The sequence below is a fragment of the Schistocerca serialis genome, chromosome 2 (genome assembly GCF_023864345.2).
Source record: "Schistocerca serialis cubense isolate TAMUIC-IGC-003099 chromosome 2, iqSchSeri2.2, whole genome shotgun sequence".
Classification (NCBI taxonomy): domain Eukaryota; kingdom Metazoa; phylum Arthropoda; class Insecta; order Orthoptera; family Acrididae; genus Schistocerca; species Schistocerca serialis.
Window position 1 is genome coordinate 760,790,778 of NC_064639.1, and position 128,224 is coordinate 760,919,001.

At 40.9% G+C, this 128,224-nt stretch overlaps 1 protein-coding gene across 1 annotated transcript; it reads right to left on the reverse strand.

Moving 5' to 3' along the window:
• Positions 1-34,416: 34,416 nt before the first annotated feature.
• On the reverse strand, positions 34,417-99,805 carry LOC126457971 (26S proteasome non-ATPase regulatory subunit 10-like). The gene is made up of 5 exons (XM_050094730.1): positions 99,700-99,805; positions 99,517-99,615; positions 66,812-66,958; positions 34,882-35,054; positions 34,417-34,797 (listed from the first exon to the last, which is right to left on the reverse strand). The coding sequence occupies exons 1-5, from the start codon at positions 99,799-99,801 to the stop codon at positions 34,644-34,646; spliced, it is 675 nt and encodes a 224-aa protein (XP_049950687.1). The 5' UTR covers positions 99,802-99,805; the 3' UTR covers positions 34,417-34,643.
• Between the last annotated feature and the right edge of the window lie 28,419 nt (positions 99,806-128,224).

Sequence of the window (128,224 nt, forward strand, 5' to 3'; positions counted from 1 at the left end):
TGGAAGGAGTATACAGAGGGTCTAAAGAAGGGCGATGTCTCACTAGGGGTAAGATAGATACTGCCTATAGGAAAATTAAAGAGACCTTTGGAGAGAAGAGAACCACTTGTATGAATATCAAGAGCTCAGATGGCAACCCAGTTCTAAGCAAAGAAGGGAAGGCAGAAAGGTGGAAGGAGTATATAGAGGGTTTATACAAGGGCGATGTACTTGAGAAAAATATTATGGAAATGGAAGAGGATGTAGATAAAGATGAAATTGAAGACTTTGACAGAGCACTGAAAGACCTAAGTCGAAACAAGGCCCTGGGAGTAGACAACATTCCATTAGAACTACTGACAGCCTTGGGAGAGCCAGCCCTGACAAAACTCTACCATCTGGTGAGAAAGATGTATGAGACAAGCAAAATACCCTAAGACTTCAAGAACAATATAATTCCAATCCCAAAGAAAGCAGGTGTTTTGAACTACCAGTTTAATAAGTCACTGCTGCAAAATATTAACTTGAATTCTTTACAGACAAACAGAAAAACTGGTAGAAGCCAACCCTGGGGTAGATCAGTTTGGATTACATAGAAATGTTGAAACACATGAGTCAATACTGACCCTACGACTTATCTCAGAAGATAGATTAAGGAAAGCCAAACCTATGTTTCTAGCATTTGTAGACTTAGAGAAAGCTTTTGACAATGTTGACTGGAATACTCTTTCAAATTCTGAAGGTGGCAGGGGTAAAATACAGGGAGCGAAAGGCTATTTACAATTTGTACAGAAACCAGGTGGCAGTTATAAGAGTTGAGGGACATGAAAGGGAAGCAGTGGTTGGGAAGGGAGTAAGACAGGGTTGTAGCCTCTCCCCGATGTTATTCAATCTCTATATTGAGCAAGCAGTAAAGGAAACAAAAGAAAAATTCAGAGTAGGTATTAAAATTCATGGAGAAGAAGTAAAAACTTTGAGGTTCGCCGATGACATTGTAATTCTGTCAGAGACAGCAAAGGACTTGGAAGAGCAGTTGAACAGAATGGATGGTGTCTTGAAGGGAGGATATAAGATGAACATCAACAAAAGCAAAACGAGGATAATGGAATGTAGTCGAGTTAAGTCGGGTGATGCTGAGGGTATTAGATTAGGAAATGAGACACTTAAAGTAGTAAAGGAGTTGTTGCTATTTGGGGAGCAAAATAACTAATGATGGTCGAAGTAGAGAGGATATAAAATGTAGACTGGCAATGGCAAGGAAAGTGTTTCTGAAGAAGAGAAATTTGTTAACATCGAGTATAGATTCGAGTGTCAGGAAGTCGTTTCTGAAAGAGGGTCTGATAAAGTGCTCTTTTACTTAGTATTGAAATATCTAGAGATTTCCAATTTTTTGCATGGTGTCTCTGGATAATTAGTTTTATTTCTTCTTCAGAATACATAATTTCATTCCAAGCCCTAGAAAGGGTGATAGAGGTGTCAGTAACTACTGGCCTGTTTCACTCTTAACATCATTCTTCAAATTTTTTGAGAAGTTGGTATATTCTATAACAGTATCTCGCTTTAGCAAATCAGTCTGGTTTTCAGAAGGACTGCTCTACTGAGAATGCCAGTTACATGTTCAATCACCAGATTTTACAAGCATTAAATAATAAAATAGTGCTAGTTGGTATTTTCTGTGACCTCTCCAAGGCATTTGACTGTGTGAATGACAGTATTCTCCTAGTTAAATTGACGTTTTATGGGAATTACAGTGTAGCCAACCAGTGGATAATGTCATATCTAACCAAAAGAATGCACAAAGTTGTACTTAACAATTCAAGGAAATTCAGGGAAATAATTCTGACTGTGGGGTAACCCAAGGTTCAATCTTAGGTCCACAACTGTTCCTCATATATATAAACGATCATCCATCTAGTATACAACAGGCAGAATTAGTTCTTCTTGCAGATGACACTAGTATTATAATCAATCCAACCATACACACAGAAGCAGACGATATAGTAAACACAGTTCTTAAAAGCATCATTGACTGGTTTTCTGCGAATGGTCACCCTTAATTTTAAAAAGTCATAACATATTCACTTCTACACATCTAGATGTACTACACCAATGATAAGTGTAACACATGGTGAGGAAATAATAAACAGGCCTGAAACTTCAAAATTCTTAGGGGTCCATGTTGAGGGAAATTTAAATTGGAAAATACATTTTGGAACTCCTAAAACAATTTAGTTCAGCCACATTTGTGCTTAGAATCAGGGCAAAGCGTGGAGAGAGAGACAAGACAATAGGTTGACATATTTTGCATATTTTTATTCAGGAATGTCTTACGTAATAATGTTTCAGGGGGAAGGGGTGTAACTCGTGTCTAAGAAAGAAAGTTAGTCAGTCTTCATTGAGGAAAACCGTGTTGTAAGAATATGTGGTGCTGACCCAAGGTCATCTTGTAGACATCTGTTTAAGGAGTTGGGCATTTCAACTACTTCTTCACAGTTATTTATTCCCTTGTGTTTGTTGTAAATAATCCACTACAGTTCAAAAGGAACAATGAGGTATATAATTACAACACCAGGAAGAAAAATTACATTAATTGCTCCACATTAAGGTTGTCTTTAGCACAAGAAGTGGTGCACAATGTTGCAACAAAATTTTTCGATCACTTATTCAGTGATACAAAATATCTGACAGACAGCAAAGTGTAGTGGTTAATAAAAAAAATGGGAGAAGAGAGACCGTGAAAAAGGGAAAGAATGAAAAGCAAATCGGACTTCGTTATTCGGAAAAGCTATTGTTGGGGGTGGTCCTTGTGGCGTTTTTGAGCAAAAGTTAAACCAATTTTCACTACAAAAGTTATTGAAAAGAAACAGAGAATAACAGAATGTAACGGACAGGGGGAAGTGGCGTAGACGAGAGATCATCCTTTACCAGATTAACTTATCTTCTTTAGGGCGGCGTCCACGTCTTCAAAAATCTCATTCATTTCAGCGTGAAAAAATCTGCTCCGAAATCTTGCAATAGTCCAGGGACCACTAATTTATACCAATTAAGATCATCTTGATACTGTATGCAATTTAATTCACTTTGCTACTTCCATCCAACGAATTTCTTAATAACTTCCACAATATCTACACATTACAATCAGATCAAGATTAGCCATTAAGTTTTTACGTCAGCATCCGATCACGCCTGCCTTAAGCTACCGCTATCAAAAGACAATTGAAACGGAATAAAAAAACAAAAAAAGTTAACAATTTTGGTAGTTTCTCTGCCGTCGAGCGCTCATACCGCTGCGACGAGATATTTTTTATCTGAGGGAACGAGTGTAGCGCGGCGAAATTCAAAGCCCCGCTACATCGCCCCCTCGACTGTCACGCTAAAACATTTAGCGTGGCAGGCTAGCAAACCTAAAAGTCAATACATGTAATTTTCATTGGAAAGGCCACGTGCATCCATAGGGGATAATCTTAACCAACACTTACTTTCTAAACCTATATACTAAATACAATTATTACAGTTTGGATCCTTTTTTACACAATTAATATATATATATACATACAGTTTGTTTGAACAAGCTGTTCACCAGAGCAGTTAATGTTGTGTGCTCCCAGCGTTGGTTTCCCAATGCACATCTGGCAGCACGTAGTCTTTGCGCATGCGCAGTAGCATCACTGAATTTCGCGTGCGGCAGTTTCAAAATCGCTGTGTTATGACAGTCTTCAACAGTATTCACTCTCACATAGTGTTCATTACAAGTTGTTATTCCAGCATAAATGGCGTGTTAAGTTCGGTGACACCATAAGATTGAGCGTGTGCGTGATCTGAAGCAACGTCCATGTCTTCTGTTACGACACAACACTCCAGGTCCTTGTGCGTTTTCATGACTATTGTTCCCGGGGCATATATGGTCGATGTAGTTTTTAGCCTCCACATCGCCTACGACAGGTGCTGAGTTTATTGTCTCCAAGCATCTGAAGGCCGGCCAGGAACAACGGCGTCGATGTTCGCAAAGGTAGGTGTTTCACCACATTGTTTACACTTGCCAACAAACGTTCATTTGCAGTGTGAAAATCCTCATTATCGTCGAAGTAAATTGCAGATTATATCGATTTACAAACAGTTATTTGGTTTATGCACCATAAGTTTCACAAACAACACAAAATTCGTCGTTTATAACGTTTACTGTTTAACACAGTTTGCATCACTTTTTGCCACATTTACATTTTAACAGTTCACTTTGTCCAAGCATGTTTACATCGTTAATTATGAAAGCTTACATTTCGTGGTCACGTTTCAAAATGTTGACAATATGCAAAGTTTTAACACATATACAAATACATATAAATTTACAAGAATATACACGTGAAATATTTACACCAAAAAAAAATTATACTAAGTCCCATTGGCTTTCTTTTATTGGGGTTTATGGTCATTTTGATTTTCTTTATTAAGGTTTTGACGTGCCAAGGGATATAAGACTTAATGTTTAAAACACGGGCTTTCCTTCATTTATTATTTATTTCTTTTCTTTGATTCCATATCTTGGCTGGCTAGTGGTTGACCAGGCTTGTAATGCCATCAATATTCAGTTTTCTTCATGTCTTTTTATTCATACCTGAAAGTTTACTGTCACACAATATATTCTTACATTCCATAAACAAACAATACCCAGCTGCAGTATGTGGTAGGATAATGGAGAAAGAAAGAAAGATAGACTGGAAGAAACTATTCACTACCTATAAACTACCAAATCCTACAGCTAATACATAAAAAAAGAGAATATAATACATTGTAACGTTTGCATCACCTTCAAGGGGTGTGTGAAAGGAGGTGCTTACAATTTACCAAGTCATGGGTAAATGTAAGTGTCCTTACATCAAGTCTGCGTAGTGTTACATCATGACAGATTCTCTGTTTGTGTTGTGACTGTTCATATGACTAAGTGTATGATTCCTTAACAAATCCTTGCATGAGTAAATCACGTATCTGCTCAGTACATCCTCAATATCTCCACTTCTTGTGGATACCGTCTATACAAATGGAAAATGTATCTCAGAGATTGTCTCTCTCATAATGTGTATTATATGGTAACATATCAAATTTCCTCTCAAGAGTTCAACCATGAACTTTCTTCGACTTTAGTGAAGGTTAAATATCATGTATGTAGTATATATATATATATATATATATCATTTCTATCTATAAATTATAAACAAAGAACATATTATTATAATTGACAGCAAAATGTCTCTTTCTCACTGTCCGTTGCTCGACGTCGGCTGCACGGATGGTCACTGCTCCTTTGCACTTACCTTGCATAGCCTAAAAAGTCAAATGTCTTCAACGTAGATGTAATTTTGTCATCTGTTCGCTTAAGTGGAGGTGTTGTACGAGTCGCAAAACGGCCTTAATAACTCTCCTATCTTTTGCTTCCTCAGGGTTTTCTGTCATATGTAATTATAATAAAGGCTAACATGGCACTAAATTTCACTTTCGTAAAAAAAAAATTTTTATACAAATGTATTCACATGAGGGCTGTGTAAAAACTATATTTCAACTTAAGTTCCTTAAAATATCATTCTCCTGTCTGAACACGAACTATAAATGTTTTCTTCCACACAATGGCGTAACAAAACTTAACGAAAGGTTACTAAGTTACACTTCTGAAATAAATTAAAGCTAATTTTTATTACACTTCTTTCCACAGCTGTAATCATCGTTATGTTCACTCTGCTTTTCTTGCATTCATTCCTTTTCAAGGGCACTGAAAATAGATTCACATTTAACGTCTTGTACTCACGTGTTCTAACTCATCACAAATGTTTTCTTTCAAACTGAAATTCTTATGTAATCTTAAAGATATAAACTGTTTACTCACTTCTCCATGTAGCACAATATTACCAAAACATTCTCACTCATTCCTTACTCACATATTCATCATAATATATATATATATATATATATATATATATATATATATATATATATATATATATATATATATATATATATATATATATACATTAAACATATTCCTCATCAAACATTAATATATCACATACGTGGGGCCATTTGGCACTTCCATTCTCATAAAACTCCAATAATATTTTCCTCAAATAATCTCTTGTCTCCAACCACTTCACAGTAACTTACCTTCTTATATTAACTCATTCATACTGATCATTCATTCTTACATCCTCATTCATTCTGCTACATACCTATGTCATTCATTACTGATGTCAATAGCTATTATTTCCTCTCATTATAGTGCCTTGAAATAACTAACTAGTTGTTGATTCACCTTATAATTTACAATTAACAACCAATGTAACCTGCATAGACCTCATTCCTATATGAATATCTTTTCTCATTCAGCAAGTGTGCTCACCTGGGTTTACCTTCTCTTCATAATTATGTGTGCAAGTGTAACTGCAGTATATAATTTCCATAAATGAATGTTTGTGTTCTTAGGCTGTATAACTTAATGTTCGTGTATTCAATACAAATATTTATGATCTCGTTTTCACAGCAACTTGCTCATGTTCAACTTAGTTATCATTATATTATGTTGTTTTAGTGCACAAAGGGTTTCAAATGTCTGTGGGGATGCAGCCCCCTCGGCTTGTGAGATAACGGGTATTCTAGGGAGTAACAACCTGGGTGAGGTATGCTTGCTATTCTGAAAGGACCTGAGTATAATAGCTGCCATTTTCTGTTCAATTGTTTTAATTTTGTAGACTTGGGATGTGAACGCAACAGAATAAGGTCATCAACCTGATAGATTTGTGTATTTGTAACACGTTTGTCATACTTCTCTTTCCTGTTCTTGGCTTTATTGCACAACGTAGTGTATGCCTGTCTTACTTTCTCTTCCAAAGGTATGTGTGTTGTGGATGGGGTTAGCTTTGGAATGGGCATAGCCCACTTGTTCTGTTCAGGTTTGTTTAATAATAATTCCTGTGGTGGGTATCCTGTTGAGGCATGAGGCAAGTTGTTTACTATCTGCTCAAAGGGTGCTAAAAATTCGATCCACTTGGTGTGTTTGCGAGGTGAATGTATTCTCATGAATTGACCAAATTCTCTAAAAATCCTTTCTACGGGGTTCCCTTCTGGGTGAAATGCTGATGTAAGAATATGTTTGATGTTATGTGTAGCAACAAAAGATTTCCATTTTCTTCCCGTAAAATAGGGTGCGTTATCCGTAATAATGCTGTGGGGCTTGCCAAACCTTATAAAGTAACTGTTAGTCAAACGTCTAGCAATAGCAGATGCGTTGACAGTGCGGATAGCATACAATTTTAAGTATTTTGAGAAGACATCAAGTACAGCAACGATGTATTTCACACCTCCACGAGCCCTGGGATAAGGTCCTGCGATATCCAACGATACTAACTCCAAAGGTCGGGTTGGTATAATAGGATGTAATTCATTCAAAGATGATCGGTTGGAAAATTTTGCTTTTTGGCAGATGATACATTTACGAACAATTTGCAACACTCTCCGACGCAGATTGGGAAAATAACAGTACTGTACTATTTTATCAGTGCATTTGGTGACTCCGTAGTGTCCCCAAGTTTTGTGTGTGAACAGAATAAAATCATCAACATGCGCGTCGGGTAGACAGACACACCAATGGTGCGAGTCTGGGGTACGCCTATGAAAAAGTACATTTTTGTGTATTGTGTAATATTTTTGTAAATGTGAAGAAGGATCTGTACGTAATTTCTTTTTGATATTTGACCACTTGGGGTCGCTGTCCTGAAGTGAAGCAAAGTTCTTGCACATATTGTGGTAGTATGGAGCGTATGTACCATCATACATAAGTAAGATGTTAAAGTCTGATATTTGCTCGGAAAGTTCCGAAAAATCCTGTATGCCTTGGGGCAAACGGGACAGGGCATCGGCTACTGCGTTTGATTCACCTTCAATGTAAACAATTTCGAAGCTGTATTCTTGCAGTGAAAGGCACCACCGGGTGAGCCGTGAATGAAGCAATTTGCATGATAGCAAGAAAGAAAGGGCTTGGTGGTCTGTGTATATGCGAGTATGTTTACCCCAAAGAAAGTAGCGAAACTTACGGAATGCCCAAATAATGGCAAGAGCCTCCCGTTCCGTCACCGAGTACGACCTCTCGCACTCAGTGAGCGTGCGGCTCGCAAAACTTATCGGTTTGATGACAGATTGTCTTGATTCGGATTGAATTTGAAATAGAAAAGCTCCAAGGCCGTATGATGACGAATCCGTGGATAGGCAAAAATCTGACGTCATGTCAGGGTGGCAGAGGAGGGGTGCGTTCACCAATGCATCTTTAATAGCCTGAAAATCAGCTTGGCAAAACTCTGTCCATCTCCAAATTGCGTTCTTTTTCAGTAAAGTTAGCAGATGAGAGCTGTTCAGAAGCTGTTTTGAAACAAACTTCCTAAAGAAAGAAGATAAACCTAAGAATGCTTTCAACTGTTTACGGTTTTGTGGAGGAGGGAAATTACGAATAGCATCAATCTTCTTAGAATCGGGACGAACGCCTTCCGGCGAGACAATATGGCCCAAAAACTTGATTTCACGCCTTCCTACTTTGGACTTCGAAAGATTTACTGTGACTCCAGCTTGTGAAAATTTAAATAAAATTTGCTGTAACAGATCAATATGTTCCTCCCACGTATTTGTTGCCACGACGATGTCATCGACGTACGCCGTGACGCGTGACAACAAACACGGGCCGAGAACGGCGTCAAGCGCCTCGATGAACACGCCCGCGCTTACGCGCAAGCCAAAAGGCAACACACAAAACTGATAACTGCGTCCTTCACAAAGGAAAGCAGTGTATTTACGACTGTCATTGTGAAGGGACACCTGCCAGTACGATGAGCGGAGGTCAATATTAGTTAGGTATTGTACATTATAAAATTTTAGCAACTGTTCATCCAAGTTGACGGGTCTTGTGTTAACGGGTATAATAATTTTGTTGATTTCACGTGCGTCTAGCACCAATCTGACATTTCCATCTTGCTTGCCTACCGCCAGGATAGGACTGCAATAAGGGGAATGTGATTTTTCTATAACACCCCAGATCAACATACGCTCGATTTCACGTAAAACTGCAGGTTTCTTCGCCCATGGAATATTATAATGTGTCCTACAATAAGTCTTATGTGGCTTAACATCCATTTTGTAGCTATAACCTCTGATTACACCAGGCCTCTCACTGAAAACTTGTGCATAATCACATAATAATTTGTACAATTCTTCTTGCTGTGGTTTCGTTAAGTAGTCAGATTCGACACATTTCTGATACAATAAATCCTGCTCAATTTCCTGATAGTCTGAATCTTCAGGTGTTAAATTACATACACTAACTATGGTAGGATATACCAATTGAAATTGACTTACTTCGTAATGTTTTTGTCGTGGTTCAATCGTCTTGTTAAGTTCAACATTAATTAGTTGTTCTCCTACGGATAATTGACATATGCCATTACTTAAATCTATGATTGCTTTGTGTTCATTCAAAAAATCCATCCCTAGGATGCAGTGTACGATAAGCTTGTCTACAATCAGAAAATTACACTTGAACTGTGTATTGGAAAATGTGAAGTTAACAAGGGCTTGCATGCGTATGTTCTTAGATTTAGTATCTGTGGCACTAACCACATGACAATTCTGTACAGGTAATGTAGGTATGTTTATAATTTCTTTCAATTCATTATAGAATGCGGTTGACATCACACTTGCAGCAGCACCAGTATCGAATAAAATTTGTACATCATAATCGTTAAACTTAACCCATGCCGTAGCTTGTATGAATTCTTCTACACAACTGCCTGATTTAATGTTTATTTCGTTGGTTAATTCCTGTTCTGCTGTCATTTTGTCATCGTACCTGAGGAAACAAACCGTCTCAGCCGTTGCGCTCTTACAACACCCCACGACCGTAGCACGAGCGCTTAGCTCGGTCGTCGACTTGTTTTCCGTCGTCTGCTGTGTTTGGCCGGGTTCATTGACCAGCTCCACTATGTTTACATTCCGGCCGGTTGGCGCCCACGCGTCAGCTGATGGCGCGCCGCAATTGTTATTGATACTTCGTGGCGGGGAGTGCATAACTGTACCGGGAACGGCGGCGGTTTCCGTGGAGGGTTATGATTTGTCATGCGTGAATTTTGTGTGTTCCACATATTCTGTCGGTGATTGTTGGGATTGGTATTGTTTTGGTGGTAATTATGTCTCTTATATGTCATGTTCCTGTCAAAGTAGCCCGGGTTGTACCGGTTATTCTCACGTCTCCTATTGTTGTTGTTGTACTGTCTGTAATTTTCATTTTGCTTGTAGTTACCATTTTGATATGGGTGATAATTATTGTTATTATTCCACGAATTTCTGCGGTTGTTCCTACTGTCATACACGTTTCCATTTGAATATGTTTCGCGCGCAGGCGGATGGTTCCACCAACCACCGTCACTACGGTTCCTTTGGGGTGGGTGCTGGTTTTGGTTACTAATATGAATAAAATTTGAATGGCGTGAATCGCCTCTGTAAACCACGTCCATTTGATCTAAGAAGTTTAAGAAAGTCTTAACGTCATTCTCCGGTACTCCTATTAATCTGTCTCGGTATGGAAAGGGTAAGTGGCTCTTTAAAGTGTCGATTATCGCTGACAAGTCGGCTGGTTTGGACCAGTACAGTGTCTTGTCTAAGTACCTCTCAAAGTATTGTCTTAATGTCTCTTTTTTAGGGTCATAGGTCTCGGGGTTGCACACTTCTCTCCTTAGACTCTGTTGCTCATTCTCGGACCAGAATTCGTCCAAGAAGGCTTGTTCGAACTGTTCAAACGTAAGGCACCGCCGTTTCATAGCGGCACCCCACTTAGCTGCTCGTCCTCTCATGAGATTGGTGACGTATCTGATTTTATCGACTTCTGACCAACTACGTGGAAAAACACCGTCAAATGATCTAATAAACACAATAGGGTGGACTTTGTGCTTGTCCTCACTGGAAAATGTCTGGAAATGCCCATGTCTTACAAACGTGTCATCGGCCATGCCGGTTGGCATAACTGTATTGATGTGATTTAGGTCACTTGCTACTCTAGGTGTGGTAACGTAATATTGCTCGTTCGGTGGAAAAGAAAGCGGCACATTGTAATTTTGATTTGAAATAGGTGATTCCACAATAGGTGGTGATCTGTCTGTGTCATTAGCCATGGTTTTAGCTGTTTTGTCGTTTCCTGACGATGCGTTTGCACCTATCGCCAAACACGGCACAACATTGTCTCGTAATTTTGTCACTTCGTCTTGTATGTGTTTTGTCTCGTCTTTAACACGTGTCTTTGTTTTTGAAAGTATGTCCTGTGTAATTGTTTCAAGTTTTTTGTCCAGATAGTCGTCACACAATGTACATTCATGTACAATTCTTTCGGCCATGTTGGTGTCGTTGTTTAGTGACGCGAGGTCCGCTCGATCTTCTAACTTTTCTATCTTTTCTTTGAGGTGGGTCTGTTCAAGAACTACCATTGTAAGTTGTTGGGTAATATTTCCCACTTCTTCAGTCAGCTTTTCTTGGGTGGAGCTAGCTGAAGTGTGGGCCTGAGCTAACTCTTCCACACGGGTGTTCACTTCCTGCTGCACACTAACTATTTGAGTTAACTGATTCTCACATCGGGTGATATTGTTTTTTGTTTCGTGTGTGAATGTAACCAAAGTTTCTTCCTGTTTAGTGACTCGATCGGACAATGTCTCAAATCGCTGGCTGAGCTGTTGAGTGGTGTTATTTAATTCTGTCATCTGTTTTGTCGTCCGTTCAAAATTTTCGGTCATAGTATGGTTTAATATGTCAATTTTCTGACTAACGTCTCGTTTCATGTCTGCAAATAACTCTAATAGTCGGTCCAGTTTGTCAGTTTCCTGTGTCCGATTTGTGTCACATTGCTGAATTTGTCTCATATTCGGTTCTGACATTGATGTTAACAATGGTGCTGACGTCTAGCCTCGCGTCCATTCCACATTTCGTCATTTAAAGTCGCCATCTGTGTATTATCACAAATGTTGCGAGTTTGAGGCAAAATCATTGCATTGATCTGTGAACTCGTCCATTGAGGGAAACGCGGACTTTCTTGTTGGTTGAAAGATGAATCTACTTCACTTAACTCATCTGCCGAAACTATCTCTACCTTACCACGTTCCATTGTAATAGGATGTATAATAGTAAGTCAAAAAGGGAATAATATAAGTCTGATTAATAAAGATTTGACTCAAATTTAGGTTGAAATATTTTCTCGTCAATGTAAATGATTGCTCTATTGCAAACAATGGTTGAGAAAGATGCAGCAGGGCGGACAAAATTTTTCGTAACAAATGACTGTTTGGCGGTCAAATTCACGATCTTCATATGCTACAACAATACTATAATTAAGACAAACTACAATAGAGATAGATAATTTTGTAAAAATCTAGAAGAAAACTACAGGATGTGTGGAAAAGGAAAAATGGATTCTGCAGTTGGCTATTGAATGTTTGAATGAAACATAATTGTGTGACTCACCATTAAATTTTCTGTCCTGCAACGGCTGGTCAATCACTTCTGCGTAAATCGTATTCGTCAAAATATGGATTTTCTTAATACATCTCCATCGGATAATCACCAAAAGGTCTCAAAATAACAGTTTTGCATCAATATATGCCATGAAAAGAAAAACAGATTGAATTAGTTACAAAAATTCTTTACAATATTGTGCTATCATTTGCTTAGGTACAATAAAGTTGGTGTTTTCGTTACCCTTTAAACTTCAGGATTTTATTCTCTGTTGGGAAAAATACAAATTAAAGTTTCAAATTTGCTCAAAAACGACACATCCGAAAATTGCGTCCAGTCGCGGGAGCCAGTTGTAGTGGTTAATAAAAAAAAATGGGAGAAGAGAGACCGTGAAAAAGGGAAAGAATGAAAAGCAAATCGGACTTTGTATTACAGAAAAGCTATCGGACTTCGTTATTCGGAAAAGCTATTGTTGGGGGTGGTCCTTGTGGCGTTTTTGAGCAAAAGTTAAACCAATTTTCACTACAAAAGTTATTGAAAAGAAACAGAGAATAACAGCATGTAACGGACAGGGGGAAGTGGCGTAGACGAGAGATCATCCTTTACCAGATTAACTTATCTTCTTTAGGGCGGCGTCCACGTCTTCAAAAATCTCATTCATTTCAGCGTGAAAAAATCTGCTCCGAAATCTTGCAATAGTCCAGGGACCACTAATTTATACCAATTAAAATCATCTTGATACTGTATGCAATTTAATTCACTTTGCTACTTCCATCCAACGAATTTCTTAATAACTTCCACAATATCTACACATTACAATCAGATCAAGATTAGCCATTAAGTTTTTACGTCAGCATCCGATCACGCCTGCCTTAAGCTACCGCTATCAAAAGACAATTGAAACGGAATAAAAAAACAAAAAAAGTTATCAATTTTGGTAGTTTCTCTGCCGTCGAGCGCTCATACCGCTGCGACGAGATATTTTTTATCTGAGGGAACGAGTGTAGCGCGGCGAAATTCAAAGCCCCGCTACAAAAGTAAAATTTGAAAACTGAGAAAGTTTCTCCTTGACAACTTCTCCTATTCTGTAGAAGAATTTCCATCAGTGTAATGTGATGGGTAGGAATACTAACTCATGTCTGTGTGTCTTTTTTCTTTTTGTAAAAGAAAAGAAGAAAAAGCTCAGAAATGTTCAGAATGTACAAATTAATTTGTGGTGTGAATGTAAAATGACCCATGGAACATGTAACTAGTTATGCACTGTCTATATGAAAATCTCGTGAAGTTTTTGTGAACTTGTATTTCAAAGTTGAGTAAAGTTGTGAACTGTCTAAAGATGTAAACACTCCAAATGATCCAATTTGTAGTTACTCTTTTGGAAAAAAACGACATTTTGTCTATGGAGTGCATAATTTTGCAATTTTTTTATTTTATTTATAGACGCAATCACATGTTTGACACAGTCAAAACTGGTTTTGTCCATACAATGACCATCTTCAGATTCTACAAGCGGCATACACTGAACAGAGGTTCATGCACTGTCAGACTAGCTATAAAATGTCACTCTGTTTCGCTGACCTTTCTACCAGTGTCCCTAATAATGAAACTATACAGATTGCAAAGTGTTAGCTGATGTACCAAGGATTTAACCCAGCTGAAACCATTGGGCTCGTTGAATTGCTTGAAATTGATGTTGACCTATAAATACTCTTAACAATAAAATATATTGCCAAAAGGTAAGCCCTGCAATGGGAAACAGCTTACCTGTTACACTGGCTGATATTTTTATTAATGACTTCAGAAACATTTTTTAAAGAAATCCCAATACTGTAAAGATCAGATCATTTACTGTACTCATACTGTTTAGAAAATCTTGGTGATGCTAAAAGGTACTGCACATGATATCGAGGCCTTTGTGCGATGGCTCTGTTTTATGAATCCCAAAATTAACTTTACCACCAAAAGAGGGTAATTCTATTAACAATTTGGACCTGACACTCACTAAAACTGACAATAAACATGTTGTTGTTGCTGTTGTTGTTGTTGTGGTTGTGGTCTTCAGTCCTGAGAATGGTTTGATGCAGCTCTCCATGCTACCCTATCCTGTGCAACTTTCTTCATCTCTCAGTACCTACTGCAACCTACATCCTTCTGAATCTGCTTAGTGTATTCATCTCTTGGTCTCTCTCTACGATTTTTACCCTCCACACTGCCCTCCAATGCTAAATTTGTGATCCCTTGATGCATCAGAACATGTCCTACCAACCGGTCCCTTCTTCTTGTCAAGTTGTGCCACAAACTCCTCTTCTCCCCAATCCTATTCAATACCTCCTCATTAGTTATGTGATCTATCCATCTAATCTTCAGCATTCTTCTGTAGCACCACATTTCAAAAGCTTCTATTCTCTTCCTGTCCAAACTATTTATCGTCCATGTTTCACTTCCATACATGGCTACACTCCATACAAATACTTTCAGAAACGACTTCCTGACACTTAAATCTATACTCGATGTTAACAAATTTCTCTTCTTCAGAAACACTTTCCTTGCGATTGCCAGTCTACATTTTATATCCTCTCTACTTCGACCATCATTAGTTATTTTGCTCCCCAAATAGCAAAACTCCTTTACTACTTTAAATGTCTCATTTCCTAATCTAATTCCCTCAGCATCACCTGACTTAATTCGACTACATTCCATTATCCTCGTTTTGCTTTTGTTGATGTTCATCTTATACCATCCTTTCAAGACACTGTCCATTCCGTTCAACTGCTCTTCCAGGTCCTTTGCTGTCTCTGACAGAATTACAATGTCATCGGCGAACATCAAAGTTTTTATTTCTTCTCCATTGATTTTAATACCTACTCTGAATTTTTCTTTTGTTTCCTTTACTGCTTGCTCAATATACAGATTGAATAACATTGGGGAGATGCTACAATCCTGTCTCACTCCCTTCCCAACCACTGCTTCCCTTTCATGTCCCTCGACTCTTATACCTGCCATCTGGTTTCTGTACAAACTGTAAATAGCCTTTCGCTCCCTGTATTTTACCCCTGCCACCTTTAGAATTTGGAAGAGAGTATTCCAGTCAACATTGTCAAAAGCTTTCTAAGTCTACAAATGCTAGAAACGTAGGTTTGCCTTTTCTTAATCTTTCTTCTAAGATAAGTCTTAAGGTTAGTATTGCCTCACGTGTTCCAACATTTCTACGGAATCCAAACTGATCTTCCCCGATGTCGGCTTCTACCAGTTTTTCCATTCGTCTGTAAAGAATTCATGTTAGTATTTTGCAGCTGTGACTTATTAAACTGATAGTTCGGTAATTTTCACATCTGTCAACACCTGCTTTCTTTGGGATTGTAATTATTATATTCTTGAAGTCTGAGGGTATTTCGCCTGTCTCATACATCCTCCTCACCAGATGGTAGAGTTTTGTCAGGACGGTCCCCCCCCTAGGCCGTCAGTAGTTCTAATGGAGTGTTGTCTACTCCAGGGGCCTTGTTTCGACTCAGGTCTTTCAGTGCTCTGTCAAACTCTTCACGCAGTATCATATCTCCCATTTCATCTTCATCTACATCCTCTTCAATTTCCATAATATTGTCCTCAAATTCATCGCCCTTGTACAGACCCTCTATATACTCCTTCCATCTCTCTGCTTTCCCTTCTTTGCTTAGAACTGGGTTTCCATCTGAGCCCTTGATATTCATTCAAGTGGCTCTCTTTTCTCCAAAGGTCTCTTTAATTTTCCTGTAGGCAGTATCTATCTTACCCCTAGTGAGATAAGCCTCTACATTGTTACATTTGTCCTCTAGCCACCCCTGCTTAGCCATTATGCACTTCCTGCCGATCTCATTTTTGAGACGTTTGTATTCCTTTTTGCCTGCTTCATTTACTGCGTTTTTGTATTTTCTCCTTTCATCAATTAAATTCAATATTTCTTCTGTTACCCAAAGATTTCTACTAGCCCTCGTCTTTTTACCCACTTGATCTTCTGCTGCCTTCAATACTTCATCCCTCAGAGCTACCCATTCTTCTTCTACTGTACTTCTTTCCCGCACTGCTGTCAATTGTTCCCTTATGCTCTCCCTGAAACACTGTACAACCTCTGGCTTAGTCAGTTTATCCAGGTCCCATCCCCTTAAATTCCCACCTTTTTGCAGTTTCTTCAGTTTTAATCTACAGTTCATAACCAATAGATTGTGGTCAGAGTCCACATCTGCCCTGGAAATGTCTTACAATTTAAAATCTGGTTCCTAAATCTCTGTATTACCATTATATAATCTATCTGAAACCTTTTAGAATCTCCAGAGTTCTTCCATGTATACAACCTTCTTTCATGATTCTTGAACCAAGTGTTAGCTATGATTAAGTTATGCTCTGTGCAAAATTCTACGAGACGGCTTCCTCTTTCATTTCTTAGCCCCAATCCATATTCACTTACTATGTTCCCTTCTCTCCCTTTTCCTACACTCTAATTCCAGTCACCCATGACTATTAAATTTTCATCTCCCTTCACTATCTGAATAATTTCTTTTATCTCATCATCAATTTCTTCATCATCTGCAGACCCAGTTGGCATATAAACTTGTACTACTGTAGTAGGCGTGGGCTTTGTTTCTATCTTGGCCACAATAATGCGTTCACTATGCTGTTTGTAGAAGCTTACCCGCATTCCTATTTTCCTATTCATTATTAAACCTACTCCTGCATTACCCCTATTTGATTTTGTGTTTATAACCCTGTAGTCACCTGACCAGAAGCCTTGTTCCTCCTGCCACCGAACTTCACTAATTCTCACTATATCTAACTTTAACCAATCCATTTCCCTTTTTAAATTTTCTAACCTACCTGCTCGATTAAGGGATCTGAAATTCCACGCTCCGATCCGTAGAACACCAGATTTCTTTCTCCTGATAACGACGTCCTCTTGAGTAGTCCCCGCCCGGAGATCCGAATGGGGGACTATTTTACCTCTGGAATATTTTACCCAAGAGGACGCCATCATCATTTAACCATACAGTAAAGCTGCATGCCCTCGGGAAAAATTACGGCTGTAGTTTCCCCTTGCTTTCAGCCGTTCGCAGTACCAGAACAGCAAGGCCGTTTTGGTTATTGTTACAAGGCCAGATCAGTCAATCATCCAGACTGTTGCCCCCGCAACTACTGAAAAGGCTGCTGCCCCTCTTCAGGAACCACACGTTTGTCTGGCCTCTCAACAGATACCCCTCCGTTGTGGTTGCACCTACGGTACGGCCCCTGCATCGCTGAGGCACGCAAGCCTCCCCACCAACGGCAAGGTCCGAGGTTCACAGGGGGGGGGGGGGGGGGGGGGCGGACAACTTATAGAAAACTTGCATGCACTGTTAATATTACTCATGCCAAACTCTGTCAACCAATGTGGTATAAAAGAGCCTCTTTACTGCCATGACTTAAAAACTTGCTCGCTTGCCATTAAAGCCAAGAAATGTCTAAAGAAAAAAAACACATTAAAACAAATAGTCGTGGCAAATGGCGAGGCTTTGTCAAGTGGCCATGCAATAAGATATTGAAAAAAAAGAGCAAACACTGAGGAGTACATGAGACTAGAAAAGGTAACAAATTATTTTTGGGCGACATATTATAGAAAAGTTTCTCAATATCTAGAGAAACAACTTAAGAACAAAACCATTTGATGTGGCTTTCAAATAAATAATACTCAAACTGCTGCTTAGACACAAGACATGTAACAAATATACCATAATTAATATTCGAATTCAGGTCTCCGCAAAATACATTACAATGATAGTGATAAATTTTCCATTTGACAGATGTGCAGTAATTTTAATATTATATTTGGGAAACATACACATCTGCAAAAGAAACTTTATTTGGATAACACCTTACTAAACAGAAGCATACTGTAAACGTCGCAGATTACAACATCCAAGTCATACATAATTCACCAATGGGCCACATATTAACCAACCTGAGAAAATAGAGATCTATGGGTATAAGATATGCAACACTACTAAAATTCTGAATGAACAAAACAAATTTACATCAAACGTCTGTTTTCACTGCATGACAGGCTGTTGTATGTCTTGATATTCTGACTCTGTCCGTTTCCCACAATGCCCACATCTTGGCTTTGTTTTCATGTAATCGTTATGCCTGTGGCTTTCTTTCACTTCATAGAGTGCTGAATTCAATTTTATTTGTACAATATGTTATAGTTTGTGTTTTAAGAGCTAGCATTTATAATTTTACTGTGGATCCATTTTTATGCTCTAGCTCTTTTTTAATTATTTTTTTAACTAATCCTATTCTAGCTTACATAAAATTTTAAACATCCTGTGTCTCACTTTCTGATGCGCCGTTTTAAGCTTAATGTGAGCAACACCTAGCAGCTGAGCCCTCTCAGCTGTTAGTACTGCAGCTATAAGCACAGTGTGCCAACAGCCCTACATTGCGAGCCACGATTGTTTATCACAGTTGTATCATGTTTCATATATGACAATGCCAACCCTGGCTACAAATTGTATTTGCTTCTCTTACTAAGTTTAAGGAGACAGGTAGGTTATTTGTCAGATGCCTCTCATGTAATGTGAATCAAAGCTATTATCTTTCGTAATTTATCATAATGTTGTTGCTGATAAATATGCACATTCTTCTCTAGATCAGTCTGTTGATCAAAATTGGTTACGGAAATGAGTAAAACAAATTTGTGATCAAAGACTGTTTTGGTTTCTACATAGTCTCTTGATTTTCATAATTCATCCTAAATTCACTCTTACTATTAATCACAAATACCACTAAAGAGTAAATGTGTTAGTATGTCAGTATAAATCGCAGGATTAGTGAAGAAGCTTTTGCAAAATATTGATTATCAGCTTTACATACTATTCTTGCTGGACATTTCTGCAGAAATTTACTTTTTTATCTCAGCTCTATTGCCCCAGATTAAGAGATAAGAATATTATTGATTGAAAATATATTTGCTGTCTCATCTGTAGCTCAACACCTTCAGAGAAATTTCAAAGTGTGAAAATGTAAGAACATAGCTTTTTGACTAACTTATTGCCTGCTGCTGTCATCTCAATTTGCTATCAAGAGATCTAGATTCTTCACAAGCAGAGCCTAGTTGTGTACCCACTGATTTCTGATACCGATACCAGTAAATCATTTTTATTTACTTGGGATTACATAATATTAATTTACCCCCACAAGCCATGGACGTTGCTGACATGTGATGACTTGGGTGCCTCAACAATATAGATAGCTCTGCCATAGATGCAGCCACTTCAGAGATGTATCACTGTAGACACAAGACTAATGGTTCTTGAAGAATGGCAACAGTCTTTTAAGTAGTTGCAGGGCCAGCAGACTGAATGATTGACTGATCTGGTGTTTTAACATTGTTGTTGTCTTCAGTCCTGAGACTGGCATGATGCAGCCCTCCATGCTACTCTATCCTGTGCAAGCTTCATCATCTCCCAGTACTTACTGCAACCTACATCCTTCTGAATTTGCTTAGTGTATTCATCTCTTGGTCTCCCTCTACGATTTTTACCCTCCACGCTGCCCTCCAATGCTAACCTTGTGATCCCTTGATGCCTCAGAACATGTCCTACCAACCGATCCCTTCTTCTAGTCAGGTTATGCCACAAACTCCTCTTCTCCCCAATTCTATTCAATACCTCCTCATTAGTTAAGTGATCTATCCATCTAATCTTCAGCATTCTTCTGCAGCACCACATTTCGAAAGCTTCTATTCTCTTCCTGTCCAAACTATTTATCGTCCATGTTTCACTTCCATACATGGCTACACTCCATACAAATACTTTCAGAAACGACTTCCTGACACTTAAATCTATACTCGGTGTTAACAAATTTCTCTTCTTCAGAAACGCTTTCCTTGCGATTGCCAGTCTACATTTTATATCCTCTCTACTTCGACCATTATCAGTTATTTTGCTCCCCAAATAGCAAAACTCATTTACTACCTTAAGCATCTCATTTCCTAATCTAATTCCCTCAGCATCACCCGACTTAATTCGACTACATTCCGTTATCCTCATTTTGCTTTTGTTGATGTTCATCTTATATCCTCCTTTCAAGACACTGTCCATTCCGTTCAACTGCTCTTCCAAGTCCTTTGCTGTCTCTGACAGAATTACAATGTCATCGGCGAACCTCAAAGTTTTTATTTCTTCTCCATGGATTTTAATACCTACTCTGAATTTTTCTTTTGTTTCCTTTACTGCTTGCTCAATATACAGATTGAATAACATCGGGGATAGGCTGCAACCCTGTCTCACTCCCTTCCCAACCGCTGCTTCCCTTTCATGCCCCTCGACTCTTATACCTGCCATCTGGTTTCTGTACAAACTGTAAATAGCCTTTCGCTCCCTGTATTTTACCCCTGCCATCTTTAGAATTTGAAAGAGAGTATTCCAGTTAACATTGTCAAAAGCTTTCTCTAAGTCTACAAATGCTAGAAACTTAGGTTTGCCTTTCCTTAATCTATTTTCTAAGATAAGTCGTAGGGTCAGTATTGCCTCATGTGTTCCAACATTTCTGCGGAATCCAAACTGATCTTCCCCGAGATCGGCTTCTACCAGTCTTTCCATTCGTCTGTAAAGAATTTGCGTTAGTATTTTGCAGCAGTGACTTATTAAGCTGTTAGTTTGGTAATTTTCACATCTGTCAACACCTGCTTTCTTTGAGATTGGAATTATTATATTCTTCTTGAAGTCAGAGGGTATTTCGCCTGTCTCATACATCCTCCTCACCAGATGGTAAGAGTTTTGTCAGGACTGGCTCTCCCAAGGCCATCAGTAGTTCCAATGGAATGTTGCCTACTCCGGGGACCTTGTTTCGACTCAGGTCTTTCAGTGCTCTGTCAAACTCTTCACGCAGGAGCGTGTCTCCCATTTCATCTTCATCTACATCCTCTTCCATTTCCATAATATTGTCCTCAAGTACATCGCTCTTGTATAGACCCTCTATACACTCCTTCCACCTTTCTGCTTTCCCTTCTTTGCTTAGAACTGGGTTTCCATCTGAGCTCTTGATATTCTTACAAGTGGCTCTCTTTTCTCCAAAGGTCTCTTTAATTTTCCTGTAGGCAGTATCTATCTTACCCCTAGTGAGATAAGCCTCTACATCTTTACATTTGTCCTCTAGCCATCCCTGCTTAGCCATTTTGCACTTCCTGTCAATCTCATTTGTGAGACGTTTGTATTCCTTTTTGCCTGCTTCATTTACTGCGTTTTTATATTTTCTCCTTTCATCAATTAAATTCAATATTTCTTCTGTTACCCAAGAATTTCTACTAGTCCTTGTCTTTTTACCTACTTGATCCTCTGCAGCCTTCACTATTTCATCTCTCAGAGCTACCCATTCTTCTTCTGCTGTATTTATTTCCCCCATTCCTGTCAATTATTCCCTTATGCTATCCCTGAAACTCTCTACAACCGCTGGTTTAGTCAGTTTATCCAGGTCCCATCCCCTTAAATTCCCACCTTTTTGCAGTTTCTTCAGATTTAATCTACAATTCATAACCAATAAATTGTGGTCAGAGTCCACATCTGCCCTGGAAATGTCTTACAATTTAAAACCTGATTCCGAAATCTCTGTCTTACCATTATATAATCTATCTGATACCTTCTAGTATCTCCAGGATTCTTCCATGTATACAACCTTCTTTTTTGATTCTTGAACCAAGTGTTAGCTATGATTAAGTTATGCTCTGTGCAAAATTCTACCAGACGGTTTCCACTTTCATTCCCCCCCCCCAATCCATATTCACCCACTAAGTTTCTTTCTCTCCCTTTTCCTACTCTCGAATTCCAGTCACCCATAACTCTTAAATTTTCATCTCCCTTCATTACCTGAATAATTTCTTTTATCTCATCATGCATTTCATCAATTTCTTCATCATCTGCAGACCCAGTTGGCATATAAACTTGTACTACTGTAGTAGGCATGGGCTTCATGTCTATCTTGGCCACAATAATGCGTTCACTATGCTGTTTGTAGTAGCTTACCCCACTCCTATTTTTTTATTCATTATTAAACCTACTCCTGCATTACCCCTATTTGATTTTGTATTTATAACCCTGTATTCACCTGACCAAAAGTCTTGTTCCTCCTGCCACCGAACTTCACAAATTCCCACTATATCTAACGTTAACCTATCCATTTCCCTTTTTAAATTTTCTAACCTACCTGCACGATTAAGGGATCTGACATTCCACGCTCCGATCCGTAGCACGCCAGTTTCTTTCTCCTGATAACAACGTCCTCTTGAGTAGTCCCCGCCCGGAGATCCGAATGGGGGACTATTTTACCTCTGGAATATTTTACCCAAGAGGACACCATCATCATTTAACCATACAGTAAAGCTGCATGCCCTCGGGAAAAATTATGGCTGTATTTTCCCCTTGCTTTCAGCCGTTCGCAGTACCAGCACAGCAAGGCCTTTTGGTTAGTGTTACAAGGCCAGATCAATCAATCATCCAGACTGTTGCCCCTGCAACTACTGAAAAGGCTGTTGCCCCTCTTCAGGAACCACACGTTGTCTGGCCTCTCAACAGATACCCCTCCGTTGTGGTTGCACCTACGGTACGGCCATCTGTATCGCTGAGGCACGCAAGCCTCCCCACCAACGGCAAGGTCCATGGTTCATGGGGGTAGGGATTGGAGCATGAAGTGTTAGATTCCTTAGTCGGGTAAATAGGTTAGTGAACTGAAACTGAAAAATTGATAAGTTTAAGTTAGAGTAGTGGGAATTAGTAAAGTGTAGTGACAGGAAGAATAAAAGTACATCTGGGCAGGTGGGTATGGGATTATCAAAACAGAATCACATAAGTTGCATGAGCAGGCTTACTAATTAATAAGAAAATGTGAGTGCAAGTGAGCTACTATGAACAGCATACTGAATGCGTTACCATAGCCACAACAGACACAAAGCAGTCACCCACCACAGTAGCTTAAGTTTATATGTCAACTAGCTTTGCAGATGAAGAGACTGAAGGAAAGTATGATAAAGAAATTATTTGGGTGGTTAAGAAAAATGAAAACTCAATTGATGTGGGACTGGCATTCAATTGTAGGAATGACTAGAGGAGAAGTGCAAAGCCATAGAAGCATAGATGACACATAGGATAATCGAAGAAGCATTTGGAGAAAAGAGAAGCAACTATGTAAGCCTCAGAGTGCTGATATCATGACAGTACTAAGCAAAGATGGGAAGGTCGAAAAGTGGAAGGAATGTAATGTAGAGAGGTAAGAGGAATTGGATGCGGATGAGACGGAAGATTTGATACTGGGAGAAAAAAATCATGGAGCACTGAAATGCCTAAAACAAGCCACCTGGACTAGGTGACAGTCCCTCACCATTATTATCCTTAGGAGAACCAACCATGACATATCTGTTCTAACTAGTAAGCAGGATATATGAGATGGGAAATACCCTTAGACTTACAACTATGGGGGAGGGGGGGGGGGCAGGGCAGTCAGTTTGGGTTCCAGAGAAAATAGGAACACATGAGGTAATGCTGACCCTACAATTTATCTTGGAAGACAATTTCAAGAAAGGCAAACCCACATTTGATAATATTGACTGGAATAAACTGTTTGGAATTCTGAAGTAACCACGTATATTATAAGGAGAGAAAAAGATCATCTACGTCTATAACTTGTGTAGTAACTAGATTGTAGTCATAAGCCAAAGGTTAAGAAAGGGAGGCTGCAGTTGAGAAGGGAGAGTGACAGGGTAGCAGCCAATTACCCCATGTTATTTCATCTGTACACTGGGAGAGCAGTATAGGAAACCAAGTAGAAATTTGGAAAGGAAATTATGCTTCAGGGAGAAGAAATAAAAATAAGGTTTGCTAATGTCATTGTAACTCTGTAAGTCAGCAAAGGTAATGGAAGATCAGATCAGTTGAACAGAATGGATAGCACTTTGAAAAAGAGTTTATAAGATGAAAATGAAAAGTGTCAGGAGGAGGAATTGAATCAGGTGATGCTGATGGAATTAGCGTAAGAAATGAGACACAAAGAGTTTTAGATTAGTTATGCAATTTGAGTATCAAAATAAATCACAGTTCAGATTGCACTACGTATTAGAAAATGAAATGTCAGACACCAAATATGTCGCTGACCACGGTCTGATGTCCATACCACTAAGATAACCAAGATTGTAAATACTAGCCATGTAAGCCTAGTGTGTATGGTGAGAAGTAAAGCTGATATAAAGTGCAGTGGCCAGATTGCAACAGTCCAGAGTGGGGTGGGGAAGAGGAATTGGTACTGCCTGGCAGGGCATGCCGAGAGGTCGTGGAGGAGGGAGAGGGGGGGGGGGGGGGATGGGGAGCAGAAAGGAGATGAGAGAAGTAGAGAAGGGCAAAAGACTGGTAGGTGCACTAGTTTAGAGCAGTGCACAATGAGGGGAGGCAACTTTTGAGGTGGTTACAGGACAGAGGGGGAGGGTGCGGAGACAGTAGGTAATCATAGGTTGAGACCTGGATGATTTCGGGAGTGGAGAACGCGTGGCAAGTGGCAAGGATAACTCCCAGCTCCGCAGTTCAGAAAAGATGGTTGGGGAGGGAGAGAAACCAGATCTCTCACTTTGTGAAGAAGCCATTAAAATCAAACATATTGTGTACAGCTGTATGTTGTGCCACAGGATGTTTGTGCCAGTCTGCAATTCAACATATAATCTTTATGTGAGTTGCAATTTATCCTTTTAATAATATTGTTGATGGAGCAAGAAAAGCTCTTTTAAAATAGGGAAATATAAATTTAAGTGTTAGGAGTCTTTTTAGAATGTTGGAGTGTACCTTTATATAGAAGCGAAATGTGGTCTATAAGCTGTATAGTGAAGAGAATATAAGCTTTGAAATGCAGAACAACAGATTAGATGTGTAAATCAGATACCAATGAGACGATACTGAATCAAATTGGGGAGAAATGAAACAGACTGGTCGATAGGACACATCCTGAGACATCAATTTGGTTATGAAGGTTAAAAATTTTAGAGGGAGACTATGGCTTGCATGCAGTAAGCAGGTTCAAATGGATGTGGGTTGAATTGGTTATGTAGATATGGAGAGGCTTTCAAAAAAACTGACTAGTATGGAGAGCTGGATCAAACCACTCTTGAGTCAAAAGACCACAACAACAAGTTTTGTAAGGTCACTAGTTAAGCTATTTGTTATGAATCAGTTGTCCCACTATTCTCCTGACACTGTCTGGTCTCACCAGCAAACATCACAATTTTTGAAGAGTTCTACAATGTCTTTGGTAGATAATCCCTGTAGCTCAAGAGCAGGAGATGGCCAAGTACTAAATCTTATCGGATTCCATATTTTATCTTTCTCTTACCTGAATTTAGTTTTAATCCTGTGGTATCATTTGTTAATGTAATTCTTTGTTTTCTGCTGTTAACATAAGACTCTGTCCATGCATGGGAGGATAGCCTTTAATGCCTTAAAATTTTTATTTCCATAGTAGAATTTTCTGATCTACACAACTGAAGGCCTTACCAAGATCACAGTAAATGTGAACTGGGTAGTTTTTCTTGTTTATCTCTATGAAAGCTGAATTTGTAAAAACACTTATTTCCTGTACAGTGGAACCTCACATAGTGAGCACAATTTGTTCCAGAATCTTACTCAAAGTGCGAAACACTTATTAAGCGAAACAATTTATCCTGTGTAAATTTATGTAAAATTCAATAATGTGTTCCATGCAGAAAAAGTACTAAAAGTTTATTATATTTTTTTAATTTATTTATACGTCAAGTTCCATAGGACCAAATTGAGGAGCAAATCTCCAAGGTCGTGGAACGTGTCAGTACATGAAATTACAACAAAAAAGTAATAACAGATATAAATAAAATGTTTATGGACTCAAAAAAAGTCAAGCTGTAAGTTTAAGTAAACACAGTGAACAATACAGCAAGAATCAGCTTAATTTTTCAAGGAACTCCCTGACAGAATAGGAGGAATGACCCATGAGGAAACTTCAGTTTCTGCTAATATTTTTTAATTCTTGTGGTAGCTTATTGAAAATAGATGCAGCAGTATATTGCACACCTTTCTGCACAAAGTTAAGGAAGTCCGATCCAAATGCAGGTTTGATTTCTGACTTGTTCTTGGGAATAAACTGATAACAGTTGACAAGAAATGACAGTAAAGAAAATTTGTCAAAATACCCAGACTTGTGAACAAGGGTCGACAAGAGGTTCATGAACTTACACCACTTACTGCCCGAACCGCCTGTTTGAGCCAAAAATACTGTTTTAGAGTGGGAAGAGTTAACCCAAAATATAATACCATATGACATAAGCAAATGAAAATAAGCAAAACGGACTAATTTTTGTGTCGAATGATCACTCACTCCAGGTAATTGTTCGAATAATAAAAATGGCAATATTAAGTCTTTGAACAAGATCCTGAATGTGGGCTTTCCACAACAGTTTACTATCTATCTATCTATCTGAACACCTAGAAATTTGAACTATTCAGTTTCACTAATCATATGCCCCATCTTTTGTTGAATTTTGTGTTAGACACTGTGTCTTACTGTGCTTTATTGTTAGTTTATTTTCTACAAGCCATGAACTTAGGTTATGAACTGCACTATTTGAAACCGAGCCAATGTAGCACACATCGTTTACTACCAAGCTAGTGCCATCAGCAAACAGAAATATTTTAGAGTTACCTGTAATACTAGAGGGCATATCATTTATATAAATAAGGAACAGGAGTGGCCCCAACACTGATCCGGGCACCCCCCCCCCCCCCCCCCCATTTGACTGTACCCCACTTAGATCCCACATTTGGAGGAACAACTAATAGTATTCTTAAAGGATCTATTTGGCTCTATTCAAAAACATGTCAGCAAAGCCTGCCCTTAGTTAATTCCAAAGTAATCAACAGTTTTGTCAAAAGTATTGTTTTCATAACAATATTTGTTAGTCTCAGGATTTAAACAAATAATTCGGCCTAACTCTTGTAGTAGAAGAAAATGTTAAAAAGAACCAATTTATTGATGTATTCAGTTAATTTAATGAGTTAAGTTTTAATTGTAATTCTGTAAATTTAACTTCAAACAATGTGTAGTTTCAGTACCTATTATTGTGAGGATATATAAGAACCCGATTTTTGGTCCCGAGACAGTCAGTCCACTGCTGAATTTCAGACAAGAAACCTGTATTGGTTAGATCAACAACAATGCCATCTATGGAACAAATGTAAAACAATTAGGCCGTGTGTTAAAACAATGACAGTGTCTGTTCCATATGTACCTTTTCATTCTTCAAGAACTGTGGACTATGTGGTTAGGTTTTCACTGCTTGTAGATGTTCAATAGTAAACGATGGTAGCAGTATGTCTGTGTTCACCTGCAAACTATCAATGAGGCTTGTCAAAAGTTAAACAATAGTGCACTGTCCATATTAAATGTGTAAATGAGGGTTTTGAAGGTTTTTCAACACTAGAACGTCTTCTCTTGCATGGTGGCTATGAAGATAGCACTACCTCGATTATTTGGAAATAGATTATCCACTGTTGCCGGTAAAATCTCATCCGAAAACAGAATCAAAATGTAATTTACATGGCAGATTTCTCAACCAGAACAAGGAAATGGTACAATTGAAATAATTTTTCATACCCACTGTATTCAATTTTTAAAACATTCCCTCTGGATTCAGAATCTGAAAGTGGTTCATTCAAAAGCTTCTCAATCTCAGTATTGGGCAAAAACAACATAGTTATTGGAAAACCAACTGCTAGCATAACAAGAAACCCACAAAAACTACAGTGCCATGAGTCAGTGCAATGGCTTTGAACAAATGAGGGTTGTTCTTGAGAATTCTGAAAATGTTTCAGAAACATCTACATGATGGCAGCACCATGGAGATGTCAGTTCACACATGCCCGACCCAACTAGAAGCTGTGAATACTATGAAAACAATGCAAATAGAGGAATACAATTGGAACTTAGGCGTGGAACTAACTGCTAACATGTCTTGTTTCTGAAGTTGGGTAACATTCTATGCTGAATCACTTTTTCTAATAAGGTAAAAATGCATTGATAGCATTGGTCCAAATGTACCTTTGTGAGGAATTTATTGTTAATGTATTTTCTCTCTCAACAATTCATCATGAGGCTTTCACTATTTCTTCACTTATATTGTATTTTCCAGGTTTAATAAATGGTTCAAATGGCTCTGAGCACTATGGGACTTAACAGCTGTGGTCATCAGTCCCCTAGAACTTAGAACTACTTAAACCTAACTAACCTAAGGACATCACACACATCCATGCCCGAGGCAGGATTCGAACCTGCGACCGTAGCAGTCGCGCGGTTCCGGACAGCGCGCCTAGAACCGCGAGACCACCGCGGCCGGCAGGTTTAATAAAAACCATTCAATGTCTACTCTTAATCTTTAGTTTATTTTGAAAATTATCAAATACAATGACTAGGTTGTTTTGTGTTTAAGATAATGAACAAATACAAATGAGACCTGATGTGACTGAACTTGTACTACCAGCTTTTAGTGGTTGATAATGGCATTCAATTTTTCCACTTTCTGAATTCTTTACACACAACACACATAATGGGGAACAATTAAATGAGGTTTGCCTTTGACAGGAGAGTTGCAATCAGCAAGTTACTGATTCACAACTGATCTTGTGACAGTCCTCTCAACCATTGGCGTAATTAGGTAACTGTTTCTGCTAATTAGTCCTTAAAAATGTATGACACACCAAAACTACAAACTTATTTGTTTTCTATGCAATGACAGTTACTCATTGTGTAGTAAAATAGTTCTATGCATGCTCACAGAACAAGAGCCAGTTTGGAATGACATTTTTTAAGAAAAAGCTAAACACCAGTTTCTATCAGGGATTAAAGATTTTTTGTAGAACTCACAGTACGAGTTAGTAAAGTGATCACTAGTGAATGCACTGGCTCACCATTTCACTCATGAGGGGAAGACAGAATGCAATAGAGGCATGGCTGCATGGGTGTCGTCCTAAAGTACCTTGAATGAGTGTGGGGTTGTGTGCAGTGAAAAGTATGAAAAAACTGAAGGAACCATGCATAATTACTTTTTATGTTATTTAGCTAACATGTTCCAAGTGTGTCAAATATAAAGCCACGTCCACACTGCCACTAGAAACATGTTTCGGTTGGAAACATTGTTTCTTGTGTTTCACATCTGTTTCTGACTTCCTTTCCTGTCCACACTGGCAGCAAACGTTTCTCATGGTGTATTCACATTGTCTGCAATGCTGTAGTTTTCTTATAGTCTGCTGCTATGTTGGGTGACGAGGAAATTTTAGCGATATGTTGTGTTGCACTATTAATACTGGAAGCTAAACGCAAACAAAATGAAAGAGGGCACCAGGGGGTGGAAACATATTATAGAAGAAGTGGTGGGAATAGCTATGGGAGCTGAATATGGAAAACAGCTCTGGTTTCTGTAACTTCACTTGGATTTCATGCACTGATTTTGAATTTCTGGTAAATATGATAGCACCACTTGACACTAATTTCAGGTAAGTAATTACAGTGAACCAAAGACTTGCAGTTACTCTTCTTTTTTAGCAATGGGAGATTATTTCAGAGCCTTGCATATTTATTTCACATTTCGAAGGAAGCTATATTTCAAATAGTACATGAAGTTTGTGTAGTACTGGTGCAATTGCTGAAGGATTATGTAAAGGTGAGTAAATGAAAAATATTGTTAAGTGTGCATATTATCTAATTTTAATTTCTTCTGTTTGACATTACAAAAACAATAAAAAATTATTTATCTCACCACCTTTGTCATCAGTGTTACTTATGAATGTGACAGGGGAATCAACACAACTTGCTGATGACCATGACGTATACACATCCACTAATGACTCCACATTTTCATAATAGTCTATTTGCCCACTTTATTTAGTTTGGCCATTGTTTTGGTTTTTCTTACCCGAGGCAGTTTTCACAACGTTGATGCCACATACTGTCCGTAGGTATTACATTCATCATTTAATTGCTCTTCCTGTCACTCAGTAACGTGGAAACCACGTTATATGCCCTGTTTGGCTTCGCACGACCCACTCGCGCCTTAATAATGTCCTCTTCCTCACCAGTTGAATCTTCCACTTTCTGAAATCAAATTTCTTTCTTTCAGATGCCAATGACTTAAAATAACTGTTGGGCACTGTTCACACAAATATTTCACTCGCCACTGTGTGGGAGCAATTGATGGCAAGTACATAGTCCTACAGTGTTCTGTTGCTATTGGTAGTGAATTTTGTAACTACAAAGGGTCATTTAACATTGTGCTGCTTGCTCTCGTTGACACTAGCTGGAACGTTTTGTTTTGTACACAAATATTGGCTGCCAAGGAAGTATTTTAGATGCAAGTGTCTTCAAAAATCTGGGCTTAAGTGAACTTATTAACAAGAATAAACTGAGCTTAGCACAAGCTGGATATGCCTGCTTGGGGGTGAGGTGGATGGGCAGGGGGAGACAAAGGCCCTACCTTAAGTTTCCGTGGCAGACAACGCCTTTCCATTGCAGGAAAACATCATGAAACCTTATCCAGGAAGGCATATCCAAGTTCCAAAGAAAGAATTTTTAATTACGGATTGTCTCGGGCAAGAATGTTGTCGAGAACACATTGAGGATTATGGCTTCGGTTTTTCGTGTCTTTAGAAGACCAATGTTGCTGCAACCTGAAAAGGCACAAACTGTCACACTTACAGCTGTATATCTCCTAAAAAAAAAATTTAAGGTGAGGGGCTGAAGCACGGAATCAATATAGCCATCAAGGAAGCTATGATTCATATGACACACAGACAGGTGTGATAATCCTGGTAATATGGAGATGAGATGACACTGCATTGATTTTTATTGTGCCCCAGAATGTAACATAAAACCTTTTAACACAAACAAATTCAAGAATTTCCAAATTTCTTTGTAAGTACACATGGAAGTGTACCATGGGAAGATAACTACGGATGAATGTTACTGTACAATATGAAATACAAATAAAGACAGGCAGGAATAATTTTTTACCTCTTTATCCATAGTGCCTGTTGTTTCTTATTAATCATAAACTCATCCAAAAACTTCGATAGTTCGTAAACAAACCAGGTTGGTGTATACATCGTGTCTGCACGACTTTTCTTGGCAATAGGTGACCACAAGTGAACATTTTCATAAACAGTTCTCCACCTGGCAAAATCCCAGAAATTCCACTGTTTGCTGCCTGGTCCACTCCATTTTTTAAAAAATCGATCAAAATACTAAAGACAACATGACACACAAACAAATGTTGGTGCCATGGTAGCTGTGACATATGGTAATGGAGCTGAAACATTGTTTCCTTTGATCCATACTGACACTGCTACAGATATATGTTTCCACATTTCCAAACTGTGTCCACATCAAATAGGCAGAAACATGTTCCGAAAACGTGTCTCAGGCTCAGTGTTTACGAGGCTTAACCCTTTGTGACGACGTGGTTTCATTTGAAGCCACCCATGATATTTTGATTCTGTGGCAAGAGCACAGTGGCTAAATTCGTAACCACGCTTCTGGACGTAGATGGTGCTGCCATCTAGCAATGAAAATTTGAATTACGTCAATATTTCTCACATGGTTGCAGTTGGCGATTCAAGTATAAGTGCCATTATTGTTCATGGTGTGCTGGTTCTCTTTTTCTTGGTTTGTGATTGAATTTGTCTTTGAAACTTAAAGTTTCACACATGGAACAAATTCAAAATACTTTCTTATATAAGTACATGCTACATTGCAGCAATAATGAAAATCATGTACTTTTTCCGTATTTACTCTGGTGGTTTCGTTTGAAACCACTGCGGCTGCAGGGGTAGTATTAGAATCTTATCTTTTTTTTTTTAATTTCAGTTTTGTCAAATGTTTTCTCACAAATTAAAGGATGAGGAAGTTCTGGCGTGTCTTCTACAAGAAATTCCTTCTTATGTGGACTCTTGAGATTGACAGTACCAGTGATAATGAAAGTGATATTTTGGCTGAAGACAGTGATCTTGATTCACAAATGCCAAGACCAGTGATATCTAATGTCTCTGAAAGTGAAAATGATAATCGCTCTTAAAAAAACAGTGATCACAATTTCAGTTCTGAAAATAACGTGCCACTAATAATGTCTGTGAATTTTACATGGGCAAGGGATGACAGTACAATGCATTCATCAATTTTTTAGAGGAAGTTGGTGTCAAAGGAAAACTGAAGGTGAAGGTATGCTGCCAGTTTATTTCTTTTTATATCTATTTGGGGACAATATGATGGGACACACAGTATTCCAGACTAATCTTTATGCGACTCAGAAAGGTAAGGATTACAGACCTCTTGAAAAAGATGAACTCAAGGTGTTTTTGGCTATAACCTTGCGCATATCTTGATTGCTGGTCATCACAAACTGAACTCAGAGATCGGTACATTTCTTCACTTATGTCATTGAAAAGATTCATCTGGATTTTATCTCATATACATGTAAATGACAATGCCCTTATGCCACAAAAAGGGAATAAATGTTACGACAACTTGTATAAAATTCGACCACTAATAAATCAATTACTGACAAGGTTCAAAGAATGTTTGCTCCTTAGTTGGAGCACATCTATTGACGAATGCACGGTGAAATTCAGAGGGCGAATATCTTTCAAACAGTATATGCCTCAAAAGCCCATCAAGAGTGGGTTCAAAATGTGTGTCAGAGCTGACAAAATGGGATATATCTGTGATTTTGAGGTATATACTGGGAAATCAGATGGTGCAGTGGAGAAATATTTGGGAGAGAGGATTGTGAGAGATTTGTGTAAAGGTTTAGAAGGCAAAGGACATAACTAGTGTTCCACTTTTGCAGACACTAAAACTTGATGGTATCCTAGCCTGTGGTACCATTAGAGCCCACAGAAAGGACTTCCTCCTCTGAAACCGGACGAAGAGGAGAAAGTGACTGGTCAGTTCGTTCTGATGGGATTGCATGTATGAAATGGAAAGATAAACGTGTTGTCTTGTTACTATCAACAACTGACTCACCTGTAACCTTGAAAGAAGTCGGTAGGAAAGAAAAGGATGGCACAATTACAAAAATACCTTGCCCACAGACAGTGAAATCTTATAATTCGATCATGGGATGTGTAGATAAAGCGGACATGATGAATAGTTTCTATGCAATTGACAGAAAATATAGACACTGGTGGCTCAGACTGTTTTGGTATATGATTGATATTTCTATTGGAAATGCATTTATATTGTTTCGACTAACCAAGCTAAAGGAATTTCGGCAGTGTGTTGTAGCTGGCCTTGTAGGACCCATTGTTTTCAAAGACAGTCCTGGTTGCCCAAGTGCATCATCTGAACCATGTGCCAAAAAGTGTAAAACTGTTGTTCCAGTGGAAAAACGCACATCTGAATCAAAACATCAGCCAGTACATGGCACATCGAGGCAATGTGTACACTGCAGCACAAAAATTAATCCACATAGAAGCAGATGGACATGTTTTTCCTGCCAAGTTGCTATGTGTTTATCAGCAGAAAGGAACTGTTTTGTGCCCTATCACGGAAAGTGATGAAGTTTATGGTGGTGGTCTCATTTGAAGCCACCGCACTTAGTGTGCAGTGGTTTCATTTGAAACCACCCTGTACCTGCTGAAATACAGCACAAAAATTTTTTTTCACATTTTTCCATAATATTGTATCAGTTATATGCTAATAAAACAAAAAAGTTTAAAAAATGATTTTATTTATTTTGCACCTGAAAGGGTTAAGAGAACTGTGCTTTAATTTGCATGCTTGAAATAATATGTGTGACAGTCATTACTGAAAATTAGCATATTAATTGCTAAACATTTTCCAATCAGGCATTATACAAGAACACATTTATTATGGGTTTATTAAAAAATACACTAAGACGGCACATAAATTGTGAATCCCAATCTACAAACAAGAAATCACTATCCACATTATAGATAAAGCAGTGAAGGTCATATCATCTGCGGTTTCTATTGTTCTTTCCATCAGTTTAACAACTGTCTTTTCTTCACAAATGGCCATGCAATCATGTCTCCTTAACATTCATTTCCCTTATATGGTGGCAAAATGTATCACTGTTCAGATGCTTTACGTAACTGGCGAGCTAGTGACGGCTGTGCAAGATCCAATGGCGTTTTCTTCTCCTTGTTCTGTATGTCCAGTCTTGCACCATGTGCAACCAGCAATCTGGCTTCAGTCTCACGATTCTCTTCACATGCTAAGTGCCTGAGGGTATGAAACGAGAAAAATTAATGCTGGAGTACAAATTCTACTCACAGCTAGGAAATAAGCAGTTACACACAATCTTACAATGGTGTGTTTCCACATGAATCAATTGGATTGATATTCAGTTCAGATCCCTGATCAATCAAGAGTTGTACTACTGCAGTATTTCCTCTTGAAGCAGCTCTGTGGAGAGGTGTAGCACCACGTTTGTCAGCAATGTTTATATCTGCATGGTTGGCTATCAGAATCTGAGCAATCTAGAACAAGAAAGTTAAAACAATTAAAACAACTAAAATGTGGAGATTCTATAAAAATTGCTGATTAATAAAACTAAAGGAATCACTGGTTGCAAGTGGAACAGCTCTTTTGGCTACTCCCACAAATCATGGACTTTGTATCATTGAGGCTGTCATGGCAGACAGCTGTACCATAGGTGCAACGACATCAAAGGGGTATCAGCAGAGAGACCAGATTAATACGTGATTCCTGACAAGGGCCAACAAAGCTGGTGACTGACCTGACCTTGTAGTGTTAAGCCGTTGGCAGACGGACCATGCTGTCAGATGTGAACGTTGAGTGTACCGAGTTCAACATGCTGCTGAATGTGAGAAACTATACGACTTGTGCACACGGTAAGTGAGCCCCAATGTAGTATATGCAATTGCAACGTGCTCCAGCAGCAGTTGGCAACTGTATCTGGCTCACAAATCACACTATTTACGAAAGGGGCATGTGTAAGATTCCTGTATTAGTTCTACTAAAACAAACTTTCCTGCCTTGTCCGTATGCTAGTCAACTTGCTCTGACTGTACTAGACAGAAATAAAAACTTCGATATCCATGAAAATGTTATAAGGCAAAAAGCATTACAAAACTATTTTACTGCAAGTAGTGCAAGGTATCCTGCTCATTAGCCAATCGAACAAACTCACCTCTCAAAGACAGTGCCCTTATATGTACATAATATCGAAGATCATAGTATATACTTATATTGAACTAATAAGGAAGTATCAGAACCTATAAAAAATGAAGTTTTGAAGAAAAAAATTTTTGGGTGCAGTGGGACCTGAAACACCAACATTCCTCCTTGTCGCTACAAAACTATGATGCTACTCATTACGCTACCACGACAACGAGAACTGCAAGACCATATGTAATATCTTACCATGTCCTGCAAGCTTTAATTGTAGCTATATTACTAATTGAAATTTAATTATAAAAAATTGTACCAAGAGCAATGCGTTTTTAATGGATCCTCAACATGCTGTTTATTTCAAAAGGCTGACTCTCATAGTACACAAGTTACAATAAAATTTCTCTTACCACAAACATGACGCTTCTTGTCATTTTATTACAACAAATCATGCAATTAATGGAGTGTTTTCGAGACCTCCCCAGTTTTCTGGAGCTCAGAAACGGGATTTATACATATGGGCTTCAACTGGAAGCCAATATGGTGCCTTACAACTATTCACCAAAGGGAGATGGTGTGTTTGTGACATAGGTGGCATTGTGACAGCTCATTGGTCAACACTCAGACGCACGTTCAGAATATCTGACATGCTAGATACTGCTCTGCATGTTTGGAAAGACTCCTGAACGTGCTATTCCACGCTATGACATCAGAACCTTGGCACGCTCAATGTTTGGATGGACGGTCCATGTGCTGAAATCGGTACAGTGAATAGCTATTTCCCAAGAAAATCTGGCTGTTAAAATGCCAAAGAAAACTTATCCTTACACATAAGTAGTTTAAGTGGCATGCACAAAACTTCAGTTATTGTATATTTGGCCTTCACACTGGCATATTTTAGTCTTGCAACTAACAAAGCATTAAAACACACAGAAACATAATAATAGACAAAAAAAGGATAACGAAAATGAAGTATTAACGAAACGGCTTTACACAATAAGACTAATGTCGGGAGACCACTCTAAAAAATTCACTATCTCTTCCACTAATTATATCTGAGAGAAGTAATGTCACGTCAAAATTACTTGAAATTAAGCAGATTTCTGTACATATGGTGGCTTGTTGCCCATGAGCTGCCAGGTTGTATGATGACAAATTAATCCAGTTTACTATCAGTCTTAGTGGGCAGGACTTTCTGGGTATTCCAGAACCTTATATATTCTAGATGCAGTACAACTTGAGAAATTGTTCTAGTTGCTGTGTCTATACCTGACAATTTCCTTAAGCGAATCTGATAGTAGTAGTAATGTAATCTCCCATATGTTTCTTACGTACCCAGTCCCTGTGTATGTCTTGTATTTTCTTGCCATAGTCCATGGGTCCATAATCACTCAGACAATGCCCCTGTCTGTTGGGACAAAGATGTTATCATGTAGTTTCTCGGTTATGTAATGGCCTGTCATTTCTTCCTTGGAGACACGTGATTTTCATGGTTTAATGTGTGACAGAACTCCCAGGTTTTTGCTAGCTTTTTTAGCATCAGCTGGGGGCTTTATAAAGACTTTTAGATGCAACCACAAACTTAAGCCCCTTATCCAGAATATCTATAACACCACCACTAAGATTGTGGCAATATCTATAACACCACCACTAAGATTGTTGCTCCAAAGCTGTCAGCTAAGGTCTGTTCCTTCAGTACTCTCAAGAAGAACAATGAATATCTTATGATCACAATCCAGTCCAAAGAATTTATGTTCACCAAAGACTACACCCTATACAACAATTTCCCAGAAGTTTTTGCCAATGCCGCCTCTTTTGTATGAGCACATGACTGCAATGCCATACTGTGGAACAGTTCTGTGGTGTTTGTTAGAGTCTCACCATGTGACATCTATCTGACCTTCACATGTGAAAGTTTCCAGGAACAATGTCCTTAACAAAACAAAACCTTCCTAACAAACATTGTTCATTAGAGGGTAAGGAACGCGAAAATATAAATCAGTGTGATTGGAACTGTCAGTTTGAGCACTATGAAATGCTCTGTGATCTCATATCTTACCCAGCCTTTTTCCTACAGCCAGCACATGACCTAAAGATGTCACAGTCATTTGACATAGTGAAGTACAGCAGAGTCCCATTATTCTGAAGCCCACTATTCCGAAAATCCACCAATTCCAAAAGAATTCAGATTAATATACTGATTTTTTAAAATTAAAAACAAGATAAATTAAAAAATGTACATTTATTATTAAATAATGAAGTTAAATACAGACATACACAGAGACCAGGCTTTATTATTATTATTATTATTATTATTATTACTGTTGCAAATCTCATGAGTGGCGACGAAGGTTGTTCCCACATGCAAACCAGTTTGTAATGTATTAAAGTCTCCTGCCCTTCCCCACCAATTTTCGGATGGGGCTTGACAGTTCACAAAATTTCACCACCCTTGTAACACTGGAGTTGACATCTGCGAGGATGGTGGGCAGATCTCCAGCGAGACTGAGGGCTGCCCTAATATCAGTGTATAGGACACACGTAGCCACAATATGGTTAACTGCAGTGCCGCATCACGTATTTCACAGAGTAGTGGATCCTCCTGCCGGAAGAGGAAGCCATGTGTTAAAGGGTTATGCCTGATGCGCTGCCTGGTAAGCAGAACCTCCTTCAAGCGGTGAGGCTGACATGAAGTCTGCCAAGTCTTTGCGATCGATTTGAGCGACTGCAGTTTGTTGTCTGTCACCTGCAACCATTCAGTCTCCCACTGGGACATTGATGGACAGCACTATCCCAACATGCTTCCTTGGAGGCTTTGTTGGCCATGTCTGGCCAGATACCCAGCAAAAGGTCACCTCCTTGCGACAGTGTTGGAGCCGCTGTAAGGAGTCACAGATGAGCTGAATCAGTGAGTCTACTGGATACATTTGATGAAGTGCTTGCAGTGCACTAACAGAGTCGGAACAGACAAGAAACCTTGTACAATGGTGTGTGTGAACCCTCCCCAGTGCCATCAGAATGCTGTGTAATTCCGCACATAAATTTTAATGCTGTATAATTCTGCATCATAAATTGTAAATTGCTCTGGAAGACACATTTTAAAAACTGTATAAGGGAAAATAGCAGAACAACTGAGAGCATTCTCTTGTTGGAATCCATCAGCATAAACAACGATAAAACTGCGGTACGTACTTAAAATTGATGAAAACAAAGTCGTAAAAACAAAATCTGGAGTACAAGTTTTCTTGTACTGTGTCAAGCCTCTGAAGATGCCAAGGCAGCAATGTGTTCCATCACTGGCTGTACATTTTGATGCCCGAGAGATCCAGATCCTTGAGACAGTCTGTAGCACGCATACCAAGTGGTTTGGACGCATGGGGCCAATTCCTAAACAGCTGTTCAAAGGTGTGTTGGACCACTGAACTAAATGTCAACGACTGAGGTGACGCTGAGATTTTCAGCGCCTGTCGAGCCAAAAGGATACACTGCTGACTCCAGAGTGGTGGTTCACCAGCTTCTGCACACGGACTCGCAAACGGGCTGGTCAAAAAAGGCTCCAGTCTCTAAATGTGATGAAAATGCCTGAAACCATCTTGAAGTGAAAGCTAGTCACTTACAGTACAGAACATACAGTATGTGACGCTCCACTTGTACAGTTCTGTAGAATCATTTGTAATCACAAAAAATTACCAATTTACACACACTTAAGAAGTAAAGTCAGTCTTTTTTTTCTGATGAAGAGCACTAAATCGACTTGAGGATGCAGGGTCATTCAAAGTCAAAACACGCAATAATTCAAGGATTTGTTATCCTCTATCTCAGATATTCACAAAATTTTGCACATTTGCTTATAGTTATAACATAGGAACTTCTGTAAAATATTTTTGGTCTCAGACTACAACTTTGTTTTACATCGAATTTTAAGTGCAGTGATATTCTGATAATTGGGCTCTGCAAGAATGTCAGTGCAATATGTACTTATCCACACAAATGCCCATAACTCAGGTGTTTATGAGGCTTTTGATTTGGATTTTTTTTTCAGAAGTTAGGGCATATAATTAACAGATGTCCAGTTATCAAAGTAGTAAAATCACAAAGAAATTATTTTAAAAATATTAATGTACGTCAGTTTTCGATTTAAGAAAAATTGCAAGGACGTGTAAAAATGCTTGTATCACATTTCTCCAACCTGCTGAGGACCTGATTTTGGTCTTAAATAATCACCTAGATAGAAAGCTTTCTAATAAAATAAAAATTTTAATGGGTCTTCTGCAAATTAACACGCACATCTGAAGTCAAAATAATTTTTGCTGTGATGGAAAAAGGTTATTTTACGTAAGTTCATCGACTCGCTGTCTCCTGCCTCAGATGCCAGGGTATCAAATTAGCATATTTAATTATAACTCATTCTAGACAGGCACGTTAACTTTCACTGTGAAAATTTATTTCCTTTCATTTGACTAATTCAGTATTTTTTAAAGACTGTAATACATATGACTTACGTGTTCAGCCAGTCACCTGATCACACTGATAAAGTGTTTTCAGACAGCAGTAGCATGTTTAAAACCTCTATAGGCATGAAAACAATGCAACAAATGCTTAAATTCATTGTTGAGAATAACTGGCATGCAACAATTAGTTTATTTGGCTTCAGTTGCTCTTTGTCCTCCTGTGAGACAGGTCAATGTTTGTGGTGCAGCCGTATCATTCACTTGTATGTTTTAAGTGAAGTAATGCTCAGTTAATTGCATTTGAAAATGTGAATACATGCCCTGTTGGAAAATTACTAAAAACATCATGTCATTTGACAAACAGTACCTTAGTAAAAACTCTACAAAAAATAGAAGAGTTGAGCGAAGACCACAAGATTAAATATTGCTATAATCCAATATAAGCTTTCCACTAGATAAAGGAAGTGCTAGTATATGTGGTCATCACAGACACTATTACCTAAAACTTTTTGAAAGTCATCAAAGAACTTACTGTGATCCTTTCAAAAAACACAAAGAGGTAAAAAATCTTTGAGATCAGGTTGTTAGTCTTTGTCTAAAACATTAAGTGCTAAAAGAATCTATATAAAACCAGGCCAAAAACCATGAACATGTCGTGAGATTTCTGAAAAGAAAACTAACATCAGTGACAGAAATGAAAGTGATGCAGAGGTCACAAAGGTAACATTTTACGAATCAGTACTAAAAAGTCAAAGTACTGAGGATGCAAATAATACTTTCCATGATTTGGGATGCTCTCCCTTAAAATTTCACTCCATTCCAAATCACAGCAAGACTTCATATGGCAAGAAGAAGCTAGAAAAAGTGAAGCATGTTTAGGAAAGAAAAGTGTGCCGGGCATTAGATTGCAGTATTGCAGATTCTGACCATAGAGAAGAAAAATTTTATGATGAAATTGTAAAGAAAGCCAAAGATTTTGATGCCGTGATATTGTTAGAGAAAGAAAAAGTGGCTAGTCTAAGAGTACATGAAAAAATTCAAATTTAACTTTAGCTCCACCTTCTTGGTCAAAAGAAAACAATATCAGAATTCAATGTTAGTATGTCGTTCGACAAGCAAGGAAACTGAAAACAGAAATGAGTATTTTACCAATTCCTAAACTAAAAAGGGGGAAGTTATCACTGATGAAGTGGTAAAGATTGTCACTGATTTATACCAAAATGATGAATATACTCGAATGTTACCACGAGCAATAGACAAAGTTAACATTCAGAAGAATGTGTAAATGCAAAGGGGAGGGAAAAAAAACCACCCTCATACTTTCCAACTTAAGAGAACTATACTCTTGTTTTAAATGGGAGAATCCAAACATTAACATTGGTGTTTCTAAATTTTGTTCATTAACACGGAGAGGACACCTACTCGTCATTGCCAAATTTGTTCACAATTATGGTGAGACAATGTGCCCCAAGTGGGAACTCCAGATGGCTAAGTGTTTAGCAAATAAAAGGAATTTTGATACAGATCTATCACCATCTGCACCTTATCAATTGTCCCTGTGACAGTGTTTAGGAAGCGGAGTTTGGCTCAGCAGTAAGACATCATCAGACTCGCATTGAAAGGGTCGCAGGATCGACTCCGTTCGGAGGCAAATATTTTTGAGCTCCTTGGCAATGCGTACACTACTGACATCACAATTAACCGAAACATCATATAGGTTATTTTATTAATTTATATAAGCACAAAAGGCATAGGCATAGGATAAAATGAGGGATTGCAAACATTTAAAAAGGGATTGTAGTCAACGCATACACAGGAATCTCGTATATTGTAAATCAATACTTCCATTCTTTTGCAATTGATCAATTACATGTACCAGGGTGATATTCATATAAGAAACAGGGGAAGCAATAATTCTGACCGCACCTTGCCAACATTATAAACGCTGCCTTTTTGCAGTGACATGGGTTTTTTAACATCTCCATCTTGGAGCAGTTCATCATATATTTTTGGATTTGTTTGTCCTCCCAATGAGTCAATCAACAGAAGACATTTATTCTCTTGCATGCAGGGGGCTTCATCACATCACTTAAATATTTCTTGTATAAGTCTGTTATCAGTTTACCATGTTTTGAAGAATCAATGATAACATTTATATATTTTGCTGTGTACGCATCTACTGATTTTTTAACCCTCAGTCCAAAAGTGCCAGTACTCTCCTGTGGGCGTTTGTAAACATGTGGCAATAGCTTTCCTGAAAGGCTCATAGCATATTGTGCTGTATAGGAGTGTTACTTTGTTCATATCCTTTCGTTTCACGCACACCACTTTTGACCCTTGGTGTTCTAGAGTTCAGTCGTATGTCAACCGACACTGGCAGCCTGGAAAGAGAAGATACAAATGTAAACCTATTATAAGTGACACTGCAAAGAGTATGTCGACTGACGGAGACAAATAAAATGTCTGGCTTATCTGTCTGATCGGAGTTGATAACAAAGTCCTTGTGGTATTCGAGGACAAGAGTTTGAGTTTGGCGACGGAAATTCTGCCACGGCAAGGGTTTCCTCAATAGTAACAGTCTCTCTTTTCAATACAAATTTTGTAACCTTTCTCTGTTGGATTTTATTCATTTGTTTAAACCCCTTGACCCATGTTGCTGAAGCTTTGAATTCCAAATCTGAAAATTGTATCGCAGCAGCAAGTGCCATTGTTCCAAGTTTCTAGTAATGTCTTGCTGATTAAGCTCCGTGCTTCTATGAAGCGATCATACATCCAGGAATCAATTGTTTGATATCTGTAGTTCCAAGTTCCACCCTGTTTAATAAGTTCTTCCCAAATTTTCAAATCCCGCATATGCTTCACAAGTGAGATGCACCTTTTGTTAGCAGACCTTTCAACTTCCACTTTGGATGTGTTTCTGCAAGGTTAACCGCCATTATTTTATAATCCACTGGAACAGATTCTGGATCTTCTGTCTTTTTTTTTCATCAGATTCATAGTAATCACCTGACGAAATGCATATTCACATACTTCTGCGACGTTGTCAACCTGAATCAACTTCTCGTCGCACACAAATGTTTATTCGGATAAAATGTCTAGTATTTTCTGGTGTATTTGGACGAATTTGGTGATGACAAGTAGGCATCCTCTCCTTGTAAGACTGAAGTGGTATTTTAGCTGGTGCCGCCAGCACTCATTCAGTGTGTGTGTGTGTGTGGGGGGGGGGGGTATCCACCAAGCTGTAAAACTGCTTTTGGATGCAGAACACACTGAAGAAACATACAAAGAACTTAAGAACTTATTGAGTTCAGCCAGATCATTGGGCAGAATTGGTAAAGCACTTTGCAACTGTTGGTGAACACAATAATTGAAAAAATTTAAAGAAAATCTAACCCCAGAAGAAGCAATTCTGTTAATGGACTTTGCTGAAAACTACAGTTTTGTAATTTGAAATGAAATTCAGAGTTACTGCTGTACAAGAAACAGCTGTACAATCTATCCAGTGTGTGTGTATGTGGTAAATGAAGTAAGGAAATTGGTAATAGTGAACCACTGCTTTAAAAGTAATGATATGGAACATGATGTAGGATTTCTAAATGCTGTTCAGAAAGAAGTGGTTAAGTGGCTGGCAGAGCATTCATTACCCACGAGTGAAGAAAGTGCATATTTCACTGATGGATGTGCTGCTCAAAATAAGAATAGAAAAAGCTTTAAAAATTTGTGTGAGCACAACAACAATTTTTCTACTGATGCTGAGCATTCCTTTTTTGCTATTAGCCATGGTAAATCTGTGTGCAACGGTTTGGGGAGGAACTACAGAATGTATATTGAGAAGAGCTAGTCTTCAACTAGTAGATGATGCACAAATAAAAACTGCACCTGGCCTCTTAGAGAAAGTCAATGTAGATTTCATATGCAAGAACCTCGAGAAGAGATTTTCAGCAACCCTAACAATACCTGGTACCAGAAATTCTCACCGTTACAAACCACTTTCTTGTGATTGCCTTCGTCACAAAGGTCTGTGGCGAAGGAGGAGATGCGGAAACACTTTTTCTATACCCATCTGGACCAGCAGTGTCATTTTTTGGACTGAGAAGGAAGACCCTTGTTTTGTGCCTCTGGATAACATTTTATGTACTATTGGTGTACCTACATCAACATCATTAAGTAGAATATATTTATTTTACTAAAAAATACACGAAGTTAACAGAATATAATTTATCACTGTGGATCAAAACAAAGAGATGCTCTTAAGAAGTTTCATTGATAGTTTCAGGGATCTTCACTGCTGAACATGTACATTTTAAATTAACATTAATTAGTGTGGCTATAATAAGTGTTGTTTAGATATGCTAATTTGACACCCTAAATTAAGTTAACCTGTGTAATGAAAATGTTTCAATTAAATTTATAACTTTTGGCTCTGTACTTACATGAGGCAGCCTTACTATAGTTTGTTAGTTTACATAATCTGATTTGAATGATCTTCTGAACAATGTGATATATGTTAAATGAACATACAATATCTATTACAACTCAGGATGCTTTTTTTTATACAATATCAGTATCACCTGCCAGAAAGCGTTTTACATATTTAAAAATCATTGTTTGGACCACAACAGCTTAAGTTGATTTTCTACAAATATTTCCCTAAGTCAAGAATAGTTAATTTTTTTCCAATAAAGATACATACTTTCTGTGACATCTGGGGAAATAAGACAGTGATGTGTTGAAAATAAGATACCTTCTGTTATTATTGTTGTTGTTATTTTTGTCCAAAATAATGCAATCCAAATGACAAACTTTAGTCGTGGTGTTTACATTTGTAAGAAATTTCCATTTTTCCTCTCAAACTACATGAAGTATGTGGAGAAATTTTGCATTGACTATTGCCATACAGAACGTAACAAGTAGAAAAAGTTTCATGAAAATCTGAAGCAGTGGGTGTCCTACTTAGAATGTTCCTACATAGAATTATTTTTTTTTTCATCACAACACAGAGTTCTGTGATTTCTGATTTAGTTGTATCTTCATTCATAGAAAACCCTTTAATAACTTTATTTTATTACAATGTGTACTGTCTTGGGAATTATTTAAGACCGATTGTAATTCCCACTAGGTTGGAGAAATGTGATATAAGCATTTTTCAATGTGAGTGTACTTTTTCCAGAAATTGGAAAGTGACACTTTTTTTTCATTGTCCTCTGTAAATTTACTGCTTAAATAATTACAGACATGCTTCTCTTAACATATGAAAAAAAAAATTCCAAATCAAAAGGTTCATAACATCTGAGTTACGGGCATTTACATAGATAAGTACCATTTTGTGCTGACATTCTTGCAGAGCCCAGTCATCAGGATATCATTACATTTGAAATTCGATATAAAAAAAAGAGCAAAAAGATTTTGCACAAGTTCTTATGTTATAAGTATAAGCAAATGTGCAAAGTTTAATGAAAATCTAAGATGATGGGTGACATGACTTGTGTGATCTGAGATGGAACGATCCTGCAATGTTCCACCAAGCCACATAAACATAACATCATTTGGTGTGATTAACTGTGCTGTTTGATGTAGTGTAAGACAAGGTCAAAAGCTTTTGCCACATCTGTAAATTGCATCTTTTATTGTAATTTTCTTAAGTTTTAGTAGGATTGTGGTTTCATTTTCACCCTCTTCAAGTAAGGTAAGTGGCCTGCAACACACCCTGGTCCATAGGCTCACGAACTGAAGTTCATTCAGTGGCAGAAAAAGTGCTTTGATGTCTCCAGAAACAAGTTTTGTTTCTTTTGGATGGGACGGAGCATTGTCTATAAACAGTACAGCAAGGTTAGGCAATCCATTTTCTCCACTCAACACAGTCACTTTAGGGACAAATTTGTGCTTTGAACCGTTCCTCGAGCAAGTTGCACTCCATTCAAGCATTTTTTTGATTAAGTGAGCTGATGATAATGTTTTTGAATGCTCGTGGTTTTGCCAATTTGCCTATTAGTTAGTTAGTTAGTTAGTTGCCAAGGCATTTCTGCAGGTGAGACAGACATTGTTTGTCCATTTTAAACCCTGGGACATATCTCTTCTTGCAAAGGAAGACTTTAGGTAAGCAAAGCCTTAAAACTGAGTTCAGTTTCATCTGCTTTGTACACTTGCTGCAGTGAGCAGTTTTGAGAAGAAACAGGGTCTTTAAATTCTTTTAGGTGATTGGCAGCTGCTCCACTGTCAGCTGACAGCATCTCCCCAGCAATTGTGAGGTGTAATTACATGTCTTTTCTTCCAACGATCCAAACTGCCAAAGGACCAGAAACGGGAATTTCTTTCTGTCTTGAGTGAACCACAAGAATAAGGTCTCATCAAGTTTTTCATATGAAGACATTTGTTATCTGCCACTTTTCAAGAGTTATTTCACTTGAAGCAGAACAAAGCTGCTCCATTTTAACATGACTTTTTCCAGTCACTAATCATTTTCCAACACTATATGTGAGTGACAATTTAGTAGCACTTTCTCCCTTGTCCAGTCTTTTTTAACACTTCAAATTTTTGTTTTAAAGTACATTAAGAAAAAATTCATTTACTTGCCATGTTTAATGTTTAACAGTTGACATCAAGGATTATGAACGTAAATAAAAAAGGCGCAATGACTTGATAAAGTAGCTCAACACTCACGGAACAAAGCTTACCAATAAATTCCCAATAATGGGTTTGAAATGCACAAGAGAGAGGGACAAGTAGGGCATCTGCGCTATGAGTCGTCGAAGGTCACTAGCAGATGTCCCCACACTTAATTTACACCGTAACAAGTCAATACGTTGATATTATTCATGAAATCCAACTATTCCAAATTCCCACTAGACTGAACAGTATTTGGTTCCAATTAATTTGGAATAGCAAGACTCTCTTGTATTCCATTTGTCGAGAGAGAAGTCACAATGACTCTGCAGCATGGCATCTACGTCAATTCTTGTCAGTATACTCAACAACTAACAAGTTCTTCATGAGATTTTCCCCTTTGATAAAAACTAAAGATACAGTACTTTCATATGATCTTCCTTCTCTCCTTATATATTTTATTGACAATATTGTAAATTACAGCTTTGGCTTGTTTTTATGTGGCCCTGGATTGATTCTCCACCTGCAGGTGTCACAAATACATGTTCACCTTATAACAGTATATTTGGAACAAAATAAAGCATCACCAGTCTTGCACAGTAAGGCAGTGTTTACACTGATGTTGAAGGTCACACAAATGAGCAAGAATGAGTTTTTCTGCATTGGGCAACAACAGGTTTTCAGACATAAAACTTTTATATTACAATCTTCTGGGGATGAAGCTTGTTGATGAAGACAAAATACACTGAAAGATGGACAGGATAATATCAAAAGTGTTGTGTTCTGCTTTCACACCAATGACAACCTCAGTTCACTCAGAAGTTGTGTTGTTTCTAATAGCATCTGCTCTCCCCCATCCCGTCTTTCACTTTAAAGTGAGGGAGGGCAGTCATATTAAATTAAGTTATGCTGAGTGAATTAAATTAAGAAATGAAGCATGAAAGTAGTAGATGGGTTTTGTTAATTGAGCAGCAAAGTAAGTGACTCCTGGCTGAAGTAGGAAGGATATAAAATGCAGACTTGCTATAGCAAGAAAAACGCTTGAATATAAATTTAAACATTAGGAAGTCATTTCTGAGGGTATCTGTCTGCAGTGTATTAAAGGAAACAAATGTGCATAACATGATTGAAATTGTTGTCACGTGTGAGGAGAAAACCTATAAAATAACATTCATTCACTCACTCCCACTTCACTCACGTTGGCCCCCATAATCACTCTATCTCACAATCTCACATGCCTTAAGATGACAGAGAAGGGTGAAAGTTGCTATATCTGGGATTAAACAGAAGTAAAACCACAGATGACCTAAAAGAAAGGTACAGGAAAATGTGACTGGCTGACCACTTACAAAAAGCGTGGGTGAACCAGTCACCCTGTAGACACATTAAGAACATGTCCCTCAAATTTTAGGAAACAAACTGGACAAATCACAAAACTTCAAAACTCTCGCCACAGTTGTTTGAATGTTGCTTAAAATAGAGGGCAGATCTGCTGCTACCCTCTGGTCAGAAAATGAAACACAGTCTAATAAAATTTGGCGCACTGCGATCTGCACACCACAAGCACCACACATTGGAAGACCCTCTCACTGGAGCAAGAAGTCATGCGTCACAGGACTGTGGCGTACGGGAAGATGAATAAGGAGAACCTCGTCTCATTTGTGTGGCTGGAAGGAAGTACACCTCTACTGCATTGTAGGCTGTGCTATACAGAGCTTAATGTCAGTCACTTCCGGCCACTCGTCTGCCCATTGACGCATCACTCTGTACCTCAACAGCGAGACAAGAGCATGCAGGGGGATGGCACACTGAACTAACTGAGGATCACAACACACCACCTTGGCTGCTACATCTGGTCTGTAGTTCCCAGTAATACCTATGTGCCCTGGATCCCAGCGGGACACCACCATCCACAGCCATTGTAGCCGGAGAAGGATGTCCGGGATATCCTGTACTACTTTATCAGGGGGATACAAGTGTTGCAGAGACTGAAGGGCACAAAGGGAGTTGGAACAGATGGAGAATTTAGCATGCATGGCATGTATCATCTGCTATAGCACCATCAAGATCGCAGACAGTTCAGTATCAAATATAGTGAACTCTGGAGGCAACCAAGTCTTGGGGCCACTGTCTAGAAAAACAACAGAGCAACCAGTGGAGTACCACAGTTTAGACCTGTCCACGAAAAAAGCTTCATAGTTGTGGCGTTCATTTAAAATGTCAGAAAATTTCGTATTACAAACAGAAGCAGAAGTGCAATTCTCCTGTAATGCACTAAATCAAAAATTACTCTGGGCCTCTTCGGTAAATAGTGTGGTAGTCAGATAAAACCCCAGATTTGAGCTTGTATGTGCCTTACACCAAGGGAGTCCAGCACGCACTTTACAGGGATCCCACATGGCCTCGTTGCTCATGGGCAATTCATAAAGAGGCGTTATATAGCTGGATAAGCAATGTCGTGGTATGCTTAAGAAGTGGGAGTAGCAAGGAGGTGACACACCTGATGCACCGTGAGAAATTACCACTGAATGGTAAGTGGTTGGTTGGTTTAAGGGGGGGGAGTGGGGGGTGGGGGGGGGGGGGGGGACACCAAACTGCGAGGTTATTGGTCCCTTGCTCGCGGTAAAATAATTACACAAGGGAAAGAAGAAAAGAAGAGACATACAGCACAATAACAGGAGAATGGAAGAACCAGAAGACTGGCAGAAGGACAACCAACACTACTATGGGCAAAACAGGAAAAGAAAACCACAAAGAGAAGCAAGAAACAGGTAGAAGGGATAAAAACAAGAGAGCAGATGACCATGGCTGGCCGACCACGAGAATACAAAGGGAAAGCCAGACACTCTGCGACACATTAAAACATCTAGCCTAAAAGCTTTAGAGTGGAGAACACAAAGGGACAAAGGACATGCACGAAAACTTATATAAAATGATAAAACCCACCGTCACGTATAAAATGTAAAACTAAATTAGCCAATGAAGTGTTGTCAGCTAAAATTAACAGCAACAAGTCCGGTAACTGAAGAGTCCGTTGCAGGGCAGCCAAAGAAGGATAGCTCACCAAGATATGGGCCACTGTCAGCCGGGTGCTGCACCGACACTGAGGTGGGTCATCACGGCACAGGAGGTAGCCATGTGCCACCCAAGTGTGGCCAATGCAGAGCCGACAGAGAACCACAGAGTCCCTGCGAGAGGCCTGTGTGGAGGTATTCCAAACATTCGTGGTCTCCTTAATGGCACGCAGTTAGTTGTGCATACTGAGACTATGCCATTCGATCTCCCAAAGCTGCAAAACCTTGCGGTGTAGTACTGAACACAGGTCAGTTGCAGAGAAGCCGATCTCCATAAGCGGTTTCGACATAGCCTGTTTGGCTAGCCAGTCGGCGAGTTCGTTGCCTGGGATTCCAACGTGACCTGGGGTCCACACAAACACCACAGAAAGACTGGACTGTTCCAGGGCATATATGGACTCCTGGATTGTTGCTACCAAAGGATGACGAGGGTAGCACTTGTTGATACGTTGTAGGCTGCTCAAGGAGTCAGTACACAGAAGAAACGACTTCCCAGGGCATGAACTGATGTGCTCAACTGCACGAGATATAGCCACCAGCTGCAGCCATCGGGCAAGGAATGCTGTTCAGTATGTCCTCTATGGACATATGTGGAGCCACTTCATGGCATTGGTAGATGTCAAGAATCGAGAGGAAGTGGCAGTGGAGAGCCGCAGGAATAACTGAGTCCTTAGGGCCATGTGAAAGGTCCAGGCGAAGCAATGGCCTAGGTGTACTCCATGGAGGTGTACCTGCAATGGAGGGACTCCGGCCTCCACAAGGACACTGACCACTGGACTCATCCTAAAACCTCCTGTCGCCTGGCGAATGCCACAGTGGTGCACTGGGTCAAGTAAACACAAGGCTGAGGATGCCGCCGAATGATAAACCAGACTCCCATAGTCAAGGCAGGATTGAACAAGGGCTCTGCAGAGATGCACCACAGTTGGCGTCGCTCAGGCAGAGGAGGGCATCGAGGTGCTGCCAGCATTTCCGCTTAAGTTGATGAAGGTCAGGAAGCCAAGTCAATCGAGCATCAAAAACCAGTCTTAAGAACTGATATGTCTCCACTAAGGTGAGTGGATTGTCATTATGATAAAGTTCTGGTTCCAGATGATCAGTACGACGCCGACTAAAATGCATAACACACAACTTTGCCGCCGAAAACTGGAAACTGTAGGCTAGAGTCCATGACTGTGCCTTGTGGATGGCTCCCTGTAGGCGCCACTCAGCAACACCAGTACTGGTGAAGCTGTACGAAATGCAGAAGTCGTCTGCATACAGAGAAGGTGAAACGGACGGCCCTACAGCTGCTGCTAGACCATTAATGGCCACTAAAAATAGAGACACTCAATACAGAGCCTTGCGGGACCCCATTCTCCTGGATATGGGGGAAGTATGGGAGGCACCAACTTGGACACGGAAAGCACGAAGCGACAGGAAATTTTGCATAAAAATCGGGAGGGGGCCTCGGAGACCCCACTCATATAATGAGGCAAGGATATCATGTTGACAGGTCGTGTCATACACTTTTCATAAATCAAAAAGACGACAAACAGGTGTTGACGTCTGGAAAAGGCTGCTCGGATGGCAGACTCGAAGGACACAAGATTATCAGTGGCAGAGCAACAATGGCGGAAGCCGCTCTGACATGGAGCCAGTAGGCCACGTTACTCGAGGACCAAATCCAACCGCTGACACACCATACGTTCCAGCAGCTTACAAAGAACGTTGGTGAGGCTGATGGGCTGACAGCTATCCACATCAAGTGGGGTTTTACTGTGTTTGAGCACCGGAATGATGATGTTCTCCCGCCATTGTGATGGAAAGATGCCATCGCACCAGATCTGGTTGAAGATGATGAGATGTTGCTTGCAGTCAAATGAGAGATGTTTAATCATTTTGACTGTGGAGCCAATTTGGCTCAGGAGCAGTGTCTGTGCAATGTGCAAGGGCAATGAGGAGCTCCCACTCTGTAAATGGGGTATTTTAGGACTCGCTGTGGCATGTAGTGAACGAGAGGACTTTCCCTTCCAGCCGCCGTTTGAGAGTGCAAAAGGTTTGGGTGGGGGGGGGGGGGGTTGGGGGGGGGGGTAATTCTCCGCTGCAGAGGCTCAAGCATGGTGCTTAATACCAGGAACACCTGTTGGAGTCTGGTGCCCGAAAACACATTTGATCCTCACCTAGAGTTGGGAAGGTGACCTATGGTACCCAATGGTCGATATGTATCTCTCCCAACACCCCTGCTTCTGTCGTCTGATAAGTTGGCGACCGTGGGCACGGAGCCATTTAAAGGCTATGAGGTGCTTCAGGGAAGAGTGATTTTGGTTTGGGGGATTAAAGGGACCAGACTGCTATGGTCATCGGTCCCTTTTTCCAAAGACAAAGAACACCCACACAGAATAAAAACGAGGAACAGAAGAGATCACAGACGATACAGAAGAAGAGAAATTGAGACAAAGACAAGACAAAACGAATTAAAGCACACAGATTGTGACGGTGGTTGGCCGACCACAGAAAGAAAAAAGGAAAAGCCAACCACTTAGAAACACATTAAAAAAATTAGTGTAAAACCATAGGCCAAAGGCCAGAGTCAACACAAAACGATAAAATAAAACAGAAACACTCAGAGTAAATGATAAAATCCCCCTGCCCGAATAAAACGTAAAACTAAGTCAGCCATAGTGGAGTCGTCTGTTAAAAGGGCAGGGAGCGTAGCAGGCAGCGCAAAGGTCTGCCTGACCACAGCTAAAAGGGGGCAGGCCAGCAAAATGTGGGCCACTGTCAAAGCTGCCCCACAGCGACATAGAGAAGGGTCCTCCCGGCGCAGTAAATAACTGTGTGTCAGCCGGGAGTGGCCAATGCGGAGCCGGCAAAGAACTACTGAGTCCCTGCGAGTGGCTCGCAGGGATGACTGCCACACAGCCGTCGTCTCCTTGACAGCACGGAGTTTATTGGACATTGTCAGTTCGCGCCATTCATCGTCCCATAGCGCCAAGATCTTGCGGTGGAAGACTGCCCGCAAATCAGTCTCTGGGAGGCCAAGGTCCAGAGATGGCTTGCTGGTGGCCTCTTTCGCCAGGCGGTCAACATGTTCGTTACCCGGGATACCGACATGACCGGGGGTCCACACAAAGACCACAGAGCGGCCGCAACAGGCAAGAGTATGCAGAGACTCGTGGATAGCCATCACCAGACGAGAACGAGGGAAACACTGGTCGAGAGCTCGTAAACCGCTCAGGGAATCGCTACAGATAACGAAGGACTCACCTGAGCAGGAGCGGATATACTCTAGGGCACGAAAGATGGCGACCAATTCAGCAGTGTAAACGCTGCAGCCATCCTGCAAAGAACGTTGTTCGGAACGCTCCCCTAGAGTGAGCGCATACCCGACACGACCAGCAACCATCGAACCGTCAGTGTAGACAATACCAGAGCCCTGATACGTGGCCAGGATAGAATAAAAGCGGCGGCGGAAGGCCTCTGGAGGGACTGAGTCCTTCGGGCCCTGTGCCAGGTCCATCCGAAGGCAAGGGCGACGAACACACCATGGGGGTGTATGCAAAGTAGCCCGGAAAGTAGGTGGAACAGTGAAAACCTGTATCCCAGAGAGAAGCTCTTTGACGCGGACTGCTATTGTACAACCAGACCGGGGCCGACGATCTGGCAGATGGACGACCGATCGCGGGAACAGGAGACGATAATTTGGATGCCTGGGCGAGCTTAGAACATGGGCAGCATAAGCGGCCAGCAAACGTTGGCGTCGGAACCGCAGGGGAGGTACACCTGCCTCCACGGGTACGCTGTCCACGGGGCTGGTGCGGAAAGCACCAGTGGCAAGGCGTATCCCGCTGTGGAGAATTGGGTCCAGCACCTGTAACGCAGATGGGGATGCTGAGCCATAAGCCAGGCTCCCATAATCCAGAAGGGACTGGATTAACGCCTGGTAGAGCCGCAACAGGGTAAAGCAGTCGGCGCCCCAGCGGGTGTGGCTCAAGCATCTCAGAGCGTTTAGATGCCGCCAACAAGTCTGTTTAAGCTGCCGGATATGAGGCAGCCAAGTCAACCGGGCATCGAAAACCACCCCCAAAAACCTGTGGGTCTCCACCACAGCAAGGAGTTCGTCGGCAAGATAAAGCCGCGGCTCAGGATGGACTGTTCGGCGCCGGCAGAAATGCAGAACGCGGGTCTTGGCTGCCGAAAACTGAAACCCATGGGCTACAGCCCAAGACTGCGCCTTACGGATAGCGCCCTGTAGCTGACGTTCAACAGCTGCAATGCCAGTAGAGCTGTAATAAAGGCAGAAGTCGTCAGCATACAGGGAAACAGAGACAGAATTACCCACGGCCGCAGCAAGCCCATTAATGGCTATTAAAAACAGACAGACACTTAAAACAGAGCCCTGTGGCACACCGTTCTCCTGGACGTGGGAGGAACTATACGAGGCCGCGACTTGCACGCGGAAGGTACGACACGACAGAAAATTGCGGATAAAAATAGGCAGAGGACCCCGAAGACCCCATCCATGAAGCATAGAAAGAATGTGATGACGCCATGTCGTATCGTACGCCTTCCGCATGTCGAAAAAGACAGCGACCAGGTGCTGACGGCGGGCAAAAGCAGTATGGATGGCCGACCCCAGGCTCACCAGATTGTCGGTGGCGGAGCGGCCTTTACGGAACCCACCCTGAGACGGAGCCAGAAGGCCCCGAGACTCCAGTACCCAATGCAAGCGCCGGCTCACCATCCGTTCAAGCAACTTACAAAGAACGTTGGTGAGGCTAATGGGACGGTAGCTATCCACCTCCAGAGGGGCCTTCCCAGGTTTCAAAACGGGGATGACAATGCCTTCCCGCCATTGCGACGGAAACTCCCCCTCGACCCAAAGACGGTTGTAAAGATCGAGAAGGCGCCGCTGGCAGTCCACTGAAAGGTGTTTCAGCATCTGACAGTGGATGCCATCTGGCCCAGGAGCGGTATCAGGGCAAGCAGCTAGGGCACTGCGAAATTCCCACTCACTGAATGGAGCATTGTAAGATTCCGGGTGGGTGGTGCGAAACGAAAGGCTCCGACGTTCCAGCCGCTCTTTAATGGAGCGGAAGGCCTGGGGGTAATTCGCAGAAGCGGAACTCATAGCAAAATGCTCTGCTAAGCGATTTGCAATGACGTCGGAGTCGGTACAAACTGCTCCATTCAGTGAGAGCGCAGGGACGCTGGCAGGGGTCCGATAGCCGTAGACCCGTCGAATCTTGGCCCAGACCTGCGAGGGAGTGACATGGAGGCCAATGGTGGACACATACCGCTCCCAGCACTCCTTCTTGCCTTGGCGGATAAGGAGGCGGGCCCGCGCACGCAGCCGTTTGAAGGCGATAAGGTGGGCTAAGGAGGGATGTCGCTTGTGACGCTGGAGCGCCCGCCGGCGATCTGTAATCGCTTCAGCGATCTCAGGCGACCACCAAGGCACAGCCCTCCGCCGAGCGGACCCAGAAGAACGGGGAATGGCAGATTCAGCGGCAGTAACGATGCCGGTGGTGACAGATTGAACCACCGCATCAATGTCATTAGTAGAGAGAGGCTCAAAAGCGGCAGTGGAGGAGAACAAATCCCAGTCAGCCTTATTCATAGCCCATCTGCTAGGGCGTCCAGAAGAGTGACGCTGTGGTAGTGACAAAAAGAGCGGAAAGTGGTCACTACCACACAGGTCGTCATGCACACTCCATTGGACAGGCGGTAAGAGGCTATGGCTACAGATGGAAAGGTCAATGGCGGAGTAGGTGCCATGCGCCACACTGAAGTGTGGGAAGGCACCATCATTTAACAGCGAGAGATCGAGCTGCGACAACAAATGTTCAACGATGGCGCCTCGACCTGTGGCCACTGACCCACCCCACAGAGGGTTATGGGCGTTGAAGTCGCCCAATAGCAAGAAAGGCGGCGGCAATTGGGCGACCAGTGCAGCCAGGACATGCTGCGAGACATCACCATCCGGTGGAATGTAAAGACTGCAGACGGTAACAGCCTGTGGCGTCCACACGCGTACAGCGACAGCCTCTAAAGGCGTCTGGAGAGGGACAGACTCGCTGTGCAGAGTGTGAAGGACATATATGCAGACGCCACCAGACACCCTTTCATAAGCTGCTCGGTTCTTGTAATAACCCCGATAGCCACGGAGGGCGGGGGTTCGCATCGCTGGAAACCAAGTTTCCTGGAGAGCAATGCAGAAGAAAGGGCGAAGGCTGAGAAGTTGGCGGAGCTCAGCTAAATGGTGGAAAAAACCACCGCAGTTCCACTGGAGGATGGTATTGTCCATGGCTGAGAAAGGCGTGAAAGGACTGGGAAGGCAATTTACGCCGCTTGTTCACTCACTGCCACCGATTCAGTACCCGTACGAGAGGCATCCATGGCGTCTGAGGGACCAGTGAGATCAAGGTCCTCAGCGGACGCTAGAATCTCGACTTCATCCTCAGACGCAGAGCGCGAAAGGTGAGGTGGGGTTGGTGCCACCGCAAGTTCTTTGGCCGTAAAGGTCTTTCTCTTGGACTTCTCTCGCTGAACCTTGGGTTTCACCGGCTGGGAAGGCTTCACCGATTCAGTCTCCGGGACAGAGGAGGATCGTGAAGCCCTACGCCCGGCCGCTGGTGAGGACTTATGCCACTGGTGGCCGTCATCCTTCCCGCTGGTGGAACCCTGGGAAGGGAGGGTCCCAAGGGAACTCTTACGGGCGAGAGTAGCCGAAGAAGTTAGACGCTTCTCCGGCTGAGAAGCGGGGACGGACGTCCCCGACGGGTGGGAGGAGGTTGCTCCTGAGGTAGGTGGTGCAGGAGCAACCGGTTGGGTAGAGCCCCCCACGGGCAAGGGGGCAGGAGGAGTCTTACTGCGTATCGAGCTGGCTGGAAGTCTCGAAACTGATGGAGCTAGCACAGTTGTTGTAGCAGCTGCATAAGAAGATGTCATTCTCACAGGATGGAGTCTGTCATATTTCCGTTTGGCCTCAGTATAGGTCAGCCGGTCCAGGGTCTTATATTCCATGATTTTGCGCTCTTTCTGATAGACTGTGCAGTCAGGCGAGCAAGGTGAATGGTGCTCCCCGCAGTTGACGCAGATGGGAGGCGGGGCACATGGAGTATCGGGATGAGATGGGCATCCGCAATCGCGACATGTGAGGCTGGAAGTGCAGCGGGAAGACATATGGCCGAACTTCCAGCACTTGAAGCACCGCATCGGGGGAGGGATATAGGGCTTGACGTCACATCGGTAGACCATCACCTTGACCTTTTCCGGTAACGTATCACCCTCGAAGGCCAAGATGAAGGCACCGGTAGCAACCTGATTGTCCCTCGGACCCCGATGAACGCGCCGGACGAAATGAACACCTCTACGTTCTAAGTTGGCGCGCAGCTCGTCATCAGACTGCAAAAGGAGATCCCTATGGAAAATAACACCCTGGACCATATTTAAACTCTTATGTGGTGTAATAGAAACGTTAACATCCCCCAACTTGTCACAAGCAAGTAACCTGCGGGACTGGGCGGAGGATGCCGATTGTATCAGTACTGACCCAGAGCGCATTTTAGACAAGCCCTTCACCTCCCCAAACTTGTCCTCTAAATGCTCGACGAAGAACTGAGGCTTTGTGGAGAGAAAAGACTCCCCATCAGCTCTCGTGCAAACTAAGAATCGGGGCGAATAACTGTTACCTCCATCCTGAGACTTACGCTCTTCCCACGGCGTGGCCAGGGAGGGGAACGTTTTCGGATCGTACTTCTGAGCATTAAATTGAGCCCGAGAACGCTTAGAGACTGCTGGCGGCTGGCCGCCAGCGAGAGATGATGTACCACGCTTCATTGCGGGTCATCCGCCCTGATGCCACCTACTCCGACCAAGGGCCCTCCCCACAGGCGCCACCCAGCCACAGCAATAGCCACCTGGCAGGATGGCCATTGCCGGGAGTCCTGATGCCCCAGGGAGATGGGCATCTACTCCTTGGCATACGTGGGGAGTGAACGGCGCAGGCATCAGTAGAGCGATCCCTGTGTTGTCAGGGGGCTACAACCAAGAGGGTACATGGCGGCCCCACCACAACGGACTGGCTACCGTGCTGGATATTAGGTGACATGTGGTCCATGGGCGTCGTCAGTGCAGAAAATGGCCCTGCACAGTGCTTGGCAGAAAGTGCACGCAGGGACGCATCGATGCCCAAGAGATGGAGAGCGGGCAAGACTGCAATGCAACGACGAATAAGATGGCGAAAGTTCTCAACACAACACGGACACAATGCACCAAGTAAGGCGCCCTTCCCCAATCGGCTCGCTCTTCGGAAAAATTTTGAGATATGGAGGTCAAACCCGACAGGGGACCATCACATAAGGCCGAAACGTTTGAGACTCCTTTTAGTCGCCTCTTACGACAGGCAGGAATACCGCGGGCCTATTCTTACCCCCGAACCCGCAGGGGGGGGGGGGGGGGGGAAGAGTGATGCCTTGTTTAAAGCCCATCTGGGCAGGCGTCCATGGGTCTGACGCAGGGGCTGTGACAGGAAGATGAGGAACTGGTCACTACCATACAGGTCATCATGTGCCCTCCAGTGGATAGATAACAGAAGTCCTGGGCTGTAAATTGATAAATCAATAGATGAGTAACTATCATGAGCCACACTGAAATGTGTGGCTGACACAGTATTTAAGAGACAGAGGTCGAACTGAGACAGTAAAGTTTCGACATCTCTGCCTCGGCCAGTAAGCACAGTGCCACCTCACAAAGGGTTATCGGCATTAAAATCTCCCAAAAGTAGGAAAGGTTTAGGTAGGTGATCAATCAGTGTAATTAATACATTCAGGGATACTGCACCACCTGGAGGAAGATACACATTGCAGACAGTTATTTCCTGCATCGTCCTTATTCTGACAGCCACAGCTTCAAGAGGGGTTTGAAGAGGCACAGTTTCACTACAGACTGAGTTTAGGACATAAACGCGAACTCCACCTGACACTCGATTATAGTCGCTACAGTTCCTGTAATATCCCTTATAGCCATGGAGGGCAGGGGTCCGCATTGCTGGGAACCAGGTTTCCTGGAGTGCAATGCAAAAAGCAGATGTAAAGCTTAACAGTTGTCATAGCTCTGCCAGGAGGCAGAAACAACCGTCGCAATTCCACTGGAGGATGATGACATCATGAAAAAGGGAAGGCATGCAGCATTCACTGAGGCAGTTTATGCCTCAGTGTCAACTTCTGCCACCGACTTATTGCCCGAGAAGTGTATGTCCATTGTGTCTGAGGGTCCTCAGCGGACGCCAGAATCTCCACCTCATCCACAGACGCAGAGCTTGTAGGTAGCCGTGGTTTGAGTGCCACCACAATTCCCTTGGCTGGACTGTGGGGATCTTCTCTTTGGATTTCTCTCACTGCTCCTTGGGTTTCCCTGGCTGGGAGGATGTCACTGGTTCAGTCTCTGGGACTGAGACTGAGCTGCTTTTAGGCTCTTCAGCCACTGGCGGGTGTCATCTTTCCCACTAGCAGAATCCTGGGAAGGGAGTGACCCAAGGGACCCCTTCCTAGCGAGAGGAGCCGAAGAAGACTTATGCTTCTCTGGCACGGAAGTGGGGACTGATAACCCCGATGGTTGGCAGGGTATTGCTCCCAAAGTAGGTGGTGCAAGAGCAACAGGGAGAGAAGTGCCCGCCACCATCAAGGGGGCTGGTGTAGTCTTCTGGCTATAAGAGGTGACTGGAGTTGGCGGAGTTGATGGGGTTAGAACTGTTATAGCGGCAGCATAAGACGATCTCTTACGTAAACGCTGTAAGCATCCAAATTTCCTCTTAGCCTCGGTGTAGGTCAGTCGGTCTAGGGTCTTGTACTCCATGATTTTCCTTTCTTTCTGGAGAATCCTGCAGGCAGGCGAGCAAGGTGAATGGTGCTCTCCGCAGTTGACACAGATGGGAGGTGGGACACACGGAGTATAAGGATGTGATGGGCATCCGCAAGCTCGACATGTGATGCTGGAAGTACAGCGGGAAGACATATGAACGAACTTCCAGCATTTAAAGCACCACATTGGGGGAGAGATTATAGGGCTTTACAACACAGCGGTGGACCATCACCTTGACCTTCTTGGTTAATGTATCACCCTTGAAGGCCAAGATTAAGGCATTAGTGGCAACCTGATTATCCCTCGGACCCCGGTGGACATGCCGAACGAAATGTACACTTCGCCACTCTAAACTGGCGCGCAGCTCATCATCAGACTGCAAAAGGAGGTCACTGTGAAGTATGACACCCTGGACCATATTTAACCTCTCATGGGGCGTGATGGTTACAGAAACATACCCCAGCTTGTCAGAAGTGAGTAACACCTGTGACTGGGCAGAGGATGCTGTTTTGATCAAGACTGACCCAGATCTCATTTTGGACAAGCCCTCCAACTCCCCAAACTTGTCCTCTACATGCTCAACAAAAAGCTGAGGCTTCATCGTCATGAAAGAGTCCCCATCAGCTCTAGAACATACAAGGTAACTAGGCGAATAAGAGCCGCTGCCATCCTTAGCCTGACATTCCTCCCATGATGCGGCCAGGGAGGGGAACGATTTGGGGTCATACTTCTGTGCACTGAATTGAGCCCGTGAATGCTTAGAGACTGCTGGTGTTTGACCACCAGCAAGAGATGATGTACTACGCCTCATCTTTTGTCATCCGCCCTGATGCCACCCACTCCGACTAGGGGACCTCCCCACAGGTGCCACCCAGCCACAGCAAAGGTCACTGGCAGGATGGCCATTGCCGGGATCCTGATGCCCAGGCTGACGGGCATCTACTCCTCGGCATATGTGGGGAGTTAACAGTGCACGCATCAGCAGAGCGATCCCTGTGTGGTCAGGAAGCTACAACCAACAGGGTACATGGCAGCCCCATCACAATGGACTGGCTACCGTGCTGGATATCAGGTGCAATCAAGCAAACAAGTCCATTACCATCATCAATGTAGAAAACGATACTGCACAGTTGATGGAAAAATATGCACCCAGGAGGGTGATCTCACCCAACAGCTGGAAAATGAGTAGAAGTGCAGATCCACGTCGACGAGGGATGCAAGAGGTCTCAGTGCATGATGGACACTGTGCTCCATGTAGGGCACCCTTCCCCATTTGGCTCGCTCTTTTCGGGAAAATTTTGAAAAATGGAGGTCAAACCCTACAGGGGACCACCACAAACGCCAAAATGTGAGAGACTCCTTTTAGTCACCTCTTACGACAGGCAGGAATACCTTGGGCCTATTCGAACCCCTGGGCCCGCAGGGGGGGATGGTAAGTGGCAGTTAACCAGTCTAAGCACGAACACTGAGTATGGGACCGGTCCTGTTAAATGCCTGTGGCCAGCCTGATTCCCTCATGATGTAGAGTGTCAATGATTTTCAGCTACTAAGGCCTCACTGACCTCTACACTGTTCACCCATAGTCCAGCCGTGGTTGAATGAAAGCCCTATAAAACTGGAGCAGATGCGATCTGTCCACTTCCCGCGATCTGTCCACTTCCAAAGATCTGTGGGTAAGATACTTCAAAATATTCAGTGCCTTCTGGGCCCTTGCCTTCAGGTCCTTCAAGTGTCGTAACCACAAGAGTTTGGAATCAAACATGAGGCTCAAAAACTACAGAGTCTTTAAAATGGAGAATGGTGTTCCATATACATGATTCAGATGTATTAAAAACACAATGAGAAAATAATTAAAATGAACACGAACACACACACACACACACACACACACACACACACACACACACACACACACACACACACACTTCTGCAGAAAACATAACACCAGTCTCTGCAGCCCATTCCTCCAGACTCTTCGCGTAAGTTGCAATTGACGAGTTGCTGATGCAGCACAGAAACAGAAAAGAGCAAAATTATCCACAAATAAGGAGCATTGTATGGGACTTATTAATACAGATGTGACACTGTTTACGGCTACGGCAAAAAGGGCAACACTCAAAACACTGCCCTGAGGAACATCATTCTCCTGCTCAAAACTATTCGACAGCACGTCACCAACTCGGTACTGGAAAAAAAAAAAGCTTTGATAAGAAGGACCAGGTAAAGATTGGTAGATGGCTATGGAAGCCCCATTGATGGAGCTGCCCTACTTGTCTCTTACACCTTACTTATATCACAAAATATACCTACATATGCTGTTCACGTAGGAAAGCCTGCTGAATAGCTGCCTCTAGCAAGGTCAGGTTGTCCACAGTGCATCAAAATCTCTTGAATCCACACAGAGAGTGACTTAGGAGCTGCCTGGTCTCCTACATCCAGACTAGATGACAGTTAACCATTCACTCCCAGATCTTTCCTACACAGCTCGTTAAGGCAAGCTCGGTCACTACTGGGGCATGTTCGGTCCTTTCCCGGTTTGAGAAAAGATATCAAACTTGCCTCCCTTCACAAACTGGGAAAGTTTCCTGTCTGCCATATTGAATTACAACATTGTAAATGGACTTCCTTTGATGCTACTTTCAAGTTACACAGCAAACTGTATCAGATTTGGTCGTAACCGGGCACAGTATCATGGCTGCAGACAGTGCTGAGTCCAGCTCCCACAAGGAGAATGGACAGTTGTAGAACTCCAAATTGTTAGACCTGAAGCCCCATTCACCGCTTTCCATGGTGGCACTGCAACAACAGAATGCTGGATTCTGGCTGGCAGTGACAATAGCCAGCACAAAATGCTCTGCCATTCCCTGCACGGTATCTCCATGTGTTGTTTGAAGACACCCATGATTCAATAATGCTGCTATAAGCAACTAACTACCTTTACTGGAAATCATCCTTGATGGCTTCCCATACTGTAGTGGAACATGTGGAATGGTTGACAGAGTCCAGGAACACTTGCTATGCCTTTTCTTGCTCTCCTTTATGATAAGTCGAGCCTTTTTCCTTGCTAATCGAAAAGCTGCAAGGTTTTCTGCCATTGGGCACTTCTCAAATAGAGCTGCATGCCTGACCCAAATGACTGAATGACGTTCATCACTCCACCAAGGGACAGGTGGCCTCCTAAGGTAAGGACTTTGGGATGGAGAAGTCAGTGGTATGGTGGATTACAAGTGTGACATGGATCGCAAACTCCTGGATGCTGTCATGGCATTCAAACACAGCAAGCTGGCTGAACAGCATCGTGGATACATCCTTTCAGAAAGAGCTCCATCAAGTAGGTGAGTGCAGAGCGGGAAGTGGTCACTGGAATGAAGATCGTCAGTGACTTCCCATTGAACAGAGTTTGCAAGGGCTGTAGAGCAGAAAGAGAGGTCGATGGCTAAGAATGACCCAGTAGCAGCACAGAAATGAATGGGAATGCCTTTGCTCAGGATGTACAGCTCATCATGAGGCTCACCAAACCCTAATCCCGAGGTTGAACAGAGGCCAAGCCCCACGATACATGATGGCCATTTAAATCTCCCAGTAGGAGATATGGTCAGGGAAATTGTTCTATAAGATCTGTTAGAGCCTCAGAACCAATCGCATCATTGGGCGGGGGGGATGCTGCGAGCAAACATTGATCCTCTGACACACGAACTTCAACTACAACTGCTTGCAGGTCAGTAGTTGGGGGAGAGCAGAGGAGTACTGCACACTATTGGCAAATGCCCCCAGTCAGGGCATACTTGGCAGAGCATATAGCTCCATAGTACAGAAGCATCAGACACTAATATACTTTTCATGCAAACAGAAGCACGGGAGGCATTCCTGTGCTACAAGTTTCAGTTCTTGAACCCATTAACGTTCCACTGTAGGATGGGAGCCATCTATAGCGGGGATAGCATTTTTCTCCTGACAAAGTCCGACATTAAGGCCTGTCAATACTGAAAAAGATCAAGAGAGATGTCAGAGGGGATGGTTCGACATCGTCGGACTGTGTACTTCCTATCTCCATCAGTGGGCAATTTTTCGCTTTCAACTTTGATTTTTCAGTCTAAGGAGGCTTCAGAGCCACAACCGCTGAAGTGGTAGTTGCAGCACTGGGCAGTGAACCACACTGAATCTTCTGAAGAACAGTGAGTTCGCAACATTGGCAACCAGGAGCTTTTCTGGAGTTCTGAGAGAAGGGACAGGCTTCCAAACAACTGTAACAGCAGAAGTGCACTGATAAAATGCACGTTCTAGTGCCGACACTACCAACCTCCGTTTGCGTAGCAGCACTGGTTTCCTGGACTGGATGCTTCAGAACAGAAGGGAAGTAGGCAGTGAAAATGAGTGGCTGTATGGCCTCGAATATCTTTGTGGCTTCACCATACAGAATGTGCTTTGTTGTTTTAATTTCCTGTATCTTCCTTTATTCACGGAAGACACTGCAATCCCTATTCCAGATAGGGTGATCCTCAGAGCAATTTACACACTTCAAAGGAGATGAACAACTGACTCAGTCATGGGTGGCTTTACCGCATTTGCTAGTAGTGACTTCGGCCTTACAACCAAGTGTAATGTGTCCAAAGTGCTGGCATTTAAAATAGCACATTGGGTTGGGGAAATAAGGCCACCTGCCTCGACATGCTCTGGAAGTTTGGTGCTGTTAAATGTAAGTATAAAGCCCCTATTACACGATGCACATAGACTGTACATGTATGCAGCAGTGCCCCAAGCACGCATATCTGTAACCAACTATCCAAGTGGGATGATACGCCTGGCACACATGCATGATAGACAGTGATAACGCGCGAAACACAAACAGAATTGACTGATATCTTGTAAAGTTGTTCGTTCTACCGCGCGAAACACAAGGGGGACCGTGTAACATATTGGAACATCATTCATTCAAATTATTTACATGACTCAAGGTTCCTATTTAATAAGAAATTGTTTTTATCGTTATTTAGTCAGTAATTGTTATTCTCTTACATATGTTGCTACTGTTACAAATTACAGACTCAACAGTTAGTTTTGTATTGCAACACACGGTTACACAGGTACATGTATTTATACAGCATTTTGCACATGGAGGGCCCACTTCTTTTTGGATTATTTCCCTGGCAGTGACAGTAAATCTTCAGATTAGGGCAGAATGATGACAAAAACAAAAAGCCAGACAATGTTGAGTTCGATCCTGGCTCAAAAGAAGGGACAAAGGCAGGGGATTATATTCACTGCTTATGAAAGAACTGAGGCTCAAAGATCCACATGAATTTTGGAGCTTCGTAAGGGTGGACATGGCCTTTTTCGAGAAGCTGCTGTCTATGAGAGAAGATGGAATTAGCAAGTGTGACACAGACATGAGGGAGGCTGTCTCACATTCTCGAAAGTAAGAATTAAATCATATGTTTATACATTTTGTGTTATACATACACCTTTCCTCGTTGTATGCCTGAATTAAGACGCTTAACGCCTCTTTGTTCCATTTCAGTTCTAGCAAACAAAGCAATAAATAGGAAAAAAAGATGCTTTCACTAACAGCTAGTATAGAAGAGCCTACTGCAAAATGAATTTTTTCTGCATTTATGAAACCTACTTACTGAAAAAAATGCGGAAAATCCCCAACACGAAAATCTGAAATTAGCCACTAGCCGCCTAACAATATGCAAACAACAAGCAGAAAGCACTGTGGTACTCCTTCTACACGTGCACTAGTTATCGGTACCTACTGTGCATGCGCGGATCGACGGCAGTTTAGAACTGATCTCTATTTTGGCGCGCAGATAATGCATCCGCTGATTTTCGTAGTTCCACCCGTTCTACCGCTAGATGGCTGTCGCACTAGATCAGTACCATTCAAGGTAGACTGTCGTGTAATACCCGCTTAAGAGTCTGATTTGATAAGATTACCATACACTCTTTTCATGATGTTTTGCACGTCAACAATGCCTTCTTTGGTTCAGTAAGTTTTCAGTTCCTATTTGGGAATACCGACCAGATCTCTAAAAGCCCCAATAACTTTGCTGTAGTTCAAGGTGTTATGCAGTTTAGTTTCAATTGCAAACTCCCCAACGCACCGAGCTTACTGGAGGTTCTTTACTTGTTCGGAAGTAGATGTTTCTACCAACATGGTTTCCAGCAATATCCTCCAAACTTTTTTGGGTGTAGAATGGCGAAACTGCATCAAAGTTGCCCTTTTTCCATTTAACTATTAGAAACACATTCTGACAACCAGCATGCATTCTATTACTCTTAACTGAGTCAAGAGGAATGGCTACCCAAGCTCTTGTTAGACTGAGTGTTGGTACCTACCAGTGGCCCATCCATTCTGCAAGGAGAAGGGGGAGAGAGTTTCATGGGTTGAATCTGTCTCAAGAATAGCAGGGGAACAAGGTTTCACACAGATAGAGCCCCACGAGCCTAGGTAAGCCTTATAAAAGATTTTTACAATCCTCAAGATCCAAGCAGTCAAGCCAAGATCCACATTCCCTACGACACACAATGTTCCAGTGTAACACCACATGGAGCTCGCTGAAGCTTGCACAGAGCTTACAGTGATAGAGGGTTGGTGGCACTCATCAGTCCCCAGCTCAGGAAGCCTAGGGTTGCCAAGCCAGTACTCAGCAAACAAATGCTGAGCAGCTGAGGGTGAACTGAAATGTTAATGACAAGCAGATCACAAAAGAAGAGAATAGAAGCTTTTAAAATGTGGTGTTAAAAACAAAATTTATGGCAGAACTCCAATAAAAGAATGTATCATTTGATATGACCTCCCGAGGCATCATCAAAGAACTGTTATTTTGGCAATGGAGGAAGTTTGTGGGGCAAAAACAGTAGAGGGAGACCAACACTTCATTATAGTAAATTGGTTCAAATGGATGCAAGTTTTAGAGATGAGGAGTCCTGTGTAGGGCAGATTAGCAAGGAAAACTGCCTCAAGCTACTCTTTAGACTGAAGACCGCAACAAAATATATCAGCTTTGTTGCCTAGCTTATCTGTCTCCAGCACCAGACTTCACACAATTATTTCACCATAGTATTAACAATTATGAATAATTAAATGTAAAAGTACAGAAGAAAATGTGAGAATTCTTTCCTTACGTCTTTCCAATTCTTAGAGCAGGCATATTGCAGGGACGAGTGCCCACCATCACTTGTGGCATTTACATCAGCACCATTTGCTATTAATGTTCTAACAATTGTTTCTTTTCCAGCAGATGCTGCTAGTATCAAAGGCGTCATTCCAGTCTAAAACAAAACAAAAAGATATTCTAATGCCTTAAACTGACAAAAAACATTTAGCATAAACTAAAAACAAGGAATAAAATATAATTATTGGTGATTGTATTTGTCACAAATTTAAAGTGTTTGTAGCCATAATTAGTCAAAACTGCCCATGCACATACCAAAATTTCAACTACATCTTTTTTTTAAAATAGTAGTATTAGTAGTAGTAGTAGTAGTAATAATAATAATAATAATAATAATTATTATTATTATTATAATTATAATAATTATTATTATTCATTCTGCCTCAGTGACCAAGAGGCAGCTCAGGATACTATGCAATTATGGTGTTGGCAGCTCTTGTGTTTTACCCTGAAGTTTGTGGTGTGTCAGATTTTATTGAGCAGCGCTATCCTTACTTTCTGTTTGAGCAACATAAATGTATGATTTAATCATGTAATTTTTTTACATGATGTGTGCGCTAAAATGCTGTTATTTTTCTGTCTGTTTCATGTCCCACTGATGAGATCCTGGCCAGTCATTCATCAATGTTCCAAAGATGCAGCAAATCAGTAGTGTAGACCACTGATCACAAGAATGGTGACAGTCCACAATGGCGAGAACATTGGGTCGTCACTTAACACCTCTCTGGGTATTATTGTAAAACTGGTGTTTAAAATGAATTTATGAAAATGAATCAGTTCGAGCTTGTATGACAATTGTAAGTGATGCCAATAAATAAAATGAATGTCATTTAAATGTATATAACTGTCTATTGAGTAGCGTAGTAAATGTACCAACGAACTATACAGAAGTTACTGAAATTGGAGACTTCAAGTTAACATTTAAGACTTAATGACTGATGCGCTCTTGGAAAGATAGGTCTTCTATTTTAACCTTTTGCTAGGCAATGAACACTGCTCTCAAATTATCTGTGAGCCAGAAAATTTCCAAATATCCGCAGCATAATCCGTAGTGGAAGTGTTATCGATTTCAGAAGAAGCATCAGAATGTAGGTTTTGGAAAATTACAAAAAGGAAAAACTTAACTTCTTTTAAAGTGATTAACTTTGAGCAATACAGCGAAAGAGTTTAAATTTACTGCTTTAGTGTAAATTTGAACCTGGTTGTCATTCACAATCACAGAACAACATGGCAACAAAAACTCTACTTCAGGTATATGATCTGAGAAGCTTACTTATTAACAGTTTTGGATTAGAGGTGTCTGACAGGAAAGGGCACATAGGAACTTCATGAGTAACAAATCTCACATTTTCACCACAGATATGAACAGACACTTAAGAAGAAAACAGTTTAAAGTGTAACATTTCAATGCTGCACAGCAGAGTTGTTTAAGAGCAACTGTGGCCAATTAAATTTTATCAGTGCAATGTGTCACTGTTTGAGTGGAATGGAAAAGCAATTCTTTCGTTGAAATCCATTTTCCATTAAGAAATTAACTATGAAGAAATTTCCTTATGCGGTATGGTCTCACCAATTAACACGATCACTGATATTAACTAAACAGGCCTTTGAACAATTTTAATACAGCTGAAGAAAGAGTACAATGTCTTGTCTTATCCAGAATACACTGGCTAGACTCTGCGAGTTATTGAAGACAGAGAGGCATTCAGTTATCCTTGTTATATCAAGCAAGAGGGTATACAACTGATGGAGGATGGCTTTGCAGCTAGTATCAGGACAGGACATCTCACGCTGGCAATTCATTGATGTTAGTTGTAGCCAATCTGGTGATGGTATACAGCTGCAAACGAAAACTGTTTAATCTCATATGAATTCATTACATTTGTTTTTGATGAAATGTGACTGTATGGTCATGAACGTAAATAGAATAAAACTAAATATGCTGACAGACTGACCTGCTGTGTAGTCCGAGGCCTAGGATAGGTTGGAATGCTTGTGAACTGGTGATGCCAGTAAATCTCAAAATGAAAATATGATTGCAGTAACAGATTGATTTGTAGTGTAGTGGTCACCATTGCGTAACCTACTTGTACGTAGTATTATTTTCGATTTTTCTGAATGTTGCAGTGATGTGATTAAATATTAACATAATAGAACAAAATATCAGCTAACTTTATTTGCAAACAATAGTAAATTATGAACAAGCATTCTGATTTGCTACCAACAACCAACACACTATTCCTCGCATTCAGTTCTCTTCATTCATCACGTGAGTTGTTACCAACATCAACACAAAACACAATGGCTGCCAACACTGTTAACTTCAACTGTACTGGCAGCTCACTATTTTTGGTGCTGGAAACACAATGCGGAAATTTGCTGTAACCCTTACCATGAATACCTGTATGTCTTAGTTAATAGCAGAATGACCTTTCACATTGTTGGCCATAAATGCGAAATGCAAGAAATACAAGGAATAACACTGGAAATGTATCATAGCTGAAAATTAAATAGTACACTATCAGTTACGGTGTCAGAAAAAAAAGGGCAAGTAAACTTACAAGAAGCTTGATAAATTCCATACCATCATCCAGAACAGGAGATGTACCATAGACTGCCATCTCATCAGCAAACCTTCTAAATATGACATATTGGTGTGTGTACACCACAAGCATCTAATGCTAGTTGCTTTGCCTTCTAATGAAAAAAATACACCTTGAGGGACAGAGTACTATTCTGAAGAAGCTTAACAATCTTCATCTTGCCTGAGTTTCCAGCCACACATCCTTATGCTGAAAACTGACTCGATGACATTGTTACTGTATGTAAGGGGATGACACCATATGAATCATATACGCTTTCTTGACAACTGGTAATAGCTCCACACACTGTGCTCACACAAACCTTCAACTGAAGACAGTTGACTGTGTAACCAGTGCAGATTTGCCCTGTGTCCCCAATTAACATGTGAGTGAATCTTACTGAGCAAGTTAACTCGCAGTTCCTTAGTATTATGATTAATTGCTTCCATGTGGATTTTCAGCTGTATTGTCTCACTGTGGTCTAGAAGTAGCATCTGACTCGTCGTTAAAATGTCCTGGTTCCCAGCTTCTAACCCAGCCATTGGTTAAATTTTGAACAAAAATCATTAGCAATGGTAGGCAAAGACATCTAGTATAAGGATTGTCAAGGAGAAAGGAGAAGTGGATGGAGGTTTGAGGCATCCTCTTGCCCCTGAGATAGGAAACTGCCTGGGAAAATTGAAAAAACCACCAATCATCAACCAGCATAAGGACTCAGAATGCAAAGAAAACTACTGCATTAAAGAAAATCAAGAGAGGCACGACACAAACAGCACAGTCAAATCAAGGGGAAGGCATAACATGCAAACAAAGAGGGAAAAGTGTCACCAGGGCAGCAGGAAGAGGAAACAACAGGAGGGTGGTGGGTGCAGAAAGGGAGAGCAGGGATGCACCAGAAACACTAAGTGCGGTGGGGTACGAGCCCCACCACCAACACATCCCGACACCCACACCATACCATCATCATGATACAACAGAGACACCACCGGGGGAAGAAGACAAGAAACGGGGGAAACAAAACAGCATGACACACTAGACAAAATTTAGAGAAAAGGGGGTAGAACCTGGCCAGCAATGAGGAAAGGTCAAGGCCTCCATAACCAACACCTATGCAAACTGCAGGCTCAAATCCCAGAGGAAAAATCGAGGACTTCTAGCTGAGAGGACAAACCACTTTTGCGAAGAAAACCAAGAACAGATATAACCATGCAAGGGTCACCTGCTAACACCTGAGACAAGGAAGCGCATATTTCGCACAAAGAGCCTACAGGTGGGGACAGTCCCGTAAAATATGGATCACCGCGAGGGGAGCCCCACAACTACTGTGAAGATGGCAGAGGAGGGTAGATTCCCGCCAAGAGAGGCAGAGGAAAGAATGCCTTATTGATGGGAGTCTCCTCAATGGTGCAAAGTTTATTAGACATACAGGTAGCATCCCAAGAGTCAGCCCATGACTGAGCACAAAGGGATTTGATTTAAAGCCATAAATCTGCCCCTGGAGGAGTCATGGAGAATGGGAGGTAGATGGCCACCCTCTCACCCAGATGATTAGCAAGTTCATTACCCGGGATACCTATGTGGCTAGGAACCCAAAGGAAATCAACCGAACAAGCAGCACCACCAAAATCAGTGAGAAGGTCGTGGATGGCAAAGACCAAGGGGAGGCAGGAAATATTCCGAGCGAAAGCCTGAAGGCCGCTCCTTGAGTCCATACATAAAAATCTTGGGTGACAGGACCTTTTAATGAAGCAGAGGGCCCGATAGATGGCCATCAATTCCACAGTAAACACCCCATACATACAAGGCAAAAGATGGTGTACCGTGCCAACAGCAAACACAAAGGCATATCCCACAAGATCAGAGGATTTAGAGCCATTGGTGTAAACAGCAATTGCATCCTGAAACACCAGTAAGAGCATTCAGAACAAATAATGGAACACTATTGGAGCGATGGGGACTTTCAGATTCCGGATGAGATCAATCCGATTCAGGGGCCAAGAAACTAACCAAGGGGTGTGGGGAGTGGTCAGGAGAGAATGTGAGGAAGAGGACAAGCAGGGGGAGATGGAATTCACAGTGGAGAGAAGCGATGTGGAACCCAATCGGTAAACCCACCCGAGGGCGGGCAGAGGGCAGGCAACGGCCTGAAACCGCACAAAGAGCAGAATAGCAGGGTTGAGCAGAGGAAGAGCAGAGAGAGATGGCACAGGAAACCAGGAGTTGGGACCGCAGAATCAAAAGGAGGGGGATCCCAGTGTCAACCACAAGACTATCAACAGGGCCAGTGGAAAAGGCATTGGTGGCTAAATGGATACCACAATGATGAACCATGCCCAAGAGAGAAAGAATGGAAGGGACAACTGATCCATAAACTTTACATCCATAACCCAGACAAGACAGAACTAATGCCAAGTAACAGCAGAGAAGGGTTGAATGATCCGTGCTCCAAGAGCCATGGGCAAGGAAGTGAAGAACATTGAATTTATAAAAACCACCAACCTGCAGATGACAGGTACGGGGCAACCAAGTAAGCTTGTTGTCAAAAAGAAGACACAAGAAACTGAACTGGAGGACAATGATCAGTTGTTGGGCGTTGAGGTACAGCTCCGGTTCAGGATGACAAAAAGTGCAGCAACAGAAATGCACCATACTCAACATAATTGAAAACTGTGCAACAGTGTCCACATGGAAGTGCGCCGGATGGCACCCTGGAGTAGTAGTACTGTGGAGGCCACCGAATGAGAGCTAGCCCAAATACAGAAATCATCCACATACAGAGCAGGGGTGACCAATTGTCTGGCTGAGGCCACAAGTTCATTAACAGCGATGAGAAAAAGGACACTAATATGGAGCCCTGTGGAACACCATTCTCCTGTGTCGACAGATAGCTGCCAACAGTGCCAACCCAAACTGAACGACCAGGACAAGAAACGGTTACTAAAAATCAGCAGGGGGCCCTAAAGATCCAACTAATGGAGTGTAAGGAGGATGTGAACTGTGTCATAGGCCTTACGAAGATCTAAGAAAACTGAAAAGAAGGCAGTGCTGAGAATGGCCTGCCAAACTGCTGTTTCCAATCAAAGATGATGATCGATCACACTGTCCCTCCCAAAAGGGGATAGAGGTCCCAAGCTTCAAGGACACAACTGAGCCGATGAGCCACCATCTGTTCTAATAACTTGCTAGGGACATTGGTCATACTGATTGGCTGGTAACTATAAACAGAGAACGGATCCTTGCCAGGCTTAAGGACAAGAACCACAATACTGTTTCTACATTGAAAGGATAAAATGCCTTGGAGACAAATATGGTAAAACACCTGGAGGAGATATTGTCATTGTGGAGGACTGAAGTGTTGAAGCAATTGATTATGGATGCAATCAGGGCCTGGAACTGAATCTTGGAAAGAAGTTAGGGCCAGAAAGAGCTCCCACTCAGTAAAAGGCTCACTGTAGGATTCCACCTAACAAGGGATAAAACATAAGCAGGGAGCTTCAGCCCGTTGTTTCTGGAGGAGGAAGGCAACTGGATAGCAGACTGATGCCAATACCATTGCAAAATGGGTCTTGATGTGCTCTGTGAGAACTGATGGATCTTTATGAAGGCCAACTAGAAGGGGAAGGTCCAGAATGGAAGAATGTTGCTGACAACCTTGGAGGATGCAGAGTGTAACCCACACCTGTGATGAAGCGACAGAATAACCCAGAGACTGGCAGAGTACGCGTATCGCTTAAGATGTTGCAAGACACGATGACGATTGTATACAGAGGTGGCAATGGCTGTGCTCCACAGTGGAACTGGCCTGAATGGGGCCTGGAAAGCAGGCAACAGAAATGCTGGCAAAACAGATTACCTTATCAGACATATCACAGATGATTTCATCAATACAACATGACAAAGTGAAAACACGACCTGGGAGGTATACAGAGGCCAATCAGCATGATGGAAAGCCCAGCTGGGTAACATGGTCACCAGGATGCAGGAAGGGAACGACAGAATTACGACACTTTTGAGTAGGGGAAGTGTCATTAAGGAGGCACAGGTCATGGTCCGCACCAAATTGGTCAATTAGGAATTCCTGACTAGATGAAAAAGCCCTGCCCCACAAAAAGTGATGGGCATTAAAATCCCCAGGGAGGGGGAAGTTGCTGAATGAGGGCAGTTAGGACAGTAGATGTAGGTGGCCTTCCAGGAGGGAGATAGAGACTGCAAACCGTGACTGCAGAGTCCAACTTGACTCTGACAATAATTGCTTCCAATGGCGTACAAAATGGGATCCATGTACTAACAATATCCATTCGTACCAACGTGCAGACACCGCTGGATGTCCTTAAAGAGCCAACCTGGTTCTGACAGAAAGCACAGAACCCACAATGGCTCGGTGACTGAGCATAAAAAAAATGTGATTCCTGGAGAACGACACTCTGGCCAAAATAATCACAAGCACGAAGAGCAGCAGATTGGGCAGCAGAGGAAGTTTTGATCAACAGTGAACATGACTGCATCTTACTGAGAGACTCCACTCTGCCAAGCTCACCTTCGTTTTTTCCACAAAATGTAATGGCTTGGTGGTGATGGTGAATGTCTCCCTGTCCATCCTAGTACTGACCACTTAGCAAGGAAAGTGTTTCACCCCAAGCTGATGAGCCTGGCCCCTCTCTCAACGTGTAGCTAGGGAAAGAAAGGCTGCAGGGTTATAAGGAACAGCAGTCAATGATCCGTTACCACCAGAAGAGTCAGCCGTAGAAGAATGGCCAGGTTTTTGGAGCTTGATACACTTCATATGCAACGTACCTGCCCTGATTCCACCTGCTCCGATAAGGGGCTCTCCCCTTGGCCACCAGCCAGCCACAAAAATGGCCGTCTGGCACAGCAGCCATTGCCAGGCGTTCCGATGCTCTGGAATGAGAAGCAACTACTCCTAGGCATACATGGGGAGCTAACATCTCAAGTATCAGAAGTATGATCCCTGTGTTGTCAGAGGACACACAGCCAGATGGTTAAATAACAATCACAAGCACGAAAAGCAGCAGATTGGGCAGCAGAGGCGATTCCAACTGGATTGCATCCTCGTAAGACAGAGATTCCAAAGTCAGATATTAAACTGTTAGGTGAACCCAAGAACAGATATACCTCAGATCACAGTTTAGTAATGACAAAGAATAGACTGCAGTTTAAGAGAAATGTCCAGAAAAATCAATGTGGAAAGAAGTGGACTACTGTAATACTGAAGGATGATTGGTTGGTAGGTACGTTGACTGGAGGTTAAGGAACTAAATAGTATGGACATCAGTCACTTAACCCAGGGGTAGTTTATCCACTACTGGTTACATCTGCAAAGTATGTACTCTGATGACAAAAGTACACAGGATCAGTCAGACCAATGCATTGGAGGCAATACTGATGCCAGAGCTGAGAAAGAATTGATGGAGAAGTGTATGGATCAGGCCAATACGGAGGTCAGAGCAGATGAGGGTTCTCTCAAGGTTATCTGATCGTGAGAAAAACACCAGCTCACATCTGACTCCCACCAGTCCAATCAAGGGCAAAGAAACAAGTCGGCAGGTTCAAAACAGTAAACACGAGAAGGCTAAAAATGTAATCGATACCAGTTGGATTATCAATAATGAATACAACAGAATGGAAATAGATAAAGCAGTAGGTGGCTGACCTTGGAGTTCTGCATTCAACAGAAGTGGCCCTACATCTGCATCAATTTAGTCAAGGTGTTAAAGAGCACTCACAAATCTTCATAGTGACACTTCTAAAATAGAAAATAGGGTACAGCAGAAAAGGAGACAAACTGAACCTAAAGGTTATTAAAACATAGTGAGAGAGGGATGCAAGAGTGAGCCAGTTGAGGAGATAAGGTCAGGAGTTCACTAGAACCAGCATACAGCAGATGCTCCAACCACAACCACCCTGTCCCAGTCCTGAAGGTAGCTTAAAACCTTGAATCTGAAAATAACACACACTTTCACAGAGAATCAGTTCAACCACCCGTAAATCATCTGCCAGTATTTAATGCAAAGTATTTGGAAGGTCATGCTTAGCATGGAGGGTCAGAAGAAGAGAGCGGCCCACCAGGATATGAGCTACTGTCTGTACAGCTCCACAACTACAATGTGTGGTGGCTTGTTATGTAAAATAAAATGATGGGTTAACCCGGTACAATCAATGTGGAGGGGACATAAGAGTGTATTCCTTCCAGGAGGGACAGAGGAAAGAACTCCATGCAGCAGCAGTCTCCTTGATTGTGTGTAATTTATTAAAGAGAGCGGTAGCTACCCAAATATCATTCCATCTCCAGTGAGCAGAGGTCTCATCTGCACCTACAAGTCAACACCTGGGATCAGCAAAGTGAATGGGGTGAGCAATCACTCATCTAGCCATATAGCTGACCCATTCATTCCATGGGATATGCACAACTTGGAACCCAGAGAATGACAACTCAGCAGTCAGTATAACGTAAGTTCAGTGAGAAGATAATCAAATACAGAGACAACGGCATGCCAAGAGTAACAATGGTCAATGGCTTGAAGACAGCTCACTGAGTCACTACATATTAAAAAGTGGTCAGGGGAGGGCTGCCTGATAAAGTGGAGGGCTCTGTTAGTAGCTATTAGCTCCACTGTAAAAACACTGTGTTCCTGGCAATGAATGGTGTTCCTTATTGGCAAGGTATAAAAAAGCATACACTGTCATAACCACGGTTTAAGTTTTGTCTGTCTAAAGAATGGTAGCACCCTGAAACTCCTGAAGACCTGAATCACATGCTGAAAGGTCATGAGGGTAATGGGCTTAGAGTGATTGAATGTGTGGCTTTGGCACCAATCAAGGGAAAGTGTATGAGAAAACATAAGGAGCACATTCCAGGGAGAAGAGGCAAAGATCCTAACAGGACGGTGAGGCACATTCCAACTGGTACTCACACCCAAGGGTAGGAGGATGACACCCCTTGTACGCAAAAAGAACTGGGTATGCTGGATGATCAGAGAATTGTCAAATGGCAATTGTATAGTAGATCAAGAGTTAGTACATTCAGTACTGAACAGGCAGGATACCCACTTCAGGCAGGACACACTCAATGAGACTGGACCGGAAAGTGCCAGTGAACAGATGAACTCCATTATGGTGGTCTGGATCTAACAATTCAAAGACAAAGGTGCAGCTGAGTCGTAACTCCAGCAGCCATAGTCCAGTCAGGATGAGACCAGTGCCCAGTAAACACGGAGACGAGTAGCATGATCCACATACCACAATGTGTGGGCAAGGAAACAGTGCATTAAGTGTCTGCTAGCAACTAGTCTTTAGTTGATGAATATGGACAGCCAAGTCAGCTTTTTTACCAAAATGGAGGTCCAAAAATGGGACTGTGCAAAAACTTCTTAGTGCTAGGTTCCTAAGTATAGTTCTGGATCACGACAGACTGTGGTAAGACCACAGAAATGCACGACCCACATTTTGGCAAGAGGGAAATCGAAACTATGGGAAAGAGTCCACCCTGAGGTCCCTCAGATGGTGCCTTGGAGCTGGTGTTCTGCTGAGGCTACTGAGTGAGAGATGTACCAAATGCAGAAGGTGTAAACATACAGTGCAGCCCATCAGAGGTCACTAGCCCACTGGTAGCAAAGAGGGGAGAGTGACACTTAGGAAGAGCCCTGTGGCATACCATTCTCTTGGACCCAAGGAATGCCAACTGAACTACCAACATGAACCCGGAACAACAATTAGGATAAAAGCTGACAAATAAAAATTGCTACTAGGGAGCAAGGAAAACCCCAATCATGAAGAGTAAGGAAAATGTGATAGTGCCAAGTGGTGTTGCAAGCCTTATGTAGGTCAAAAAAGACTGCAATGAGCTGTTGGCATTTAGAAAAATGCCTGTCAGAGTTGTTTCCAACTACTAGATGGTCAGTCACAGTGCGGGGTTGGGTCCGGGAGGTGGCATAGAGATGTACAAATGGGATTTATCCGTACAACACATTCTCTGGTCCCAAAATCATCCCAGCCTCAACCTACAGTAACCTACTATCCTCACACCCTCCACACAACTGTTTCTGTCCCTTCTGCCCTGTCACCACCTCATTATTCACCTCCCCTCACCCTCAATCTCCACTGCTTTCTGCATTATGCACCCTCCGGTCTTTTCTCCTTCTCTGCTCCTCTTTTTCACTCCCCATTTTTCCCCCTCCACTCCCTCCCACACAGCCTCCCGATGCTGTGCCTGTCAGCCCTGCCCTGCCACCTCTAGCTACTGCAGGCTCCACCTAGCAGTGCCAATTACTCTTTCCCCACCTGTACCCTGCTATCCCTCCCCCTTCCCCGCCCTCCTCTGGACTGTTGCTGCTATTCAACATGTTTCTGCTGCAGTCTGGCTGGAGGTATGGTTGTATGTTTGTGAGCTATGCTTGCTTTCTGAAAAAGGCATTGGGTGGAAGCTTATTTGCAAGAGTCTTCTCACTGTGCCTGGTGAGTAGCAATCTATCCTTTTCATAACACTGTTGACATTCTAATGTTTGATTTTGCCTAACAGCTTTTCTTCCATCCCAAAAACATTAAACTACGCAGTGACTGCTCTTTCTTTCTGTCCTATGGTTTTTCATCACATCCCAAACCGCACACACTCCAAGCCACACTGTATCAACGGTCTCGTCCGCGCACAACATACATCTGCATAGCTGCCCAGATTGTTGGTGCAGCTCTTGATGCCCCAAATTCTTCCCAGCAATAATGAAAGAGTTAAATTATCCCCATTGATCACATTTCCTGCCTCATTCACTTGTGTTTTCATATGTTATTTCCACACCTACTGGTGCCACACAAATTTGCCAACGCAACCAATCCCCCCCACTCCTCTTCCCTTATGCCAACATACGCATTCTCCTATACCTCATCCATCCTGTCGCGCCCCCCCCCCCCCCCCCACACACACTTCTGTACATATTTTAGGTATTTGTCTACATGTTTTTGCATAATTTATGCATTTGTGCATATTTTTGTGCATTTGTACATGTTTTTGCATATCTATACATGATTTTATGCATCTTTTCCAGCTCCCCTCACAACCACGTAACACCTTCACCTTCACCTTCACTTGCTCATTTCCTACATCATTTCCCACATTTCGCATTTCCCAAACAAAACCAGCCCTGCCACAATGGTCCCCTGCTCCATCTTTCTGCACTATTTCAGTAAAGTATCCATTTCCATGGCTAAAATCCAGGCCCACATCCTGTTCCTTAAATGCTGCCCTAATCGTGGAATCTTCCCCCCCCCCCCCCCCCCCCAATATTTTTTTAAATTTTTTGTTGATAGATACACACTTTTTTTAGATATATCGAGGGCCGAAATGACTTTTTTAAAATACTGATATACTGGATTCCCGATATTTTTAAAAATATCAACAGTCCTACTTCACACCACTGTGATCCTCCCTCCCTTATACATAACCACCCCCTGGTCAACTTCCAAGAATTACTTTCCTCCAACTTGGCCTCACCGTCATTCCCCAGATTCCTTCCCAACACCACCACCCTTCCAGCAGAAGAAAGAATACCAACACACAACCTCAAAATAGATCCTGACCATATCATCGTAACGGCAGAAAAGGTTCCACCACTGTCGCTGCAAATCCCAGTGATTACCTGGCGGAAGGCCGCTGACAATTGACTGACTACTGTTATATCCATGAGAAAAGCCAAGTCTGAAATACATTATTAACAACAAAATGGGCAACTGTTAATAAGAGATGATGCAACAGTAAGGCTTTAAGGCATGGTGAGAGGACCCAAGACCTCGGAGCATGCTGGCCAACGCCCAGCTGATAGGCAGCTATGCTTGGTAACAAGGTGAAAGCTATAAATTATAAATACACAAAGAAAGCAGTAAGTACTTACGACAATGGAGTCCTTGGTAAGCAGCGGAATTAAAACTAACAGGCATACAGCATGTCTGGTTAGAGAGAGATGGTGGGATGAGAAGGAGGAAGAGAGAGGGCCTTCTAGTGGGTACAGCACTACGTCATGATAAGTCTACGCAGGGCGTATGACACAGTGTATGACAATATTAAGACAGATGTCTCTAACCTTTCACCCAGTCTCTGAAGAACCACTGAACAATAGTGCACATATACAGCCAATATGAAGTGAGTAGCCCTAAACATTACCTCATGGCAATAGCTGGCAGGGTCGAAGGGGAAACGTACAAAACTCGGGAGCAGGACGCTCCAAGCGTAGAGCATTATGAAGAAGTTTTAGAACAGTTTAAAGCATGGTGCAGCAAGCAGGCATTTGTGAAAGCCGGAGTTCGTTGCAGAGTTAGCAAAAAGAGATGATGCACTTTTAAGTTTGTTTGTTTATTTCATTTTAGGGCGCAAAAACAACAAGGGTCATACACGTCCATGTTAGGACTGTAGAAAATGACGAAAGAGAAGACAGCTAAAACCAGGTACATGGAGAAAGGTCTATAAAATACACCATAGAGAAACGGAGGCCCTGAACTAAAAATTAAATGTCCTTTGCATATTGCTACGAAGATAAAATGTAAAATGTGGTTGACAACCGCACGTCATTCACTGAAACAGATGATAAATGAGATGGCAAACACAAATGAGAACAGAAGTGGTTAAAAAAAGTACGTTCCATCAGGAAATGACAGACCATCAAAGGTTGAGTGCAATGAGCACAAAGTGATGGGGCAGCACCACTTAGCAAATGGTGATGGCTAAAAGACAGTGCCCAGTATGCAACCTAGGTAAAATGATCTCCTCGCGGCAAGAGAGCTGAGAGGTGGTCATCCAAGCTGCTGGGAGAGGCTTAATAACCCAGAGCTTGTACCCATGAAGGAAGGAACAGTGGTGATTCCAAGTGACACCATCTGGTGACAGACAGCAACACAGAGATCATCGGAGGGAATGTAAGAACTAGCGGGCTGAGGTATGAGGATTGCAGACTTAGCAACAGCATTAGCAGCCTCGTTTCCTGTCAGACCGACGTGGCCAGGAATCCAGATAAACGTCACAGTGACGCCATCAAGAGTGAGCAAGCGACAGCTTTCCTGGACCCATTGCACTAAGGGTTGGACAGTGTACAACATGCAGAGGATTTGAAGGCACTTGGAGAATAGGAGCAAATGAAGCAATTGAAAAGCCTGTGACATCGAATGTACTACATGGCCTGAAACAGAGCGAAGAGCTCTGCTGTAAACACTGAGAAGTGTTCCCGAAGCAGATACCGAAAAACGTTGGTGCCAATGATGAAGGCACACCCGACACCACTGTCAGTCCGAGAGCCATCAGTGTACACAAAGGTACTATCGCAAAGTTCCATGTGAAGGTAATGTAACTGAAGCAGATAGAGCGAGGCTGGAGTAGTATTCTTAGAAACTGAATGAAGGCCAAGGTGAACACAGGCCATCACATGAAGCCAAGATGGTGAAGGGTTCACACCCATTGGCAAAGTAGCAGGTAGTGTTAAGGTAAGCTGCCGAAGCAAGAGCCTAAAGCGAACTCCAGAGGTAACAGAGAAGAGGTACGGATCATACGTTCCATCATCTTGCAAACACGGCTGGTGAGAGAAATTGGGCAGTAGCTAGAAGCAAGGTTTTTGTCCTTACCGTGCTTAGGTATGGGTATGACAGTGGCTTCACATCAGTGTCTGGGAAACATGCCCTCTGCCCAGATGCAGTTGTATGTATGAAACAGAAAGTGCTTGCTCACTAGAGAAAGGTGCTGCAACATCTGAATGTGAGCACTGTCTGGCAATGGGGTGGACAATCAGGACGAAGTGAGAGCATGAACTAGCTCCCTCATAGTAAAGGCAGTATTATAGCACTCACAATTCTGAGAAGACAAGGGTGTATTGCCTGAGCCTCCTCCGCTCATTTTCAATGGAGGACGGCTTGGTGATAGTCTGAGGAGCTCGAAATCTCCACAAAATGGTGACCCACGGTGTTGGAGATAGCAACTGGTGTGTGGAGTCTAAAAGGAACATGGGTGCTCCTGTGTTAAGGCAGAGGAGGTTAAGTTGACTGAGAAGGTCAGCCAAGAGGGCACCTCTTGGATAGGTTCTGAGCGAGCCATAAATGGGGTGGTGCACATTAAAGACACTGAGCAGCAGAAAGGGGTGAGGTGGCTGCCCAATAAGCTGAGGAAGTCTGCACTTGTAACATCGAATGACGGAGGGATGTAAACGGTACAAAGGGAAAAGGTCCAAGTGAGGAAGGAAAACGCAAATTGCAACAGCTTGAAGGCGGGTAGTCAGGAGATGGGCTGACTATGAACATCATCCCGTATGAGCAGCATGACTCCCCCATGAAATAGAATGCCACCCTCAGGGGGAAGGTCAAAACAGACTGGGAAGAAATGCAAGAACTCAAAACAGTGATGAGGACGCAATTTTGTTTCCTGGAGGCAGAGAGCAAGTGGACACTGCAATTCTAAGAGCAGCTATAAATCCTCTTTGTTTGATCGAAGTTCACAAACGTTCCACTAAAGGAGAGTCATAATGAGGAGAGGGGAGGAGGGAAAAAATGAAGGAGTGTCACCTTGGCAGCTGCCGAGTGCCAGCCTTCAAAGACTCACTGCTACAGGGCATGGAGGCTGGAGGACCCCACTCCATGAGATTTACAAAGGTGTCAGCATTCTCCCTCTGTCAATCTGCAGAATCCAGGGAAGAAAAATAGTTGGCGGTGCACACCGGTGACATGGAGGTCACCTGGGTGATGGTATGACACGGCCACACCACTGAACAGGATCTCCGGGTTTGCGAAGGATAAGACTGTTTGCCTTTGACTTCTTGGAGCCTTTCTGGCTGGCAGAGGAAGACTCAGATATCTGTTGGCTGGAGGAATGTAGGAAGTCTTTGCAGGATAGTCCTTCTGTCCTTTAAGGCCTGCTGGATGTGTAGCAGATGACTTCGTTCTGTGAGGTGAGAGTTTTGTGGCTTGTTGCACAGCTGGATGAGGAGACGGTGATGCTACCACGACACTGGGCGATTTCACAACTGCAGTGTTGAATTTGAGGTTGTATGTCTGCATGGCCATCTCCTTTGTCGAGTGAGATGTAGCAAGAACAGTACCGTAAGTGTCAGATGGCAGAACGCAGGGTTCGCGGCTAGCCAATAACTTGATGCGACCGAGTAAAGCAATTTTTCCTTTACCCAGATCTTCTGGACAGCACACTCATTGAGATACATGGAACAATCTCAAGAGGAGCCAGTATGGTCGCCTTGCAGTTGATACATAGAGGAGAAAGAGGTGGACAATCACCCTCGTGAGCATCCCTACCACAGGTTACACATTTGGCTGGGTGTCAACAAGACATTCAAGTGTGGTTGAAACAATGACACTAGTAGCAGTGCACAGGGTTCGGAATGTACGGTTGGACTGTGATAACTTCATAGCCTGCTTTAATCTTGGATGGAAGCTTCACTCTATCAAAAGTGAGAAAGAGTGTGAGTGGCACCAAGGATGCATCTACCTTCTCATTACCCGACAGACTACAATGACACCCTGATCAGAGAGGTACGTTTGAATTTCTGCCTCAGTCAGACCATTGTGCAATCTAATGTAAATAACACCATGGGAAAAATTCAGAGTTCTATGGGTCTCGACACCAACAGGATAGTCGTGGAGAAGCAGAACGGCAAGCAGCTGTTGTGCTTCAGAATCAGAAGTAGTCTCCAAAAGCAAAATGCTACTGCACAAACGAGAGCAGGATTTCACGGGGCCAGCAATTGCATGAACAACATTCTGAATGAGAAACGGATTTACTTTCGCAAAGGATTGTGTGTCCTCAGTACGGTAAACCACAAGGGACCATGATGTAGCTGGGAGCACCTTTGAATCAGGAGCTTCATTCTGTTTACTTTTTGTAGATGTGGACTGCAAAGATGATAATTGGTTCATTGCGAGAAAATCTCCCATGACTGTCAGCATCTCTGATGGTGTGCTCCTTCCAACTGGAGACCTGGGACCTCCGCTCCCCCCCCCCCCCCCCCCCACTACCACCGAGGAGGCCTCACCCATCTTAGGTGATTGTTCATACCTCCCGAACACCTAAAATAGGGACCAATCAGCAATCTGAGAAGGTAGCAGCTCAGGCAGTCATCCCTCCCTGGGGCTGGCCTGTACCAGGCAGTGCTTGCCAACCCTACCTGTCGACCCATGGTTGGGAATTACACTTTACCCAGTCACCTGTTACGCGTCAGCCAAGCAGGTAGCAGCCGATGCATTGCAGATCACAGGCACAAGGGCAGCACATGCACAGCAGGCAACACAGAGCAGCACAATTATGCACCACAATAAAAATGCTACATAACTGGTCCATTTGATTTAGAACATAAGAGTGCATTGTATTTCTATTCTTAAATTGTAATTTTAAAGTGTTACAATAGTTAAGTTCAGTACGATGGCTCCAGGTAGTGAAGCATATTCATCTACCAGTGCTGGTGGGACGTCAGTTAAAGAGGCTCTATGCGTTATTTCTAAGTATTCGAGGTGAATAAACAAGATCTTAGCGAATTCACAGAAAATGTAGACACTGCTTTTGAGTTGGTCAAGCCACGGGAACATGAAATCCTACTGAATTTTGATAAAGCAAAAATAACTGATGAGGAAAGGTTGAGACTGCAAGTGTTTGAAAGAATGGGCACATGGGAGGAAGTAAAGCATGTTGTGGAAGGAAATTACTCACGTAAAAGGATGATAAATTTCTATGCTTCTAAGATATTTCACGCAAGGCAAGGGCAAGGCGAGCAGATTTCTTTGTGGAAAAGTAGAATCAACGAAATGTAAAGAGATTTCAGGGAAGCTGTAAGTCGGGTTTCAAGTCAAGAGAATGTAAAAGGGAACCATAGAGTTTGCGTACTCCTTGGGAAGAGCTTGCTCTCTTCAGGGTCTAAGTAACAATAGGATTCAACCAATAGTAAGAAACCAAGGAGACAAGACCGGACTAGCAACAGCAGTAGAGTTAGCCCTGCAGGCAGAAAGTGCAATATATCAATAAGAGAGCTGGGAATAGCCCCAAGGATAAAATTTAATCGCAGAATGGACATGATGAAAAGACCAAAGGAAATTCAAAATTTGAAATGCTTCATGTGTGGCTTGAGAGGACACATTGCAAGTAAGCGCAGAAAGAATAAACACGAGGGCAGGGTCCAAGTCATGATGGGCAAAGAGCTTACAAATTTTTGCTATGTATGTGACATGCCGGGTCACACCAATGCCGACAGTAAATGAGGGACAAGATTGTAGAAAATGACGCCAACAGATGTCAGGGAATTCTGGGGTAATCACAGAGAAACTGACGGAGGACTAAGGGAATGGAGATGCCCGCAATGTAATCTACCGGGTAATTGTGGCGTAACGTGCCTGAGTGTAAAAGACATAGCGTGTTTCAACTGTAAGCGCAAGGCCATTACACTAAGGATTGTCAAAAAAGACCCTGGCATGCCTGGAGAAAAGGCCGGGTGTCAATATTGAGTACAATAGGCAAATTGGTACAGGGAAACTAAAGGGCAGCAAGGCTGCACAGTCAGGTGTTTTCACACTAAATACACCTACAATCAGGGTGATAGCATGTCCAATGGAAAACAATGTTTTAACATTATATTGTGCAGAATTATGAAAGGAATTAAAATTGTTAACAGACATGGGAGCACAGTTCTCTCTCCTGATAAAAAATAGTATGCCTGTGAACACTCCAATTAAATGAAGCAGAAAGGCTTCTGCTGAAGGGTGTTGCCAGTGAAGGTGTGAGCACAATAGGTGTGGTGAAAATACACCTAAGTGTAGGAAGTGTTGGAAGTGCCAGGAAAGTTGGACGTAAGTTTCACATGTACGTACCAAGTTTAGATATTCCATATGACGAACTAATAGGTCGAGACTTCATAACTGAGCATAAAGTTAAGTTAGACAATGCGGACGGAGGTCTTAAGAGTACAAAGGTTACACATACTCTTGATAGTAGAGGAGGAACCGAAACGTAATGGGTTTGAAGCAGATCAAGAATCCAACAGGGAAATGGCTTCCCTGAAAAGAAAATGTAATGTAACGGAGAGTGGAAGGCAAGGTACCATGAGAAAGCGAAAGGGAATTGGTTATTCCAAGACAGGAGACTGAACACATAGGGTGCACCTACCTGAATTGTGAGTGTTTGAAATGGCAGACGCATTGAATTTATCCAAAGACAAATGTTCAGTTGAAGACTGTCAGGCTGCTGACAGAGGAATCAGATCCACCAGTAAGAGCAAAAGAAATAAAAGGCATTAAGGAAGTCACAGACAAAACGAAAAGTTGCACTAGTGTTTTGTGGAAACAGTTGGGAATTGATCATTTAAATGCAGAAGAAAGGAGTGCATTAGTGGAGGTGTGTACCGAGCATGGAGATGTATTCTACCTAACAGGTGACACGACCGCAGTACAGCACAGAATACTGATAGATACGAAACGTGCAAGTATGGTATAAATGCTAAACTGTGCCATATCCCTAAAGTGCAAAAAGAAGTTTTAAAAAGAGCAAATTGATCATATGCTGAAAGATGACATAACTGTTGAAAGCAAGAGAACCTGGAACACACTATTACTCCTCATTCATGCCAGTGGCTAATAGAAGCAGAGAATCATATTGAACAGCAGGCAATTAAATGATATTACAGCTGGCGATGCATTTCTGCTACCAAATATCACTGACAGCTTGGATCTACTAGAGGGAGAAAAGTACTTCTCGATGCTTGATCTTGCAAGTGGATACCATCAAATATTGATGGATGAGAAGGACAGACAGGAAACTGTATTCAGTTCAAATTATCAGAATTACGAATATAAGAGAATGCCACTGGGACTGAAAGGAGCCCCAGTGCGTTTCCAGTGACTGATGCACACAGTTTTGGCAGGGCTGCAAGGAGTAAAATGTTTTGTCTATTTAGACGGTATAGTGTGCTACAGAAGAAACCTACAGGAGCATAATGAGAAGAGCCGTGAAATCTTTGATAGATTACAAGAATATTACTTGAAGTTGCAACTGGAGAAGTAAGAGTTCCTAAGGAAAGAAGTGATCTTTCTAGGTCATTGTACTGTGGACAAGCGAATCTCACTGGGCATGGCAAAGGTGGAGGAGGTAAAGTTCTTCCTACAGCCAAGAACAATGAAAGAACTGAAAGGGTTCTTAGGATTAACTGGATACTACCATCAGTTCACAGAACACTTCCACAAAATTGCAAAGCCTCCACATGAGTTATTAAAGAAAGGAGTTGAGTATAACTGGGGTGAAAAGTAAAATACTGTTTTTGAAGAACTGAAGGAACAAAGAAAGAAATTTGGTGAAGACTTGCCCTTCACATTTGATTCCAGACCATTAAACAAACCAGAACTAAATTATAGCACTACCGAAAAAGAATTGTTGGCTATTCTACATGCTGTGAAACAGTTCCGACTGTACATATATGGACGAAGGTTTACAGTAGTAACCAGACATGGATCTTCAGTGAAAAGGATCCGACTTCATGACTCCTGAAATGGAGACTGAAGCTCAAACAATATGATTACGAAGTAATATACAAACCAGGAAGGCTAAACAGTACTGCAGATGCTCCAACCAAAACGAAGCCTGTAGAGTATGAAAACGTAGATGCGAAACGGAAGGTAGACACAGAGAAAAACATGCTACAGAAGCAAATGGAAACAGTGATCCTATGAATGTCCCCAAAGTGTGTAAGTAGCGCCAGAATAGAAAGTGAAAGCGATGGCGAAGCAGAAATTTGTATCCAAACGAAGGAGAATATATTAAGAGAGATGTACGATATTCTGAAATGGAGACTGAAGCTCGAACAATATGATTACGAAGTAATATACAAACCAGGAAGGCTAAACAGTACTGCAGATGTTCCAACCAAAACGAAGCCTGTAGAGTATGAAAACATAGATGTGAAACGGAAGGTAGACACAGAAAAAAACGTGCTACAGAAGCAAATGGAAACAGTGATCCTATGAATGTCCCCAAAGTGTAAGTAGCGCAATGGCGAAGAAGAAATTTGTATCCAAAAGAAGGAGAATATATTAAGAGAGATGTACGATAATCCTTTGGAAAGGCATCAAGGAATGCATAGGACATTAGAAAGAATAAAGGTTTACAAGCAGAGGCGCAGAAAGAAGCACAACAGTAAGGATTACATACGGAAGTGTCTGTCCTGTCAAATAAATAAGCACATGCAAGCCTACCCTTAAAAATTACGGACACAGCTGAGACTGTGTTTGAAAAATGTTCAGTGGGCATTGTATATCCAGGAGACACATCAAGTACAGGTAGAAGGTGCATGTTAATATTTCAGGATGATTTAAGTAAGTTTACGCTCAGTTCCGATTGAAAGGCATGAAATATTACCTACGATAAGAAAATCCCATCGGTGCTTCTAACAGACCATGGTTTGAATTTCTTACATGATTTTTCAGACAAGTGTGTAATTTGTTAAAGGTTAAATCATGTACAAACTACTACAGCTTATAACCCAGATCTAAAGGTGTCTTGGAAGAAGTCATCAAACACTTGCTGAATACCTAAGACACTTTGTAACAATGATCAAAGTTTATGGCACAAGTGGGTACCATATATAATATTTGTGTTCATAACTACACCACACAGCAGCACATGGTACACACCATTCTAACTGCTGCTTGGACGAAAAGCAAATATATCAAGAGTACTGCAATAAGAGTCAGTGCAGGTAAATTACGATTATGAATCATATCTACAAGTAAAAATGCAGGATGCCCACCAAACAGCAAGGGAGTCAGCAGTAACACATACGAAAACCGGTAAGGAACAGTACGATAAGAGCCAAAACACAAGAGTTCAAAGTAGGAGACAGGGTGTTGCCATACGATGAATCAGTAACATGTGGCAGATCCAAAACATTAGATTTACAATGGATAGGTCCATTCGAAGTATTTAACATAATAATAAGAATTAAAAGAAATAAGGAAACAAAGGGACTTGCCAATAGGCTAAAACATTTCTTTTAACTTTCAGGTATGGCACTCAGGTGGAAAATATTTCAACTCCTCATAATAGTAGTAACAACTACACAATCTACATCAGCATTTTCGCCGAATGACTTTCAAGCTATGCAGTTTCCAACATCTTCAGGTTTATATTATGACAATGTAGGACAAATTAAGATATACATTATCACATGGAGAACAGTGACATATGTAAACCTGGACTCTGTTATAGTGTGTTTTCGAAAGGCTGAATGACAGTAAGGCAGCAGTATAAAGGTGCAGAGGTACGTTACAGCAACTGAATGTAAGAGTAATGGAGTGTCGGGTATTAGACCAACAGGTCCATGCCGAAAAAATTACAGACCTGCAGGAACTAGTACAGCAGCTGACGATACATGACACACAAAGAAAAAGGGGAGACGTTAACTTTATAGGCCAAGTAAGTAAAATAGTTTTTGGCACACTGGATGAAACAGATGCTACATACCACAAAAAGAACGTATAGATGCCATAGAGAGAAACTCAGAAGCATTACTAAGGTTAACGAAATAACAAGTGACAGTGGTGCGTGCCACATTATCAAGAGTACATAGAACAGTTTATAATTAGGAACCAAATAAACATGCCCTAAAGACTGGGATGGAGAGAGTAGAGCATTTTATTAAAGCATACGTGAAAAAGGGTAGCCTCATTTGTAACAACAGCATAACAGGTACTGCAATCGTCAGCACTGGCCAGTTACAGAAATGAGCAAATGATAAACATAATAGCAAAGGCATAGAAGGGTATCAAACTGGTAGACTTCGCCGAGGCAAGGAGAATAACCATTAGAAGCACATACTTTCCCCACAAAGTAGTACATAAAGTTACCTGGATATCCCCAGATTGAAGTATGGTGAATCACGATTGACCATGTTCTTGTTGACCGAGGACATCATAGTAATGTGATCCTTCTGCGGGGCAGATATGAATTCCGATCATTTCCTGGCGGTAGTCAAACTACACCTGAAACTATCTACCAAGTGGCAAAGAAATTGTGAAAAGATGGCCCACTTTGACAAGGATAAGTTGGAAGATGTAGAAGTGAGACAACGCTATCAAGATAAAATTGCAGAAAACCTCTCAATATCGGAGAACGCTACCAACGTGGAAGACACAGGTGGGTGTTGAGGAATGCAGTGTTACAGAGTGCAGGAGGAGACTTGCTTGCCATCCACAACAGAGAAGTAAACCTTGGTTCGATGGAGAATGTCGAGAATCTCTTGGGATGAGAACAGTGAAGAGGATACAGTAGTTAGAAAAACTCTCAGAAGAAGCAAGGGTAGCCTACTGTGAAGTGTGTCATAACACGGACAAATTCATGAGAAAGAAGAAGCGAGAACACCATAAAAGACTGTTTGAAGTAGTAGAAGAAGCAAAGTCATCACGCTCATTTTTCCTGGCCTCAAGATTTGCCAGATGTGTCTACCGACAACATACATTGGTTCTAACAGATGAGACTGGTGAAGTGGTACTGCCAGAAGAGCAAGAAAACCTATTTAAACAACATTTTGAGAACCTATTGAATCGGGACGTTCCACTGACTGTGACAACTCAGACGGGAGCTCGTTTTGATAGAGTAGAAGTTCCTGAACCATCAGAGGAAGAAATCAGTGTTGCCCTAAAACTACTCAACAACAAGGCCCCAGGAGGTAGTGGTACCACAGCTGAGATGCTTCACTTGGGAGGACAACCACTGATGGATGCATTGAAACAATTAATATCCACCGTCTGGACAACAGAAATAATTCCTGAAGAATGGAAGGGAACAATTATAGGTCCCATCTACAAGACAGGTGATGCTACCTAAGTATCCAACTACCGATGAATTTCACTTCTTGAAATTGGATACAAAGTCTTTACAACTCTGCTGCTAAACCGAATGAAACCACTGGTTGAAGGAATTGCAGGCACATATCAATGTGGGTTCATCCCCGGACGGTCTACCATTGACCGCATATTTACTTTGAGGCAGCTGATAGAAAAATTATATGAGTTCAATCAGGAACTACACCTCATCTTCATCGATTTTCGACAAGCTTACGACAGCACTGACCGCGTCACATTATGGGAAACATAAGAGGAACTTGGCATCCCATCAAAATACATTTATCTAATTGCAGCTTGCTACTCCCAGTCAACTTCTAAAGTACGTTTTGGCAACCAACTGTCACCACCTTTCACTAGACAAAACGGACTGAGACAAGGAGATCCATTGGCGCCAATATTATCAACTTGGCCTTGGAAAAAAGTAAGCTGTTACAATTTCTGAACCAAGGAAATGGAGATGGGGGGAGCAGACAATTCTGGAATTTGCTGATGTGATCCTTGGCGACACACTAGAGCAAATGTGTGCTGATACTTCCTGATTCCTCCAAAATGCAAAGGAAATTGGGTTGGACTTGAACGAGGACAAAACTAAATATCTTTTGAGTATCACATTGTTGAGTTCTCCCTCCTTCCTTTGTTGTAGACGGGCATACCTTTGAACGAGTTGAAGAGGTCAACAAAAGAGACGTGACAAAAGAAGTACATCAACGCATAACAAGTGCTAATCGCATGTTCTTAAATCTCGTCTGATATCTCAGAAGATCAAAGTCTGTCTGTCTACATGAGACTGGTGAGGCCAGTACTTATAAGAGTTGTGAAACTTGGGCGACATCAGCAACAATAGAAGATTCAACATGTGCATTAGAAAGAAAGGTACTTTGTAAAATCTATGGACCCTTCTACAATAACATGGAAGGTAAATGGAAAATAAGAAAGAAAGAAAACCTGTACCAGAGGTTTGGCCAACAACAGGCTGACAGGCAGCTGTGCTTGATAAACTTAAAAGCTGTAAGCTATAAACACACAAAGAGGGCCGTATGTAACTTCCTGGCAGATTAAAACTGTGTACCGAACCAGTCAAGTGCTCTACCATCTGAGATACCCAAGCACGACTCAATGACCCGTCCTCACAGCTTTAATTCTGCCAGTACCTTGTCTCCTACCTTCCAAACTTCCAAGAAGCTCTTCTGGAAGAAAGGATATTGCAGACACATGGGGGGATGCTTCCAGAATGAAATTTTCAATCTGCAGCAGAGTGTGAACTGATATGAAACTTCCTGGCTTTGGAATCATGTGAAAATTTATTGTGATAACTTACAGAATCAGAGGATGTGTCATTTTGTAGCATACAACATCATGGTTGACAACATATTGAAGTTTGGGTTTGGCCATGAGTCATGCACGGATAGCCAAATGGTAAGGTGACCGCTCACGATAAGCAGGAAATCCGGGTTCAAGTCCCGGACCGGAACAAATTTTCATTGTCATTCCATTCTACAGCTGATGGTAGCCATTATCTGCAATTGTGAATTCATCTGAGGATACTGAAATAAGTGACCACAGGATAGAAAAATCAACTGAAATCACTAAACAAAGGAAAAAGTACTCTAGTTCATGGGATACCAATAAAATTACATAAACAGTATTTGAAAGAAATTGCTCCCCTTCTAGAAGCAGCATACTGTAGGTCATTGGATGTGTGAAGTGTTCCTAGTGATTGGAAAAAAGAGTGCAGGTCATTCCTGTTTTCAAGACAGTTAGTTGAACACATGCACAAAACTATAGGTGTAAGTTTCTGAGTTTGGTCATTTGTAGAATTCTGGAGCATGTTTTATGTTTCCACATGGAAATTCTGGAGACCAAAAATCTCCTCTGTAGCAATCAACACGAGTTCCAATTGCGTGTAAGCCATCCCGCTCTGTTCATCCACGAGATCCCAAAGCAGTAAGTACTGGCACCCACATTGATGCTGTGTCAACAGATGCAAAGTAATTTCAGATACACCCCAAGGGAGTGTTACTGGGTCATTAATTTTCACTATATAAAATGCAATCAAGGAAAATGAGTATGGAGAGATTTAATGTGAAACGACCAAACAAACTACTTGCAAGTAAGGCGGATACCAGACAAATTTGTTGAAAGAATCCACAGTAGCCACTCACATACGAAGTAGCTTTAAAAAGTCTTGTTTGACCAATACTTCAATATTGCTCATTAGTCTGGGATCAGTACCAGATAAGATTGATAGAGGAAACAGGGAAGATCCAAAGAACACAAGAGTGTTTCATTACAAGTTCATTTAGAAAATGTGAAAGCATCACACAGATGCTCAGCCAAATCCAATGGCAGGTGCTGCATGAGAGGCATCATGGTGTTGTTTACTGTTAAAGTTCCAAGAGTCAACCAATATACAACTTTATCCTAAGTACAAGTTGAGTCGAAAAGGACTTTACTGCTTTGGAATGATGTGAAAATTTATTGTGATAACGCACAGAATCAGAGGATATGTCATTTTGTAGCATACAACATCATCAAGTTTGATTCATGTAGCGCGTCAGTACCCTGTTCTGCCACCTGGAGCATGAGTGTGGTGCACAGTTAAAATGTGCTACTTTCACCGGGGCAGAGTGTGCTAGATGTGTGGTTAGGTTTCATGAAACAAACTCTACAACAACTGTTCGGCATAAAGGTCAGTGTATTGGCTGTGACGGGCCAATTGCATGGCCATCTCGCTCCCCAAACATGACACCAGCGGATTTCTTTCTCTGGGGTTTCATTAAAGACTGTGTTTATGTTCACTGGACACCAAACAATTTTGTTGTTGTTGTTGTGGTCTTCAGTCCTGAGACTGGTTTGATGCAGCTCTCCATGCTACTCTATCCTGTGCAAGCTTCTTGATCTCCCAGTACCTAGTGCAACCTACATCCTTCTGAATCTGCTTAGTGTATTCATCTCTTGGTCTCCCTCTACGATTTTTACCCTCCACGCTGCCCTCCAATACCAAACTGGTGATCCCTTGATGCCTCAGAACATGTCCTACCAAGCAATCCCTTCTTCTTGTCAAGTTATGCCACAAACTCCTCTTCTCCCCAATTCTATTCAATACCTCCTTATTACTTATGTGATCTATTCATCTAATCTTCAGCATTCTTCTGTAGCACCACATTTCGAAAGCTTCTATTCTCTTCTTGTCCCAACTATTTATCGTCCATGTTTCACTTCCATACATGGCTACACTCCATACAAATACTTTCAGAAAGACTTCCTGACACTTAAATCTATACTCGGTGTTAACAAATTTCTCTTCTTCAGAAACGCTTTCCTTGCGATTGCCAGTCTACATTTTATATCCTCTCTACTTCGACCATCATCAGTTATTTTGCTCCCCAAATAGCAAAACTCATTTACTACCTTAAGCATCTCATTTCCTAATCTAATTCCCTCAGCATCACCCGACTTAATTCGACTACATTCCGTTATCCTCATTTTGCTTTTGTTGATGTTCATCTTATACCCTCTTTTCAAGACACTGTCCGTTCCGTTCAACTGCTCTTCCAAGTCCTTTGCTGTCTCTGACAGAATTACAATGTCATCGGCGAACCTCAAAGTTTTTATTTCTTCTCCATGGATTTTAATACCTACTCCGAATTTTTCTTTTGTTTCCTTTACTGCTTGCTCAATATACAGATTGAACAACATCGGGGAGAGGCTACAACCCTGTCTCACTACCTTCCCAACCGCTGCTTCCCTTTCATGCCCCTCGACTCTTATACCTGCCATCTGGTTTCTGTACAAATTGTAAATAGCTTTTCGCTCCCTGTATTTTACCCCTGCCACCTTCAGAATTTGAAAGAGAGTATTCCAGTCAACATTGTCAAAAGCTTTAAGTCTACAAATGCTAGGAACATAGGTTTGCCTTTCCTTAATCTAGCTTCTAAGATAAGGCGTAGGGTCAGTGTTGCCTCACGTGTTCCAGTATTTCTACGGAATCCAAACTGATCTTACCCGAAGTCGGCTTCTACTAGTTTTTCCATTCGTCTGTAAAGAATTCGTGTTAGTATTTTGCAGCTGTGACTTATTAAACTGATAGTTCGGTAATTTTCACATCTGTCAACACCTGCATTCTTCGGGATTGGAATTATTATATTCTTCTTGAAGTCTGAGGGTATTTCGCCTGTCTCATACATCTTGCTCACCAGATGGTAGAGTTTTGTCAGGACTGGCTCTCCCAAGGCTGTCAGCAGTTCTAATGGAATGTTGGCTACTCCTGGAGCTTTGTTGCGACTCAGGTCTTTCAGTGCTCTGTCAAACTCTTCACGCAGTATCATATCTCCCATTTCATCTTCATCTACATCCTCTTCCATTTCCATAATATTGTCCTCAAGTACATCGCTCTTGTATAGACCCTCTATACACTCCTTCCACCTTTCTGCTTTCCCTTCTTTGCTTAGAACTGGGTTTCCATCTGAGCTCTTGATATTCATACAAGTGGCTCTCTTTTCTCCAAATGTCTCCTTAATTTTCCTGTAGGCAGTATCTATCTTACCCCTAGTGAGATAAGCCTCTACATCCTTACATTTGTCCTCTAGCCATCCCTGCTTAGCCATTTTGCACTTCCTGTCGATATCAGTTTTGAGACGTTTGTATTCCTTTTTGCTTGCTTCATTTGCTGCATTTTTATATTTTCTCCTTTCATCAATTAAATTCAATATTTCTTCTCTTACCCAAGAGTTTCTACTAGCCCTCGTCTTTTTACCTTCTTGCTCCTCTGCTGCCTTCACCACTTCATCCCTCAAAGCTACCCATTCTTCTTCTACTGTATTTCTTTCCCACATTCCTGTCAATTGTTCCCTTATGCTCTCCCTGAAACACTGTGCAACCTCTGGTTCTTTCAGTTTATCCAGGTCCCATCTCCTTAAATTCCCACCTTTTTGCAGCTTCTTCAGTTTTAATATACAGTTCGTAACCAATCGATTTTGGTCAGAATCCCCATCTGCCCCTGGAAATGTCTTACAATTTAAAACCTGGTTCCTGAATCTCTGTCTTACCATTATATAATCTATCTGAAACCTGTCAGTATCTCCAAGCTTCTTCCATGTATACAATCTTCTTTTATGATTCTTGAATCGAGTGTTAGCTGTGATTAGGTTGTGCTCTGTGCAAAATTCTACCAGGCGGGTTCCTCTTTCGTTTCTTACCCCCAATCCATATTCAGCTACTACGTTTCCTTCTCTCCCTTTTCCTACTGACGAATTCCAGTCACCCATGACTATTAAATTTTCATCTCCCTTCACTATCTGAATAATTTCTTTTATTTCATCATACATTTCTTCAATTTCTTCCTAATCTGCAGACCTAGTTGGCATATAAACTTGTACTACTGTGGTAGGCGTGGGCTTCATATTTATCTTGGCCACAATAATGCGTTCACTATGCTGTTTGTAGAAGCTTACCCGCATTCCTATTTTCCTATTCATTATTAAACCTACTCCTGCATTACCCCTATTTGATTTTGTGTTTATAACCCTGTAGTCACCTGACCAGAAGCCTTGTTCCTCCTGCCACCGAACTTCACTAATTCTCACTATATCTAACTTTAACCTATCCATTTCCCTTTTTAAATTTTCTAACCTACCTGCCCGATTAAGGGATCTGACATTCCACGCTCCGATCCGTAGAACGCCAGTTTCTTTCTCCTGATAACAACGTCCTCTTGAGTAGTCCCCGCCCGGAGATCCGAATGGGGGACTATTTTACCTCTGGAATATTTTACCCAAGAGGACACCATCATCATTTAACCATACAGTAAAGCTGCATGCCCTCGGGAAAAATTACGGCCGTAGTTTCCCCTTGCTTTCAGCCGTTCGCAGTACCAGCACAGCAAGGCCGTTTTGGTTAGTGTTACAAGGCCAGATCAGTCAATCATCCAGACTGTTGCCCCTGCAACTACTGAAAAGGCTGCTGCCCCTCTTCAGGAACCACACTTTTGTCTGGCCTCTCAACAGATACCCCTCCGTTGTGGTTGCACCTACGGTACGGCTATTTGTGTCACTGAGGCACGCAAGCCTCCCCACCAACGGCAAGGTCCATGGTTCATGGGGGTAGGACCAAACAATTTAGTCAACCTGAAAAATCGAATCTACGCTGCCACTGCACAAGTGAAACCCGATTTACTGCAAGGAGTGTGGGAAGAAATTGTCTACCAGAGGGATGTTTGTCGCATCACAAATAGTTACACTTATGTGAAACTTGAGGTGGTTTGCTACAGAATAACACATCTACCCATTCTGTAAGTTATCTCAATCAATTTCTAGATCATTCCAAAGTTGTGGTCCTTTCTGACTCTTACAGTGTATCTCATGAAAAGAAGGTAAAATTGGAGACACTTGACCTCATGTGGAAGCTTACTGACAATCATTCTTACTGCGAACCATTCGTAATTGGAACAGAAAAGAGGGGTGGGGTAGAGCTCATTATCAGGGTGTATACATGGACAAGGAAAAAAAATTCCTGTATTTTTCCCGGATTTCTCGGTTGAAAATACACTTTCTCCCGGGTGAAAATACATTTTTCCCCATCTTATGTGAGAGTATACTTTTCCTTGGCACTGTTAAACTTATCAGTCTTTTGAATGTTTATGGTTTATTACAGGGTGTCTACATGGACAAGGAAAAAATTCCCAGATCTCTCAGTTGAAAATATACTTTCTCCCAGGTGAAAATACATTTTCCCTGTGTTATGCGCGAGTATACTTTTCCTCGTCACCGTAAAATTTATCAATCTTTTGAATGTTTATGGTTTTATACGCCGACTTAGAATTTCCCGGCACTTTAGAAAACGAAACTCAGAGGGGGGGGGGGGGGGGGGGGGGGAACACACTTTGGAAAAATCTTTGATGTGCAGCAGCAACATGTACACTGCATATTTTCCCTGGTCAGAGATGCAGGACCCATGTAACACTTCACAAAAGGCCGAATAGCTGATGCCATTTTACTAGAGACAACATGCTGTCCCCATCGTTGCTGACAACCAAAACTGTTGACCTTGTCAGTCATATCCATACCTACCGAAGACATAAACAAAGCAATTTACCAAAATTCACACACAATGAACAAAAAAAAACTACAGTAACGTCAACATAACAAAACCAAAATCGTTAACTCACTGAAAAATATTCTACTGAAAGCACAGTCACCACCGATCCCATACACGCGCAATGCTACTACGAGACTGATGGGAGAAGAAGTCTATGCATGTTGGGTGTAAGAAGAAGGCCAGGGTGGGAAGGGGGATTGATAGCAGGGTACGGGTGGTGGAAGGTGTAGTGCTGCTTGTGAGAATGTGGTAGGAACACGGTAGGGCTGCTAGGTGCAGTTGGGTGGTTTAGTGGTTGGAGGGGGACGAGAGAAGTACAAGAGAAGAAAATGAAGGTGTCTTTGATAAAGCAATGCCCCATGGGAAGTTCCATACATCATGCCACAAAAATTTATAGGTACTACTCCTACGAAATAACATTTGTTGGCTTTGGCAATTCACAACCAAACTATCACCTTGCAACTAACCCAGAAATTAGGTTTGTTCTGTTACCACATCCTACCATAATAATAATAATAATAATAATAATAATAATAATAATAATAATAATAATAATACAGAAGCAAAACAAATATTTTTGATGTTCTGTTTTATTTCTGATTGCATCGTTCAACAACGCATCATTGTGTGTAAGTAAAAACCAGACATCCAGTAGGTTCAACCCACCCCATTAAAGAATGTTGTATTGGCTTACATGCCATAGTTAATTTCTACACTGTGCTGTTTGCATCAACTGGTGTACAATGGTTATATTTATAGTGTTTTTTTTTTTTTTTTTTTTTTTTTTTTTTTTTTTTTTTTTTGTAAATTTGGACTAGACTATTTTTCAAATATAACTTTAGAGAAAAAACATGTCTCAATGACGAATTAAACATGCATTTCAATCATGATTTCTACGCAGTAAAAAACAATACATTTGAATTCTGAAGGGGGTTGGGGAGGAATCACAGGGGAAACTTTTGTTTCCTATACTGTCAGCAGAAACTTGTGTCCGTTTACAGGCATCCCCTGCAACTAAATGTGTACAGCAGTTAAAATGTGACAAAGAATTCGGAAAATGGCACAATAGGAAAATATTTAATGAGTGATTCTACAACACTGTAATGTCAACAAGCACCTTAATATGTACCAGATCAACACCACCAACAGTTTTCAGTAGTGTCCAGTAGGTCTTCTTGAAATGTTTCATTTTAACCAACTTTAAACATTTGCAAAAATCTTAAGTCTGGGTATTCATTCCCAGAAGTGCCTGGTATGTTAGAAACAAAGAACCAAAATCCAGAAACTATTAGTGATTCTAATGGCAAGATGGCAAAATTTTCTTTAAGAGGCCTGATTGTCACATAAAATTTTCCAACTTTTTTGGGTTTAATACAATCGATTTCAATAAAGTGAAGCTAGTCAACTGTAATTTAGATGAGAACAATGGCCCGGAATAAAACATATATCATCATTTTCTCATTCTTACTTTAAAAATTTTCTGCCTTTACACTGAAATACAAGCAGATATATTATTTTTCACATAATATCCAGGAAACTAGTACAGAACTGTATTCATATTTATCATGTTCTTGCTAATACCATTTTCTATCACGTCATAAATTACATTCTTTGATGGCATTTTCTACAAACAGATTATGTGAGAATCTACTAAACCTCTCATGCATATAATTTTCCTCCCTTTTAAAACAATGCACACACAATTTTTGATTGCCACCAGTGGTCAATACTTTTATTAGCGAGTAAGTCATTCAAGAGGTATGTCTCAACTAGGAAGCTTCCGCCCCCCCCCCCCTCAGCCGAGTGTAAGTGTGCCACCGTACCTCCTCCAGAAATGTTGCACTAGCTGACAGACACGTAAGTAACTTGCCCGGCACAATGGCAGAGTACAACAGAAAACTTACAAATGTCTTTAATATGTAAGTTGTCCTACACGTTGAAGTTTCGATATTTCTAATGAAAACCACACAAAAGTAACAACAGACTTGCCGCGGTGCTATAACGTTAATTTTAAAACATCATATGGCCTACCCAAATTAATAACAAATAACTATACAACTTCGAGATATCCCATTAACAAATAATGTAACTAAATACAACTGATGCTTACCTCATCTGCTGGATCAACAGGGGATTTGTTTTCCAATAGATAATTAACGATCAACTCATGTCCACCTAACGCTGCCCAGTGAATCAGCAATCTTCCATCCTGTCAAGGAAAACAAGTACCAACTACACTTCAATTACGCATCACATAATACGGAAGTTTATGCTACCGTAAGCGGAAACTCACCCCATCTTTTTGGGTGATTATTTTACTATCTTTCGATATTTTTTCTTTCAGAGTCAGTATGTTCCCTACGTACGCAGATTCAAACACCGTACCCGACGCCATTTTGCTCAAAGATAAATTGCTAATAACACAAAACAACTCACTGACAACTCAAAGTAAAATTTAGTTCAATTCTTCAAGCATTCAACACTGGCGCCAAAAAAGTCCAATACCAATCGCTCGATGGCTGCAAAATGCAAGTGAAATTGATACTACCCATTTGTGCCAGCATTTCGCAACGCTAGGCTTCGTTTTCAAGCACTGTGGCCAGATTTCTAGTGGTTATATTTTACAGCATGATCAAAATTACTTTAAGTATGATATACAGTGAGATAAATCATGAAGCTTGACACAAGTTGATAGAAATCTAAATAGAGGAGGGAGGAGGTATAAGTTACGTACTTTTATATAGGCTAATAATTTTTGTATAGAATTTTCGATACCTAACCGAGGCAAAACTCATCAGGAATGGGGAGGATACTCAACAAAGAAACGAACATTAAAAACCATAGTTCAGCACTGTAAATCCATCATTAACTTACCGATACATTCCACATGTGAATTGCGATCACATTCCTTTTATTTGTACCAGCTATATACAGAACTCCATTATATAAAAAGGGCATCATCCTGTAGTGTTAGAATCAGTACACAAAACATCTGAAAGAATAACTTGTGATAATATTGTCACATCTATTACAAGTAGTAAAAATAGATCAGTGTGGAACACTCCTGAAACTCTTTCAGTTTCATAGCTCTTGTTGGCTTCCCATCACGAGTACAGAGCACTGCGAAATTCACACAAACCACACATTTTTAGTTAACATCGTATATAATGTAAAAGTCAATTCATACTGGTCTTCATGGTACGTCATGTCACGGCACAATCACGTCAAGGTGTATTCACACTGTCTGTCACGTCACCGCTCATCACGTCAATTCAAGTCAAGTGATCTCAATTCGAATGGCATTCCTGAATTGTTTTTTTTTTCGCGGGAACTGTGATCACTGGAAGATGATTTTCAATTTTTTGCGGGTTATGTGCATTTACACAATGTGGTAGCTTATACGCGTGGATGCTGGACTCCACACTTAAAAGGAAATGACATTTATTGGACTCAAATGGTTTGCAGCTTGCAGGGATAGCTTCCATATTACAGAATGGAGGCAGAAATGCAAAACAACACAAAGAAATTGCGTGTGTGCAAAAACAATGTCATTACATGCCAGAGAAGAGAATTTCACACACTTCTTGTGGTACCAGACGCCAAATGTGGCGTATTGACACCAAACGTAGTGGGTGGGTGCCAGGGGGTGCCGTATTAAAAATCGGCGAGAACTTTCGAAATGATTTATTCGTTTCCACTACAGTGCGTCGTTCACCTCGGTCCGCGTCACAGGGTTCCGCAATGCTTAAGTCACTGCCCCAGCGACCCAGTGCAACGCGCTGTGTCGAGCCGGCCGTGTACACCAGCAGAGTGCGTCGTCGTCAGGATGCCGCAGTTGACTCGGCAGTCTGCGTCCCTGCCGACACAACGATGCTCGGTTTGAGCCACCAGCTGCGTCCTTCTCCTCGCCGCCGTGGCTGAGACCACGGCGACGAACAAGTGTCCGCTATCCAGCGTCCATATCTGCGGCCCTCGCTTCGGAAGTCTCCGGCATGTGTCGGGAGCCAAGACGACTGCCCGGGGTAGCGAGCTGAGGAGTGGCCCACCCTGGCTGGCTGAGGACCCCGCGTCAGCCTCAGAGGGTCGAACCAAAGACTCGCCGTGGACTCTATATATATATATATATATATATAGTCCAGAAACACTTTCAATTATTTATTGCACAAGAACTAAACATTGTACAGATGTCATACATATTTCATTTTGAAAAGAGACTCTGAAAGTGTTTTTTTACAAACATTCGATATGCGACCTATGAGTCACCCTGCAGACATCAGTATGGTTATCGAATTCATGCAATACCCGTCCCAGCATGGTATTGTCGCCTGTGGCAGTCACTTCCTGTATTCTCTCCCAGAGCTCTGCTACCTCATGTGGTAGAGGCAACACGTACACCAAATCTTTAATGTGTCCCCACAGGTAAAAGTCACATGGAGTGAGATCTGGTGATGGAAAAGGAAATGAAGTCCCATGCTTCTTTACAGGGCGTAGGGGAACGATGCGGGAGACCCGCACCGCCTTACTAGGCAGGGTCCTAATGGAGGTGGTTTGCCGTTGCCTTCCTCCGACCGTAATGGGAATGAATGATGATGATGAAGACGACACAACAACACCCAGTCATCTCGAGACAGGAAAAATTCCTGACCCCACCGGGAATCGAACCCGGGACCCCGTGCTCGGGAAGCGAGAACGCTACCGCGAGACCACGAGGGGCGGACAGATCTGGTGATAGAGGAGGCCATTTCATGAAACAGCTGTACTCTTTTGTAGCTTGACCAATCCATCGATGCGGCATGTCCATGTATAGGTACCCTCGAACTTCAAAATGATAATGGAGTCGAGCTCCATCTTGCTGAAAGATGAACGGAGAGTCCAATTCCATTTGAGGCATCAGCCATTGCTGCAACATGTCCAAGTACGAATATCCAGTGACAGTGCTCACCATGAAGAAGAATGGCCCATACAGTTTTCGAAGTGACAAGGCACAAAAAATTTTTACCTTTGGGGAATCACACCCAAATTCAGTGCATTCATGTGGAAGCTTTGTACCCCAGATTCGACAATTATGCCTCTTCACTTTCCCATTTGTGTGAAAAGTGGCTTCGTCGCTAAAAATTAAGTCACCAACAATGCCATCTCCATCCTCATTCAATTGTTGCAACTGCGAACAAAACTCAAAACGATTGTCTTTGTCATCATCATTGAGTTCCTGCACTAGCTCCAATATGAATGGTTTCATGGACAACTTCCGTTGCAGGACTTTCCACACTGTCATTGGACCCATTTCGAGTTTATGGGATGCACAATTTCTTTGGACTCCTTATGAATCTGTCTCGTACGCACTCCACATTCACTTCACTCACTCTGGGTTGTCCACTTCTCTTTGCTGGGCACAAGCAACCTGTCGTAACGAATTTGTTGTGCCAATGGTAAATAACCTTCCTTGTTGGTGGCTTCTTACCATACTTTATTGTAAACATCCGTTGAACAGCTGTAGCACTCTTGTTTTTGTCGAACTCCAATAGAGAGAAAACTTGCTCGACACCTGAATTCGCTATGTTTGCGACTAGTGCTGACTATAGGCAAATTACCAAACTATACTCTGGCGTTACACATGGAAAAAAATTTCTGGCTTTCTCTTCAAAATGACATATGTATGATATCTGTACAATGTTTGGTTCTTGAGCAATAAATAATTGAGCAATAAATAATTGAAAGTGTTCCCAGACTTTATGTACACCCAGTAATAAACACACATACACACATACATAAGAAATTCATAATACAAATATACGCAGTTTATCACTGCATCACATAAGGCAAAAGAATGTGCTTCAACCAAACAAGAGAAATGAATCATAAGATTCCTCCGATAATACATCTTCGTATCACATTGCATGATGTAAATTACAAATGACAGTGTGTTGTGTTGCTAACAACCGTACTCTATCCTCTTTGCCTAGTTTGTAATTGATCAACTTGACTACCTGTTTGTAATGATTTTATGTTGCATGAACTCTCTGACAGAATAAAAACCAGTTTTTAGTAAATATTCTTTAAAATATATTTTATGTTTATAGAGTCCATTTATGTTCTTGACTCTAGTAAAATATAGTAGTTTGGGTCTTTGTTCCATTCATTTTCTCCAGGTACAAGCAATCGCTGTATCCAGTTTGATGATCATCTACAGAGTTCTTGGCTGCATATTGCTCAATCTTTTTATGTATATAAAAACTGAAGTTTGGAAAATTAATTCACTTGTAACTGTGAGAATACCCAATTTTTTAAATAGCTCAATGCACTGGGCCCTTTTGTGATTCTTGTTCATTTTTCTGGTGGCTTGGCTTTGCAATGTGAACACATTTTCCACATTGTAAGCATATGCATCCCAGAACATTATCCCATAACTGATGTTAGACTGTACATGTAGCACGCTGGTTTTAGGTTTGAGATATTACACCCTGAACTTACTATTGGTAAGGCATTACATGCTGTGCTAATTCGTTTTCCATGTAACCTTACATATTCATCCCACTTTAATTGTTGATCAACATACATACCTACAAATTTTGATTATGTATTTTAAGTTTTGTTATATAGTAGCAGATGAGTCTTGCTGTGTGTGGAGCAAAATAAATGAAGATGGTCGAAGTAGAGATGATATAAAATGTAGACTGGCAATGGGAAGAATAGTGCTTCTGAAAAAGAGAAATTTGTTAACATCGAGTACAGATTAAATTGTCAGGAAGCCTTTTGTAAAAGTACTTGTACGGAGTATAGACATGTATGGATGTGATACATCGACGATAAATAGTTTAGACAAGAAGAGAATAGAAGCTTTCGAAATGTGGTGCTACAGAAGAATACTGAAGATTAGATTGGTAGATCACATAAGTAATGAGCATATACAATAGAATTGGGGAGAAGAGAAATTTGTTGCACAACTTGACTATAGGAAGCGATCAGTTGATAGGACATGTTCTGAAGCACCAAGGGATCACCAATTTAGTATTGGAGGGCAATGTGGAGGGTAAACATCGTAGAGGGAGACAAACAGATGAATACACTAAGAAGGATGTAGGGTGCTAGAGTGCAGTAGTTACTTGGATATGAAGAAGCTTGCACTGGATAGTGCAGCATGGAGAGGCGCATCAAACCAGTCTCTATACTGAAGACCACAATAACAACAATATATATCAGGTTTTTCATTTATGTAGAAGCTCATATTTTTAGTCTTTGTTGCATTAGGAGTTACTTTATTGTTATTTGACCAGTTTCTGACTGCCAAAAGCGCCTTTTCGGCTTTTATTTCAACCTTTTTTAATATCCTATCTCTACTATATCTAATTATTACACTGCTGTTATCAACAAATAACTCACTTTCTCCTTGTGTGATCCACAGTAGGAAGTCATTAAAGTAAGTAAGTAACAGTAGTGGACCTAACACACTCCTTTGAGAAATTCCAGTGTTCAAATATTCTGGGTCTGAAAGAGGTTTCACAATATAATCAGAGCCAATTGAAATTTTGGAGATCTCTAACCTCTGCACTATGGTACATAAGACTTCAATCATTTATTTACCATCTCCATTATTTCTAATGGTGCCAGTTTATCTAAAAAAATTTCATGATCAGCTGAGGCAAATGCTTTACTTAAGTCTAGTAGGATGCCTGTTACTTGTTTTCCTTTTCTAGGGATTCTAAAACCAATTTTGTAAATTTTGCTGTAGCAGTTTCAGTTCCATTCCCAGATCTGAAGTCAAACTGTTCTTTTCATGGAAGTTGGTATTTATCTAAATAATCCATAAATCTTTTCTAATAATAGTTTCTATTATTTTTAAAAAGGAAGGGAGCAATGAAACTGGTCTGTAGTTGGCTATATTTTCTGTATCACATTTTTTATGTTTGACAAGAACTTTTGCCAACTTTAGGTAATCAGGGAAGCAACTTGATGAGAATGACCCCTTAATAATATCTATTAGGGTTACTTTTATGCTGCTGGTGCTGCCTTTTAGTAGACAAATTGGAACTTTATCTCGACCCATAGACAGTTTACTCTTACATGTATATATGGTTCTACATATTTCTTCCCTGGTGATAAGTAGCAGCAGTATTGTGTAAGGTACATAGTTATTTGTAGCTATAAATTGTATTTGTGGAAGTTTTTCTTGCCATTTGACTAATATATTACTGAAGTAATTATTTCGAAAGTAGGCCTGCTTCCCCAGATCACATAAGAAACAGATTGCCCGATCGCTTGGTCTAGCTGGCAATCCTTGTCAGGGAGCGGCCACCAGGCGGCAACAGCGTCACACCCTTACTTGTGGAATCAACCACTAGATGGTACTCCATTCTGTGAAATATGTGGCAACATCGGCCGAACGCGTCCAGCTTTCCACTATTTGGCATCTGTGAAGTACAGCTGTTCCTGACATACCGGTGGTAGTGGATCGGTCGTCATGCCGAGGGCCTGCGAGTATATTAACTGTGGAAGGAGTAGACGAACAAATCCTGAACTAAAAATGTTCAGATTTCCCATCAAAGATAAAGAAAGGCTACGCGAGTGGATTTTAAATTCAGGTAAATCGATAAATTAGTCACGAGTAAGAATTAATAAAGAGCCGTAAGCATTCGATCCTATCTAAATTTTGTCGATCTTATATTCTGACATAACGTGGCAGCCATTCCTGTACAAGAATCATATCACATAATTTTTAAATGAAATCTTTGTTGCGATTTGGACTTTTTAAAACTGTTTATTCACTTCACTATCGTAATTTTGCCTGTAGAGGCATTTTTGTGTGCAATGTGAAAACTGAAACCAATGTAAGATAATATGAATAATAAAAAGCAAAGCATAGTGTGGTAACATTTGGTAAACAATTTAAGAAGCACTACCTTACAAGACCTTTCCCTTGGTACTTGAAAATGGCTCTAAAGCTGAAATCGCAACAGTGAAATAAATGAAGAATAACCGTCATCTAACTGCTAGGTCATCGGTCGCTCTAAATCCTGGTATATACTAGAGCGAACGAAGTGAACGAGTGTAAAACCTCGTTTACACTGCTGCAAATGAGTATTCATAGATAATTCGCCAATGTTCACTGCCATTCGTTTATACGTGTGGACAAGCGTTTATACTGGAATGAAGGGAGGAGAATAGAAGAGAACGAGCATAGCATGCAAACTATAGACGCAGCCTATTTTAATTTTTTTTATCTGTGCGTTAATAATCCTCACACAGCTTTCACTCGAAAACAACACTACTTATAGTAACAGGTCTGCGCTAGTGCGGATATCCCAAGTAATAACTGTATTGCAGATAAAAGCGTACGTCTGTTGCGAATATTTGCAGGTTATCTTTAAACTGCACAAAGTAAATTTTAACATAATTATGGTTTGCCGTCTGTTGCTCTTCAAAGTTGACACCGCCAAAATATGCTCTATAAACAAGCTTTCACTTGTATATTACCGCGTTTGCAGCCCCCTTTCAACAACAATCCAAAATTAATCGTTTTGTGCCACTCTTATATCATTTACGATAAGTTTCATGCCAAGTAAAAAAATTTAAATTTGAAATGACTGTCACTGTCACTGAAATATGTCAAGCCTTAATTCGCATCATAACCGAGTGTGGACATCAGCAGACAAAAATTCAGGCCAGATACAACTCGATTTTCAGAGCAGTGGTGGGTTAAACTGCTTTACAAAACGTTTATATCTGAGAATGCGGATAAGCAACTTGGCAGATGTGGATAATGATCTTGTGGATGCGGTGCACGTACGGACGACAGCATTTTTCCTGTCCGTGCAGATTCCTAGTTACAGCTACGATGTAAATCTTTCATTTTGAGATAAGATTATTTTGCCCGCTGGTTTTGGAAAAGCAAACAAAGTGGCGTAGGAAAATAAATATGTTGGTGGCTAAATTTGTTAGTACATGTGAAACGCTTGGAAGTAGTGCCAGTGCACTTAACACTGAATTGCAGCTCCAGCCTTCTTTAGATTTATTTCAGAAATTTGCACATATGTCGGTTGACGCCTTTCGCTGGCTCCTCATTACACCTGACGAGGAAATTTACTAACAGCAACATAAAGCAGTTCGCAAGAAGACGAGTACTCTCCTGCTGGTAACGCCAAAGGGGAGACGAGGCAAACTTCTTTTGATGTTTTGCTCAGAAACCTACAGCCAGCTGAACACTAATGAACACTACCGAATGCGTACTGAAAAAGACTGAATGTTATTGTCTCGCAGTGGTGAATGGAACTGAACACTACAGAATCAGCATTTCATCAGGCAAACACTTGCAAACATTGACGTTATGCTTTTGCTACTTAATTGTTTCATACTGTGAAAAGCTAAGCACTAAAGGGGAAACAACATTATAGGCAATGTTTGTTTTAATTACGAAGAAAGTAATGTCACGCAGAAGAGATTAGAAATCACGTGTTTCTTAACTTTTGCAGGAACTTCAGAGGCACTGTGGGCACCGAGTAAAGTTTACGAACCAAACACAACTGAATGTCATTTGCTCAAATTCGTCTACACATATGAGAATGCGGTTTTTCCTGTTTTAGTTAGCTCAGTGTTAACCAGGCTTAAAACGCCATAGGACCACATTCCCAGAATTAATCATAACATTTAAAGTCCAAAATAGGTTGCACACAAAGAGCTCTCTGAGCAAATACTTAATGAAAGATTCCTTTCTATCATGCTAATGTAGACTGAACTACTAAATGTGTTAATGGTATATACATATATCGTATTTGTCTGATAGATAGTTATTGTTACAGGCAATGTCAAACTGCTGGATATGGACCCATAAAAACTGCACAATAGACTGCTGTGTGATGTCCATTTTGATTAAAAGTCATTCATGAACAGTACGAAACAACGGCTTCTACACACAGCAGTTCCTGTAAAATTTACATCTGACACTGGTTCTTCAGCAGTATGTGAGGGAACTAGTGATAAGAATAGTTTGTCATCACCTGAACTGAATGTGAACATTCCAAGGACAATATACAGTGCAGCTAATGACCTTCTGGTAGAAACAAATGCAACACCACAAAAGAGTGAACCATTTCCAGACCTGAAAGAAATCATAGACATGCCTGCGAGACAAGTTAAAAGAAAACTCTGTATGCTACGTCATGATGATGAGGATACTCCTAGAAAGCAAAAACTGAAACAGAAAATACATAATATGAACAGATCACTGAAAAACGAAACTTCCTACTTGTCAAAAGTTAAGAGTAGATTGTTGCATTGTAGGAGCTCAAATAATATTGCCCATGTGTTAAGCAGTTTCTGCTTCCCATCTGATTACTCCAGGGCACTGGCTGCAATGCAGTGCAAGAGCAAAAAACGTCCGTGGCCTTCTGTCGAGAAAAATCTCTCTCTGATGCTGTTTTACAAATCTCCTGCAGCATATAAATTTTTGCGAAAATTGGGTATCGTATTACCTGGACTGTCCACAATTAGACGATGGATTGGCGTCACAAAATTTCTACTAGGGTTTAACAAAAACCTTTTTATTCAACTTCGCAAGAAATTTGAGGCACAAACTTATTTAGAAAAGGTATGTGTAGTATCTTTTGATGAGATGATAATGCGTCATCTGGAATATGCAAAAGATCTCGATTTAGTAGAAGGTCTAGAAGATTTGGATGATAGGGGAAGGAAACCACTTTCTGCAAATTATGCACTTGCTTTTATGATTAGAGGCATCTACAGAAACTGGAAATTGCCGGTTTCATATTTTTTATCTAATTCAGGAGTAAAACATGCGGATTTATTGGGACTCTTACAGGAACTAATTATTTTATTGCAAAATGCAAACCTACAGCCAAAATTAGTTGTTTGTGATCAGAGGCTAGTAATCGAAGTGTTGTGAAGCATTTACATGTTACTCCTCAAAAACCTTATTTTATTGTAAATGGACAGAAATTATTTTATATTTATGATGTCCCCACATTTATTCAAAAGCATACAAAACAATCTGCTTAGTGGTGACTTCATTTTCAAGAATGTTGTTGTTTCATTCGAAGATGTCAGGAAAACATATGACATTGATAAGAAGAACAAAAAAAGCAGAGTGTTGGTAAAACTCACTGACAGTCATTTGCAACCTGATTCATTCCAGAAAATGAATGTAAAAATGGCAGTCCAGGTCCTCAGCCACTCTGTTGCTGCAGCTATCAGAACTTGTGTATCGACTAAAGAATTGCAGAGTGATGCAGCCGAGAGCACAGCTACTTTTATAGAATTTATGAACAATTTGTTTGACGTTTTGAACAGCAGGACAGCATTTTCCTCTAATCCATATAGGTGTGCATTATCAGAACAATGCCCAGTAGTAATGGAAATGCTACAGAATGCAAAGGATGTCTTAAGTACCATAAATAAAATTGAAAAAAAGACAGGTAAAATAACGACACCACCATGCATTACGGGTTTAATCCAGACTGTGAATGCTATTGCTCAGTTGTTTTCTTGAGGAACAAACTGTCGGCATTACATTTTTACTGACCAGCAGATTGGATCAAGATGCTCTTGAGAATTTATTTTCTGTGTACCGTCAGAAAGGAGGCTACAACCGTAATCCAACAGTTAGAACACTAAGGTGCTTGTTCCGAACAAGCACTATTAGCTCACTAATGAAGCCTTCTGACGCTTCAAATTGTGAGAATGACACTGACAAGATGCTGTTACTGAACAACTCTGTGTTGCAAAAAGAAGGTGATGAATCTCAGCTGTTGGGGAGCTCTGGAAACGTCGGAATTCCGAACACCCCTGGTTCCTCTACGGATGAAGATGGGAGTACCATCGAGGGCGACGAGTATTTGTCTTCCTCACAGCAACACCTTTACTCTGAACAGTGTTCAGTAGCATATTTTGCTGGCTACTTAGCACACATATGCATCGAAAGATATGGTTGTTTGAGATGTAATGAGACACTTACATGTAGCAGTGAGCTTCAAGAGCCGGCCGAAGTGGCCGTGCGGTTAAAGGCGCTGCAGTCTGGAACCGCAAGACCGCTACGGTCGCAGGTTCGAATCCTGCCTCGGGCATGGATGTTTGTGATGTCCTTAGGTTAGTTAGGTTTAACTAGTTCTAAGTTCTAGGGGACTAATGACCTCAGCAGTTGAGTCCCACAGTGCTCAGAGCCATTTTGAGCTTCAAGAGAAGATGGAATTATTTATTCTCCATAAAAAATACGCAACTGGGAATTTGTGTCATTCTTCAGTGGGACTCAGCGCTCCAACTGTTGAGTTTAGCAACGTTGTTGAAATGTCTTTACAGGCATATGAGTCCTGTTTTTCTCAGTTTATTTATAAGAGAAATATAAAGTTTAGGATTGGTAGTTACATCATATCAAAACTTGAAAACTTTCACTGATTGGACGATGAGGAATGTGGAAAACACAGACTTTTCATTTTGAATCATCTTCTGAAATGGAAATTGTATTACAGTTGCAGAACAATGTTCATAGACAAGTGTAGTAGAACTGTCTCAAAACTGAAAATTATAAAAAAAAAATGTAGTTTATTCATATTCTATTTAAGTACCAAATAAAGATTCTCCATTAGGCTGCACAAATAAGTTTCGTTTCCTTTCCTTGATCACTCTATCACGTTTAACTAGAGAGAAGTAATGTCTTAAATCTGAGCAAAACAGTACTGCTTGTGACAATAGTAAATGCGCTGACCGCAAAGTTAAGATGTTTTTCGAAGATATCGTTGTTAAGTGCGCACATGAAATTACATTCGTTTACAACTAACTGTAATCAAATGCAAAATGTGGTTACACTTAAGAATGCTTACAGAAATACTTAGAAAGGAAGCAAAATCTGTTTCTTAAACTTATTTACAGTCTCAATATGAAAAATATATTGTCGTTATAACTCACCTAATCCCTATACATACTCTATGCAAGATAAATAACTATGTCAGTAATGTCAGGACGCGAAACCCACTGCTCAGTGCAAAATTTGTCAGTAAATTAACGGATTATATTTCAAAAACGTGGAGAAGATTTTGAAAACTTTCTAGTGTTAACCTGCACGTGGAGATCTTTTTTACCACCATAATCCGTATCAGAAGAGCTGTATAACAAAGAGGAAATAGACAGCAAGGAAGGCGAGTGTAAAACCTGTGCGACTGCAATACAGTCTGCATTTAAACATTAACTCACGAGAAATATTTGTGTGTTACTTTTCATTTATTTCATTTCGCATATGATTGTGAGAAGTATCCGTACAGTAGAAATAAACTTGGTTTGTAGAATTGCAGGAGCTAATCTACATTCTTCGACTGAAAACTCGGGAAAAACCATAGCCGATCATGGTCTACAGTCAGCTGTGTGACGAATGCATTTCGCGCGCAACGCTCTAGCCGAACACAAATCAGCGTCATTCACGTCACCGAAGATACAGCGTTGCCAATACCGCGACATGGACAGGTCAGTTAGCATTGTAGCGTCGCCTGCGACATCTGTTGACCGACGGGAAAACTATTTTTACGGTTGCCTGTTCCACCGTAAGGACGGTCAATCTGTTTCTTACGTGATCTGGGCTGCTACATTACTGAAATAGTTATTTACAAAGTTGGCCAGGTCCTTAGAGTTATCTATTAAACTAACTTTATTTCTAAATTTTATGTTCATCTACTATGGCTTTGTGTTACCAGTTCCTTGTTTTACCTTATTCCAACTGGCTTTGCTTTTATTGTTTGAGTTCTGTATGATCTTATCACTTCAGATTTTTTTCTTTTTTGCCATTTGTTTCTGTTTTCTGTATGTCCTTTTGTATCTGAGAAAGAAATATAAGAAATCATTATTTTCTTTAATGTAACTGAGATATTTGAGAGTTTCGAATGATTTTCTAATACCTTGTGTTCTCGAATTCTTTCTACTACATACATCAAAAAAAGTTTTGCATCACCCCGGTTCCCAGAACTCCTGAAGATAAATGTTGACTGTGAATGTTGCATCACAATCACAGTCCCTTTGACTGTTCAGAGATGTTACTAAACCTGCCCAAAGATGTAAACAACCACGCATGAGCAGCGCCTATTAGACAGAGGGGGTCCAACAGCCAATCACTTCCACTCATTCCTCCAAGAAGAAGGTACACAGCTCGTGCTGTATGTAGTTCAACCATGCCTAGACGGTCAATACTGCAGTTTGATCATGTCGGCATTGTTACTTTGTGCCAGGAAGGGCTGTCAACAAGGGAAGTGTCCAGGAGTCTCGGAGAGAACAAAAGCGATATTGTTCGGACATGGAGGAGATACAGAGAGACAGGAACTATCGATGATATGCCTCACTCAGGCCGCCCAAGGGTTACTACAGCAGTGGTTTATGGATCGGAATGACCCTGGCAGCAACCCCACCATGTTGAATAATGCTTTTCATGCAGCTACAGGACGTCGTGATACGACTCAAACTGTGTGCAATAGGCTGCATGATGTGCAACTTCACTCCCAACGTCCATGGCGAGGTCCCTCTTTGCAACCATTACACCATGCAGCGCAGTACAGATGGGACCAACAACATGCCACATGGACCACTCAGGATTGGCATCACGTTCTCTTCACTGATGAGTGTCGCATATGCCTTCAACCAGACAATCATCGGAGATGTGTTTGGAGGCAGCCTGGTCAGGCTGATGGCCTTAGACACACTGTACAGCGAGTGTAGCAATGTGGAGGTTCTCTGCTGTTTTGGGGTGTCATTATGTGGGGAAGACGTACTCCGCTGGTGGTTATGGAAGGTGCTGTAACGGCTGTACGATACGTGAATGCCATCCTATGGCAGCATATTATCGAGGCATTCGTCTTAATAGCCGGCAGTTAGCGCCCCCATCGTGCACATCTTGTGAATGGCTTCCTTCAGGATAACGACATCGCTCGACAAGAATGGCCATCATGTTTTCCAGATATGAACCCTATCAAACATGCCTGGGATAGATTGAAAAGGGCTGTTTATGGATAATGTGACCCACCTACCACTCTGAGGGATCTACGCCGATTCGCCGTTGAGGAGTGGGAGAATCTGGACCAATAGTGCCTTGATGAACCTGTAGACAGTATGCAAGAGGAGATGCTATAGGTATTAGAGGCACCGGTGTGTACAATAATCTCTTGCTGTACTGCGTTACAACATGCAATGTGTGGTTTTCATGAGCAATACAAAACACAGAAACGATGTTTATGTTGATCTGTATTCCAGTTTCCTGTACAGGTTCCGGAACTCTCGGATCCGAGGTGATGCAAAACTGTTTTTGATGTGTGTAAATTCCCCAACAGAATGCACTATCTTAGGAAACGCCTCCTCAAATTTTAATTTTAATATGTTCATGAATTTGTTAAATTATTCATTTTCACATGTTCCTGAATATATTTCTGATCTTAACTAACTAATCTCTTTGCAAATTTGCACCTTTTTGATTTCGAAAACACACTTCCCTAGGTAAGCTCTTTTGTTTCTTTTTTTGTAGGTATTCTGAGTTCTGTAATTTGACCAAAATGCTCTGATACCACAATGTTTTTGACAACTACCTTACAGCCAGTGGCGGCTCATGAGTATACATTATGGGTGTTCATAAATCTCTGATTCAGAAGAATTTGGGAATGTGAAATTAATAGAATTTGCTGTATAATAATTATGCTTATTAACAAGTTATACAACTACAGTCACTGCCAATAATAATAACAACAACAGGAATAATAATAATAATAATAATAACTCCCATGTGGAGTTGATAGTCACCCATCGGGCATCTCCCCAGGTGGCGGATAGGGGAATGGACTCCAGATATGGAGGGTATCGCGGAAATAAAATACCCATGGTGGACCAAAACTATCAACCGAAATCCACTAACGTCTGCCTGGTATCCAGCGGTTAGGGGTCAGCGTCTGTTCGCCTAGATTGCAGCTGCAGCAACCTTCTTGATCTCAACAAACAAGTCGTATTCCTCTTGATCTTTCCTCAGAAGGACCACCATCAAGTTAGTTTTCAACTTGAAAACCAAGCATGATGATAACACAAGGAATGAATCCACTACCTCGGGCACCAGTCGCAAGGATGGGTTTACCTGGTCATCGGATTCCGGGGGACCAGGAGCATCATGTTACGCCTAAGGTTGAGACCCAGACGACATCCAGATTATTACACACAAAATAAAGACACTTCATTGGAACATTTAATACTAATACTCTTTTCAAACTGGGCAAGATCAAACAACTCACAGGCGTGCTGCAAAAATTCCAGATCAAAATCCTTGCAATCCAGGAAACACGATTTACGGACGAAAACCATTTTGACACAGACAGCTACAGGATCTACAAAGGAAAACCAGCAGTTAAAACTAATGAGAAAGGTCTCAAACAGTTTGGTACAGCATTTGTAGTCCACAAATCTATCAGCGACTCTGTCATTGACTTCCAGTCTGCCTCAGAACGTATACCAACGCTCTCCATCAAATCGGCCAACAAAGCATATACCTTTATCAACGCACACGCACCCACAAATAACTATAACAAGAAGAACCCCCAGAAAGTGGATGACTTCTGGAATGACCTTGAAGAGATGACAAACAAAATTGCCAAACACCATGTAATAATCTTGTTAGGCAACTTTAACGCACAATTAGGCAAAGAGAAAAAATACAGGAAAATAACCGGAATCCATACAGCTCAGAAGAGAACTAACAAGAATGGGGAAAGATTGATAAGCTTTAGCGAAAATTTCTGCCCCGTAATTATGTCAACACAATTTAAAAAACCCAACAAGAAACTGTATAGTTGGAAGTCGCTCAACACAACGTTGGGTGAATTTTAGATAGACCATGTGGTCATCTCCAAGAGTAACACAACAGAAATTCTAAATGTGAAAACGAGAAGAGGATTTTTTGAATCAGACCACCATCTTCTACAGATAAAGACCAGTTTACAACCCAATAGAAAAAAGCCAAAACTAAACAAAGTGCTGAGACCAGACCCTGAATACATAAAACTCAACAAGGAAAACATCTAACAGGAAATTAGTCAGCCAAACACCACAAACTGGACAGAACTTGTGGACGTCCTCAAATCCGCGATGAAATTGGGTCAACCCCAGAGAAGGAGAAAATACAGGTGGTGGAATATAATATGTGACTAAGCAATAGGAGAAAGGACCAAAGCCGGGAAAAACTTCAGTAGTCACAAAACATCAGAAAAATGGCAACAATTTCTAGTAATCCGAAAACAGACATCGAAAACAATTAGGAGGGAAAAAAGAAATTATGACACACGGCGACTAGATGAGATAGAACAAGACATTAAGAAGAACAAGACCAGGAATTTTTATAAGACGTTTAAAGAACATATTGAAGGATACCAGCCACCCAATCTTTGCATCAAGAAACCGGATGGTTCACTAGAAACTAACACGAAGAATAACTGCCAAATCCTCACAGACTATTTCAACAAACTTCTCAACTGCGAAAGACCTACAGAGGATATTCACTACCACACATCTACACCAAATCCCGACGCTAAACCACCAACCATCAACGAAATAGCGGAAATTATCAAGACAATGAAAAACAATAGAGCCCCAGGAGAAGATGGAATTATTGCAGAAATATGGAAGTTAAATGATGAAAGATTAACAGTAAAAATCCACAAAATCATATTAAACATTAGTAAACAGAACAGGTCCCTTCTGAATGGAAATGCGCACTCGTCCATCCACTCCACAAAAAAGGGGACAAAACTGAACCAAATAATTACAAGAGTATCACAGTTGTGCCGGTCACATATAAAATCCTATCAAAAGTTCTCATGAATAGATTAGAAGAACAAGCTGACTCACAAATAGGGGAATACCAGGCTGTTTGTCGCAAGGGACGATTCTGCATAGAACAGATCTGGAGTCTGAAAATGATTCTCCAGATGAGAAACACCCGAAACACAGTGGTCACTTTTGTAGATTTTAAAAAGGCCTACGACTCAGTAGACAGAGTAGCGCTCAGCAACACGGTGGAAGAATTCAGTATTGACAGAAAGACAAAAGCAATCATTCGGCAAACATTAACTGACACAGTCTCCAAGGTCAAATTTACAGGGGATATCTCTGAACCATTTGAAATCCAAACTGGAGTGCGACAGGGTGATGGACTTTCACCATTACTCTTTAATATCATTCTTGAAAAAATTATCAGGACATGGGAAAAAAAGTCAAAGAAATCCAAATTGGCATTGGAAAAGATAATATATTCAATGTGAAGTGTTTAGCCTTTGCGGATGGCCTTGAAATCCTCACAAATAATAGAAAAGAAGCCACTAACGCCATAGAGAAGTTACACGGAATTGCACAAAGAACTGGCCTGCAAATTTCATATTAGAAAACCCAATATATAGAAAGAGTGCCACAAGACAAATTGCCTATTATGACAACCCATAGGAAAATCGTACAAGTACCACATTTTAAGTGCCTAGGAGAAATCATCCAGCCATCAGGGATCAACGTAAAGGCCAATGAGGAAGGAATAAAAAAACTACAGAAAGCATATAAACTCGCGTTGAACTATTATAACAAAAAGTCCATATCCATTAACGCAAAATTGAGGCACTACAACACTGTCGTACTTCTGGAGGCACTGTATGCATCTGAAACAACACAAATAAGTGGGCAAACTAAAATCAAAGAAATAGAGAAACAAGAAAGGAACATTCTCAGGAAAATTTTTGGCCCGATACAAGAGCAAGGAATCTGGAAGAAGAGACCAACATCAGAATTATATAAATACACATACATGATTACGGATACAATAAGGAAAAGAAGAATGCAGTTCTACAGACATATCCACAGGACGAATGAAAACAGAATTTCAAAGCGAATTCTTAAAGTCATCAACTCAGGCAGGGGAAACACAAAATGGATAAAAGAAGTTGAAGAGGACCTCAGACAAGCACAGATAACAGTAAACGATGCAGAAAATAGAACTGAATACAGGAACATCATCAAAAAACATAAATTTGACACCACAACACAGAAGAGACCAGGATGCAAATCGACAGCTGAGCGAAAGAAACAACACAGTGAACACGTGAAGAAAATTTGGTCTCCAAAAAAACATAAACAATCATCATAAAGGAATTCAAGTTCAAACGCTCTCTTTAAATGGGAAGAATCAAAATAATAATAATAATAATAATAAGAGAGATGACTTATCTGATAATGCATAGAATTGTTTTTGGGGAATTTTGTTGATTTGTACATAGTTAAGTAAAGATTAAGGCAATAACAAAGTAATGTATAATCCTTCACTACTCTCAATTTTGCATTTTTGTGTATGTGGGAGTTTTTACACTTTTTTTTTTTTTTTGCAGAGATGTACCAGATTCTAATAGGTTTATTAATTCTCGAATTTACTTCTGGGCTGAAAATCAGATATTCTTGCGCTGCACACACACAACAAATTGTGATAACTGTACTCTGCTTTGTTAAATGTTTTCTTGTAGTCACGCTGATTTCATTTCGTCACTCTCTTAACCAAGTATCTCTTCTCGCATGCCCCCATTCCTTTGCAGCTAACTTTTCTTGATAATTTACTTTTCTGTTCCCAGAATGAGATTTTCACTCTGCAGTGGATTTTGCACTCATTTGAAACTTCTTGGCAGATTAAAGCTGTGTGCCGGACCAAGACTCGAAATCATGACCTTTGCTTTTTGTGGGCAAGTGCTCTACCAACTGAGCTACACAAGCAGGACTCATTACTCCTCTTCACAGCTTTACTTTTCTGTTCACATCTAAAATAGATTCAACATAGTTCATGTTTACACTGCACACGAAAGCCAATTCCCGCACAGTAAAAAACAACTCCAAATACTAAGTGCTGTTTGTGGAAATGATTAAACTCAGGCAATAATATCTACCAATATGGTCACTTGACTAGAATACAAATGACGCACTGAGGTCCGTAAGGGCCTAAAGCACACTGCTGTCGATCCTACATTTAACTGACTATCAGAGAAACCTGTGAGACAGCTTTTCGTGAATTTTCATGTATACATTGTGGGCCTATAGCCTCACTCACCTTTAAGATCAACAGATTTCAGAGGTATGAATAAACGCAACAATCTCATAATCGACAGTGATGTTTTTCAGGCCCTTATGAGTCTCACAAGAGAAACTTCCCATTGCCCCTCGCCCCCCCCCCCATCAGATTTAATGGTAAGAGGGCCTAGTGAACAGCTCATCAAAACTTGAACACAGATCAAGCATGAAAGCAGGAAGAAGGTGTACCAAACTGTTAAAAAAAGTAAAATAGAAAGAGTGAACGGTCCAAGCTCAAGAAGCGCAACAAGCAAAGACCCAGAGCCATGGCGGCATGGCTAACGCCAGCACAGTATCTCAGCATGTTCAGTTAGCTGTGCTCTGTAATACAAGAGTTGAGTGAATGGCTCAACGATGAAAATGAATGGGTGTCCTGGGACGTCTGTCCCGAACAAATGCAATGAACAACAACTAACAAAATGAGTTTAAAAACAAAAAGCAAAAAAGGGGGGACTTAAATGGGCTATGAAGTGAAGGGCCATGTTCAAAGCTCTATCGTGTCATATTTTTTTCTAATAAATTATGAATTGTTCATCCACTTATTACCGTGTCTCTTCGTTATATTCAAATTTATGTATGTGTCATGGTGTAACGTTCATTTGTAATAGGTGTAAGGGAGAGGCCTATAATGAAAGTTGATTTTGCACTACTAGTAGATTAGCATCCGAAAAGAAGTTGCTTTCGAATGGAAACCGCAAACGTTTGATGCCAAGGCAACTTGTGAACAGAATCGTCTACCGGAAACACATCTGATGTGTCTCACATGACATTAATGACAGTACACATGTCATGTGATAGAAACCTTTTATCGACGCACCTAATTTGTTCGACTGGCGAGTGAGCGAGTAAGATATGCTTCCTTACCAGATTTCGGTGTTCGTATGAATGTGAATGTGATCACTCCCAAGGAAATGACGAAAACTTAATAGTTTTTCACATGAGCTTCAACAAATGGACGCAACATTTTCAAACTCACACAGTTTTCCGTGCGCTCTATCAAAACATATGTTTTTAACATTATTTAAATTACATTCTGTTTTCGAAGTTTTGACTCCTGAATTCCTTTCTTGTAACATAGTTCACATCTTTTTATTTGCTGTTTTCATTTCTGTGTCATGTATGTTTGGAGTCTCGCCTACTCTCACTTTTTATCACATTTACTGGCTAAGTAATGTATTCTTACCACATGACTCGTATTCTGTAACCAATGCATGCTATGACAATTGCCAAGACTACAGAAATAAAACAAACATTTCAATGACTGGATGAACAGTTGCCAATTTTGTGCAAAAAATAAATTAAAAACAGTCACAAGGGAGTTTTGAACACTGGTTGGCAGTCAGACACCATGACCACTTAACCACGATGCCATAGCTACTCAATTGCGCTGAATATTGGACTTCTTAAGTTTCGACCATCCGCCATTTCTATTTCATTTTTTTTGCTTTTTTGTGTTGTTTTTACGGTTCACTACACCTTCTTCCTGTTTTCATGCATGATCTGTGTTCAGTTTCTAATGAGTTGTCCATTGGACCATCTTACCACTAAATCTGAGGAGGATGCGATGGAGGGTTTTGCTTGTCAGAGCCTAATCTAGCGGGATTTATGCCGCGAGAATGGGGGTAAAAGACTACCACAATGTACTACCAACTGGAGGCGCTGATGTAAACAGGCACATCATGAACCGAGCACATTATCTAATCCGTATGTAATTTGGTCCGTAAGGCAGTTACATCCCTTTTCTATACATTATTTGCTCGTTTCACACCACTTGTGGTAAGCGTTACCTTGCTACACTCCACTGTTCTTTTAATATGCAGCATGTTCACTTCTCTCTCCTCACTTTCTAGTGCTGCCCTCGGAAAGTAAACAAATGTTAACTATGTATTCTACAGGGCACATGCGTTGCTGTAGAGCACACATATGCTACTCTATAGATGTATGCCTTTTTACACAACTGATACAGTGTTACTCCCTTCACCTGGGTTGGAGTCTGTTTGGCAGGAGCTACTTTCCATTTGCGTGATTTATGTCCCAATCCAGCATCACAAAACCTTTTCCTCTTAATATCCTGCCAATTATCAATGTTAATTTGCCTTTTCTATGCATTATTTGCTCGTTTCACACCACTTGTGGTAAGCGTTACCTTGCTACACTCCACTGTTCTTTTAATATGCAGCATGTTCACTTCTCTCTCCTCACTCTCTAGTGCTGCCCTCGGAAAGTAAACAAATGTTAACTATTGCAGCAGGCGATGCAGACTGCTGTACACAACATTACTCCATGTGATTCAGCAAAATGTGCCATACAGCATTATTTTTGCACAGTCATTTACAGTGGCTACATACCTGCCAAGTCTTTCACAAGGCCACAAGAAAATCTAGTGGTCTTGTTACACTACCTTGTTCAAACTCTGTGTGGTGTTGATAATGGGGCCCTTGTGGCCTTAAAGGCATTTTTAACTAAAGTAAACTCGTCACATTCAATCACAGGTAAGTACCACTCATGACTGTTGCAGTGTGTATTTAAACCAACCTGATTTCCATCCTCATAGTGGCACCACTAGCCCATTCTTATGCGACTGGCGAGTAATTTGAACAGACATCATCTTTCAGGTGTATCAACACACCTACAATCTTTAGTTTATGTCACACAGTTTCATCCTGGTGCTGCGATTTTTTCTGTCAGTGTATATTGCTCACAGTTTTCATTAACTTAATCAAATTTTTGATATTTATACTCTTAGACATTTTTCAGTGTTGATCATATCCCATGCTATTTTCCTATTATGTTCTGAGTTTCTTATGGCTGTTTATTGAAGTGACATTTCCTTCTCTTAGTAATTGCCTGTTCATCTTCTGTTTCTATGCTTCCAGGTTTCTTGTTTGACTGAGTACCTTCACTCTTAAGTTCAAGTATTTCTGTAGTTATCCATTGTCTTCTGTGACAGTGAAGACTGTTTGAAAATGATTCATTTGTGTGTTAAAATACGTCGCATTCGTGCTTTGTGCTTGTAATCTTTCAGTCTTTTCTTCTTTCCTTAGTGTTATTTTAATGATGTTCATGTTTTGTAGCTCTATAATCCTGATTTCTCACTTGCCTTGCTTGTTCTTGAGCTCCAACTTTTGTAGATACAAAATATTAACCGTTGATGGTCAGAGTTTGCTATTGCTTCCCATTTACTATTTTCATGAATGGCATAATGTTACTGATGATGGTTTGACTCTGATCAGTCACTCATGTAGGTACATTTATTATTAGTTAATATTACAATAACGCTTCATTTTAAACTTCAATAATAATATTGCTAGTTTTTCCAGAAATGTTGTCATGTACTGCTTGGAAACATATACACAAAGAAAATTCTTAGTTTGTCACTTATTATGTAAGTAATTTTAAAATGTTTTTCAATACATACTGGGAGGTTTATACAATTACAGTAGTCAGTATCTTATGGCTCACCAATCTCCTTTTTGTGTATAGTTACACCAACTTTATCTTGTATTCTATGGAAATAATTGATCATATCATAACCTCTTATTATTAGACCGCAAATTTCTGCATCATTTAGCCCATGCTGACTAATTGTGTTTTACTCAGGAGCACTACTCTTCTAGTTTTGGTTGCCTGGGCATTTAATGTTTTGGTACAAGACTATAATGCTATTTTTCTTTTGATGATACCTGAGTTCCTGAAAACACGTTGTAGTTGGAGACTGACACGTTACCATATTGTATTCATTACTATTTATCTAGTCCCACTTTTATTTCATTGGCTGTGGAGTAAAAACTCTTTTGCTATGTATTGGGGAACTGCTTGTACTCTCTGTGAAGTCAATGTTGGTTCCCTTGCTGTTTTTGCAAATTTCGATATTGTTGATTGTTGCTTTTTTATACTTTGATGTTTTTCATATTCTGTTGGTTGTAGTGTGTGTTGGTTCAGTTGTTATATTTAATAATATTGTTCACAATTAGGAAGTTCTCTAGTCTAGCTGTTGCAGTATGCTCAAAGACTTCATAGAAGATAGATAATAATTCGCTACATTTTTTCACCTTTTTCAAATATTGATAAAAAAATTTCTTATAAATATTTTCTATTTCACTGTTGTTGTCAGAGATAAAAAAGGACATTTAAGGGAATACTTGTGTTTGGAAGATTGAGTGCTGTGTTCTTAGTACCACGCAATAGCTTTCATGCAGTTGCTGAAAACATCTATTTCTTTCATTGGCAATCTTATAAAATCGCGAGTGAGTGTGCATCTATGTTGATACTAGACAGGAGTATTGGAATAGCTATTATGGACGGTATGATAATAGTAAAATAGCCACTGGTATTTTGTGATCATTCTTTGTAATGACACATTTAGAAAATATCTTCATCAGATTCTGAAAAGAGATTTTTCCAAAACAAATTTCAAATTGCGAACACATTGTGCAAATGTGAAATAGCCAAATGTTATAATTACTAATTAAATACCAGACATCTTACAATGTACTGAGTCAACTTAAGTGTGCTGTATTGACTAGCAACTAAACATCTGTGGCTGGAGAGCTGTACAAGGAAACAAAAGTGGTTGCAAGGTGACAGCATATCATACAGAAGTGAAGACAACAAAATAACGCATATGGAAAGGTACTAAGTACAATGGAAAGGTACTAAGTACAATGACAAAAAGCGTTGTGTACATAAAGAGTTATATCTTGTAGTAAAAATTACATTAGACATAATAAAATGTAATAAAGTGTCTGGCTAGGGGAAGGGCCAATCACAAACATTGTATTTACATGTCATTATACTACCATAAAATGACACCAAACAATAATATGTCCATGCTAATATCACAATGGTTATAATAAACAAATTTTCAGGTTTCATATGTCTATCATTCAGACTATAGCAAAAATGATACTTATGAAACAGAGGACACTTAAAGTAGTAGATGAGTTATGCTATTAGGGGACCAAAATAACTGATGATGAAGTAGAGAGGATATAAAATGTAGACTGGCAATGGCAAGAGCAACATTTCTGGAAAAGAGAAATTTGTTATCATCAAGTATAGATTTAAGTGACAAGAAGTGTTTTCTAAAAGTATTTCCATATATGGATGTGAAAAATGGACAGTAAATAGTTTAGACAAGAAGAGAATATAAGCTTTCGAAATGCGGTGACACAGAAGAATGCTGAAGATTAGATGGGTAGATCACATAACTAATGAGGAGGTACTGAATAGAATTGGGGAGAAGAGGCAGTGTGGAAAGTAAAAATCGTAGAGGGACACAAACAGATGAATACAGTAAGCAGGTTCAGAAGGATGTAGTGTGCGAGGGTGCAGTACTTACTTGGAGATGAAGAAATTTGCACAGGATAGAGTAGTATGGAGAGCTGCATCAAACCAGTCTCTGGACTGAAGACCACAACAATAACAACAACAAGAAACAGAGAGTACAACTCATATATATAACATGAAATAAATTGTTGAACTGGCCAGCTGATAGTGGCATTTTGCTGTAGTAATTACATAAATTGTAGTGTACAACATGAGGCCTTACACTATATGTGAAGGTTACAATCCACAGTTTGTGGCAGTATCTATCCATCGTTTTATTAAAATTCTGTACAAGTGAAAACGACACTACACCAACTAAAGTTAACACAGTATGTAGTAAAATGTAAAAGGATAAAAACAATGTTTCAGCATCAAACTCCAGTTCCTTTACTCTAATATACAAATAATGATGAACTATATCATAATACACAGTGACTACACCCATAAAAGTTTATCTAGTACCAAATTATAAAACTAGCCTAACGTTTACAGTTAAATAAAGAAGTATTAATTACGAAAAAAGTGAAGTTAGTAATCTATTAGGGCTATCTCTTTATTAAATACCAAATATAGTTCTTTAACAAAAAAGATCCAGCTATTATGGTTTACGTCCTAGCATGAACAGCTGTATATACCATCTCGTAATATTTGGCACCTCTCGATAAATATTTGCTTTCTTTAAGTATTTATAAAACGTCGTATTTGAGATGGATTCCACCAACACACACAAGCCCGATGTTCTTACGTACAATTTCTTGAAACTAAGCAAATGACATAACCACTCTGAAGGAGTATTATTACCATTAATAAAAAAAGCAAATCTGAGTTCAATATTATTAATCGGTTCAGAAATATAGTGAAATAATGTTATCAGTTTTAAGATGGCCAACAACTAACTGAATATCATCTGCACCTCTTGCACGTTATTTACAAAATTCAGAGACACTTCTTTAAGGTAGGTTGGTAGGGTTAGCAAACACTACAGTAATTGGGCTTACGGCAATCACGTCTGACCTCCAGCATACTCAAAATACAACATGAGAAATCGAAGAAAAAGAAGTGAGAACAAAAAAATCGTAAGAGCATTTGTTCTAAGAATGACAATGATCATATATATATGTATACATAATAGTTTCCCATATAACAGTTCTTTGTAAGTCATGACACATTTAACAAATATTTTTCGTAATATTTTTGTAAAGAAGTTCGTCATTATCAGTTTTTGACATTTTATAACTTGTAACGAAGTTTTTCATAGTAAATGAAGTTCATTTTCACGAAAGTTTATCGCACAAGTGTCTCCCCAATAAGGGAAGCAGTACGATTTGTACAAAATTTTAATAAGAACAATGGATAGATATTGCTACCAACTGTACTTCGTACCCATCACATGTAGCACACTATTTATTTATGTAATTACTACAGCTAAAGGCCACTAGCAAAAAGCCACTTCAACGATTTATTTCATGTTATATCTACGGGTTGTACTCTCTGTTTCTTACGTTTCACTTTTACTATGATCTTCATGCAGGATACGACACCTGAAAGTTTGTTTAACTTTTATATACACTATGATGTTTCTGTATACGTGCATATTGTTTGGTATCACTTTACAGTTGTATAACAATACCTACATACATTATTCCTGTCATTATGTTTTGTGCCTTCCGGAGACCTAGTCTATGAAACTAAATAAAGTTTTCTGATTGTTCCTACCATACCCAGACACTTTATTACTTTTTATTACATTAACTGTAATTTTTACCACAAGATATAAAACTTTATATACATGGCGTTTCTTACATTTATAGTTAATGATTACTACCTTTCTGTATGTGTTTTCTGGCATTTGTTGGCTTGTGTATGATATGCTGTGATCTTGTGGTCACTTTCATGTTTAGTTCCTAGTCAATAAGGCACACATAAATTGACTCAGTACATTTTATGTCTGTTCACTTAATTGATATATGGCTAAAATCTGACTGTACCACACATGAACAATGTGTTCACAACTTGTAACAGATTTTGTAAAAATATCTTTTCAGAACCTGACAATGATATTTTCTAAATGCATTGTTAAAAAGAGTGGTAACAAAAATATCTGCACCTATTTTACTATTTTCATAGTGACCATAATAGCTATTCCCATACCCCTATCTAATCTCACATAAGCTATTTCTTTTTTTCATTTATATTTCTTGTAATTTCTTCATCAGCAGCTCTCTTTCTTCCAGTCTGCTGATTCGTGATGTTCCAGACTGTTCTGCATTTGTGAAAAGACTTTGATTTACGGATTTATTTATTCACTCATCCATTTTTAAGCATTTGCATGCAATTGATGTTATCAGGAATAATATACATGGGATTGTACAACATATGGTTGACATGTTAATAAACATGATGTTACACATAACTGAGGTACATATAATAAATGAACATATTTAATAAAACAACATAGGTGATACATAAAGATTTCTTGCTATGGTTAATAGACTAAACATTGTTAATTTACTAACTACATTTCACATAATAAAACAGTAGAAGACATACACAAAAATTTCACAATATAATTAATAACAATATATAAGCCAAACATTATTTTGTTACTTGCACCTTCATTACGTACATAACACAAAATAGCAGAAGGGGCAAAGAAGCATTGGAAAAGGTACAAACGAACAGTATTATGAGTTATTTAGTAAATCAGGCTACTTTTAAAGAGTTTGAAATTCCTTAAAAGTGTAAGAAACATTCTTTTAAAGTCATTTTCCGTCTTAGTTTTCAAGTTACTAAGAGAGGCAGCTTTGCCTGCACAGGTAATGTGTCAAAAATCTCTATTCCTACATATTCATAATTGCCTGATCGAGTTGTTGGTATGTCTGCCTGTGCTGCTTGGTAAGTATTATGATCAAAAGTGGACAGCCTAAGTTTGTAACTAATAAATTTTTCTTTTATGTACAATAGTGGCAGGTGTATATACGAAGCTATGGGCAGGTAATTATCTGAAGTTCTTGGAAATAAGCCTCTCATTATATGTTATTTTTATAGCCCCAGAGATGTTCCTGACAGCGTTCTTCTAGCAAACAAAAGTTTTCCTGGCTCCTGAAGAGATACTCCATAGAAGAACGCCACAATGCAGATGGTGATGAAAGAAACACCTGTGCATAATATTTTCATTACATAGATAACTCATGAGAGCTTTTGAGATATGTAGTCTATGTGACTCCCAAGCTATTTTTTTATCTAGGTATATGTTAAGGAGTTTGGCAGAATTGGACTAAACATCAGTATTGGATACGCTGAAAGCAATATTTACAATCTTCTTATAATTACTAGCTAATTCCTAATAATCTATTGGCGATTCTAAATAAATCTTTAGTTTGCCCCTTCAGCTTATTTATGTCTTTCCCAGAACTGATGTAATCTGTATCATCTACTTAAAGCATAAATTTGTATGACATATTGCTGGGCAGGTCATTTACAAATATTATAAACAGTAGTGACCTATGCACTGATCCTGGCCCAAGGACTGATCCTCTGGCAATGCCTCTAGTAACATTAAGAAACTGGGACTCATTAAAGACTCATTCGAACACTTTTTGCATCATTGGTTCTCTTTCCTATACAAGTATTTATATTTCTTGAAGTAATGAATGCAAGAACAGTGTTTCCCACGTCTGTTTTCTTAATTTTGTGTGGTAGCACAATCTTTAGTGAAGAAATGTTACCGCCTTTTGTAATCCAAGGAGTTTTCTTTCCTGTTTGATTATTTTTACTCTTTCTGGAAACTGGTTAGCAATGTAACAGTGAAAAACGTGCACGAAATTATTTCTTGAATTAGGATGTGATGCATAAGTGAACAGTAACATAATACATAATTCATTTTTAATGTTGTAGATATTTGTATCACTTACATACTAAGCTGCAGCAATTAATAATTTGTTATATTTTTATGTTGTATATGTGTGTGAGTGTATCATAACTATATTGATCCAGGTAAGGTTTCAGATGACCTCTGAGATCTCTGCATTGTAACAAATTGATCCAATTCAATATCACCTTTTATGCCTTGAGTAGGAACACATTTGAGGGATGTTCTTTATTCTCTTGAGCGCTCTCCTTGAGTAGCCAGTCTGATTGTCTTCTATATTTTTGACAGCGAAAGTACATGTGGTTGATGTCGTGGGTCTCCCCACAGTCACACTACAGGCTGTAATATCATGTCACACTGTGGCACCATCACACAGATATGTATACACACTATCCGTGATTACACATCCACCACGTCAATTCACTTAGCCCAGTATCGTACTGTGAATGTGAATTTATGAGAAACTGTCCATGATACAAAAAGCCGGAACATAGTACCCGAATTGGGGCAC

What these genes read in the sequence shown, in the direction of transcription:
- LOC126457971 (XM_050094730.1), bottom strand. Translation starts at nt 99,801, where the DNA reads ATGGCGTCGGGTACGGTGTTTGAATCTGCGTACGTAGGGAACATACTG. An exon ending in TAATCACCCAAAAAGATGGG is followed by an intron (nt 99,616 to 99,699) that starts GTGAGTTTCCGC and finishes TTTCCTTGACAG; the next exon opens with GATGGAAGATTGCTGATTCA. An exon ending in TCATGTGGAAACACACCATT is followed by an intron (nt 34,798 to 34,881) that starts GTAAGATTGTGT and finishes TCATACCCTCAG; the next exon opens with GCACTTAGCATGTGAAGAGA.